This window comes from Hyla sarda, chromosome 4 (assembly GCF_029499605.1).
Source record: "Hyla sarda isolate aHylSar1 chromosome 4, aHylSar1.hap1, whole genome shotgun sequence".
NCBI lineage: Eukaryota > Metazoa > Chordata > Amphibia > Anura > Hylidae > Hyla > Hyla sarda.
In genome coordinates this window covers 117,896,270-118,040,448 of record NC_079192.1, presented here as the reverse complement: position 1 = coordinate 118,040,448, position 144,179 = coordinate 117,896,270, and the positions used below count along the sequence as shown (strand labels likewise).

The window sequence follows — 144,179 nt, the reverse complement described above, 5'->3', positions numbered from 1 at the left end:
CTCGGGTCACTCCAGCAGGACAATGGGGAGATTTATCAAAACCTGTCCAGAGGAAAAGTTGCTGAGTTGCCCATAGCAACTCTTTAACAAGGCCTCTGCAAAATGAAAGAAGCGATCTGATTGGTTGCTATGGACAACTCAGCAACTTTTCCTCTGGACAGATTTTGATAAATCTCCCCCTATGACCCCAAAAAGCACCCAGAAATGGATGGCAACAAAGTGCTGGAGAGTTCCGAAGTGGCCAGCAATGAGTCCAGATCTAAATCCCATTGAACATCTGTGGAGAGATCTTAAAATTGCTGTTGGGAAAAGGCACCCTTCCAATAAGAGAGACCTGGAGCAGTTTGCAAAGGGAGAGTGGTCCAACATTCTGGCTGAGAGGTGTAAGAAGCTTATTGATGGTTATTCAAAAGGGCGTGCAACCAAAAATTAAGTTAAGGGTGCCAATAATTTTGTCCAGCCTATTTTTGGAGTTTGGTGTGACATTTTGGTGTGATATCCAATTTGCTGTTTTTCCTACCTTATTTGGTTTAGTTCCAATACACACAAAGGGAATAAACATGTGTATAGCAAAACATGTGTTACTGCAATCCTTTACTGTGAGAAATACTTCATTGTCTTGAAAAATTTCAGGGGAGCCAACATTTACGGCCATGACTGTAGGAATGTTCCAGCATAACTTCCAAATGGTTCAAGATATTTTGATGAAACTTGGTACACATGTTACTAATATGGGGTGAAGATTCATCGGCTATTTCTGTCCACTAAAATCCATCCTGGCGGTAAGCACCCAATTTTGATTCCATATTGTGAAGCTGCACAAGGCAGTGATAGTCAGCTCCCAAGTCAAGTCTAATTCCATCAAGTCTAGTCATGTCAAGGTTAGCTGGCACTTGGAACCGGCAACCGCTTTATCTTGGAGTATGGTGGGTTAACACTCCTGGCAGTCACAACACCCTACAGTCTACATACACGCCATTAGCCTGACACCATAATGGCAGAACGTAAGGGTGCTATATGAGGACAGGATCTGTAAACGGGATATGAGGTCAGTATATGAGGTCAAGATATGAAGACAGGATATGAGGTCAGCATATGAAGAAGGGATATGAGGTCAGGATATGAAGACGGGACATGCGGTAAGTATATGAGGACAGGATATGAGGGTAGGATATGAGGGTGGGATATGAGGGTAGGATATGAGGGTGGGATATGAGGGTGGGATATGAGGTTGGCATATGAGGTCAGGATATGAAGATGAAATATGAGGTCTGGATATGAAGACGAGATAAGAAGTAGAGATATGAGGATGGGATTTGAAGACGAGATATAAGTTTGAGATATGAAGATGGGTTATGAGGTCAGAATATAAAAATGAGATATGAGGCTAGTATATGAGTGTGCTATATGAGAACAGGATATGAGGTCGGGATGTAAAGTCAGGATATGAGGAAGAGATATGAGAACAGAATATAAGGGCAGAATATAAGAACAGGATATGAGGGCAGGATATAAAGTCAGGATATGAGGATAAGATATTAGGGCGGAATATAAGGACGAGATATGAGGGCAGGATATGATGACAAAACATGAGGAAAAGAGCATCATTGTTGCTTTTCCTCTGGGTACTCAGTTAGTGTCAATCAATCCCATCAAAATTCTACTAGACACCATTTTTTGGAAGATTTGTTAACTATTTTCTAAAGTTACTTTAACCTCAGGACGAAGGGAGTACATGTACGCCCTTGACTCGCTCCCCTTTTTCAGGATCTGAGCGCATTTCAAAGCGGGATGGTCCCAGTGGCTATCAGCCTAGAGAACCCGTGGCTAACGCCGGACATCACCGATCTCTGCACCATTAACCCTTAAGACCCCACAATCAAAGTTGATTGCTGCGTCTAAAATTGAAAAAAGAACAATCCAGGCTGCTCAGTCGGGCTAATCAGAATCAACCCGATCTGCTGAGAGGACGGCAGGAGGGCCCTTACCTGCCTCCTCGCCATCCGTTAAATGCCTCGATGCTCCAGTCATCCATGGCAGACTGACGCAATTGAGCTCCGATAACACTGATCAATGCAATGCTATGGCATAGCATTGTTCAGTATATGCACTCAAATGATTGCATGTTATGGAGACTGAAAAATAGTGTAAAAGTAAAAAAAAAAGTTAATAAATGTAATTAAAGGGGTTCTCCCCTGCAGTTCAGAGCTCCGCTCACAGCGTCCGGAAGTTCATAACTCTGAACGCTGTGTGCAGGCTTCCGTGTTCGCAGCCACCGAGCGTGCCGTCACGCCCGGCCCCTTCGTGACGTCTCGCCCGCCCCGTCGTGACGTCACGCCCGCCCCCTCAACGAAAGTCTATGGGAAGGGGGCGCGACCGCTGTCACGCCCCCTTCCCATAGACTTTGGTAGAGGGGGCGGGCGTGACGTCACGAGGGGGCGGGCGAGACGTCACGAAGGGGCGGGCGAGACGTCACGAAGGGGCCGGGCGTGACGGCACGCTCGGTGGCTGCGAACACGGAAGCCTGCACACAGCGTTCAGAGTAATGAACTTCCGGACGCTGTGAGCGGAGCTCCGAACTGCAGGGCAGCGCACAACCCCTTTAATCCCTTCCCTAATAAAAGTTTGACTCACCCCCCTCTTCCCTTTTAAAAAAATGTAAATAAACATATGTGGTAGCGCCGCGTGCATAAATGTCCGAACTGTCAAAATATAATGTTACTGTTAGGAGTTGCGCCACGGCCAGACATGCTGGCCACGGATGCACTCCTCTTCCAATGCCCTGCATGGTCCATATTGTGATTCGCATCCCACGATGCGAGCACATTCAGCCCTCTGCTTCTTACTTTGCCGGAGGGCATGTACCCGCCTCCTAGGGCTCTGTGAAATGTAAAGGGACAGTACACATTTAATTAGTTCTGGCGGCTCCATGACCCTATAAGGACTAGCACTTCCTTTTGACCCTTGCCGGATCTTTGTGTCTTATCAGCCTTAGAGAAAGCGTTCAGTTTGTATCTTGCCTTACCATGTATCTGACCCTATTGCTACATATTCCGACTTTGCTCCAGTGCCGCCTGCCCTCTGACCTCTTTTTACGTGACTTGAACTTGCTACTGTGCCGCCAGCCCTGGCCTCCTGCCAGTCCTGACTACATGTTGCCTTATCCTTTCAGTGCCACGTTACACCTCAGCTGACTGTGTGGATGAGTTGTATCAGGGGTAGCAACCTCGGTGCCACCTGCCACAGCAAGTTCACACTGCTTTGCGGCGGGCTCTGGTGAAAACCAGGGGCACCTTAGACTCCACTCCCTGGTGCGGCCCACGTCATCATCCTCACAGGTTAGCGGATCCACTTCACCTCAGTCGTAACAGTTACTTTAACTGCACAGTCAGTGGCGTATATGAAAAAGAAAAACAATGTCCAAAATTGCATATTTTTGGTCACTTTCTATACCCTTAAAAATGTATAAAAAAGCAAATAAAAAGAACCATCAAAACAAATATGGTAACAAATAACATTAAAGATCATGAAGCAAAAATTGAGCACTCACACATCCCCATATACGGAAAAATAAAAAAGTTATAGTGGTCAGAAGAGGACATTTTTAACCCCTTAACCCCTTAAGGAATGAGCATTTTTCCACTTTCGTTTTTTCCTCCTTACCTTTTAAAAATCATAACCCTTTCAATTTTGCACCTAAAAATCCATATTATGGTTTATTTTTTGCGCCACCAATTCTACTTTGTAATGACATCAGTCATTTTATCCAAAAATCTACGGCAAAATGGAAAAAAAAATCATAGTGCGACAAAATTGAAGAAAAAAATAGCCATTTTGTGACTTTTGGGGGCTTCCTTTTCTACGAACTGCATTTTTCTGTAAAAATAACACCTTATCTTTATTCTGTAGGTTCATACGGTTAAAATGGTACCCTACTTATATAGGTTTGATTTTGTCATACTTCTGGAAAAAATCATAACTACATGCAAGAAAATGTATGCGTTTAAAATTGTCATCTTCTGACCCTTAGAACATTTTTTTTCCGCGTACTGGGCGGTATGAGGGCTCAATTTTTGCACCGTGATCTGAAGTTTTTAGCGTATTTAGTGTATTGATAGGACTTTTTGATCGCTTTTTATTCATTTTTTCATGATATAAAAAGTGACCAAAAATACGCTATTTTGGACTTTAGAATTTTTTTTTTTGCGTGTGCGCCATTGACCATGTGGTTTAACCCCTTAAGGACACATGACGTACTGGAACGTCATGTGTCCACTCCCGATCTATAACGCGGGGCCACGGCGTGGCCCCGCGTCATAGCGGGTCGGGCCCGGCCTCTAACAACGGCCGGGACCCGTGGCTAATAGCGCGCGGCATTGATCGCTGTGCCGCGCGCTATTAACCCTTTAGACGCGGCGTTCAAAGTTGAACGCCGCGTCTAAAGTGAAACCGAAAGCATGCCGGCTAGCTCAGTGGGCTGTTCGGGATAGCCGCGGTGAAATCGCGGCATCCCGAACAGCTGACAGGACAGCGGGAGGGCCCCTACCTGCCTCCTCGCTGTCCGATCGCCGAATGACTGCTCAGTGCCTGAGATCCAGGCATGAGCAGTCATGCGGCAGAATCGTTGATCACTGGTTTCTTATGAGAAACCAGTGATCAACATAGAAGATCAGTGTGTGCAGTGTTATAGGTCCCTATGGGACCTATAACACTGCAAAAAAAAAGTGAAAAAAAAAGTGAATAAACATCATTTAACCCCTTCCCTATTAAAAGTTTGAATCACCCCCCTTTTCCCATAAAAGAAAAAACACAGTGTAAATAAAAATAAAAATAAACATAAATGGTATCGCCGCGTGCGGAAATGTCCGAATTATAAAAATATATCGTTAATTAAACCGCACGGTCAATGGCGTGCGCGCAAAAAAATTCCAAAGTCCAAAATAGTGCATTTTTGGTCACTTTTTATATCATGAAAAAATGAATAAAAAGCGATCAATAAGTCCTATCAATGCAAAAATGGTACCGTTAAAAACCTCAGATCACGGCGCAAAAAATGAGCCCTCATACCGCCCCATACACGGAAAAATAAAAAAGTTATAGGGGTCAGAAGATGACAATTTTAAACGTATTAATTTTCCTGCATGTAGTTATGATTTTTTCCAGAAGTCCGACAAAATCAAACCTATATAAGTAGGGTATCATTTTAATCGTATGGACCTACAGAATACATATCAGGTGTCATTTTTACCGAAAAATGTACTACGTAGAAACGGAAGCCCCCAAAAGTTACAAAACAGCGTTTTTTTTTAAATTTTGTCGCACAATGATTTTTTTTCCCGCTTCACCATAGATTTTTGGGCAAAATGACTGACGTCATTACAAAGTAGAATTGGTGGCGCAAAAAATAAGCCATCATATGGATTTTTAGGTGTAAATTTGAAAGAGTTATGATTTTTTAAAGGCAAGGAGCAAAAAACGAAAATGCAAAAACGGAAAAACCTCCGGTCCTTAAGGGGTTAATTAGCGATATATTTTTATATTTTGGATATTTCCGCACACGGTGATACCACATATGTTTATTTTTTTTGACATAGTTTTTTTTTTTTTTTTATGGGAAAATGAGGGTAATTCAAACTTTTATTAGGGAAGGGGTTCAATGATCTTTATTAAAGAAAAACTGTTACATGTTCCCTCCCTCACTAACCACAGGTAATAATGATTTATTAAGTGTGGGGGATGCTGATTCATATGATCCCTACCTTGCCCAGATCCGTCCAGCAGTTCGCCCGCAATCTTAGTTTTTCTATATATGCAAATGTGGCTGTAACTGGCATGGGCGGGGTTTTCTGGAGCCTAGTGGCACTGTGACGTCAGCGCCGCAAGTCCACAGCGATGCCCACTTATGAATATTCATCTCCTCCCTCTGGCTCTCCCTGCCGCTAACTGGTCTTCACTGTGCATGTGCCGTTTCCTGACATGCGCAGTGAGGACCAGTTAGGAGCGGCGGGGAGAGCCAGAGGAATGGGGGATGAAGGGGGGCTCCTGAAAGCCCTGCCCATGCCAGTTACAGCCACATTTGCATATATTAAAAACTAAGATTGCGGGCAAACGGCTGAACGGATCCGGGCAAGGTAGGGATCATATGAATCAGTGTTCCCCGCACTATCCGTCAGTATATGTGGTTAGTGCAGGAGTGAACATATGACAGTTTTCCTTTAACTTTTTTTCACTTTCTTTTGCAATGTTATAGCCCCCATAGTGGGCTGATCTTTTACATTGATCAATGGTTTATCATAGGAAACCATTGATCGATGATTCTGCCGCTTGACTGCTCATGCCTGGATCTCAGGCAATGAGCAGTCATTCGTCGATCGGACACCAGGAGGCAGGTAAGGGGACCCTCCTCGTGTCCTACAGCTTTCCGGAATGCCGCAATTTCGCCGCTGCGATCCCGAACAGCCCCCTGGGCTAACCGGCAGCAGTTTATTTTCACTTTAGTCGCAGCGATCAACTTTGAATGCAGCATCTAAAGGGTTAATAATGCGCGGCACCGCGACCAGTTCCATGTGCTAATAGCCACAATCCCGACCGTTGTTAGAGGCTGTGGCCCCGCTTTATAGCAAGGGAGCGGACACAGGGCGTACAGGTACACCCTGCATTCTTAAGAACCAAGCCCATTATGACCTTAACCCCTTAAGGACCAAGCGCGTTTTCACCTTAAGGACCAGAGCCTTTTTTTGCAAATCTGACCACTGTCATTTTAAGCATTAATAACTCTGGGATGCTTTTACTTTTCATTCTGATTACAAGATAGTTTTTTCAAGATATATTCTACTTTAACATAGTGGCAAATTTTCGGCATTACTCGCATCCTTTCTTTATGAAAAATCGCCAAATTTTATGAAAAATTTGAAAATGTTGCATTTTTTTTACTTTGAAACTCTCTGCTTATAAGAAAATTAGACATATCACATACATTATACATTGATTCACATATACAATATTAAATAATAAAGTCCTAGTATTTTGCAAAATTGTCTCCCTTGTGTCATCATGACACCCATAAGGGAGTGCATCTAATACTGTCAACAACAGGGGAACTCCAAAACATAATTTTTTACATAAAAAATTAGCGTTCAAACAACCCCTAAATTGAAAAAATATACATCTTTATTGAAAACATATTTAATTAAAAAGCATGTAATATGCGGCAATGGAGAAGTGACATAATGGGCATCCAATACAAAAAAGGGGCTACTACAGGTTGCTATATCATCGACAAAAGCAAATCGTCCAATCACAAAAAAGATTTTTTATATATATACAGATAGCAATGGCAATCATCATTTAAAGTTATAGAGCTATCCAAACAATGCAAAAATATACTATAAAGTATTACTATCATATACCAATGCATAAATACCTATTAGGGTAACAAATAGTTAACCCCAACCATTGCTAATTCATATAGGTTCAACATAAAGTGCTAGTGCATTACACATATGTAGCAAGTATCAGGTAAATACAGACATAGGCCCTTATTTACTAAGAGTGGAGTGGAGGTTTCTTGTGGGTTTTAATTCCCTACAACATGCTCTGATCTGTAGGGTTTTCCTCAGCTCAAATCCACCACATTTTATGTGGAAACCTTAGTAAATTTGTTGGGTTTTTGTGATTATGAGACCACGCCCCTTTTCCCGGCAGCCTTTTTCAGGTTTTCGTAGCAAAATGGAGAGTTAGTCTGGGTTTTTTCTATTCTGGCACAAATTCTGTCGCATACTCTGGTGCAGACAGAATTTCTGGCACAATGCGACAGAATATGGCGCACAACCCAGCAAAACATGTCGGGTTTACAATAGTAAATGAGGGCCATAGTGCGAGGAGGAAAAGCAGTAACATCAAAGTGCTAACATTACCTTACCCATGTGGGATAGCAGCCAGAGCCCCGACCCCTACGATCGTTTCGGTTTCCCTTTCTAAAGAGGTACTGACTATACCAGTCACTACCGGGATTTATGTGGTCATTTAATGATATAAATTCAAATATATAGATAGATACAACACTGGCGCACTTGATGTATTATCTAAGCAGCCAGGATACAGCAGAGTGGATCCCTGTATTTCACTCTAAAAATAAGGTATTTCAAACAATCAACTGGTATGTATTGGCGCTGTGGGATATAATAAACTTAAATACTATAGCACTTACTTATAATAGATGGGAACGCTCATGCAGAGTTAGATGATGGAGATAGGATACTCCACTTTCCTATCGATGAAAATTGCACAGCTTCACTGCGGGGTTGGAGTCTGTGGACCAAATCCAGAAACTTCTACTTCTCCTGCGGTAGTTCCGAGTAGCTGGTAAAAGACTGGGAACAATCCTATAACAGACGCGGGGTTCCAAGATCACAGGGAGCCGAACGCCGGGATATCTGCCCCGGGAGGAAGCGTCTCACTGGCTAGCTTCCCTGCAGTACTATGCCATGACCCAAAAAGATTGCTAGTGACGTCACTACTGCAAGCGCATAGGGCCAAAGAGGATCTTACGCATTTCAGAAAGTACGCTTTAATTCCTCAATTCCAGCTACTCGGAACTACCGCAGAAGAAGTAGAAGTTTCTGGATTTAACCCCTTGGGGACGGAGCCCATTATAACCCTAAGGACGGGAGCATTTTTTGCCCATCTGACCACTGTCACTTTATGTACTAATAACTCTGGGATGCTTTTACTTATAAATTTGATTCCGAGATAGTTTTTTCGTGACATATTCTACTTTATGATAGTGGAAAATTTATGTCGATACTTGCATCATTTCTTGGTGAAAAATTCAAAAATTTCAGGAAAAATGTAAAAATTTTGCATTCGTCTAACTTTGAAGCACTCTGCTTGTAAGGAAAAGGGACATGTCAAATAAATTACATATTTATTCACATATACAATATGTCTACTTTACATTCTCATCATAAAAATGACACTTTTGGTAGACATCAGAGGGCTACAAAGTTCAGCAGCAATTTTCCAATTTTTCACAAAATGTTAGTATGTTTTGAAGTGGATTTGAGGGGCCTTCATATTAGAAATACCCCACAAATGACCCAATTATAAAAATTGCACCCCTCAATGTATTCAAAATGACATTCAGAAAGTGTGTTAACCCTTTAGGTGTTTCACAGGAATAGCAGCAAGGTGAAGGAGAAAATTCAAAATCTTCATTTTTTACACTCGCATGTTCTTGTAGACCCAGTTTTTGAAATTTTACAAGAGGTAAGGAGAAAAACTCCCTAAAATTTGTAACCCAATTTCTCTTGAGTTAAAAAATAACTCATATGTGGATGTCAAGTGCTCTGCCTGTGCACTACAAGGCTCAGAAGGGAAGGAGCGACAATGGGATTTTAGAGAGTGAGTTTTTCTAAAATGGTTTTTGGGGGGCATTTCACATTTAGCAAGCCCCTGTGGTACCAGAAAAGCAAAAAAAAACAACATGGCATACTATTTTGGAAACTACACCCCTCAAGGAACGCAACAAGGGGTCCAATGAGTCTTAGCACCCCACAGGTGTTTGATGACTTTTCGCTAAAGTCGGATGTGTAAATGACATTTTTTTTTCACTAAAGTGCTGGTTTTCCCTGAAATTTTACATTTTTCAAGGGGTAATAGGAGAAAATGCCCCCCAAAATTTGTAACCCCATCTCTTCTGCGTATGGAAATACCCCATGTGTGGACATCAAGTGCACTGCGGGTGCACTATAATGCTCAGAAGAGAAGGAGTCACATTTGGCTTTTGGAAAGCAAATTTAGCTGAAATGGTTTTTGTAATTTAGGAAGCCCCTATGGTGCAAGAACAGCAAAAAAAAAAAACGAAAAAAAAAACACATTGCATACTATTTTGGAAATTAGGAAGCCCCTATGGTGCAAGAACAGAAAAAATTAAAAAAAAACAAATCGCATACTATTTTGGAAACTGCACCCCTCGAGGAACGTAACAAGGGGTACAGTGAGCCTTAACACCCTACAGGTGATTGACAAATTCCCACTAAAGTTGGACGTGAAAATTAAAAATTAGATTTTTTTTCACTAAAATGTTGGTGTTACCCCAAATTTTACATTTTCACTAGTGGTAATAGGAGAAAAAGCCTCCCAACATTTTTAACCCCATTTCTTCTGAGTATGGAAATACCCCATATGTGGATGTAAAGTGATCTGCAGGCAAACTGCAATGCTCAGAAGAGAAGGAGCGCCATTGAGGTTTTGGTGAGAGAATTTGGTTGGAATAGAAGTTGTGGGCCTTGTTAGTTTACAAAGCCCCCATTGGTGGCAGAACAGTGGACGGGGCCCCCCCACATGTGACCCCAATTTTGGAAACTACTCCCCTCACAGAATTTAATAGGGGTGCAGTGAGCATTTACACCCCACAGGCATTTGACAGATCTTTGGAACAGTGGGCTGTGCAAATAAAAAATAACATTTTTCATTTTCACAGACAACTGTTCAAAAAATCTGTCAGAAACCAGTGGGGTGTAAATGCTCACTGCACCCCTATTAAATTCTGTGAGGGGAGTAGTTTCCAAAATGGAGTCACATGTGGGGGGGGGGTCCACTGATCTGGCACCACAAGGGGCTTTGTAAACTCACATGGCCCACGACCTCTATTCCAACCAAATTCTCTCACCAAATTCTCTCACAAAAATGTTTTAGATACCTGTGGGGTGTAAATGCTCACTGCACCCCTTATTAAATTCTGTGAGGGGTGTGGTTTCCAAAATGGGGTCACATGTGGGGGGGGTTTCACTGTTCTGGCACTATGGGGGCTTTGTAAACACAAATGGCCTTCAATTTGGAACACATTCTCTCTCCAAGAGCTCAATAGCGCTCTTTCTCTTCTGAGCATTGTAGTCCGCCCGCAGAGCACTTTACATCCACATATGAGAAATGTTCTTACTCAGAAGAAACGGAGCTACAAATTTTGAGGGGGCTTTTTTCCTATTCTCCCTTGTGTAAATGAAAAATGTAGGGTAACACCAGCAGTTTAGTGAAAAATTATTTTTTTCATTTTCACATCCAACTTTAATGAAAATTTGTCAAACACCTGTGGGGTGTTAAGGTCACTATACACCTTGTCACATTCTGTGAGGGGTGTAGTTTCCAAAATGGGGGTGGGTATTTATTGTTTTGTGTTTATGTCAGAACCGCTGTAAAATCAGCCACCACTGTGCAAATCACCAATTTAGACATATGTACAAGGTGTGCTCTCACTCCTGAGCCTTTTTGTGCGCCCTCAGAGCATATTACGTTCTACATAGGGCGCATTCCCATACTCAGGAGAAATTGTGTTACAATTTTCCTTTTACCGCTTGTGAAAATTAAAAGTATGGGGCAACACCAGCATGTTAGTGTAAAAATGTATTTTATTTTTTACACTAACATGCTGGTGTAGACCCCATCTTTACCTTTTCATACGGGGTAAAAGGAGTACCCCCCCAAAATTTTAACGCAATTTCTCCCGAGTACGTAAATACCCCATATGTGGCCCTAAACTATTGCCTTAACCCCTTCAAGACCAAGCCCATTTTGGCCTTAAGGACCAGAGCGTTTTTTGCACATCTGACCACTGTCACTTTAAACATTAATAATTCTGGAATGCTTTTAGTTATCATTCTGATTCCGAGATTGTTTTTTCGTGACATATTCTACTTTAACATGGTGGTAAATTTTTGTGGTAACTTGCATCCTTTCATTGTGAAAAATCCTAAAATTTGATGAAAAATGTGAAAATTTTGCATTTTTCTAACTTTGAAGCTCTCTGCTTGTAAGGAAAATGTATATTACAAATAAAAAAAATTTTTATTCACATATACAATATGTCTACTTTATGTCTGCATCATAAAAGTGACGAGTTTTTACTTTTGGAAGACACCAGAGGGCTTCAAAGTTCAGCAGCAATTTTCCAATTTTTCACAAAATTTTCAAACTCACTATTTTTCAGGGACCAGTTCAGGTTTGAAGTGGATTTGAAGGGTCTTCTTATTAGAAATACCCCACAAAAGACCCCATTATAAAAACTGAAACCCCCAAAGTATTCAAAATGACATTCAGTCATCATTTTAACCCTTTAGGTGTTTCACAGGAATAGAAGCAAAGTGAAGGAGAAAATTCACAATCTTCATTTTTTACACTCGCATGTTCTTGTAGACCCAATTTTTGAATTTTTACAAGGGGTAAAAGGAGAAAATGTATACTTTTATTTGTAGCCTGATTTCTCTCGAGTAAGCACATACCTCATATGTCTATGTAAAGTGTTCGGCGGGCGCAGTAGAGGGCTCAGAAGGGAAAGAGCGATAAGGGGATTTTGGAGAGTACGTTTTTCTGAAATGGTTTTTGGGGGGCATGTTGCATTTAGGAAGCCCTTATGGTGCCAGAACAGCAAAAAACCCTCACATGGCATACCATTTTGGAAACTAGACCCCTTGAGGAACATAACAAGGAATAAAGTGAGCCTTAATACCCCACAGGTGTTTCACGACTTTTGCATATGTAAAAAAAAAAATATTTTTTTTCACTAAAATGTGTTTCCCCCCAAATTTCACATTTTTCCAAGGGTTAATAGCAGGAAATACCCCCCAATATTTGTAACCCCTTCTCTTCTGAGTATGGAGGTACCCCATAAGTTGACCTGAAGTGCACTATGGGCGAACTACAATGTTCAGAAGAGAAGGAGTCATATTTGGCTTTTTGAGAGCAAATTTTGCTCGGGGGGCATGTCACATTTAGGAAGCCCCTATGGTGCCAGAACAGCAAAAAAAAACACATGGCATACCATTTTGGAAACTAGACCCCTTGAGGAATGTAATAAGGAATAAAGTGAGCCTTATTACCCCACAGGTGTTTCACGACTTTTGCATATGTAAAAAAAAAAAAAAAAAAATTCCACTAAAATGTGTGTTTCCCCCCTAATTTCACCTTTTTGCAAGGGTTAATAGCAGAAAATACCCCCCAAAATTTGTAACCCCATCTCTTCTGAGTATGGAGGTACCCCATAAGTTGACCTGAAGTGCACTATGGGCGAACTACAATGCTCAGAAGAGAAGGAGTCATATTTGGCTTTTTGAGAGCAAATTTTGCTCGGGGAGCATGTCGCATTTAGGAAGCCCCTAAGGTTCCAGAACAGCAAAAAAAAACACACATGGCATACCATTTTGGAAACTAGACCCCTTGAGGAACGTAAGAAGGGGTACAGTGAGCATTTGCCCCCCACTGGTGTCTGACAGATCTTTGGAACAGTGGGCTATACAAGTTTTCATTTTCATGGACCACTGTTCCAAAGATCCGTCAGACACCTGTGGGGGGTAAATTCTCACTGCACCCCTCATTACATTCCGTGAGGGGTGTCGTTTCCGAAATGGGGTCACATGTGGGGTTTTTTTTTTTTTTGCGTTTGTCAAAACCGCTGTAACAATCAGCCACCCCTGTGCAAATCACCTCAAATGTACATGGTGCGCTCTCCCTTCTGGGCCTTGTTGTGCGCCCCCAGAGCACTTTGCGCTCACATATGGTGTTTCTCTGTAGTCGGGAGAAATTGCGTTACAAATTTGGGGGGGGCTTTTTTCCCTTTTACCTCTTGTGAAAATGTAAAGTATAGGGCAACATCAGCATGTTAGTGTAAAAAATAAAAAATTGTTACACTAACATTCTGGTGTAGACCCCAACATTTCCTTTTCATGAAGGGTTAAAGAAGAAAAAGCCCACCAAACCTTGTAACGCAATTTCTCCCAAGTACAGCGATACCCCATATGTGACCCTAAACTGTTGCCCTGAAATACGACAGGGCTCCAAAGTGAGAGCGCCATGTGCATTTGAGGCCTAAATTAGGGATTTGCATAGGGGTGGACATAGGGGTATTCTACGCCAGTGATTCCCAAACAGGGTGCCTCCAGCTGTTGCAAAACTCCCAGCATGCCTGGACAGTCAACGGCTGTCCGACAATACTGGGAGTTGTTGTTTTTCAACAGCTGGAGGCTCTGCTTTGGAAACAGTGGTGTACCGGACGTTCTTATTGGGGGAGGGGGGCTGTGTAGGGGTATGTGTATATGTAGTGTTTTTAACTTTTTATTTTATTTTGTGTTCATGTAGTGTAGTGTTTTTAGGGTACAGTCACATGGGCGGGGGATTACAGCGAGTTTCCCAGCGCAAAATTTGCTGCATCTCAAGATGCGAGAAACCCACTGTAAAAGCCTCGCCCATGTGAATGTACCCTGTACATTCACGGGGGTGGCGGGGCGGGGGGGCTTGGGGGGGTTGCATCAGCTGTTGCAAAACCACAACTCCCAGCATGCATGGTCTGTTAGTGCATGCTGGGAGTCATAGTTTTGCAACAGCTGGAGGCACACAGGTTAGGAAACACTGAGTTAGAAACAATGTTTCCCAACCAGTGGGTCTCCAGCTGTTGCAAAACTACAACTCCCAGCATTCCCAGACAGCTGAAGGGCATGCTGGGAGTTGTAGGTGGGCAACATCTGAAGGGCCAGATGTTGCTGAACTAAAACTCCCAGCATGCCTGGACAGTCAGTGCATACTGGGAGTTGTAGTTTTGCAACAGCTGGAAGAGCACAGATTGGAGACCATTATACAATGGTCTCCAAACTGGGGCCCTCCAGATGTTGCAAAACTACAACTCCCAGCATGCATGGTCTGTTAGTGCATGCTGGGAGTCATAGTTTTGCAACAGCTGGAGGCACACAGGTTAGGAAACACTGAGTTAGAAACAATGTTTCCCAACCAGTGGGTCTCCAGCTGTTGCAAAACTACAACTCCCAGCATTCCCAGACAGCTGAAGGGCATGCTGGGAGTTGTAGGTGGGCAACATCTGAAGGGCCAGATGTTGCTGAACTAAAACTCCCAGCATGCCTGGACAGTCAGTGCATACTGGGAGTTGTAGTTTTGCAACAGCTGGAAGAGCACAGATTGGAGACCATTATACAATGGTCTCCAAACTGGGGCCCTCCAGATGTTGCAAAACTACAACTTCCAGCATGCATGGTCTTTTAGTGCATGCTGGGAGTTATAGTTTTGCAACAGCTGGAGGCACACAGGTTAGGAAACACTGAGTTAGAAACAATGTTTCCCAACCAGTGTGTCTCCAGCTGTTGCAAAACTACAACTCCCAGCATTCCCAGACAGCTGAAGGGCATGCTGGGAGTTGTAGTTCGGCAACATCTGAAGGGCCAGATGTTGCTTAACTAAAACTCCCAGCATGCCTGGACAGTCAGTGCATGCTGGGAGTTGTAGTTTTGCAACAGCTGGAAGAGCACAGATTGGAGACCATTATACAATGGTCTCCAAACTGGGGCCCTCCAGATGTTGCAAAACTACAACTCCCAGCATGCCCAGACAGCCAAAGGCTGTCTAGGCATGCTGGGAGTTGTAGTTTTCAGACTCCTAGAAGCAGCAGTGAAGATCTTCACTGCTGCCTCTGAGGACTATATACTTACCTGCCGGTCCCGTCGCTGCTCGTCCACGTGGCCGGTCCTGCCGCTGCTCCTCGGTCCTGCCGCTGCTCCAGGTAAGTCCGCTGGTCCCCACGTGTTCCCCCCGTGTGCCGCAGGTCCCCGCGAGCCCCTGCAGCCTTCGTCCCCCGTTCTGCCCGACTTCCAGGGGCGGGCAGTGCGGGGGATCTGAACTTTCACCCCAGATCACTGTGATTGGTCCACAGGGACCAATCACAGTGATCGCTGACCAGGACCATCAATGGATGGTCCTGGGGGTGAAGCAGAAGTTGTCCCCTGCTGGAAACAGCGGGACTTCTGCCAGTTAACCCGTGCGATGCTGCGCATCACCGGGTTAACTGAATGTCATTTATAAACGCCGGGATGCGCGAACGCACTGCACAACCCGGCGTTTATATATGACATTCTGCGGGAAGGGGTTAAAGTACAACAGGGCTCCAAAGCAAAAGAGCGCCATGCGCATTTGAGGCATAAATTGGGGCTTTGCATCCGCCACAAAAATACCCTAAGGCAGTGTTTCACAAACAGGGTGTCTCCAGCTGTTGCAAAACTCCCAGCATGCCTCGACAGTTAGTGGCTGTCCAGTAATACTGGGAGTTGTTGTTTTTCAACAGCTGGAGGCTCCGTTTTGGAAACAGTGCCGAACAAGACTTTTTTTTATTTTTATTGGGGGGGTGGGGGGCTGTGTAGGGGGTATATGTTTATGTAGTGTTTTACTTTTTATTTTGTGTAGTGTAGTGTAGAGTAATGTTTTTAGGGTACATTCACACAGGCGGGGGTTTACAGTGAGTTTCTAGCTGGGAGTTTGAGCTGCAGCGGAAAATTTGCCGCATCTCAAACTAGCAGCGGAAAACTCGTTGTAAACCCACCTGTGTGAATGTACCCTGTAAACCACCAGCTGGGGCAAACCTCCAGCTGTTGCAAAACTATGACTCCCAGCATGCACTGACAGACCATACATGCTGGGAGTTGTAGTTATACAACAGCTGGAGGCACATTTGTTGCACCCGTGCACCCTCACTCCTGCTGAGTAAGGGTGAATGGAGCTGTCTCGGACCAAGTCCCCGGTCACCAGAGACCAGAGATCCTTAAGGGGTTAAAGGGGTACTCCCTGGAAAACATTTTTTTTATCAACTGGTGCCCGAAAGTTAAACAGATTTGTAAATGACTTCTATTTAAAAATATTAACCCTTCCAGTACTTATCAGCTGCTGTATGTTCCACAGGAAGTTCTTTTCTTTTTGAATTTCCTTTCCATTTTAGGAACTGTCCAGAGCAGGATAGGTGTAAGACTTATGGCAGTAGGCAGGACACACACGGAGGTAGTGGATCCGCTAGAACTGTGTGGCAGTTGACGCAGGACATGCCAGGGAGCGGAGTCTAAGGTGCTGCTGGTTTTCACCAGCACCTGCCGCAAAGCAGGATGGTCTTGCTGCAGCAGGCAGCACCCAGGTCGCTACCCCTGGCATGACTCAACCACACAGGCGGCTGAGCTGATGCGAGCCCCAGGAAGGATTCGGCAAGACGTGGTCTGGATAGTAGGAGGTCAGTGCTGGAGGCAGAGGTACGTGGTCAGAAAATATAGCAGGAGGTCAATTGGCAGGCAGTACTGGAGCAGAGGATCAGGACACGGCAGAGCAAACATAGAATAAGCTTTCTCTATGGCACAAGGCTAACAAAGATCCGGCAGGGGTATGTGGGAGGTGCAGGTACTTATAAAAAAAAAAGGTGCAGGTGCAAGACATAATTACAGGTGCACTGACCCTTTAAGCACTCTGGGAGACGGGAGCACGCACGTCGGCACTGAGGGAGGACGGAGAGGGCAGGAGAGAATGGAGGTGATGGAGGGGCTGTGATTCACATGCGGGCACATGGGCAAGAGAAGCGGAGTGCTTGTTACGCCGAGCGCTCCGGGTCCCCGCTCCTCCCCGGAGCGCTCGCTACACTCTCCACTGACCCGGGGCGCTGCGATACCGCCTCCAGCCGGGATGCGATTCGCGATGCGGGTAGCGCCCGCTCGCGATGCGCACCCCGGCTCCCGTACCTGACTCGCTCTCCGTCAGTCCTGTCCCGGCGCGCGCGGCCCCGCTCCCTAGGGCGCGCGCGCGCCGGGTCTTTGCGATTTAAAGGGCCACTGCGCCGCTGATTGGCGCAGTGGTTCCAATTAGTGTTATCACCTGTGCACTTCCCTATATCACCTCACTTCCCCTGCACTCCCTTGCCGGATCTTGTTGCCATCGTGCCAGTGAAAGCGTTTCCTTGTGTGTTCCTAGCCTGTGTTCCAGACCTCCTGCCGTTGCCCCTGACTACGATTCCTGCTGCCTGCCCCGACCTTCTGCTACGTCCGACCTTGCTTCTGTCTACTCCCTTGTACCGCGCCTATCTTCAGCAGCCAGAGAGGTTGAGCCGTTGCTAGTGGATACGACCTGGTCACTACCGCCGCAGCAAGACCATCCCGCTTTGCGGCGGGCTCTGGTGAGAACCAGTAGTGACTTAGAACCGATCCACTAGCACGGTCCACGTCAATCCCTCTCTGGCACAGAGGATCCACTACCTGCCAGCCGGCATCGTGACAGTAGATCCGGCCATGGATCCCGCTGAAGTTCCTCTGCCAGTTGTCGCTGACCTCACCACGGTGGTCGCCCAGCAGTCACAACAGATAGCGCAACAAGGCCAACAGCTGTCTCAACTGACCGTTATGCTACAGCAGTTACTACCACAGCTTCAGCAATCATCTCCTCCGCCAGCTCCTGCACCTCCTCCGCAGCGAGTGGCCGCTTCTGGACTACGACTATCCTTGCCGGATAAATTTGATGGGGACTCTAAGTTTTGCCGTGGCTTTCTTTCCCAATGTTCATTGCATTTGGAGATGATGTCGGACCAGTTTCCCACTGAAAGGTCTAAGGTGGCTTTCGTAGTCAGCCTTCTGTCTGGAAAAGCCCTGTCTTGGGCCACACCGCTCTGGGACCGCAATGACCCCGTCACTGCCTCTGTACACTCCTTCTTCTCGGAAATTCGAAGTGTCTTTGAGGAACCTGCCCGAGCCTCTTCTGCTGAGACTGCCCTGTTGAACCTGGTCCAGGGTAATTCTTCCGTTGGCGAGTATGCCGTACAATTCCGTACTCTTGCTTCAGAATTATCCTGGAATAATGAGGCCCTCTGCGCGACCTTTAAAAAAGGCCTATCCAGCAACATTAAAGATGTTCTGGCCGCACGAGAAATCCCTGCTAATCTACATGAACTCATTCACCTAGCCACTCGCATTGACATGCGTTTTTCCGAAAGGCGTCAGGAGCTCTGCCAGGATATGGACTCTGTTCGCACGAGGCGTTTCTTCTCCCCGGCTCCTCTCTCCTCTGGTCCCCTGCAATCTGTTCCTGTGCCTCCCGCCGTGGAGGCTATGCAGGTTGACCGGTCTCGCCTGACACCTCAAGAAAGGACACGACGCCGCATGGAGAATCTCTGCCTGTACTGTGCTAGTACCGAACACTTCCTGAAGGATTGTCCTATCCGTCCTCCCCGCCTGGAAAGACGTACGCTGACTCCGCACAAAGGTGAAACAGTCCTTGATGTCTACTCTGCTTCTCCACGTCTTACTGTGCCTGTGCGGATATCTGCCTCTGCCTTCTCCTTCTCTACTGTGGCCTTCTTGGACTCCGGATCTGCAGGAAATTTTATTTTGGCCTCTCTCGTCAACAGGTTCAACATCCCGGTGACCAGTCTCGCCAGACCCCTCTACATCAATTGTGTAAACAATGAAAGATTGGACTGTACCATACGTTTCCGCACGGAGCCCCTTCTAATGTGCATCGGATCTCATCACGAGAGGATTGAACTTTTGGTCCTCCCCAATTGCACTTCTGAAATTCTCCTTGGACTTCCCTGGCTTCAACTTCATTCCCCAACCCTGGATTGGTCCACTGGGGAGATCAAGAGTTGGGGGCCCTCTTGTTCCAAGGACTGCCTAAAACCGGTTTCCAGTAACCCTTGCCGTGACTCTGTGGTTCCTCCTGTAACCGGTCTCCCTAAGGCCTATATGGACTTTGCGGATGTTTTTTGCAAAAAACAAGCTGAGACTCTACCTCCTCACAGGCCTTATGATTGTCCTATCGACCTCCTCCCGGGCACTACTCCACCCCGGGGCAGAATCTATCCTCTGTCCGTCCCAGAGACTCTTGCCATGTCTGAATACGTCCAGGAAAATTTAAAAAAGGGCTTTATCCGTAAATCCTCCTCTCCTGCCGGAGCCGGATTTTTCTTTGTGTCCAAAAAAGATGGCTCTCTACGTCCTTGCATTGACTACCGCGGTCTTAATAAAATCACGATTAAGAACCGCTACCCCCTACCCCTCATCTCTGAACTCTTTGATCGCCTCCAAGGTGCCCACATTTTTACCAAACTGGACTTAAGAGGTGCTTATAATCTCATCCGCATCAGAGAGGGGGATGAATGGAAAACGGCATTTAACACCAGAGATGGACACTTTGAGTATCTGGTCATGCCCTTTGGCCTGTGCAACGCCCCTGCCGTCTTCCAAGACTTTGTTAATGAAATTTTTCGTGATCTCCTATACTCCTGTGTTGTTGTATATCTGGACGATATCCTGATTTTTTCTGCCAATCTAGAAGAACACCGCCAGCATGTCCGTATGGTTCTTCAGAGACTTCGTGACAATCAACTCTATGCCAAAATAGAGAAATGTCTGTTTGAATGCCAATCTCTTCCTTTCCTAGGATACTTGGTCTCTGGCCAGGGACTACAAATGGATCCAGACAAACTCTCTGCTGTCCTAGATTGGCCACGCCCCTCCGGACTCCGTGCCATCCAACGTTTTTTGGGGTTCGCCAATTATTACAGGCAATTTATTCCACATTTTTCTACCGTTGTGGCTCCTATCGTGGCTTTAACCAAAAAAAATGCCGATCCCAAGTCTTGGCCTCCTCAAGCGGAAGACGCCTTTAAACGGCTCAAGTCTGCCTTTTCTTCGGCTCCCGTGCTCTCCAGACCTGACCCATCTAAACCCTTCCTATTGGAGGTTGATGCCTCCTCAGTGGGAGCTGGAGCTGTCCTTCTACAAAAAAATTCTTCCGGGCATGCTGTTACTTGTGGTTTTTTTTCTAGGACCTTCTCTCCAGCGGAGAGGAACTACTCCATCGGGGATCGAGAGCTTCTAGCCATTAAATTAGCACTTGAGGAATGGAGGCATCTGCTGGAGGGATCAAGATTTCCAGTTATTATTTACACCGATCACAAGAACCTCTCCTACCTCCAGTCTGCCCAACGGCTGAATCCTCGCCAGGCCAGGTGGTCTCTGTTCTTTGCCCGATTTAATTTTGAAATTCACTTTCGGCCTGCCGACAAGAACATTAGGGCCGATGCTCTCTCTCGTTCCTCGGATGCCTCGGAAGTAGAGCTCTCTCCGCAACACATCATTCCTCCTGACTGCCTGATTTCCACTTCTCCAGCCTCCATCAGGCAAACTCCTCCAGGAAAGACCTTTGTTTCTCCACGCCAACGCCTCGGAATCCTCAAATGGGGTCACTCCTCCCATCTCGCAGGTCATGCGGGCATCAAGAAATCTGTGCAACTCATCTCTCGCTTCTATTGGTGGCCAACCCTAGAGACAGATGTGGTGGACTTTGTGCGAGCCTGCACTATCTGTGCCCGGGATAAGACTCCTCGCCAGAAGCCCGCTGGTTTTCTTCATCCTCTGCCTGTCCCCGAACAGCCTTGGTCTCTGATTGGTATGGATTTTATTACTGACTTACCCCCATCCCGTGGCAACACTGTTGTTTGGGTGGTCGTTGATCGATTCTCCAAAATGGCACATTTCATCCCTCTTCCTGGTCTTCCTTCAGCGCCTCAGTTGGCTAAACAATTTTTTGTACACATTTTTCGTCTTCACGGGTTGCCTACGCAGATCGTCTCGGATAGAGGCGTCCAATTCGTGTCTAAATTCTGGAGGGCTCTCTGTAAACAACTCAAGATTAAATTAAATTTTTCTTCTGCATATCATCCTCAATCCAATGGACAAGTAGAAAGAATTAACCAGGTCTTGGGTGATTATTTACGACATTTTGTTTCCTCCCGCCAGGATGACTGGGCAGATCTTCTACCTTGGGCCGAATTCTCGTATAATTTCAGAGTCTCTGAATCTTCCTCCAAATCCCCATTTTTCGTGGTGTACGGCCGTCACCCTCTTCCCCCCCTCCCTACCCCCTTGCCCTCTGGTCTGCCCGCTGTGGATGAAATTTCTCGTGATCTCTCCATCATATGGAGAGAGACCCAAAATTCTCTCTTACAGGCTTCATCACGCATGAAGAAATTCGCGGATAAGAAAAGAAGAGCCCCTCCCATTTTTTCCCCTGGAGACAAGGTATGGCTCTCCGCTAAATATGTCCGCTTCCGTGTCCCTAGCTATAAGTTGGGACCACGCTACCTTGGTCCTTTCAAAATTTTATGCCAGATTAATCCTGTCTCTTACAAACTTCTTCTTCCTCCTTCTCTTCGTATTCCTAATGCCTTTCACGTTTCTCTCCTTAAACCACTTGTCATTAACCGTTTCTCTCCCAAATCTGTTCCTCCCACTCCTGTTTCCGGCTCCTCGGACATCTTCTCCGTCAAAGAGATTTTAGCATCCAAAAAGGTCAGAGGGAAAACCTTTTTTTTGGTGGATTGGGAGGGTTGTGGTCCAGAAGAGAGATCCTGGGAACCTGAGGACAACATCCTAGACAAAAGTCTGCTCCTCAGGTTCTCAGGCTCTAAGAAGAGGGGGAGACCCAAGGGGGGGGGTACTGTTACGCCGAGCGCTCCGGGTCCCCGCTCCTCCCCGGAGCGCTCGCTACACTCTCCTCACTGCAGCGCTCCGGTCAGATCCACTGACCCGGGGCGCTGCGATACCGCCTCCAGCCGGGATGCGATTCGCGATGCGGGTAGCGCCCGCTCGCGATGCGCACCCCGGCTCCCGTACCTGACTCGCTCTCCGTCAGTCCTGTCCCGGCGCGCGCGGCCCCGCTCCCTAGGGCGCGCGCGCACCGGGTCTTTGCGATTTAAAGGGCCACTGCGCCGCTGATTGGCGCAGTGGTTCCAATTAGTGTTATCACCTGTGCACTTCCCTATATCACCTCACTTCCCCTGCACTCCCTTGCCGGATCTTGTTGCCATCGTGCCAGTGAAAGCGTTTCCTTGTGTGTTCCTAGCCTGTGTTCCAGACCTCCTGCCGTTGCCCCTGACTACGATTCCTGCTGCCTGCCCCGACCTTCTGCTACGTCCGACCTTGCTTCTGTCTACTCCCTTGTACCGCGCCTATCTTCAGCAGCCAGAGAGGTTGAGCCGTTGCTAGTGGATACGACCTGGTCACTACCGCCGCAGCAAGACCATCCCGCTTTGCGGCGGGCTCTGGTGAAAACCAGTAGTGACTTAGAACCGATCCACTAGCACGGTCCACGCCAATCCCTCTCTGGCACAGAGGATCCACTACCTGCCAGCCGGCATCGTGACAGTGCTCATGGTCTCCCTCTCTTTCTGGGGTTCAAAAAGTCCCGGAGTAAAACACGGTCCAAGATATTCTCCTCCGGCTTCCAAGACCTTTTCTCAGGACCAAGTCCCTTCCATTCGACCAAAAATAATTGCCTCCCTCTCACAGTTTTAGTGGCCAAAATGTATTTGACATCCGAAGAACCAGAGACGGGTGTGGGAACAGTATTCTTTTGAGAGTAACGGCTGATCACAAGAGGTTTGAGAATAGATACATGGAACGAATTTGGAATATGTAAAGAAGAAGGTAGATGAAGTTTATAGGTCTGATGAAGTAGCTCCAAGCTACTAAACAGCTGTCACACCGGTCTGGAGATAGGTCCCGGCACTGCCGCCTGCTGTGGATGCAGCAGCACCCTGCAATTTGTACAGTTTGATAATAAAGAGCAACGATTATATATCAGAAGAGTGGTGAGTGCCATCCTTACATTTCTTTTGGAATCATTGTATGGAAGCGATTTGTGCTGTATAGGAGAGAGTACCACCTGCCCTTAATTGCATGACTCCCATGAGTTCACTTGAGGCTGTAAGACAGAAAAGAAAAGCCTAGTCAGGCTAATTGTATGCAGTGCCAGATAAACTGTTTCTTTGCTTGCACATGTAGTTTATAGGAGACTGAATAAATCTTTTGTAACATCTTCAACGGACCCAGGTAGTAAGAACCAAACTTGTAGCTGGGAATCGTGAAACGGATGTACTTGGAGGAAAAACATACCATTTCACCGGGAGAGAAGGACGGAGGAGGTCTTCTTTTCTTATCTGCCTGAGTTTTCATGCGAGAGGAGGCTAGAGACAAAGAATGCCAAGTTTGTTGCCAAATGGAAGAGAAGTCTCGAAAGAGTTCATCAACAGCTGGCACACTGGAGGGAACTGGAACTGGAAGAGGAAAACGAAGATGATGTCCATAAGCAACAAAAAATGAAGAAGTCCTCGTGGACTCTGAATCCTTATGATTGTAGGAAAATTCAGCCCAAGATATAAGGTCGAACCAATCGTCCTGACGAGCAGAAACAAAATGATGGAGATAAGTCTCCAGAATTTGATTCACCTTCTCCACCTGACCGTTGGATTGAGGGTTGTAGGCAGAGGAAAAGTCCAGGTTGATGTCAAGACGGTTACAGGGAACATTCCAGAACTTGGAAACAGACTGCACTCCATGATCCGAGACAAGATGATTCGGAAGGCCATGAAGACGAAAAATATGTTGAAGAAAGTGCTTTGCCAGCTGTGGAGCAGATGGAAGACCTGGTAGCGGAATGAAATGAATGAATGAAAATCGATCAACCACCACCCAGATGACCGTGTTATTACAAGAAGGAGGCAGATTGGTAATAAAGTCCTTAGCTATGTGAGATCACGGAGTTTCCGGAATGGGTAAAGGCTGTACGAGTCCTGCAGGTCTCTGCCGAGGAGTTTTGTCACGGGCACAGGTACCACAGGAACGGACAAAATTGGTGACATTGCGTTCTGGGTGCGGCCACCAGTAATGCCGGGAGATTAGTTGAATGGTCTTTCGTATTCCAGGGAGACCAGCCAGCAAAGAAGAATGTCCCCAATTCAGGACTTTACATCTCAGTTTAACAGGCACAAAGGATTTTCCGGGGGAACTTGTGATAGATCGGCTGGAGCTGCAGAGACCAATCACTCTGAAGGAATGATATGCCTAGGTGGGGAATCCAATCCTACAACATGGGAGGACCTGGAAAGAGCATCGGCTCTGAGATTCTTATGATCAGAATAGATGCTGACTGGATGAGAAGAACCTTCTAATAAATGTCGCCATTCCTCCAAGGCAAACTTAATAGCAAGGAGTTCTCGATCACCAATAGAGTAGTTCCTCTCTGTAGGCAAGAAAGTCTTGGAAAAGAAACCACAGGTTACAAGCTTGCCATTTGAGGTTTTTGGGTTAGCATGGCACCTGCTCCCATGGAAGAAGCATCTACCTTCAAGGCAAAGGGTTTCTCAAAATCAGGTCTTGTAAGCACGGGAGCAAAGGAAAAATCTGTTTTTAAGCGAGTGAAGGCCTTTTTGGCCTCCGAAGACCAAGTCTTGGGGTTAGAGTTTTTCTTAGTGAGGGCCACAATCGGAGCAACCAAGGAACAGAAATGTGGGATGAACTGACGATAATAATTGGCAAATACCAAAAAGCATTGAATTGCCTGTAGGCTGGAAGGGGGCGAGGCCAATCCAATACCGCAGTTAGTTTGTCAGGATCCATCTGAACGCCTTGATGAGAAACAATGTAAACGAGAAATGGAAGACTAGACCTCTCAAATAGGCATTTCTCCAGTTTGGTGTAAGGATGATTCTTCCGGAGGTACTTAAGAACCAGACGAACATGTGAACGATACTCCTCTAAGTTGGATCAGAAGATAAAGATGTCATCAAGATATACAACAAGCATGTCAAACTCAAAGGCTAACATGGGCCAAAAAAACAAGGTTTAACCCCTTCATGACCCAGCCCATTTTCACCTTCATGACCTGGGCATTTTTTGAAAATCTGGGATGCTTTTACTTATCATTCTGATTCCGAGATTGTTTTTTCGTGACATATTCTACTTTATGTTATTGGTAAAATTTCACTGATATTTGTATCCTTTCTTGGTAAAAAATCTAAAAATGTCATGAAAATTTTGAAAATTTAGCATTTTTCTAACTTTGAAAGTCTCTGCTTGAAAGGAAAATGGATATTCCAAATAAATTACATATTGATTCACATATACAATATGTCTACTTTGTGTTTGCATAAAAAAATTGACAAGTTTTTACTTTTGGAAGACACCAGAGGGCTTCAAAGTTCCGCAGCAATTTTCCAATTTTTCTCAAGATTTTCAAAATCGTAATTTTTCAGGGCCCAGTTCAGGTTGGAAGTGGATTTTAAGGGTCTTCATATTAGAAATACCCCATAAATCACCCCATTATAAAAACTGCCCCCCCCCAAAGTATTCAAAATGACATTCAGTAAGTGTGTTAACCCTTTAGGTGTTTCACAGGAATAGCAGCAAAGTGAAGGAGAAAATTCTAAATCTTCATTTTTTACACTCGCATTTTCTTGTAGACCCAATTTTTTTATTTTTACAAGGGGTAAAAGGAGAGAAATCACCCTAAAATTTGTAACCCAATTTCTCTCGAGTAAGGAAATACCTCATATGCGTATGTAAAGTGTTCGGCGGGCGCAGTAGAGGGCTCAGAAGGGAAGGAGCGACAATGGGATTTTGGAGAGTGAGTTTTTCTGAAAGGGTTTTTGGGGGGCATGTCCCATTTAGGAAGCCCCTATGGTGCCAGAACAGTGGACCCCCCCCCACATGTGACCCCATTTTGGAAACTATACCCCTCATGGAATTTAATAAGGGGTGCAGTGAGCATTTACACCCCACTGGCGTTTGACAGATATTTGAAACAGTGGACTGTGCAAATCAAAAATTTTATTTTTCATTTTCACAGACCACTGTTCCAAAAATCTGTCATACACCAGTGGGGTGTAAATGCTCACTGCACCCCTTATTACATTCCGTGAGGGGTGTAGTTTCCAAAATGGGGTCACATATGGATATTTATTGTTTTGCGTTTGTCAGAACTGCTGTAACAATCAGCCACCCCTGTGCAAATCGCCTCAAATGTACATGGCGCACTCTCCCTTCTGGGCCTTGTTGTGCGCCCCCAGAGCACTTTGCGCCCACATATGGGGTATCTCCATACTCAGGAGAAATTACGTTACAAATTTAGAGGGTCTTTTTTCCCTTTTACCTCTTGTGAAAATGAAAAGTATAGGGCAACACCAGCATGTCAGTGTAAAAAAAATATTTTTTTTACACTAACATGCTGGTGTAGACCCCAACTTCACCTTTTCATAAGGGGTTAAAGAAGAAAAAGCCCCCCAAAATTTGTAAGGCAATTTCTCCCGAGTACGGCGATACCCCATTTGTGTCCCAAAACTGTTGCCCTGAAATACGACAGGGCTCCAAAATGAGAGAGCGCCATGCGCATTTGAGGCCTGAATTAGGGATTTGCATAAGGGTGGACATAGGGGTATTCTATGCCAATGATTCCCAAACAGGGTGCCTCCAGCTGTTGCAAAACTCCCACCATGCCTGGACAGTCAATGGCTGTCCGGCAATACTGGAAGTTATTATTTTGCAACAGCTGGAGGCTCCGTTTTGGAAACAGTAGCGTACCAGACGTTTTTCATTTTTTGGGGAGGGGGGGCTGTGTAGGGGTATGTGTATATGTAGTGTTTTTTACTTTTTATTTTAGGTTAGTGTTAGTGTAGTGTAGTGTTTTTAGGGTACAGTCACATGGGCAGAGGTTCACAGCAAGTTTGCCGCTGGAAGTTTGAGCTGCAGCGCAAAATTTGCGCCATCTCAAACTTGCAGCACTCACTGTAAACCTCCGCCCATGTGATTGTACCCTGTACATTCACATTGGGGGGGAGGGGGCAAACATCCAGCTGTTGCAAACTCCGAGCATGCCCTTTGGCTGTCTGTGCATGCTGGGAGTTGTAGTTTTGCAACAGCTGGAGGAACACTGGTTTGGAAACACTAAGTTAAGTAATAAACTTTCAAGTGTTTTGCAACCAAACTTAGTGTTTCCAAACCAGTGTGCCTCCAGCTGTTGCAAAACTACAACTCCCAGCATGCATGGTCTGTCAGTGCATGCTGGGAGTTATAGTTTTGCAACAATTGCAACAGCTGGAGGCACTGAGGTAGGAAACGGACAATGTTTCCCAACTAGTGTGCCTCCAGTTGTTGCAAAACTACAACTCCCAGCATGCCCAAACTGCCCAGGCATGCTGGAAGTTGTAGTTCGGCAATATCTGAAGGATCAGATGCTGCCGAACTACAACTTCCAGCATGCTTGGGCAGTCTGGGCATGCTGGGAGTTGTAGTTTTGCAACATCTGGAGGTCCACAGTTTGGAGACCACTGTATAATGGTCTCCAATCTGTGCTCTTCCAGATGTTAGAGAACTACAACTCCCAGCATGCCTGGACAGACTGAGCATGCTGAGATTTGTAGTTTTGCAACATCTGGAAGAGCACAGATTGGAGACCATTATACAGTGGTCTCCAAACTGTGGTCCTCCAGATGTTGCAAAACTACAACTCCCAGCATGCCCAGAAAGCCAAAGGCTGTCTGCGCATGCTGGGAGTTGCAGTTTTGAAACTCTCAGAGGCAGCAGTGAGATCGCTTTACGGCGATCTCACTGCTGCCAATGAAGATGCCGCACTGCTGCTGCAAACTCACCTCCGGGACGCAGCGCCGCCGGGACCGCATGGAAGACGTCGCTCGCGCGACACCGCTCGGGACACCGCTCGGACGGGTAAGTGACGCCGGGGGACGGGTCAGGGACACTTAGCAGAGCGGTGTGTGTCCTGATCCCCGTGATCGGAACTCACACACCGCGCTGCTAAGTATTTTCATAGCGAAACGCTGCTATCAGCTAGTCAGATTTGACTGGCTGATAGCAGCGATCGCTGGGGGGGGGGGGGGGGGAATGAAACCCCCCGTGGTCGCACGGTAAGATGGCTGGCTATCAGTGATAGCCACCATCTTTCCGGGCGCTGCGGGATGCCGCGAGTAGCGGCAGTAATGTTCATGACGTACCTGTATGTCATGGGTCGGGAACACCTTGCCACCCATGACGTACAGGTATGTCATAGGTCGGGAAGGGGTTAAAGGGGTATTCCAGGCAAAAACTTTTTTATATATACCAACTGGCTCCGGAAAGTTAAACAGATTTGTAAATTACTCCTATTAAAAAATCTTAATCCTTCCAATAGTTATTAGCTTCTGAAGTTGAGTTGCTGTTTTCTGTCTAACTGCTTTCTGATGACTCACGTCCCGGGAGCTGTCCAACTCCTATGGGGATATTCTCCCATCATGCAAGGGATATTCTCCCATCACGCACAGCTCCCGTGACGTGACATCATCATTGAGCAGTTAGACAGAAAACTTCAGAAGCTAATAACTATTGGAAGGATTATTATTTTTCAATAGAAGTAATTTACAAATCTGTTTAACTTTCCGGAGCCAGTTGATATATAAAAAAACGTTTTTACCTGGAATACCCCTTTAAGTTTATGTGGGTCGCATCAAAAAAACAAAAAACCATGCCCTCCCTCCTTTGCACAACAATCCCTGCCCCCCTGCAAAACATCTCATGTCTCCCTGCACAAGACCCCATCCCCCCCCTGCACAAGACCCCATTCCCCCTTTGCACAGGACTCCATGCCCACCCTCACAATACCCCATGCCCCCCTGCACAACACTTCATGACACCCTTCACAAAACCCCATACCCCTTTTGTACAACACTCCATGCCCCCTTTGCACAAGACCCCATGCCCCCCTTTGCACAAGACCCCAAGCCCCCTATGCACAAGACCCCATGCACCCTTCACAAGACCCTGCCCCCCTGTACAAGACTGTGCAGTACAGTTCCCCCACATTAAGTGCAGTATAGTTCCCCCACATTAGGTGCGGTATAGTTCCTCACATTAGGTGCAGTATAGCTCCCCTACATTAGGTGCAATACCTGTTCCCCAACATTAGGTGCAGTACAGTTCCCCACATTAGGTGCAGTACAGTTCCCCCGCATTAGGTGCAGTAAAGTTCCCCCACATTAGGTTGGCAGTATAGTTCCCCAAATAAGGTGATTAGGTGCAGTACAGTTCCCCCAGATTAGGTGATTAGGTTGGCTGTATAGTTCCCCCACATTAGGTTGACAGTATAGTTTCCCACATTAGGTGCAGTATAGTTCCCCACATTAGGTGCAGTACAGTTCCCCCACATTAGGTGCAGTACAGTTCACCCACATTAGGTGTAGTATAGTTCCCCACATTAGGTGCAGTACAGTTCCCCCACATTAGGTTGGCAGTATAGTTCCCCACATTAGTTGCAGTACAGTTCCCCCACATTAGGTTGGCAGTATAGTTCCCCCACATTAGGTTGGCAGTATAGTTTCCCACATTAGGTGCAATATAGTTCCCCCACATTAAGTGTAGTTTACTGCTCCACTTCAGTGTTACGACCACCACTTCTCCGGTCCGGGGTCACGATCTACTGCTATGGCCGATGGGCCATTGCAGTAGGTCCCGGGAGGGGAGGAGCGGTGGTCAGAACACCGAAGATGAAGTGCTGGTGAGTGGTGACTTACCATAGCTGCGCGTCCTCCGCACTGCTCCGCTCCGCTCTTCTCCTATGGGCGCACACACGGGATGTCAGTGACCTCCCTGTATGTGCTACCTCCCTACCGCCCCTGCGTTTCTTAAATTAACGTGGGGCCGCAGAGAGGTAATGGGGGCATCCTTTGCACAAGACCCCATGCCCACCCTACACAAGACCCCATGCCCCCCTGCACAAAACCTCATGACCCCCTTCACAAGACCCCATGCCCCTTTTGTACAACACTCCATGCCCCCTTTTCACAAGATCCCATGCCCCCCCTTTGCATAAGACCCCATGCCCCCCTTCACAAGACCCTGCCCCCCTGTACAAGACTGCACAGTACAGTTCCCCCACATTAGGTGCAGTACAGTTCCCCCACATTAGGTGCAGTATAGTTCCCCCACATTAGGTGCAGTATAGCTCCCCCACATTAGGTGCTGTACAGTTCCCCCACATTAGGTGCAGTACATTTCCCCACATTAGGTGCAGTATAGTTCCCCACATTAGGTGCAGTACAGTTCCCCCACATTAGGTTGGCAGTATAGTTCTCCCACATTAGGTGTAGTATAGTTCCCCAAATTAGGTACCGTACAGTTCCCCCACATTAGGTTGGCAGTATAGTTCCCCACATTAGGTGCAGTACAGTTCCCCCACATTAGGTTGGCAGTATAGTTCCCCACATTAGGTGCAGTATTGTTCCCCACATTAGGTGCAGTATAGTTCCCCACATTAGGTGTAGTACAGTTCCCCACGTTAGGTGCAGTACAGTTCCCCCACATTAGGTGTAGTATAGTTCCCCACATTAGGTGCAGTACAGTCGCCCCACATTAGGTTGGCAGTATAGTTCCCCACATTAGGTGCAGTACATTTCCCCCACATTAGGTGCAGTACAGTTCTCCCACATTTGGTTGGCAGTATAGTTCCGCACATTAGGTGCAGTATAGTTCCCCCACATTATGTGCACTATAGTTCCCCACATTAGGTGCAGTATATTTCCCCACATTAGGTGCAATATAGTTTTCCACATTAGGTGCAGTACAGTTCCCCCACAGACATACAGCCTTCAGCCATATACAGTGTATGGCTGGAGGCTGTATGCCTGTTTACTGCCCCATTTCAGTGTTCCGACCACAACTCCTCCAGTCCAGGGTCACGATCTACTGCTATGGCCTAAAGCAGTAGGTCCCGGGACCGGAGGAGCGGTGGTCGGAACACCGAAGATGAAGTGCTGGTGAGTGGTGACTTACCATACCCGCGCATCCTCCTCACTGCTCTGCTCCACTCTGCTCTTCTTCTATGTGACGTCCCTGCGTGTGCTACCTACCAGTGGCCCCTGGATTTTTTAAGTTAACACGGGGCCGCAGAGAGGTAACCGGGGCATCCATGTGTCCTGAAAAGATTTTTCGGGGACCGGAGAATGCGCTCCAGGAGTGCCAATGATGATCCGGCCCTGACCAGAGCAATAAATATCTTTGCCGGGCCGCAAAGTTATTGATTGTGGGCTGCATGCGGCCAGCGAGCCACATGTTTGACACCCATGATATACAACAACACAGGTATAGAGAAGATCTCGGAAGCTATCATTGACAAATTCTTGAAAGACAGCTGGAGCACTGCAGAGGCTGAAAGGCATAACAAAATACTCAAAATAACCATCAAGGGAATTAAAGGCCATTTTCCATTCGTCTCCCTCGCAGATACGAATAAGATTATATGCTCCCCACAAATCCAACTTTGAGAAGACCTTGGCACCCCGTAGACAATCAAAAAGTTCAAAGATCAGAGTGGATAATGATTTTTGAAAGTGATCTTGTTTAGACCCCTGTAGTCAATACAAGGACGGAGAGAACCATACAAGAAACCTGTTTGTGTCTCAGCAACAGATAATGGATAAATTCTTCCTCGAGGAGGCATAGTTTCAGGCTGTAAATTAATGGGGCAATCGCAAGGACGATGTGGTGGAAGGGTCTCAGCCTGCTTTTCACAGAATACATCTGAATAATCTTGATATGAAAGAGGCAGACCAGGCATATGAGGAAGAGAAGAGACAGGTTTTGACTGGACTGGCATAACACAGGGATTTTGGCAAAACTGTCCCCAGCGTGCGATTTCACCAGATTTCCAGTCAAGTTGTGGAGAATGACTTGAAGTCATGGAAGACCAAGAAGAAGCTCCGAAGTACAATGTGGAAGCATATAAAACAAATTTTTTTTCCTTGTGCAAGACTCCTACTTGCATGACGAGAGGTTCTGTGCGGAATAGCACATTGCAAACCAGATTTTGTCCATTAACAGAAGAAATATACAAGGGCTTAGCAAGCCGAGTAACAGGAAGATGATGTTTATGGACCAAGGAAGCATCAATGAAGTCGCCAGTGGAACCAGAGTGCAAAAATGCAGAAGCAATGAATGAAGACTTGGCAGAAGTATAGGCTTGAACAGAAATGAAATAAAAGAAGAAAAAAAACCTCCAAGGTGGCGCTGTTCCAGCAAAAACATGAACTTCTGGTATTTCGCTTAAAAAAACATATTTATTAGTAAAATCAGTTTAGCAAGCCCATAGCAAAGCAAGACGTGTTTCGGGAACCTGCGTACTCTTTCTCAATTGCAGATATATCAGAATGAAATGAAATTCAAAAAGAAAAGAACTTGATAAGTACTGGAAGGGTTAAGATTTTTAAATAGAAGTAATTTACAAATAACTTTCTGGCACCAGTTGATTTTACAAGTACCAGGATGCACAAACAGCCATAGGGCATGCAGGGAGTTATAGTTTTGGCACCAGATGTTGCAAAACTGCAACTCCCAGCATGCCCTTTGGCTGTGCATGCTGGGAGTTGTTGCTAAGCAACAGCAAGAAAACAACTCCCCTCCTGCTCTATCCATCTGCCACCACTGAAGACGCTGTTGCTGCTGCCAGGGGCCTCCGGCGATTCTGCTGATGCCAAGGACCCTCAACGCCGATGCCAGGGACCCCTGCTTGCCCCGATGGACAAGTAAGGGACCCCCGAGTGCCCCGATCACCGCCCAGCAGGTTAGGTGATTGATCGGTCGTCCGGATCGACCAATCACACGATCATTAGGTGGCACCTGTGCCACCTCAATCCTGCTGGGTAAGGGTGATTGGCACTGTCTCGGACAGCCCCAAACACCCTTTTTTTTCCGGGTCACCGAAGACCCGTTTGACCCGCAACCGCCACAGATTTGTCATCAATTTAGACAGGCGATTTGCGGCGATCGCTGACATGGGGGTCTCAGGACCCCCCCAGGGGTTTGCTCAGGATGCCTGTTGAGAGATTTCATGGCGGTGAACGTTCAGGGCGTACAGGTACGTCCTGGGACTTAAGGACCCAGGGCGTATCTGTATGCCCTGTGTCCGGGATGGGTTAAACATGCTAATTTTTGTACAAAAAGTTATTATACAAAATAAAACCTATAAAAGTTATAATACATAATAAAAACCTATATAAGTTGGGTATCATTTTAATTGTATAATTTATTTTTTTTATTTTTTTTGCAGTAGATTTTGTGGTAAATTGATTGATGTCATTACAAGGTACAACTGGTGGTGCAAAAAAACAAGCCCTCATATGGGTCTGTAGGTGGAAAATTGAAAGCGTTATGATTTCTTGGAGAGGAAGAAAAAATTTAAGTGTAAAAATAAAAAATTGCCAGGTCCTCAAGGGGTTAATTTTTTTTTTTTTTTTTATTAATTAAATGAAACCTCCAAATGAGCAAGATGCGGGTACGAGAAGGGAAGCTTTAACATCTACCGTCTACAACACACAGACACCACACTACAGCTTCAGCGTACAATAGGCAATGCAAGAGCGGCGCATGCTCGGATCAACCCAGCCAGAGATTAGACGGACGCATGCTCCTAGTGACGCTAGCATTGTGCGCAGGCGCAGATAGACACTTGTGTTCTTGGCGGACAACTGAACGTGCGCGGAAGAGTTTCGCATTTAGCTTTAGTTCTGGTAACGCGAGAGTTGGTCTGCGCATGCACGGTCCTGAACGGTGAGTACCCGGAGCTGCTGTGCCTATCAGTGCTGAGCACCGTCACTTACCGGCAGGGAGTCTCAATGTGGGGAGCTTGGTGACTGTAATAAGCTTTCTGTGTATGGCTGGTGTGGGTTATGAGGCGGACATTATTCCTTCTCAGACTCCCTTGTTTGTTGATGCTCCAGACATAGTTTACAGCTACTTTGTGGCGAAGATGTCTGCGGGTGGGAGCGTCCTGTGCTGGAAGACGTTTGCCTGTCAGCTGTATGACGTAATACTTAATGCTCTTCACAGCTGAGAGTTTGCTACAGTGTTTCCCAACAAGGGTGCCTCCAGCTGTGGCAAAACTACAACTCCCAGCATGTCCGGACAGCCTTCGGCTGTCCGGGCATGCTGGGAGTTGTAGTTTTGCAACAGCTGGAGGCACCCTGGTTGGGAAACACTGCTCTAAGCAATTTCATGCTCTCCAACCTGTGGCTGTTGGGAAACTGCAACTTCCAGCATGCCCTGACAGCCAAGCTGTCAGGGCATGCTGGGAGTTGTAGTTTCCCAATAACTTTAGGGCTGCAGGGTTCCACGCCGATCCTTTTGTTTTACATTACATTATTTTACATTACATCTAGAGATGAGCTAACTTACAGTAAATTTGATTCGTCACGAACTTCTCGGCTCGGCAGTTGATGACTTTTCCTGCATAAATTAGTTCAGCTTTCAGGTGCTCCGGTGGGCTGGAGACTCTTTCCTAGGACTGTATCCACCTTTTCCAGCCCACCGGAGCATCGGAAAGCTGAACTGATTTATGCAGGAAAAGTCAGCAACTGCCGAGCTGAGAAGTTCGTGCCGAATAAAATTTACTGTAAGTTTGCTCATCTCTAATTACATCCATTGTTTTACAGTAAGCACAGGACTGGGGATATGGTTGTACTGGTTCTGTATATAGGATTGCCTAGACTGGCACAGTAACCTCTAGTTGTGTCGTCACATTCACAGACAGCAAGTTGAGTTACTGAAATCTGCCCAAAAAAACTTGTCAACTGGAGAATTGCCTAACGCCACGTTCACACTGTTTTTGCCTCCTTGTCACTGTTTCCGTCACAGTCTGATTACAATTACAAAACAAGGTCACACACACACAAAAAAGTTACGGTGTTGCCCATGGATAATGTCATTTGATGGGAAACGGATGGCATACAGCAGCATCTGTTAAAGGGGTACTCTGCCCCTAGACATCTTATCCCCTAGCCACAGGATAGAGGATAAGATGTCTGATTGCGGGGGTTCCGCTGCTGGGGACCCACGCAATCTCTGCTGTGTACCTTAGACATCCAGTGCACTGAGCGAACTTCATGACAGGCGATGAGGTGCGGAGGCTCGTGATGTCACGGCCACGCACATTCAATGCAAGTTTATGGAAGGGGGCGTGGCGGACGTCATGAGTCTCTGGCACTGCACCTGATGCTCTAAACGAACGCCGGGTGCAGCAGGAAGATCTCGGGGGTCCCCAGCGGCTGGACCCCCACGATCATACATCTTATCCCCTATGCTTTGATGTGAAACTTTTGATGTCGGCTGGACATGTGAAAAGTTGTTGATTGCTTCGGGTGTCACTTCTAGGACACACAAAGTTCGTGAGATATATATAATTTGTGGCACTACTGTCATCTCCTATCTATATGGCCCTTTAGGGGGTCCCCCAATTTATTTGCCACCTTTTTACCCCTCGGGTAGGAATTTCAGACATTTTTCCAAACTTGAGTTACTAAGTGTGACCTTTATGACCTCACTGTGTATTCTTATAATAGTTAATGTGAGAAAATAATAGGGATTGACCGATTATCAGATTGGCCGATATTCACGATTTTGTAAGTTATCGGTATCGGCATCTAACCTTGCCTATAATGTCGATAAGGGGCCCGGACATCCCTGTATCCCGAAATATGTTTTCGGGACACAGGGATGCCCCCGTCAGCTCTCTGCGGCCCTGCGTTAAGTTTAAAAACGCAGGGGACGCCGGAAGATCGTCACATCGCTGACGTCCTATGCGTGCGCCCATAGCAACAGAGGCGCGGAGGAGTGGAGCATGGAGGTGGAAGATGCGCGCTGGCCAGCATGGTAAGTGACCGGCGGCACGTCAGCTTCAGTGCTCAGACCACCGCTCCTCTGGTCCTGGGACCTACTGCTATGGCCGGACCGGAGGAGTGGTGGTCAGAGCACCAAAGTGGGGCAGTACACAGGCATACAGCCACCAGACATACACTGTATATGGCTGGAGGCTGTATGTCTGTGGCGGAACTATACTGCACCTAATGTGGCGGAACTGTACTGTCCGCCTAATGTGGCGGAACTGTACTGCACCTAATGTGTGGCGGAACTGTACTGCACCTAATGTGTGGCGGAACTGTACTGCACCTAATGTGTGGCGGAACTGTACTGCACCTAATGTGTGGCGGAACTGTACTGCACCTAATGTGTGGCGGAACTGTACTGCCCCCCCAATGTGTGGCGGAACTGTACTGCCCCCCCAATGTGTGGCGGAACTGTACTGCACCTAATGTGTGGCGGAACTGTACTGCACCTAATGTGTGGCGGAACTGTACTGCACCCAATGTGTGGCGGAACTGTACTGCACCCAATGTGTGGCGGAACTGTACTGCACCCAATGTGTGGCGGAACTGTACTGCACCCAATGTGTGGCGGAACTGTACTGCACCCAATGTGTGGCGGAACTGTACTGCACCCAATGTGTGGCGGAACTGTACTGCACCCAATGTGTGGCGGAACTGTACTGCCCACCCAATGTGTGGCGGAACTGTACTGCCCACCCAATGTGTGGCGGAACTGTACTGCCCACCCAATGTGTGGCGGAACTGTACTGCCCACCCAATGTGTGGCGGAACTGTACTGCCCCCCCAATGTGTGGCGGAACTGTACTGCCCCCCCAATGTGTGGCGGAACTGTACTGCCCCCCCAATGTGTGGCGGAACTGTACTGCCCCCCCAATGTGTGGCGGAACTGTACTGCCCCCCCAATGTGTGGCGGAACTGTACTGCCCCCCCAATGTGTGGCGGAACTGTACTGCCCCCCCAATGTGTGGCGGAACTGTACTGCCCCCCCAATGTGTGGCGGAACTGTACTGCCCCCCCGATGTGTGGCGGAACTGTACTGCCCCCCCGATGTGTGGCGGAACTGTACTGCCCCCCCGATGTGTGGCGGAACTGTACTGCCCCCCCGATGTGTGGCGGAACTGTACTGCCCCCCCGATGTGTGGCGGAACTGTACTGCCCCCCCGATGTGTGGCGGAACTGTACTGCCCCCCCGATGTGTGGCGGAACTGTACTGCCCCCCCGATGTGTGGCGGAACTGTACTGCCCCCCCGATGTGTGGCGGAACTGTACTGCCCCCCCGATGTGTGGCGGAACTGTACTGCCCCCCCGATGTGTGGCGGAACTGTACTGCCCACCCGATGTGTGGCGGAACTGTACTGCCCACCCAATGTGTGGCGGAACTGTACTGCCCACCCAATGTGTGGCGGAACTGTACTGCCAATGGAATATCGGTATAAGTTATCGGCTATCGGCCTGAAAGTTCACAGGTTATCAGTATCTGCTCTAAAAAATCAATATCGGTCGATCCCTAGAAAATATTATGTACCATTTTTAAGGAAATCTGTTCTCTGGTTAGCCCGTTCTCAGCTGCTGGTATCAGGTTATAGCTTTCGTTACACTAATTGTTATGGTTATCAACTTATGTTGCACCACTATTGGGACATCTTAATTAACAATATGCAAATGATGGTCTTTGGTGCACTTGGGGGTGTTACGTTGCCCACAAGTGCACTGCCATACATGCCCCCAACTCCTGTAACAACTGCCTATAAATATTCATAGTCATCCCCTGCAGTGAGGTAGCACAATCCCAGAAACCTCACGCTTGTGCATGAACATTTTCCAAACAGTGTTAGACCGTGTTCACATTCTGGCCGGAGATTAAAAGTTCAGCCAGCACTGACTGAAATCAGTTGGCGCTAGGACCGTGTGGACATTGCCATTCTGATAGACGGTAGTATTAGCGGTACGGATTCGGACGGAACATTGAGCAAGTTCAATGTTCTGGCAGAATTTTTAGATCAGAATTTTCTGACAGAAATTCTCCCCAGATAATTCCTCAGTGTGGATGGGTTAACGGAAAACCCATTCACCCACATTTACCCTCCAGCAAATTCAGAAGCAGAAACCTGGGCAGAAATTCTGAATTTTTAAAGGGCATAGTTTCCAATGGCGAGTGGCACAACATAATCAAGGGACCATAATGATCATTGTAATGATCTTATTACCTGATACCCTCAGGTAAGTATAAGCAAACCTGCTGACTGATTCCCTTTTAAAGGGGTACTCTTCTGAAAAAAACATCTTATCCCCTATCCAAAGGATAGGGGATAAGATGTCTGACCCCCGCAATCTCAGGCGCGGCTCCCCAGTCATCCGTGCACGGAGCGTACTCCGCTCCATGCTGAATAACTGGCGACTCCAGTTGCCATGTCCCCTCCATTCATGTCTATGGGAGGAGGCCTGAGGTGTGGGAGGAGTACCCCTTTAAAGGGGATATCCCTAGATGACAGTTTATCACTTATTCACAGGCTAGCTAAGTGCCTGATCTGACTGCTGGACCCTCACTGATCACAAGAACAGGGTTGACCAATTGTGTACACTGCAGATTCATCCAAACTTTATGGGACTGACAGCTACATGACTAACATTGGTTCATACAAACAGAGGCACTCAGGACCCCCATTCTTAGACACTTAAAGGGATACTCCAGAGAAATTTTCAAATTAACTGGTGACAGAAGTTATTTAATTTCTATATAACAATCTTAATTCTTCCAGTACTTATCAGCTGCAATATTTTCCAGAGGAAGTTGTGTAATTCTTTCCAGTCTTACTTCGGTGCTTTATGCTGATTTTTCTGTCCGTGTCATGAACTGTTCAGAGCAGAAGCAAATCCCCATAGGAAATTTCTTCGGCATGGACAGAGGTGTCAGCACTGTGGTCAGACTGGAAAGACCTACATAGCTTCCTCTGGAACATACAGCAGCTGATAAGTAAATGTATCCAAAGGATAGGGGATAAGTGTCTGATAGTGGGGGGGTCTGACAGCTGGGATTCTCCAGTCAGACTGTTATCCCCTATGCTGTGGATGGGGGATACGTATCAAAGTATCGGCATAGCCCTTTAACTCCTATCCTGCTGTCTTCTGGGGGAAACCCCGTGTAAGCCCTTTGGGGGAGATTTATCAAAACCTGTCCAGAGGAAAACTTGCTGAGTTGCCCAGAGCAACGGCTTACCCGGACCTGAGGCGGTGACATCCCGGAGCAGCGGCGGCAGGAGGAAGAGCGGCGGCCGGAAAGTGCGGCTGAGAAGGCTGCAGTGAAGATCACGATAAGTGATCTTCACTGTGGCCTTCTAAAAGCTGCAAAACTACAACTCCCAGCATGCCCACACAGCCAAAGGCTGTCTGGGCATGCGGGAAGTTGTAGTTTTGCAACATCTGGAGGGTCACAGTTTGGAGACCACTGTGTAGTGGTCTCTAAACTGTGGTCCTCCAGATGTTGCAAAACTACAACTCCCAGCATGCACTGACTGTCTGGGCATGCTGTGAGTTGTGGTTTTGCAACATCTGAAGTGGCACAGTTTGGAGACCACTATATGGTGGTCTCCAAACTGTAGCCCTCCAGATGTTGCAAAACTACAACTCCCAGCATGCCCAGACAGTCTGGGCATGCTTGGAGTTGTAGTTTTGCAACATCTGGAGGGCTACAGTTTGGAGGCCACTGTTCTTCCCCAGTTGTTGCATAACTACAACTCCTAGCATGCCCAGACTGTCCAGGCATGCTGGGAGTTGTAGTTTTGCAACATCTGAAGGGCCAGATATTGCAGAACTACACGCCCAGCATCCCTGACTGTACAGGCATGCTGGGAATTGTAGTTTTGCAACAGCTGTAGGCACACTGGTTGGGAAACACTGAGCTAGAGTCTGTTTCCTAACTCAGTGATTCCAACCTGTGTGCCTCCAGCTGTTGCAAAACTACAACTCCCAGAGTGTACTGACAGACCGTACATGCTGGGAGTTGTAGTCTTGCAACAGCTGGGGGCACATGGGTTGGAATCACTGAGCTAGAGTCTGTTTTCTAACTCAGTGGTTCCCCACCAGTGTGCCTACAGCTGTTGTAAAACTACAACTCCTAGCATGTACGGTCTGTCAGTGCATTCTGGGAGTTGTCATTTTGCCACAGCTGAAGGTTTGGGCCTCCCCTTGGGGCGCCCCCCACCCCCCCATGTGAATGTACAGGGTACATTCACACGGGCGGGTTTACAGTGGGTTTCCTTCAAGGAAACTTACTGTGAACCCCTGCCTGTGTGAATGTACCTTAAAAACACTACACTAGCAAATAATAAAAAGTAAAACACTACACACATACCCCCTTACACGTCGCCCCCCCCCCCCCCCCCAATAAAAATGAAAAGCGTCTCATACGGCAGTGTCTCCTAAACGGTGCCTCCAGCTGTGGCAAAACCACAACTCTCAGTGTTGCCGGACAGCCATAGACTGTCCTGGCAGGCTGGGAGTCTTGCAACAGCTGGAGGCACCCTGTTTGGGAAACACTGCTGTAGGGTTTTGGTGGAGACAAGCCCCATCCTTGTAACCGGGTCCACCCCTACTGCAAATTCCTTATTCAGGCCTCAAATGCGCATGGCGCTCTCTCACTTCAGAGCCCTGTTGTATTTCAAGGCAACAGTTTAGGGCCACATATGGGGTATCTCCATACTCGGGAGAAATTGTGTTACAAATTTTGGGGGGATTTTTCTCCCATTACCCTTTGTAGAAATGGTAAATTTGGGGAAAAAACCTGTGGGGTGTTAAGGCTCACCGGACCCCTTGTTACGTGCCTTGAGGGGTGTAGTTTCCAAAATAGTATGCCATGTGTTTTTTTTTTTTTTTGCTGTTCTGGCACCTTAGGGGCTTCCTAAATGCGACATGCCCCCCAAAAACCATTTCAGCAAAATTCACTCTCCAAAATCCCATTGTCGCTCCTTCCCTTCTGAGCCCTCTACTGCGCCCGCCGAACACTTGACATACACATATGAGGTATTTCCTTACTCGAGAGAAATTGGGTTACAAATTTTGGGGGGCTTTTACCCCTTGTAAAATTTCAAAAACTGGGTCTACAAGAACATGCAAGTGTAAAAAATTAAGATTTTAAATTTTCTCCTTCACTTTGCTGCTATTCCTGTGAAACACCTAAAGGGTTAACAAACTTACTGAATGTCATTTTGAATACTTTGAGGGGTGCAGTTTTTATAATGGGGTAATTTATGGGGTATTTCTAATATGAAGGCCCTTCAAATCCACTTCAAAACTGAACTGGCCCTGAAAATATTGTGAAAAATTGGAAAATTGCTTCTGAACTTTGAAGCCCTCTGATGTTTTCCAAAAGTAAAAACATGTCAACTTTATGATGCAAACATAAAGTAGACATATTGTATATGTGAATCAAAATATTATTTATTTAGAATGTCTATTTTCCTTACAAGCAGAGAGCTTCAAAGTTAGAAAAATGCTAAATTTTCAATTTTTTCATCAAATTTTGGAATTTTTCACCAAGAAATGATGCAAGTATTGACAAAAATTTACCACTAACATAAAGTAGAATATGTCACGAAAAAACAGTCTCGGAATCAGAATGAAAAGTAAAAGCATCCCAGAGTTATTAATGCTTAAAGTGACAGTGGTCAGAATTGCAAAAAATGCTCCCGTCCTTAGGGTTATAATGGGCTCCGTCCCCAAGGAGTTAAAAACCTTAATCTTTCCAGTACTTATCAGCTGCTGTATACTACAGAGGAAGTTGTATACTGGAGTTCTTTTCAGTCTGACCACAGTGCTCTCTGATGACACCTCTGTCCATATAAGGAACTGTTCAGAGCAGGAGAGGTTTACTATGGGGTTTTGCTTGTACTCCTGACAATTCCGGACATGGACAGAGGTGTCAGCAGAGAGCACTGAACAGCTGATAAGTACTGGAAGGATTAAGATTTTTAAATAGAAGTAATCTACAAATCTGTTTCTTTCTGGCACCAGTTGATAAAAAAAATAATCAAAAAAAAAGTTTTTCACCGGATTCCCCTTTAACCCCTCAAGGACAAGCGCCATAAATGTACGGTACTGCTAAGAAGTACTTAGCGCACATTTACGGCGCATTCTTTCTGGATCACCGCGTCTCCGGATACAGTGATTGGAACGGGATGACTGCTGATATCCCCCCCTTTTCGGCGATCGCCGTGATTAGCTAGTCAATTCTGACCAGCGAATCACGGCTTTTCCGGGCTGATCGGGACTCTGGTGACCCAATAGCCCAGAAAATAGGGATGATCGGAGCTGTCAGAGACAGTTCCGATCATCCTAAAGTATAGGAGCAAGATGGCAGGGTTGCCACCTCCTCCTATCCCCTGCGATTGGCGAATCGCAAGGCGGGGGTTCAAAGTTGAGATCCCCGCTCTGCCCACTCTGGAAGTCCAGGCAGAGCGGGGCAAAGAGGCGACGGCGGTTACCGGGGGGACCGCTGGCAGACAGGGGCAGACAGCGGGGGACCTGCGGTGGGGAGGACCGGCGGCAGCAGAATGCAGCACTGAAAATCTGGTAAGTGCTCTTCACTGCTGCATAGTTTCACAACTACAGCTCCCAGCATGCCAAAAGCCAAAAGCTGTCTGGGCATGCTGGGAGTTGTAGTTTTGCAACATCAGGGGGGGATACAGTTTGGAGACCACTATATAGCTGCAAAACTACAACTCCCAGTTGCAAAACTACAACTCCCAGCATGCCAAGACTGTCCAGGCATGCTGGAAGTTGTAGTTCAGCAACATCTGAAGGGCCAAATGTTGCAATACTACAACTCCCAGCATGCCCTTCGGCTATCCGAGCATGCTGGGAGTTGTAGTTTTGCAACAACTGGAGGCACACTGGTTGGGAAACACTGTCTGTTTCCTAACTCAGTGTTTCCTAACCTGTGTGCCTCCAGCTGTTTCAAAAATACAATTCCCAGCATGACAGACCATGCATGCTGGGAGTTGTAGTTTTGCAACAGCTGGAGGTACACTGGTGCGGAAACCCTGTGGTAGTCTGTTACCTAACTTAGTGTTTCCCAACCAGTCTGTCAGTGCATGCTGGGAGTTGTAGTTTTACAACAGTTGAAGGTTAGCCCCCCCCCCCTCCCCCCACAGGCGGTGGTTTACAGCGAGTTTCCCTTTCAGTTTGTGCTGCAACAAATCTTCCGCCGCAGCTCAAACCCTTGCCCAGTGTGAATGTACCCTAAAAACACTACACTATCATAAAAATAAAGTGTAAAACACTACATATACACCCCCTTACACCGCCCCACCCCACAATAAAAATAAAAAATGTCTCATATGGCAGTGTTTCAAAAACGGAGCTTCCAGCTGTTGCAAAATAACTCCCAGTATTGCCGGACAGCCATTGACTATTCAGGCATGCTGGGAGTTTTGCAACAGCTGGAGGCACCCTGTTTGGGGAACACTATTGTGTCCATCCCTATGCAAATCCCTAATTTAGGCCTCAAATGCACATGGCGCTCTCTCACTTCGGAGCCCTGTCGTATTTCAAGGCAACAGTTTAGGGCCACATATGGGGTATTTCCGTACTCTGGAGAAATTGCGCTACAAATTTTGGGGGGCTTTTTCTCCTTTTACCCCTTATGAAAAGGTAAAGTTGGGGTCTACACCAGCATGTTAGTGTAAAAAAATAAAACATTTTACGCTAACATGCTGGTGTTGCCCCATACTTTTTATTTTTACAAGAGGTAAAAGGAAAAAAAAGACCCCCAAAATTTGTTGCTTAATTTCTCCGGAAATACCCCATATGTGGGCGTAAAATGCTCTGCGGGCGCACAACAAGGTTCAGGAGTGAGAGTGCACTATGTACATTTGAGGCCTAAATTGGTGATTTGCACAGGGGTGGCTGATAGTTACAGCAGTTCTGACATAAACGCAAAAATAAAATCACCCACATGTGGCCCCATTTTGGAAACTACACCCCTCACGGAATGTAACAAGGGGTATAGTGAGCCTTAACACCCCACACGTGTTTGACAAATTTTCGTTAAAGTTGGATGTGAAAATGAAAAATCTGTTTTTTTTCTTCACTAAAATGCTAGTGTTACCCCAAAGTTTTTATTTTCACAAGGGGTAATAGGAGAAAAAGACCCACAAAATTTGTAACACCATTTCTTCTGAGTAAGAAAATACCCCATATGTGGATGTAAAGTGCTTTACGGGCGAACTACGGGGCTCAGAAGAGAAGGAGCGCCATTGGGCTTTTTGAGAGAGAAATTGGCTGGAAGTGTATGCCATGTGTGTTTACAAAGCCCTCATGGTTCCAGAACAATGGACCCCCCCACAGGCGACCCCATTTTGGAAACTACACCCCTCATGTAATGTAATAGGGGGTACGGTGAGCATTTACGCCCCACAGATGACTGTAATTTTTCATTTGCACAGCCCACTGTTCCAAAGATCTGTCAAACGCCAGTGGGGTGTAAATACTCCTCACCCCTTATTAAATTCTGTGAGGGGTGTAGTTTCCAAAATAGGGTCACATGTGGGGGGGGGTCCACTGTCCTGGGCACCACGGGGGGCTTTGTAAACGCACATGGCCCCTGACTTCCATTCCAACCCAGTTCTCTTTCCAAAAGCCCAATGGCGCTGCTTCTCTTCTGAGCATTGTAGTTTGCCCGCAGAGCATTTTACATCCACATATGAGGTATTTCCATACTCTCAAATTTTCAGGGGCTTTTTCTCCTATTACCCCTTGATAAAATTAAAAATTTGGGATAAACATTTTCATTCTCACGTCCAACTTTAGCGAAGATTTGTAAATCACCTGTGGGGTGTTAAGGCTCACTGTACCCCTTGTTACGTTCCTTGAGGGGTGTAGTTTCCAAAATGTGCCATGTGTGTTTTTTTTTTTTATTTATTTATTTTTTTTTTTTTGCTGTTATGGCACCATAGGGGCTTCCTAAATGTGACATGCCCCTCAAAAACCATTTCAGCAAAATTCGCTCTCCAAAATCCCAATGTCGCTCCTTCCCATCTGAGCCCTCTAGTGCACCCACAGAACACTTTACATCCACATATGAGGTATTTTCTTACTTGGAAGAAATGGGGTTACAAATTTTGGGGGACATTTTTACCTATTACTACTTGTGAAAATGAAAAATTTGGGGTTGCACCAGCATTTTAGTGGAATTTATTTTTTATTTTTCATTTTCACATCCAACTATAGTGAAAATTCGTCAAACACCCGTGGGGTGTATCGGCTCACTATACCCCTTGTTACGTTCCTTGAGCGGTGTAGTTTTCATCCCCATATGAGGTATTTCCTTACTCGAGAGAAATAGGGTTACATATTTTGGGGGACGTTTTTACCTATTACCCCTTGTAAAATGAAGAAAAATGGGTTTACAAGAACATGTTAGTGTAAAAAAAAAATTAAAAAAAAAGATTTTGAATTTTCTCCTCCACTTTGCTGTTATTTCTGTGAAACACCTAAAGGGTTAACACACTTTCTGTATGTCATTTTGAATACTTTAAGGGGTGCAGTTTTCATAATGGGGTCCATTATAGGGTATTTCTAACATAACGACCCTCAAATTCACTTTGAAACTGAACTGGCCCCTAAAAAATTAGATTTTGAAATTTTCATGAAAAATTGGAAAATTGCTCCTAAACTAAAAAGGTCTATAATGTCTTCAAAAAGTAAAAACATGTAAACTTTATGATGCAAACACAAACTAGACATATTGTATATGTGAATCAACATATCATTTATTTGGAATGTCCACTTTTCTTACAAGCAGAGAGCTTCAAAGTTAAAAAAAATGCTAAATTTTCCAATTTTTCATGAATTTTTTCACCAAGAAATTATGCAAGCATCAACAAAAATTTTCCACTAACATAAAGTAGAATATGTCACGAAAAAACAATCTCAGAATCAAATTCATAAGATAAAGCATCCCAGAGTTATTAATGCTTAAAGTGACAGTGGTCAGATTTGCAAAAAAACGGCTACGTCCTTAAAGGAGAACGCCGGAATATAAAAATTGTCGCCCATACTGCCGGCAGTAAAAAAATAAAGGTATACATGCCTTCCTCCGCTCCCCCGGTAACCGGCTCCTGTCTCCGACGCGATCTACTTCCTGCTTGCCGGTGGTCATATGAATCATACTGCGCTCAGCCAATCACCAGCCGCAGCGAAGTCCGACTCCAGGAACGCCCCAGGACACAAAATCCTTCACTACACCGGCACCTGCTGCTGGGGCCGAAAACGTCACACTGCCGCTCAGCCTATCGCTGGCCGAGTCGAGACTTCAGTGCGGCCGGTGATTGGCTGAGCGCAGTAAGACTCTCCGATCACCGGCAACCAGGAAGAGGATTGCGGCGGAGACCGGAGACTGTTACCGGAGGCCACGGGGGAGCAGAGGAAGGTATGTAGATCTTTATTTTTTTACTGCCGGCAGTATGGGCGACAATTTTTATACTCCGGAGTTCTCCTTTAAGGTCCTCTATTATCGGGGTGAGCCTAATCCGTCTGCTGCCCTGCTCCACCTCTAGATTTAAGAGCTGTACATTGAGGTCTTAATGGGTGTCTGTGTTGGGTTTTTTTTCATAATATTTCACAGTTGCACCTATTTAAAGTGGTAGTCCCAATAGTTTTTGAGAGAAAGAAAAAGAGCCATAAATGTTGTATTATAGCAAAAAATGTTAAGTATCCATCTGTTCATTCTCCTGAGTGGTAATTCCCGAGTGGTAATGCCAGTGGTGTAACATGGTGATTATTGGGGCCTTTGATGGATGTTAGCCTGTAAAAAAGGACCAGCAAGGGCCACCAGAACTACACTGGATAAAATGAATATTCTTTTTTTAAAGTGAGTATAACCCCTGTGACTTGGATACCTGTTTTCTAGCTCTATGCAGCTTAAAACCAGGCATAAGAGAACAGCATCAAAACACTGTTCTTCTCACCTGTCAGGTCCGGGGTCCAGTGCAGGAGACACCAGAGACCTGACAGGTTCTCTTTTAAAGGTGTACTCCGCTGCTCAACTGGTCCGAACACTGGAGCCGGCAGCTCATGACATCATAGCCCCACCCCCTCATGGTGTCACACCCTGCCCCCTCAATGCAAGCCTATGGGAAGGGGTGTGACAGCCCCGCCCCCTCATGATGTCACACCCCACCCCTTAATGCAAAATTAATTTCTATATAACAATCTTAATCCTTTCAGTACTTATCAGCTACAATATTTTCCAGAGGAAGTTGTGTTATTCTTTCCAGTCTTACCACGGTGCTTTCTGATGATTTTTCTGTCCTTGTCATGAACTGTTCAAAGCAGATGCAAATCCCCATAGCAAACTTCTATGACAGTCGTCACACCACCTCCTATAGACTTGTATTGAAGGAGCCGGGCACGACATCATGAGGGGGCGGAGCTATGACGTCACTAGCTTCCGGGTCCAGTTTGGAACAGTTTGTAGCGTTGAACAGCGGAGTACCTCTTTAAGGGTACGTTCACACATACAGGATCCTGTGCAGATTTGATGCGCAGGATTTGTAACTGCAGATTAGAAGCTGTGATTAGTCATTTAGTTTACATTGAAATCTGCAGCAGAAAATCCTGCACATCAAATCTGTCTACGTGTGAACGTACCCTAAAGGGGGTATTTAGAAATAGAAAAACAGATCTAATTTCTTCCAAAAACAGCACTACACCTGTCCTCAGGTTGTGTGTGATATTACAACTTCAATGGAACTGAGCCGCAATACCACACACAACCTGAGGACAGGTGTGGTGCTGTTTTGGGAGAAATTTTTGCAATACTGGTCAACCCATTTAATGTTGTTCTCACACATGGTACACTTTTACCACGTGTCGGAGAAAAAATTCCATATGCAACAGGTGCCAAAAGTAGTTTTGCCTTATTTGTCTGCTGTATTCACGAGGAAAGCCCAGCTGTGGGTGACGGGTTACTCTGTATTAATGTATAAGGCCCCTTTCACACTACAGGTATCATCCTGCTTTTTTACTGCTGTTATTTTACAATAACGGATGAAAAAAACGCATGCAATAACTGGTAATAACAGATGATAACTGATGACCATCACTTGCCGGACCAAAAATAAGTGCATGCACCATCTTTTGTGCCGGCAAAAATAACTGACATTAGTGAAAAACTGACATGATGCAAAAGTATGTTAAAAAAAATCCCTTTGACATGAATGGGATTTTTTGTCGGACGTTTTCAGGACTTTTTGCTGGGAGTAATAACGGAGCTTTTTTTTACATGATGATACCTATAGTGTAAAGGGGCCTAACAGGGATGCCTTAGAACAGTGTTTCTCAACCAGGGTGCCTCCAGCTGTTGCAAAACTACAACTCCCAGCATGCCCGGACAGCCGAAGGCTGTCCGGGCATGCTGGGAGTTGTAGTTTTGCAACAGCTGGAGGCACCCTGGTTGGAAAACAATGCCTCAGAGGGTATTTCTCTTGAATTTTTCTTTTATAAAGTTGCTTTTCCCCAGAAGAATATTCTACTAGAGCACATCTCTGTAAGTACAAAACAGACATACTGGGAGACATTTATCATTAAAAGTGTGCCCTACTCTTTTTTTTTTTTTTTTTACCAGTCTTTTTTCCTTCTAACTTTTTGCTTAGCAGCGTGTAATTTATCATCTGTGTCTACCTTAGATAATGAATTCCCCGCGGCTGTGCACGTTTGTTTGTTTTGTGCAGGGTAGATGGTTTTGTACGTGTGCTTTTCGTATGCGTACTTTTGCGACTAGAAATCAGGGTTAGCTCAATATTTAGCGATTTATTACAAATGTCACATATGATAAATAAAGGTGCAGTGCATGTCTAAATCAGAAAAAGGTGTACTGCTACGCAAAACGCTAGGAAACTTCTATTCAAAAAGTCGCATATAAGTCGTTAAATTTACATAACTGCGACATTCAAGCGCCAAGGATAGACTGGAAAAAAGTCTATATTGAGTGATAAATGTCCCCCTCTGTCTTTTGCTCTGCAGGGGCAAGATTTCATTGTGAAGGGTGTTGGCACATTGGTAAGCAACATCATTCACTCTAGAGGAGTGCTAAACATTTGCCAACATTAAACATTTATTCATGCAAAGTGTGCACCTGATTGGGCTGGCAATTGCCTATTGTTCTTATCAGAAACTGAATGGACAGAATTTGTCCAGCTGTATTTATCAACCCCGTATGTGACTCCTCCTCCGCTGTATATATTTTAGTTGGCGGAGGGAAAGCAGCTGACCTCTCCCCTTTACATAACTGTTAACTACATTAATTAATGGTTAGGAAATGTCTCTTGTGACCTATCTTTACTATTGTCTAGGTTTTGTTGACATTCACATAATTATTATTATTTTGTTTTATATACAGATGAAGTTATGTTTAAGATGGACCATGACGCCCCTACTATCAGACCTCGGAGAATTCAGAACCAAAATGTAATCCATCGCCTCGAACGTCGGAAAATCAGTTCCGGAAAGCCTGGTTCGCACTGGCACCAAGTTCGCATTTTCCATCAGAATGTCTTTCCTAACTACACTGTAGTCAATGTGGAAAAGCCTCCTTGTTTTCTGCGCAAGTTCTCCCCTGATGGTAGATACTTTATTGCCTTTTCCTCAGATCAAACCTCCTTAGAAATTTATGAGTATCAAGGCTGCCAGGCAGCTGAAGATCTTTTAAATGGATATGAGGGAGAAATTTTGGCAAATTCTAATGATCAGCGGTCAGTGAACATTCGAGGGCGGCTGTTTGAGCGATTTTTCGTTCTCCTCCATATCACTAATGTGGCTTCTAATGGGGAGCACTTGAACAGAGAATGCAGCTTATTTACTGATGACTGCCGTTATGTCATTGTGGGATCAGCAGCCTATCTTCCTGAGGAACCGTATCCACCTTTTTATGAAATTTATCGTAATAGTGAATCTGTCACTCCCAACCCAAGATCTCCCCTTGAAGACTATTCCCTTCACATAATAGACCTGCACACGGGCAGACTCTGTGACACAAGGACCTTTAAATGCGATAAAATTATTCTTTCACACAACCAAGGCCTCTACTTGTATAAAAACATTCTGGCTATTCTGTCTGTGCAGCAACAAACCATTCATGTTTTTCAGGTGACTGCAGAAGGCACCTTTATTGATGTACGGACAATAGGACGATTCTGTTATGAGGACGACCTCTTAATATTGTCAGCGGTTTACCCTGAAGTTCAACGGGAAACTCAAACTGGAATGGCAAACTTATACAAAGAGCCATTTATTAATTCATTGAAGCACAGACTTCTGGTTTATCTATGGAAGAGAGCAGAGCGTGATGGAAGTGCAGTGGCCAAAAGGCGATTTTTCCAGTATTTTGACCAATTGAGACAACTTAGAATGTGGAAAATGCAACTTCTGGACGAAAGCCACCTATTTATTAAGTATACTAGTGAGGATGTGGTTACATTAAGAGTTAACGACCCATCACAGGTACAGGTATAAAGAAATTCCTAAATTCTTTTATGGGGTTGGAACAGTTCACAGTGATAATGAAGTCCAGTCTGTGGGCACCATGTTTTACATGTTTTTGTGGAAGAATTGGTAAAATGTAAGATAAATGTATTAATTTAAACCTTACTTGTGGGAGTCCAGTGGGTTGTCTTTTCATTGGTTAACAATTTTCCCTTCCAGAACTTTTCCCTTTTCCCTTCCAGAGCGAATGAGGCTGGAATTGAAAGCCACGTGCATTTACAAAGCCCCCATGGTGCCAGAACAGTGCACCCCCCCACGTGTGACTCCATTTTGGAAACTACACCCCTCACGGAATGTAATAAGGGGTGTTAAGGCTCACTGTACCCCTTGTTACATTTTTTGAGGGGTGTAGTTTCCAAAATAGTATGCCATATGTTTTTTTTTGCTGTTCTGGCACCATGGGGGCTTCATAAATGCGACATGCCCCCCCCCCCCCCCAAAAAAAAAACCATTTCAACAAAATTCGCTCTCCAAAAGCCCAATGTCGCTCTTTCCCTTCTGAGCCCTCTAGTGCCCCCACAGAGCACTTTACATCCACATATGAGGTATTTCCTTACTCGGGAGAAATGGGGTTACAAATTTTGGGGGGCATTTTCTCCTATTACTCCATTTTAGCATTAAAAATCAAATTTTTCATTTTCACATCCCACTTTAAGGAAAGTTTGTCAATCACCTGTGGGGCGTTAAGGCTCATTATACCCCTTGTTACGTTTCTTGAGGGGTGTAGTTTCAAAAAGTGTATGCCATGTGTTATTTATTTATTTATTTTTTTACTGTTCTGGCATCATGGGGGCTTCCTAAATTAGGGATCAACCGATTATCGGTTTGGCTGATATTATTGGCCAATATTCACGATTTTGGACATTATCGGTATCGGCAATTACCTTAATGCCCCTCGCTGCACCCCCCACCGCACCGCCCCGACCAGAGATCGCCACTGCCCCATTGCCTCCCCCATTCCCGGTTTTACAATTACATGTTCCCGGGGTCCTGGCTCCTGCAGCGTCCTGTGTTACGCTGTGCGCTGCGCTGCGCAATGACGAGTGATGCCCTCAACGCGACGTCACCGTCGGTGCGCACAGTGACAGCTCAGGAGGATGCCACCAGAGCCAGAAGTAGCGTGGACCCTGGGAACAGGTAATTATAAAACCGGGAATGGGGGAGGCAATGAGGCAGCAGTGTCGGCGGTCTCTGGCCATGGCTGTGCGGTCGCAGTGGTGGTGATAGGACTCAGGAGGACCCCAGAACAGGCAGGGGGAGAAAAGCGGGTGGCGGCGGCGGTCTCTGGCACCGCAAAAGCCAATGCAGTTCATTGATTTTAAAGCGCCCACTTTAAATCAATGATCTGCAGCAGTGTCGCTGGGGGGAGATAAATAGCCGATAACTTATACCTAAATATCGGTATAAATTATCGTCTATCGGCCCTAACCTCCACAGAGTATCGGTATCTGCCCTAAAAAATCGATATCGGTCGATCCCTATCACAAATGGGACATGGCCCCCAAAAACCATTTCATCAAAATTCGCTCTCCAAAATCCCAATGTCGCTCCTTCCCTTCTGAGCTCTCTAGTGCACCCACAGAGTACTTTACATCTACATATGAGGTATTTCCTTACTCGAGAGAAAATTAATTGCAAGTTTTGGGGGGGGCCTTTTTACCCCTTGCAAAAATGAAAAAAAATGGGGCTACAATAACATTTTGATTTTTTTTCTCCTCCATTTTGCTGCTATTCCTGTGAAACACCTATAGGGTTAACAAACTTTTTGAATGTCATTTTGAATACTTTGAGGGGTGCAGTTTTCATAATGGGGTCCATCATAGGGGATTTCCAACATAAAGACCCTCATATTCACTTCAAAACTGAACTGGTCCCTGAAAAATTGAGATTTTGAAACTTTCATGAAAAATTGGAAAACTGCTTCTATACTTTGAAGCCCTCTGATGTCTTCAAAAAGTAAAAACATGTCAACTTTATGATGACAACATAAAGTAGACATAATGGCCGGCATTTATCATTGTAGTGTAAGTGAAGCATTTTTCTACACCTTTTTTTTTGTATGCTGGTAACGTGTAGGAGTACCACATTTATTAAATGGTCACAGAGCATTTGATAAATTTTGTGCAGGTCACATTTTCAGAAATTTCTCTCTTCACATACACGAAAAAGCTAAGTCTGGGCTGGTGTAGTTTTCAGAGACTTTTCAGTGGCTTTGCAGCTTTTCACAAAAAGGCACAGTTCATAAATCCCTTCCATATCATGTGCATTGCCAAAATCAGTGGATTAAAACTAAAAATCTGCAGAAATGTGTAAACCAAAAGGCCCAATAAAGGTGCAAATAAACCCTGCGTGCGCCTTTTGTAGACACAAAAAACTGTCTAACGACAATGATAAATGTCGGCCATTGTATTTGTGAATCAATATGTAAGTTATTTGATATGTCCCTTTTCCTTACAAACAGAGAGCTTCAAAGTTAGAAAAATGCAATATTTTCAAATTTTTCCTGAAATTTTGGAATTTTTTACCAAGAAATGATGCAAATATTGACGTAAATTTACCAGTAACATAAAGTAGAATATGTCATGAAAAAAAAAATCTCGGAATGAAATTTATAAGTAAAAGCATCCCAGAGTTAATAATAAAGTGACAGTGGTCAGATGTGCAAAAAATGCTCCCGTCCTTAGTAGGGATCGACCGATATCTTTTTTTTTAGGGCCGATACCGATAATCGGTGCAGGTTAGGGCCGATAGCCGATAACTTATACCGATATTCCGGTATAAGTTATCGGCTATTTAACCCCCTGCGACACCGCTGCAGATCATTGATTTAAAGCGGGCGCTTTAAATCAATGATCTGCAGTGGCTTTTGCGGGGCCATAGGCCGCCGCCGCCACCACCCGTTTCTCTCCCCTACCTGCCAGGGTGCTCCGGGCCATCCATCCATCGTTCCTGTAGTGTCCGGGGGTGTTCCGGGTGGAGGGTGGTCCGGTCCGGGCTGTCCTTCTCCGGCGGGCCTCTTCTCCACTCCGGGCAGGCTCCGGCCTAGTACGCTGCATAGACGTCGCTGCGCAGTGACGCCCGTGCGCAGCGACGCACCTGACGTCACGGCGTAGCGGCGTCTATGCAGCGTACTAGGCCGGAGCCTGCCCGGAGTGGAGAAGAAGACCGTGGGAGAAGAAGGACAGCCCGGACCGGACCACCCTCCACCCGGAACGCCCCCGGACACTACATGAAGGAAGGCCTGGACCACCCCCATTACGGGTAAGTTTAATTTTTTTATTCACTCGGAGGGTGGGGGAGGGGCCCGACCGGTATAACGGTATGGGAAAAAATCCATACCAGTATACCGCCTAGCATCACGGTGGGGGGTGCGACGCGGTGCGGCGGGTCGAGGGGGTGGCGGTGGCGGTGCGGGGGGGCGGGGCATTATCGGCTTATCGGCAAGATAATTGCCGATACCGATAATGCCCAAAATCGTGATTATCGACCGATAATATCGGCCATACTGATAATCGGTCGATCCCTAGTCCTTAGGGCTATAATGGGCTCTGTCCCCATGGGGTTAAACCACACGTTCAATGATATATATGTAAAAAAATACCAAAATACCAAATTGCATATTTTTGCTCGCTTAGTATACCCCAAAAAATGTATAAAAAGCGAGAATGTTTCCATCAAAACAAAAATGGTATGAATGAAAACTACAGACCACGTTGCAAAAAAATTAGTCTTCATATGGCCCTGTATACGGGGGGGGGGGGGGTTGGGTGTTAGGAGTTAGTAGTTAGTGGTTAGAAGAGGCCATTTTTAAACATGCTAATTTTAAGTTATAATTTTTAAAAGAAGTAAAACAAAATTAAACATATATAATTTGGGTATCATTTTAATCATATGGACCTTCAGAATAAAGATAAGGTGTCGTTTTTACTGAGAAGTGTTCTGCGTAGATTTGTAAACCCCCAACAGTTACACAATGGCGTTTTTTGTTCAATTTTGCTCCACAAAAATATATATATTTTTTGTTTCTCTGCAGATTGATGACCTTACAAAGTAAAATTGGTGGAGCAAAAAACAAGCCCTCATATGGGCCTGTAGGTTGAAATTTGAAAGTGTTATGAATTTCCTGAAGGTGTTAAAGTTTCACTGTGGCTTCAAAAAAAGACATGAGGAGATGTCAAAAGATTTGATCGGATGGGGTATGGGTTCTGAGACCTACGCTGATCACCAAATTAAGCAGGGAGAATCGCTTGGTTAAGCGATTCTCTCCAAGTGGTAGGAGACAGTCTAGGGAAAGTCTATTGAGGTCGTCTTATGCAGCAAGGAGAGAGATGGTGGCTGAGTTCCTGCTTGTTCCTAGTAATCAGGACCAGCTAACTATCCAATATGTCTGGGGGTATCCTAATAACTGACAGCCAACAGCTGCCTAAAGTGTACCATCTTAATAAAGGGGTTTCTCATCTCATAAAGTGGTGGCACATTTCTAGGATATGCATAATTTTATGATTGTGGAGGATTTAACCCCAATGGTTTGTGAGAATGAAGGTAACACAATAGTGTTGTAGCTCTGTGTCTGTCCCTTTTTTTGTTTTTTTATGCACCCATGAATTCCATGCCCACAAAGTTGTGCAAGGAACTACAGCCAAACGTATTCTCTTCAATGGCACTCAATTTGCAGGGAAAAAAACTTCATGGGGACAACTTTTGGGGTCGCAGAGATCAAACCCACACTGATCATAAAGTGATGGCAGAGTTTTGCATTTACCGTATCAAAAGTTCTCCTTTAAGGTCAGAATAATTGTTTATGGTGTCAAAAATGCAAATACAACATGATTTTATTTATACAATTACACCTTTCCTATAATCTGCCAAAGAGAGCTTATGTGAATCTAGGAAGGGAAGATCAATCTCCTCACATTAGGTTCCCTGGTATCACATGATACATTTTGTAATTACCTTTTGTAATACAGGATGTCTGAGCACCACATCTTGTCACTTCTCCATTGCATCCCTTTATTTCTATGTGCACAATTCTCAAAGAAGAAATGTCATCCGGTCCCCTGACTGTCCACTTGGGGCTAACCCCTGTCACAGCTCTGATGCCCTGTAAAAGAAAAAAATAACTGAAAAGTTGATTGATCTACATTTTATTTTTTATTTATTGAACAATATAACAATGTATATTGATTTGATATATTTTATGATGTATACATTAACTATCTATTATTATTTATGTATTCAAACGAGGAGGAAAGGCCCTGCTTATAATCTATTATATCAAAGGCAGAAAGTGCTTTGTTTATACCAGTGCTTCCCAACCAGAGTGCCTCCAGTTGTTGCAAAACTACAACTTCCAGCATGACCGGACAGCCAACGGCTGTAGGAGTGTTGGAGTGTTGTTACGGGAAAGAGGTATTCAACCCCTTAAGGAAAATGGACATAAATGTACATCCTGATGCGCTGGTACTTAACGCACCAGGACGTACATTTACGTCCGGTACTTGACCCTGAGCAACGGAGCGGTGCTCGCGTCATGCACATCCTGTCCCGGCTGCTATCAGCAGCTGGGGAGACGCCGGTAATGGCGGACATCAGCAACGATCGCGCTCTTTTCCACAATTTACCCCTCATCGCCGTGATCAATACAGATCACGGCATCTGCGGCAGTGCGGCTATTGAAACTGCTGATCTGATCGCCCACGGGGATCAGATCAGCTAAGATGGCGGCCGTAGTTCCATTCACCTGCCTCTGCCGATCTCCCGGGGTCTTCTGCTCTGAACTGCCTTACAGCAGATCAGAGCAGAAGATCGCTGATAATACTGATCAGTGCTATGCCTATGCATAGCACTGAACAGTATTAGCAATATAATGATTGCTTGGATAGTACCCTATGGGGACATAATTAGTTAAAAATAAAAGTAAAAAAATGTGAAAAATCCCCAATAAAAATAACCCTTTTCCCCACTTTACTCAAAAAAAGCATAAAAAAAAACATATTTGGTATTGCCACGTGCGTAAAAATGTCCGATCTTTCAAAATGTAATGTTATTGACCACATATGGTGAACGATGAAAACTTAAAAAATAAAAAAATGCTGCTTTTTGGTCACGTCACATTCACAAAAAAATTTAGAAAAAGCTGTCAAATAGTCACATATACACAAAAATAGTACTAAGAAAACTACAGATCATGACAAAAAAATGAGCCCTCACACATCCTCGTATAATGAAAAATGAAAGTTAGAGGTGGTCAAAATGGGGCGATTTTAAACATACTGATTTGGTAAATAAATGAGATTTTTTAAAAGCAGTACAATAATAGAAAAGTATATAATTATGGGTATCATTTTAATTATAATGACCCGCAGAATAAAGGAAACATAATTTTTACTGTTAAGTTTACAGCGTGAAAACGAAACCTCAAGATTTCCAAAATTGCGGTTTTATTAAAATTTCCTCAAACAAATAATACTTTTTTGAGTTCTCCGTACATTTTATGGTAAAATGACATTACAAAGTACAACTGGTTTTGCAAAAAAAACAAGCTTTCATATGGGTCTATGGTTGGAAATATAAGAGTTATGGGTTTTAAAAGGCGAGGAGGAAAAAAATTTAAACGCAAAAATACAATTGTCCTTGTCCTTAACCCCTTAAGGACCCAGACCATTTTCACTTTAAGGACGCGGCCATTTTTTGCACATCTGACCAGTGTCACTTAAAGCATTAATAACTCTGGGATACTTTTATTTTCATTCTGATTCCGAGATTGTTTTCTCGTGACATATTCTACTTTGTGAGGGGTAAAATTTTGTTGATACTTTTTTACTTGGTGAAAAATTCAAAATGTGAAGAAAATTAGAAAACTTTGGATTTTTTTACTTTGAAACTCTTTGCTTATAAGGGAAATGGACATTCCAAATAAATTATATATTGATTCACAAATATGTCTACTTTATGTTGGCATCAAAAAGTTGACATGTTTTTACTTTTGGAAGACATCAGAGGGCTTCAAAGTTCAGCAGCAATTTTCCAATTTTTCACAAAATTTTCAAAATCAGAATTTTTCAGGGACCAGTTCAGTTTTGAAGTGGATTTGAGGGGTCTACATGTTAGAAATACCCCATAAATGACCCCATTATAAAAACTGCACCCCTCAAAATATTCAAAATTACATTCAGAAAGTGTGTTAACCCTTTAGGTGTTTCATAGGAATAGCAGCAAAGTGAAGGAGAAAATTCAAAATCTTGGTTTTTTTTTTACACTCATGTTCTTTTAGACCCAGTTTTAGAATTTTTACAAGAGGTAAAAGTAGAGAAATCCCCCCCCCCCCCCCAAAAAAAAAAAAAATTTGTAACCCAATTTCTCTCAAGTAAGGAAATATCTCACATGTGTATGTCAAGTGCTCTGTGGGTGCACTAGAGGGCTCACAAGGTAAAGAGCGACAATGGGATTTTGGAGAGTGAGTTTTCTGAAATGGTTTTTGGGGGGCATATCACATTTAGGAAGCCCCTATGGTGCCAGAACTCATGTGTGAGAGCAAAAAAAAAAAAACACATGGCATACTATTTTGGAAACTACACCCCTCAGGGAACGTAACAAGGGGTCCAGTGAGCCTTAACACCCAAGAGGTGTTGGACGACTTTTTGTTAAATTCTGTCAATGAAAAAAATATTTCCACTAAAATGTGTTTTTTTTTTTTTTCCCCAAAAAATGTACATTTTTGCAAGGGTTAATAGGAGAAAATGTCCCCCAAAATTTGTAGCACCATCTCTTCTGAGTATGGAAATACCCCATGTGTGGTCATCAAGTGCACTGCGGGCACACTACAATGCTCAGAAGAGAAGGAGTTGCATTTGGCTTTTGGAAATCAAATTTAGCTGAAATGGTTTTTGGGGGCATGTCACATTTAGGAAGCACATATGTGTCACAACAGCAAAAAATAACACATGGCATGCTATTTTGGAAACTGCACCCCTCAATGAACGTAACAAGGGGTACAGTGAGCCTTAACACCCCACAGGTGATTGATGACTTTTCGTTAAAGTTGGATGTGTAAATTAAGGGGAAAAAAAAATTCAATAAAATGCTGGTTTTTCCCCAAATTTTACATTTTTACAAGGGGTAATAGGAGAAAATGCCCCCCAAAATTTGTATGGGAATACCCCATGTGTGAACATAAAGTTCTCTGCTGGTGCACTCAGAAGGGAAGGAGCGCCATTGAGCTTTTGGAGAGAGAATTTGGTTGGAATAGAAGTCAGGGGCCTTGTGCATTTACAAAGCCCCCCGTGGTGCTTTGTAAATGTGATCCCATTTTGGAAACTGCACCCCCTCACAGAATTTAATAAGGGATGCAGTGAGCATTTACACCCCACTGGCATTTGACAGGTCTTTGAAACAGTGGGCTGTGCAAATGAAAAATTTAAGTTTTTCATTTTCACAGACCACTGTTCCAAAAATCTTTCAGACACCTGTGGGGCTTATATACTCACTGTACACCTTATAACATTCCGTGAGGGGTGTTGTTTCCAAAATGGGGTCACATGTGGGGGGTCCATAGTTCTGGCACTATGGGGGCTTTGTAAACACACATGGCCTTCAATTCCGGCCAAATTTTCTCAACAAATGCCCAATGGCGCTCCCTCTCTTCTGAGCATTGTAGTTCCCTCGCAGAGCACTTTACATCCACAAATGGGGTTACAAATTTTGGGGGGCTTTTTTTTTCCTATTTTCCCTTGTGAAAATGAAAAATGTAGGGTAATGCCAGCATTTTAGTTAAAAAATGTAATGAAAATTTGTCAAATACCTGTGGGGTGTTAAGGCTCACCATAAAAAGTATGGGGCAACACCAGCATGTTAATGTAAAATTTTTTATTTTTTTTTTACGCTAACGGGCTGATGTAGACCTCAACTTTTCCTTTTCATAAGGGGTAAAAGGAGAAAAAGCCACCCCCCCAAATTTGTAACTCTATTTCTCCCGAGTATGGAAATACCCCATATATGGCCCTAAACTGTTTCCTTGAAATACGACAGGGCTCCAAACTCAGAGAGCTCCATGCGCATTTGAGGACTAAATTGGGGATTGCATAGGGGTGGACATAGGGTTATTCTATCCCGGTGATTCCCAAACAGGGTGCCTCCAGCTGTTGCTAAACTCCCAGCCGGCCTGGACAGTCAGTAGCTGTCCGGAAATGCTGGGAGTTGTTGTTTTGCAACAGCTGGAAGCTCCGTTTTGCAAACACTGCCGTACAATACGTTTTCATTTTTATTGGGGGAGGGGGGGGGGGCAGTGTAAGGGGGTGTATATGTAGTGTTTTACCCTTTATTATGTGTTTAGTGTAGTGTTTTTAGGGTACATTCACACAGGCGGGGGGTTTACGGTGAGTTTCCCGCTAGGAGTTTGCGCTGCGGCAGGAAATTAGCCACAGCTCAAACTTGAAGCAGGAAACTTGCTGTATACCCGCTTGGGTGAATGTACCATGTACATTCTCATGGGGGACAAACCTCCAGCTGTTGCAAAACTACAACTCCCAGCATGCACTGACCGTGGATGCTGGGAGTTGTACTTTTGCAACAGCCAGAGGCACACTGGTTGGGAAACCTTCAGTTAAGTTCTTTTATCTAACTCAGTATTTTCCAACTAGTGTGTCTACAGCTGTTTCAAAACTACAACTCCCAGAATGTACTGATCGCTGAAGGGCATACTGGGTGATGTAGTTATGCAACAGCTGGAAGTATGCAACTACAACTCCCAGCATGGCGAGAAAGCCGTTTGCTTTTAGTGCATTCTGGGAGTTGTAGTTTTGCATGATTTAGAGGGCCACAGTTTTGCAACATCTGGAGGGTTAAAGTTTAGAGACCACTTTATAGTGGTCTCCAAACTGTAGCCCTCCAGATGTTGCTAGGCAACTCACCAGCTTCCTTAGTCTGCAGCACGCCGCACCAGGGAGCCAGCCACACGTCATCGCCGATCACCGCCGCCAATGGTAAGTGGCCCTCCGGCGCCGTTCACCATCGCTTCTTCTGCTCTGTCCAGACAAGTGGGTGGGCAGAGCAGGGGAACCGAATGTTAACCCCCGCCCCCGATCTGTTATTGGTTGTCGCTTCTGAACGACCAATAGCAGGGATAGGAAGGGTGGCACCCCTGCCACCTTACTCCTATCCCTTCAGGGGGATCGTGGGTGTCTTGGACAACCCCGATTTCTTCCCCCCCCCCCTTATTTTCCTAGTTTTTTTACATCACGACTCCGCTCCCTTGTGACGTCTGCCCCTGCCCTCTCAATGCAAGTCTATGGGAGGTTGCATGATGGCATCACGAAACTCCGGCCCCCTAGTCGTGACCCTTCAGACACGGAGTGAACATCGCTCTGTGCAGCTGCCACAGGTGGGTGTCTGCATGAGAGATTGCGGGGGTCCCCTTTGGCGGGCCCCCTGCGATCAGACATCTTATCCCCTATCTAAAGGATAGGGGATGTCTTAGGGCCGGAGTACCCCTTCAAGCTGTTTGTTTTGGATGCCTAAGACATAAGTGCTACAGGGACATAACCAATTCAAATTCAAAAAAGTGAAATGTTCCTAATATATTATGTAACTGTTTTGCCTTCTGATAGGTTGCACTCATTATTAAGAAATGTTCTTTTTTTTTTCTTTTGGAGGAGGATTGTCACTTTAGTTTTTCTAGTCCTAACTGTTTGTACCACCCCAAGGAGCCTTAAATACTAAAGGGGAAACTATAAATCAGCATTTGGACTTTATAAACCACTTTGGTTGTATAAAAGCTATTATTTTACTTTGTGCCCTCCCTGTCATTTTGTCTATAAATTCTAGCATGCAAAGTACACATGAAAAGCTCTTAGCAACTTTTAAAATTTTAGGTTTAAAAAAAGGAGTGAATACTACTTGCTGGAAGATTTTGTAAGTAAAAAATTTGTAAACATGCAAATGTTAAAGACCAGTGGTTGGTTCTGGAAAGTGGAATTGTTAATATTTTAGAACTTCAGGAAGTTTGGGGTGGGCACTATTGGGTCGGGAATCATGTTTAAATATGCAAGCTCCAAAGGAGAAATTGAGCAACATCTTTACTGATGATATTATATGAAAATGTGCACCAAAATAAGAACAATACAATAATAATAATGTAAAATGATTACTGCCTAACGTATTCCGGGCAAATGCATCTTATCCCCTATCGAAAGGATAGGGGATAAGATGTCTGATGGTGGGGGGGGGGGGGGGGCTGCGATCTCCCTGCAGCAGCCCGCATTCCATGCGTAGCTGCATCTGAAGTTTCGGAAACCTCCGGGCTTCCGGGACGGGGACTTGGCGCCATGCCCCCTCCCATAGACATGAATGGAGGGGGCGTGGCATGATGTTACGTCCCCTTCTCGGAAACCCCGAGGTTTCCAAAACTTCAGACGCAGCTATGCATAGAATGTGGGCTGCTGCAGGGAGATTGCGGGGGGTCCCAGTGATGGGGGGCCCCCCCCGCGATCAGACATCTTATCCCCTATCCTTTCGATAGGGGATAAGATGTTTTCGCCTGGAATACCCCTTTAAGGACCGAGCAAATTTTTGTTTGTGCATTTTTGTTTTTTCCTCCTCCCCCTTCTAAAAATCATAATTTTCTTTTTGTACTTTTGCAATTACATTGGTTATTTTACTTATAACATAATCTGCAGTGAAACAAAAATAATGTGTGCCATGAAAGTGACCAAAACATGCACAATTTTGGACTTTGGTATTTTTTTACATGTACGCCATCGACTGTGCAGTTTAGCTAACCTTATATTTTAATAGTTTGGACATTTACGCACGCGGCGATGCCACATATGATTCTTTTTTTTTTTATTACATTATTATTTTTTTTTAATGGGGAATGGAGGGTGATTAATACTTATTAGGGGAGGGGCTTATTCACATTTATTAACTTTTACTTCTTTTTTTGCCCCCATAGGGGGCTATACCATGCAATCTTTTGATTGCATACACTGTTCAATGCTAAGCTTTGGCTCAGCATTGATCAGTGTTATCGGTGTTTTGCTGCTCCAGCCTGCATGGCTGAACTGATTGGACGGCAATGAGGCAGGTAATGGCCCTCCCGCCATCCTCTCAGTTGATCGTGACACTACGATGGTCCCGATCAGCATCACATTTTAGGCGCCGCGATCAACTTTGATTGCGGCATCTTAAGGTTTAACCCCTTAAGGACTCAGGGTTTTTCCGTTTTTGCACTTTAGTTTTTTCCTCCTTATCTTTTAAAAATCATAACCCTTTCAATTTTCCACCTAAAAATCCATATTATGGCTTATTTTTTGCGTCGCCAATTCTACTTTGCAGTGACATTAGTCATTTTACCCAAAAATGCACGGCGAAACGGAAAAAAAAAATCATTGTGCGACAAAATCGAAGAAAAAACGCAATTTTGGAACTTTTGGGGGCTTCCGTTTCTACGCAGTGCATATTTCGGTAAAAATTACACCTTATCATTATTCTGTAGGTCCATACGGTTAAAATGATACCCTACTTATATAGGTTTGATTTTGTCGTACTTCTGGAAAAAATCATAACTACATGCAGGAAAATGTATACGTTTAAAAATGTCATCTTCTGACCCCTATAACTTTTTTATTTTTCCACGTACAGGGCGGTATGAGGACTAATTTTTTGCGCCGTTCTCTGAAGTTTTTATCGGTATGATTTTTGTTTTGATCGGACTTTTTGATCACTTTTTATTCATTTTTTAATGGTATAAAAAGTGACCAAAAATGTTTTTGCGTGTACGCCATTGACCGTGCGGTTTAATTAAAGATCTATTTTTATAGTTCGGACATTTACGCACGCGGTGATACCACATATGTTTGTTTTTATTTTTTTTTACACTGTTTTTTTTTTTTTATGGGAAAAGGGGGGTGATTCTAACTTTTATTAGGGAAGGGGTTAATTGACCTTTAACATTTTTTTTTTAAAATCTTTTTTTGCAATGTTATAGCTCCCATAGGGACCTATAATACTGCACACACTGATCTTTTACACAGATCACAGGCGTGTATTAACACGCCTGTGATCAGTGTTATCGGCGCTTGACTGCTCCTGCCTGGATCTCAGGCACGGAGCAGTCATTCGTCGATCGGACACCGAGGAGGCAGGTAGGGGCCCTCCCGGTGTCCTGTCAGCTGTTCGGGACGCTGCGATTTCACTTTCACTTTAGAAGCGGCAGTCAGCTTTGACCGCCGCTTCTAAAGGGTTAATACCGCACATCGCCGCGATCGGCGATGTGTGGTATTAGCCGCGGGTCCCGGCCATTGATGAGCGCCGGGACCGACGCAATATGATGCGGGATTGCGGCGCGATCCTGCTTCAAATCGCGGGAGCCGGCGCAGGACGTAAATATACGTCCTGCGTCGTTAAGGGGTTAATGCCGGGTATCAGCATGATCGATGATGCCCGGCATCGACCCGGGGTCTTGTATGCTGATAACAGTCAGGACCCACCGGATTTAAAGCGTTCTCCGCTCGTGAGAACACTTAAAACCCTGGTAACGGGACCAGGGCGTACAGGTACTCCCTGCGTCCTTAAGTACCAGGATGCAAGGGTGTCTGTAAGGGGCTAAAATAAAATGTGAGAGCTTTTAAGCACACTTTTTTTTTCCCCCCCAAAAAAAAATCAAATGACCGCTGATTTGCATATCTGTTTTCAGATGGTTTTTGGATTTGGGCCGTACTTTGTTTTACTGGCCTGTAGCAAAAAACTATAGCTCTCAAAAATGCTTTTTGCAGTTAGGAAGTATTGTCGAAAATTGCTGGAAAAAAAGGGCTGATCACATAATTTTATTACCATAACAATTACAGCCATAAACTTAAATCAGACCAGTCAGCAGGATTTCGGGTATAAAGTAAGGAAATGGTCGTAGAGGGCGCTTGACCCTGGAAGATATGCAACATAGAGTTTGGATCCCACTGGCCGTTCCCCTTGGCTGCTAGAGTTCAGCTCAGCCTCTTTACCAACTAGTCACTCCCATCTGTGCACTGGTCACCTCCTAATTATCAGCCGCTGCACTGTACTATCCTGTGCCCGGGCTGCAAAAATTAAACAAAATAAACCTTCACTCGCCTTCCTACGTTCTCCCGTTGCTCCGATACCGGCATCATGGTCCCTCCGCTGGTCCTCTTGCTGCTTCCAGGGGATGGGAACGTCACAGAGCAATCAACGTATCACTGGCTGCAGCAATGTCCCACCTCGGCCGGTGATAAGCTGAGCGCATTGTCATGTAAGAAGCCGTACGGCTCCTTACATAACAGTAGGCTCAGCCTATCACCGACCAAGGCGGGACATCGCTGCGGCCGGTGATAGGCTGATGGCTCTGTGACGTTGCCATTACCGGGGGAACGTAGGAAGGTGAGAAAGTTTATTTTGTTTATTTTTGCAGCCTGGGCACAGGATAGTACAATACAGTGCAGTGGCTAATAATTTTTTTTGGGGGGAGAGAAGCAGCGCTAGTAGATGATAATTCATTTGGGGGGGGGGGGGGAGGGAAGAGAAGCAGAGCAGCGGCCGCGGGTCACATATGATTAGTTCCCTGATGTGGGGACAGCACGCTGTGGCTCATAATTCATTAATTCGGGGGGGGGGGGGGGTGTGTAAGGGGCCCAACCGGTATTGCGGTATGGGAAAAATTCATATCTTGCAGGAAAAAAAAATTGGTATTCGGTATGAACCGGTATACCGCCCAGCCCTAGGCTGTACTATAATCCTGTCTTTCTCCTGTGATCCTACTCAAGTGCCATAGAACAATGAGATGCTGGCAGAATAACAGATCTCCGGTTCTCAGTGTCTGGTGATACTGGGTTTGGTGATGACACGCTCATCAAATCATTGACCTCAGAGATGTCCTGCCTTAAAAATCCCCAGTGTCCAGTGACATTACTCTAATGTTCCTGGCACCTTTTTAGAGTTTTGGAACTCATTGAATCTATTTTTGAGGACGCTTGTTTGTTAGTACCTGATAGAAGAAATAGAAAGGTGAGGAAGAAAATGTCACTCAGTACAGTATGGTAAATGATTATTCCTGAATGTTTTATTCTGGTCTTGTATGTTTTGTCTTTTCTCAGCCATCCTTCTTTGTGGTATATAATATGGTCACTACAGAAGTTATTGCAGTCTTTGAGAACACATCTAATGAGCTGCTGGAGCTGTTTGAAAACTTCTGCGACCTGTTCCGGAATGCTACCCTTCACAGTGAAGCCGTGCAGTTTCCCTGCTCGGCCTCCAGCAACAACTTTGCCAGACAAATCCAGCGCAGGTGAGAAAATGGTACCAGCATGTTGAAGACCTTAGACATATTGGCCATAGCTTAGTTTGAGCTACTTTGCTGTGTTCCCTGACAATAACCACTGTCGATCAGCTGCGATCTTTCGGGGTAGCAATATATTTATTGCAGGCACTAACATGCTTTTAAAGGACATCTACAACCTAAACACACTTATCCCCTATCCAGGGGGGGAGAAGTGTTTGATTGCGGGGGGGAGGGGGGGTTCTGACTGCTGGAACCACATGCTAACCCCCTCCCACCCCCCCCCCCCCCCCCACCCCCGCGAGATCTTCCGATTGGGGCCCCGGCATTGCCGCGCTGCAGCTAATGTGCGTAGCGTCGACCGCACTGAGGTCAGTACGCCCCCTCCCCATACAGCTCTATGGAAGAGGTGGGGAGGCACGAACGCTGCCTCTCCCATAGAACTACATGGAGGAGGCATGTTGACCGTGGCTTCATGCTGCGGCCAGCATGCCTCCTGCACTTAAGAGCCACAGCAAAGCCATCGCCCCGTGCAGGAGATCGCGAGAACTTGACAAAAATCATGCAGAGAACACAGGGTTTAAAGGGGTACTGCTTTTCTAGACAACTTATCCCTATACAAAGGATAGGGGATAAGATGTCCGACACCCCCTCCCCCCCCACACACACACACACACACACACACACAATCTCCATGCAGACACTCTGCGTTCTGAACATTATGTTGAGAACGCTGTGTTCGGGAGGCGTGACGTCATGACCATGGCCTCCCGAACCCTTTTGGATAGGGGATAAGATGTCTAGTAGCGCTGCACGATATATCGCAAAAGCAATCGAATCGCGATTTTTGCGATATAGCGATACGGCCCCCCGGGATAACATGCGATTATCTGCTTGGGCTGGCTCCCATGGCTGGGCCGGCCAGAGCAGGTAAAAACTAATTTAAATACTAAAAGTCAGTGTTTCCCAACCAGGGGGCTTCCAGTCATTGCAAAACTACAACTCTTAGCATGCCCGGACAGGCAAAGGCTGTCCGGGCATGCTAGGAGTAGTAGTTTCACAACAGCTGGAGGCCCCCTGCTAGAAAAACACTGAGCTAAGGGGCGCAGGGAGAAAAACGAGAAAAAAAAATTTGCTCACCTAGTCCCGGTCCCTGCAGATTCGTCTACCTGCAGAAGAGTTTCCTCTCTCCTTAGTACAGGCAGTAGGACCTTTCCCTTTTCAGCCAATCACTGGCCGCAGTGGTGTCATGTGTCAAGCCAGTGATTGGCAAGAATACAAGAGTGTTAAGGAGGGGGAGGGGGGCGGTTGTGACAGAAGGGGATGTGACAAGGGGGGGGCAGGAGAATGTGACAAGGGGGAGATGTGAAATACGCGGTGGGCATAAAATGAGTAGGTAATTGTGGCAATTGGACATGGGGGGGGGGGGGATTTCACCATTTTTTTTTTTTTTTTTTTTATTATATCGCATCGCATATCGAAATCGCAATATTTAGGCCCAAAATCACAATCGCACATTTTCCCCATATCTTTCAGCCCTAATGTCTACTAACAGAGTACCCCTTTAAAATCCCGCTGATCTGTTTCCATTTTTGGCTAGTGAACGGTCGGTGGCAAAGTTCAGTAAGCCAATTGCAGCCAATTGTGTTACTACAGCAAGACATGGCTGTTAAGAACAATTTTGCAGGGGGGAGGGTGCATGGGAAGATTTTTTTTAACAGCTGAAGCTGGGATTAAAGGGGTACTCCGGTGGAAAACTTTTTATTTTTTTTTATCATCTGGTGCCAGAATGTTGAACAGATTTGTAAATCACTTCTATTAAAAAATCTTAATCTTCCAGTACTTTTTAGGGGCTGTATACTAAAGAGAAACCCAAAAAGAAAGGCATTTCCTGTGATGTCCTGACCACAGTGCTCTCTGCTGACCTCTGCTGTCCATTTTAGGAACTGTCCAGAGAAGAAGAAAATCCCCATAGCAAACATATTCTTCTATGGACAGTTTCTAAAATGGACAGCAGAGGTCAGTAGAGAGCACTGTGGTCATGACATCACAGGAAATGCATTTCTTTTTGGATTTCTCTTTAGTATACAGCCCCTAAAAAGTACTGGAAGGGTTAAGATTTTTTAATAGAAGTGATTTACAAATCTTATAAAAAAAAAAAAAAAAAAATGGCAGCAGCACACTTGGTCAACAAAATGGAGTGTCCCCCATCCACTACGTGGAGGTGACTTCATATAGGATGGGTCCCTAACATTCACTCACCACAGGCTGGGCGACATGCTGGATCCACTAGAGTGGCTCCCTCTGTAGCCGTGCATCCCCTCCCTCAATTCACAGGAGGTGGTTTTAGGTTGTTAGTGGATCCAGCATGTCGCCCAGCCTGAGGTGAGTGAATGTTTGGGTCCCATCCTATATGAGGCTAACTCCACGTGGTGGATGGGGGGGGGGGGTACACATTTTGATAAAAAAAATGCGCTAAGAGCCTCCATTTTGTTGACCAAGTGTGCTGCTGCCATTCTCTCTCTCTTTTATTTATATATGTGTGTGTGTATGTATGTGTGTGTGTATGTATATATATATATATATATATATATATATATATATATATATATATATATATATATATATATATATATATATTATTTATATTATGTCTTGTACTTGCCACAGCAGCGTGCATCTGTGTATTGGGCTAGGTGCTGGCTACATTTTTGTTTCATTTTGATTTACAAATCTGTTTAACTTTCTGGCACCAGTTGATTTAAAAAAAAAAACAAAACAAAAAAAATTCTCTATCGGCTCCATTAGGGGACACAGACCGTGGGGTGTATGCTGCTGTCTCTAGGAGGTGTGACACTTAGCTTCAGGCCCTGAGCTAATCAGTTTAAGCTTAGTGTCTGAAGGAGGTGGACATGGTCTGGAATTCTCCAGACCAGGTCTTCAGATTTTTTGTTTTTCTAGTATATGGACGTGTTAGTTTTTTATTCCTTTTTCTTTTCTGTTTTCAGGTTGGGACTCAGGGACTCCGGTTCCCTGTTTCCCCATTGCGAGTAAGGGGGCACAGACATTGCGTATATGCACTGTTCACCCCCTCGCCAACGGTCAGCGCCTGGGTTGGTACCTCATGGGTCCGGGTCCCCGTATTTTCCTGCTTGCCACGCTCGCGCATAGCAGCCAGGCGTGTTGCAGGTAACTAAAGCTGACTGAAGAATTCACTGAAGACCCCATTAGGTAAGTTCTTCTGACTGAGGTAAGTACTTCCACCCCCCCCCCCCCCTTTCCCCTTTTCTCCTCAGGTGCGGACTTGCAACCTCTGGAGACCCCTGTTTTTGGCCCACCTTTTCAGGTTATGAGGCTGGCTTACTGGGGATGGACTTTATTCTGGGGGAGCAGTGGCACCTGAGGGGGCATGTACTTTATGTTTTTCACTGTGAGTGTGTGTGTTACTGGGACTAGACCGCAGCGCCTTATATGCGGCTGACAGCCGTGGCGCTGGTACGGGCCGGGCGCTCTCCGCGCTGGCTTACTTTCGCTTTCTCCGGCAGTCTCTGCCTGCGTATTGGCCGCCCGCTCTGTTTCCCAGAGCGCATATGCGACTGACATGTGCGCCCGGGACAAGGAGCGGGTGCCATTACAGTTTCTTTTCGGCCTGTCTTTAGCTTCGCCCACAGGGCTGTCGGAGCTCTTCTGAGGCACGAAATAGCCTCCAATCAGCACCGTGGGCACGATTTTCAGTCAGAAGGGGGCCAATTAGTTAGTGCCTCTGCTGCAGGCGTGCCCCCCTCTATTGGCTGGCCTTTTTCTCTCACTAGCTGCACGGAGCCGTTCTCCTCACTGCAGACTAGGGTGAGAAAGTTCCTGTCTTTTTCTCTCATAATGTCCGTACCCAGAGCTGTTCCTCCCTCTAAACAGAAACTTGGAACGTCAGTGACTTATTTTGTCTGTAAGCACTGTAGTACCAAAATGCCTGACTCTACCGAGCCCACTTGCCCTGCCGGCTCCCCCAGACCCCCTGGTACCCCCTGATACCCCCTGATGCCCTTTCGGTTCCGGTGGGTTCAACCACTCCACCAGCCTGGGTTTCTTCCCTGACCCAGTATATGGCTGACTTGACCCAAGTCTCCCGTTCGGTGGCTGAGGCCTCCCGGGAAGTGGTGTCCGCCTTGAAGGGGTCTTCCCTGCGCAGGGCCTCTGAGAGGGCAGGCTCCTCGTCTCCACATACTTCACGCTCTCACAAGCATACTAGGGGTGCCTCGTCTGACTCTTCCATTGAGTCTTCAGATAGAAATGAGCATTCCCCTCGTGGGTCCCGCCCCCAACCTGTCATCTGGGCACAAACAACGCTCCTTCAGAGGACATTCTCGGAGTCTCCACTCTGCCACTCCAGAGCCGCGTACCCGGTCAGGGTCGCCCCCCTCCAGGACTGCCTCTACTCGTTCACATTCTCCTGGTCAACTGGTGGACGAGGCTTCCGAGCATCTGACTCAGAGGACCGCTCGGACTCAATTGCAACGGTGAACTCATTGGTGACAGCCATAAGAGACACCTTTCACTTAGAGGACCCAGGATCTTCGGATGTCACTCCAGGAGTATCCTTTCATCGTGCTAAGCCAGCACCTCCAAGGTTCAGCTCTCACGCTGACTTTGACGACATTCTGGAATCCGCATGGAAACATCCAGACATGAGGTTCCCGGGAATAAAGACGATTCAAGAACATTATCCATTTGACAAGGACTTTGTCACTAAGGTGGTTTCCCCTCCCTCAGTGGATCCACCAATCTCCCCGATCTCTAAGGCGACTACACTGCCTCTGGCAGATGCCGCTGCCTTCAAGGATCCCACGGACAAGAAGGTAGAATCCTTAGCGAAGTTTGCCTCTGAAGAAGCTGGCTCTTCTCTTCTTCCCATCTTCGCCTCGACATGGGTGTCCAAGGCTCTGTAGGAGTGGTGCCAAAAGCTCCATCAGGATATCTTAGCGGGATCCCCCCCCCCCAGAGGATCTATCTGCTCTGGCTCTCCAATGCTCTAAAGCTGGGGACTTCCTGTGTGCAGCTTCCATGCAGTCAGCCCGTTGTTCTGCCTTTGCTGTGGGTCACCTAGCGGCTCTCCGCCGCTCTATGTGGCTTAAAGCTTGGAATGCGGATGCCGCTTCCAAACGGTCTCTCACTGAGCTTCCTTTTATGGGCGGCCGTCTTTTCGGCAAACTCCTTGATGAGATTATCTCTGAGGCAACGGGAGGTAAGAGTTCCATGTTACCTCAAAATAAGGCTCGCCCTACTTCCCAAAGGAAGTCCTTTTCCTTTCGGTCCTTTCAGACCTCTTGCTCCAGCAAAGGGTCCGGGCAGGCTCCCTCGCGGGACAAGAAGGCTCCCTCGTTCCGGGCACACCCGTCTTGGAAGTCGGACTCCAACCGGTCTGGCCATTTTGCGCCCAAATCAAGCAACCGCAAACCCACTTCTGCATGAAGTGAGGCCCCCACCCGCGGTTTCTTCTCGGGTGGGGGGCCGTCTCTTACTTTTTTGGGACATCTGCACCTCACACATTCAGGACTTTTGGGTCAGGGACGTGGTGTCCAACGGTTACCGAATTCGCCTCCCTTCCGAGGGATCATTTTTTTTCGATCCCGGGCCCCCCGGTCTCCTCCTCTGGCGAAGCAGTTTCGAGCGGCTCTCCAGTCTCTGCTTCTCCAGGGGGTTATCGTTCCCGTTCCTCCAGGGGAACGGTTTCGGGGTTTCTATTCAAATCTTTTTGTGGTCCCCAAGAAGGACGGTTCTGTGGGACCAATCCTAGACCTCAAGCGTCTCAACTGTCACCTTCTTATCCGCCACTTCCGAATGGAATCTCTCCGTTTGGTGGCGTCCCTGGAACAAGGTGAGTTCCTTTCATCGGTGGACAAGGATGCCTACCTCCATGTGCCAATATTTCCAGGTCTTTACAAAGATCCTTGCGCCAGTGATGGGCCTGTTACGGTCGAGGGAAATCTCGATGATACCTTACCTGGACGACCTTCTCATCAAGGCTCCAACCAGAGCCCAGAATCTGGAGAATCTGGACATCACTCTCCACACTCTGGATCGCTTCGGGTGGATGGTCAAGCGGGACAAGTCAGTCCTCTGTCCTACCCAGTCTCTAACTCTTCGATTCAACACGGCCTCTGCCCGAGTTTGTCTCCCGCCGGACAAACATCTGGCGCTTCTGTCGGGGGTCCGCTCCCTTCGGACCCAGGTCTCAGTCCCCATCCGCACTTGTATGGAAGTCCTGGGTCTGATGGTGGCAACTATGGAGGCCATACCCTTCAACTGGCGATTCTCTCTCGATGGAAAAGGTCTCCTCTGTCCCTCGATCGTCAGATTGTTCTCCCTTGCAGGGTCCGTCAGTCTCTGCTCTGGTGGCTCCGCTCCCCCTTCTTCTCCAAGGGCGGTCATTTCTTCCCCTCCACTGGCAGGTTGTTACAACGGATGCCAGCCTGTCAGGCTGTGGCGGCGTGTTCAGGGATTGGACGGTTCAGGGACTCTGGTCTCCCAGAGAGACCTTTCTTCCGATAAACATATTGGAATTACGGGCGATTCTTCTTTGTCTTCTTCATTGGGAGTCCCGTCTTCAGTCCCGTCCTGTCCGCGTCCAGTCGGACAACGCCACGGCCGTGATGTACATAAATCGACAGGGCGGCACTCGCAGCTTGGCAGCCAGGGCCAAGGTGACCAAGATTCTCACCTGGGCGGAAAGCAAGGTTCCGGCCATTTCGGCGATTCGCATTCCGGGAGTGCTCAACTGGGAAGCGGACTTCCTCAGTCGGTCCTCACCCGACCCCGAAGAGTGGTCTCTACATCCAGAGGTCTTTGCGCAACTCTGCGACCTCTGGGGCATTCTGGACATGGACCTCTTCGCGTCCCAGCACAATCGAAAGATCCTTCCTTTTGTGTCCAAGTCCCGGGACCCTCAAGCTCTGGCCGTGGACGCCCTAGTGATTCCTTGGGCGGGGTTTGCCCTACCCTATCTGCTCCCTCCCCTTCCGCTGAGCAGAGGACGTCCCCGCCATTCTGGTAGCTCCAGATTGGCCCCGAAGGTCGTGGTACGCCGACGTAGTCAGGCTCCTGGACGACGCTTCACTGCGCCTTCCGCTCCGTCCGGACCTGCTCTCTCAGGGTCCTCTTTTCCACCCCAATTTGCAGTCGCTGCATTTGACGGCGTGGTGGTTGAGACCGCGGTTTTAAGGGCCCGAGGGTTCTCTTCCCAAGTCATTCACACCATTCTCAGGGCTCGTAAGCCCTCCTCCGCAAGAGTTTACCACCGTACTTGGCGGTCTTATTTTCGTTGGTGTGAAGCTCAAGACTTCTCCCCGGTAACCTTCTCGGTTCCCAGTCTTCTCTCCTCGGGGTTGGAACTGAGGTTGTCTCTCAGTTCACTTAAAGCTCAGGTTTTGGCCCTTGCTGTTCTTTTCCAGCGGCCCCTGGCTTCTAATTCTCATGTCCGGACCTTCCTTCAAGGAGTGGCGCACGCTGTTCCTCCTTATCTGTCACCCTCTCCCCTTTGGGACTTGAATTTGGTTCTGAGTGCCCTCCAGGGTGCACCCTTTTAGCCCCTTAGAGAGGTGTCTCTCCGCCTCCTTTCTTGGAAAGTGGCGTTTCTTGTTGCTATCACCTCCATCCGGAGGGTGTCTGAATTGGCAGCTCTTTCCTGCCATTCTCCGTTTCTGGTGATCCACCAGGACAAGGTTGTTTTCCAGCCAGATCCTTCCTTTTTGCCTAAGGTGGTTCTGCCTTTCATCTCAATGAGGACATTGTCCTCCCGTCTTTTTGTCCTGCTCCTTCTCATCTGAAGGAGCGCTTACTACACAAGCTTCATGTAGTTCGGGCTGTTCGGTCCTATCTCTCCATCACTTCTTTGTATCGTCAGTGTGATTCCTTTTTTTGTCCTTACGGAAGGTCGTCGCAAGGGACAACCTGCTTCCAAGGCCACCATTTCTCGGTGGATTTGGTCCGCCATTTCGGAAGCCTATTGCTGTAAGGGGAAGATTCCTCCTTTCAGGGTTGTGGCTCATTCTACCCGTTCTGTTGGGGTATCCTGGGCTCTCCAGAATAGAGCCTCGGCCTCGCAGATTTGCAAGGCGGCTACCTGGTCGTTTTTTCACACCTTCTCGAGGTTTTACCGAGTTCATGGTCGTAAAGTGTTGCAGGAGGCAGTGGATCGGCCGTCTGCCTGACTGCTTATCTTCCCACCCAAGGGACGGCTTTGGTACGTCCCATGGTCTGTGTCCACCAATGGAGCCTATAGAGAAAATGAGATTTTTGTTTACTTACGATAAAATCTCTTTCTCGGAGGATCCATTGGGGGACACAGCTCCCGCCCTTTTTGGGATTTCCTTTGCTTTTCTGTCTGAGGGTGTGTTCAGTTATGTTTTTTACTTCTGGTTCTCTGACAGTTTTGGGTTTTTCTTTGACCTGTTGGTCTCCTCCTATTGCTCTGGAACTGAAGACGGGTATATCCTGCTGGGAGGAGCCAACTTTTTTTATTATCATATTGTCACACCTCCTAGAGACAGCAGCATACACCCCACGGCCTGTGTCCCCCAATGGATCCTCTGAGAGAGAGATTTTACGGTAAGTAAACAAAAATCTCCTTTTTCCACGGGAGTACCCCTTTAAGGGATGACTTGTTAAGGATTTTTATTTCACTGTGCATTTTCTTTCTTTATTGTTCCTATTAAAAACTTAGGAGATTTCATTCTTTTCAAACGTATGTCTTTTATATGAATTATAATTTTTGTTTTTACTTTTGCTTACATGCATTATTTATCAAATAGTCACACGACCTTGGTAAATAAATCACATGTAAGCAAAACCCAGGAAACCCTCTTATAAAAGCATTTTTTTTTAAATCAGAAATTTTTCCCTTATGTTATAGCCGAAGTTCTTTATCTACCCTTTATTACCAGTTGTGTTGCTAGAGAGTGATTGGGAGGGGGGTGTACTGCATTGGGTGACACCGTGACTAGGCCTGCCTGGCACTAAATAGCTGCACTCCAACTATCCTGCAACAACCCATCCACTCTCCTCAGAAATAAAAAAAAAATATTAAAAACTTACTATGCCGAACCATGAATATCCGTACTCTGGAGGCTTTTTTGTTTAATTTTGAGCCCGTTTGGCAGAGTCTTGAGTCTCTGTGCTGAGTTTACGTCAGGAAGGAAGATTCTTGTATTACTATGGATGTTTTTTTTTTGTTTTTTTTTTAAGGAAACATTTTTGTGCCACATATGGGTTATTTACGTAGTCTGGAAAAATTCTTACGCGATTTTGTGCCTTATTCTATTTTAACACAACATTAATTTTAAAATTTAGTGGGTACGCCATCATGTACGTGTCCTAAACTTAACAAGGTGTGCAGTGTGTATTTTCAACCTTTAAAATTAAGTTATTACTTATATAATTATTTTTTTCTATAAATACCATTATTGTAGTAGCTTTGTTTCATGATGCAGAACAAGAACAATTGTTAAAGTGGATGTGAATATCCTTTTCTGCAGACATTTGCCCTTTCTGTAAGCCAGGTTGGACCTGGAATACATATGTGACTTTTAAATGGAGATGCCATTTTTTTTTCTTCATAAATAGCGACTATCACATTTGATAAATACATGACCACTGTAAAATAAAAATTACTACATGAGCAGATTTCAGAAATGTGCTTTGGAATAAGCAAAAATCTAAAAGTTACAGCATGTATAGAAAAGTCATACGTGCGACTTTTTTACGCAAAAAAAAATTACTACGGAGCTTGATAAATCTCCTACTTAGTTGAGCATGGAGCTTTTTATTATTATGACCTTGTACATTAAAGTGTCCTATTATTTAACCCCTTAAGGACCAAGCCCATTTTGACCTTAAGCACCAGGACAATTTTATTTGTGTGTTTTTTGTTTTTTCCTCCTTTCCTTCTAAAATCCATAACTCTTTTTTATATTTCCATCTACAGACGCATTTAAGGGCTTGTTTTTTGCGTGACCAATTGTACTTTGTAATGAAACCTCTCATTTTACCAAAAAATGTATGGGGAGCCCAAAGAATAGTTTTTTTAGGAAGGAAATTTTAATGAAAACCACAAGTTTGCACACTTTTTGGAGGGTTTCATTTTCACACTGTACACTTTATGGTAAAAAGGACGTGTTCTTTATTCTCTGAGTCAATACGATTAAAATGATGCCCATGGCTAGATACTTTTCTATTTTTTTGTACCGCTTAAAAAAATCTCAAACTTTTTGTACAAAATCAGTATTATAAATCGCCCTATTTTGACCACCTATAACTTTTTCATTTTTCCGTATATGGGGTGGTATGAGGGCTCCTTTTTTGCGCCATCATCTGTACTTGTTAATGATACCACATTTGCCAATATAAAACTTTTAGATCACTTTTTATAAAATGTTATCTTTTTAATAAAATGTGACAAAGCAGCCTTTTTGGAATTTTTTATTTTTTTTACGTTCACTCCGTTCACCATAAGAAATCATTAACATTATATTTTGATAGTTCGGACATTTGTGCACATGGCGATACAAAATATGTTTATTAAAACATTGGGGTAATAAGGGGAAAAAGGGACAATTTTCGTTTTTATTGGGGGAGGGGATTTTTCCCTTTTTTCCCTTTTTTATTTTTACATTTTTCAACTTTTTTTGTTTACACTTTTAATGTCCCCATAGGGGACTATCAATAGCAATCAGTTGATTGCGAATACTGTTCAGTGCTATGCATAGGGCATAGCACTGATCAGTATTATAGGCTATCTTCTGCTCTGGTCTGCTCGATCTCAGACCGATCATCTATTTTAACATGCGCATTGCCGCAGATGCTGTGATCTGTATTCATCATGGCATCTGAGGGGTTGATGGCGGACATCCGCTCGATCACAGAGGTCCTCCATTACTGGCGGGTCCCCGCTCGATCACAGAGGTCCTCCATTACTGGCGGGTCCCCGGCTGCTGATAGCAGCCGGGACCTGCAGTGTATGACGCGTGCACTGCTCTGATGCTCGTGGTCATACGCAGGACTAAGTACCACCGCACCAGGACGTACATTTACATCTGTGGTCGTTTAAGGGGTTCAACATTTTTGACATGCCTCTGTGACGTGTCAATTTTTTTTTTTATCAGGGTCTCCTTGCTGCAACTCCCTTAGATTAGGAGAAAAAGAGGGGAGAAGCATGCTATTTCTCGCATCCCGCTACTCTCTTCTACTGGGTGCCTCTCTTTGGCATGTCAAAAAATGTTTCAGTTATAGAGACACTTAAAAAGTTCCTGTCACCGAATAAACTTTTCTAAACTAACTCAGGTTATGTTCCATAACTACTCCTAACACTCCTTCCACCCTTAAAAAAATAAAAAAATAAAAAATAATTCTGAGCCTTAAAATACTCTGTATCATGCATTTCTTCTTGCTCACATAGTGCAATCTCCCAGCAGGAGGAAAGTGGGCATTTCCCAGCAGGCATGACATCACTGAAGCTTACTGTGGGACCACTTCTGCCCTCACATGGTTGCAGTGCTGTGATGAAGACCTCAAGCTCTTTGCATGTTTCAGTGAGGCTCTGCACAGATTTCACTAAGGCTTTTTGCAGCTTTCAGTGAGGCTCTTTGCAGCTGTCAATCAAGCTCAGTGCAGAGAAACACTTCCTGAGTTTGGTCTCCTGCCAGGCCGGGAGGAGACCAAACTCACTGTATTAATTGTGGCAGGGAACGGAACAGAGCCACCTACTGGCAGTTTTTTGTATTACATTTTAAACATATTTATGTTGATAATTTTAAAAGCAAGTGGATGGGAAAGAGTCTGCTAATTACACAAGGAACACTATTAAAAGTTTATTTGGTGACAGGTACTCTTTTTAAAGATTCTCCCTTTCCTTTGGCTATACACATTGGATTAAGAGTCTACAGAAACTTTGCATTTTAGAGGTCTTCCTCCTCTCTTCTGATTACAGGTGTTGGAGAAGGCAAGTATACAAATATACCTTTAATGTAAATCTCCCAGCAGACATGGAGAAACACATGTCCATTCTGAGGGTGCAATTGCCAAGGCAACCATAGTTAGTTTACCACACAAGTCCTACTAATAAGAAATGGTCCTGTGCATCCAAACTGCTAAGTCGTATATGATTGCCTTGGCCTAGACTTGCATCTCTCTACACCCTATCAATAGATTATAGGGGGGGGGGGGTTTATCAAAACCTGTGCAGAAGAAAAGTTTACCAGTTGCCCATAGCAACCAATCAGATTGCTTCTTTCATTTAAAAAAAATAATAATCTGGAAAGTAAAAGAAGCAAACTGATTGGTTGCTATGGGGAACTAGTCAACTTTTCCTCTGCGCAGGTTTTGATAAATCTCCCCATAGACTTTGTTTTTTGGACTTTAACATGACTGATGCCTTTTGTTCTTCAGGAAGATAAACCAATGCCAGAATTGATGTAAAGTAGTGAAAGATAGTGGCAGTGGCACCTAACGCAAAAAAATGCAAAATATCTATTATAGAGGTCCCACAAATAGCAGACTATAGTGGTAGTCCATGTACATTCTAAATGTCCTGCATGACCTGCAAACAAAACGATAATAGTAACAAAGAAAGGGGGTCCGGCAACTCACGGTTTAGACACTAGCTGCTAATAGGCTTGAAGTCCGTCCATGGGGCAGAGGTAATGCCAGAATTGTCTTGCTCCATTGAAATAAACATTTGTGCTCATCAGGACTGTTTTTTCCAAGAATAACTATGCATAATTTCTAAGTAACACAGTTGAGGTTTTAGGATACAGTGACAACATTTAAAGGAGTTCTACAGTATTAGTAAACTTACAAGTGTCTGATCGCAGGGGTTCCTACCGCTGGAACTACCAGCGTCAATTCCGGGTCATACGGGTCTCCGGTGACCTGGAAAATAAGGGAGGGGGGGGGGATTGGGGTTGTCCAAGACACCCACGATCCTCCTGAAGGAAAGGAGTGCCACCCTATCCTTGCTATTGGACAGTCAGAAGCGACCGAACAATAGCAGAACGGGGGCGGGGGGAGGTTAAAGTTCGGTTCCCCCATTCTGCCCACCCACAGTAGTCCAGGCAGAACGGGGGAACCGACGGTGACCCGCCCCAGAGGTCCACTTACTATCGGCGGTGAGCGGCAGAGGACAGCGATGCGGCTCACTGGTGCGGCGATCCTACGGAAGTCGGTGAGTAGTTGCCTTGCAACATCTTGAGGGCTACAGTTTTGACCACTATACAGTGGTCTCTAATCTGTAGCCCTCCAGATGTTGCAAAACTACAACTCCCAGCATGCCCAGACAGCTGTTTGGGCATGCTGGGATTTGTAGTTTTGCAACATCTGGAGGGCTACAGTTTGGAGATCACTGTGCATTGGTCTTTTAACTGTGGCCCTTCAGATCTTGCAAAACTACAACTCCCAGCAGGCCCAAACAGTTGTCTCAACATGCTGGGAGTTGTAGTTGCGTACCTCCAGCTGTTGCATAACTACATCTCCCAGCATGCCCTTCGGCGATCAGTACATGCTGGAAGTTGTTGTTTTGCAACAGCTGAAGTCCCACACTGGTTGGAAAATACTGAGTTAGGTAACAGAACCGAACTGAAGGTTTTCCAACCAGTGTGCCTCCAGCTGTTGAAAAAATACAACTCTCAGCATTCACGGTCTGTCAGTGCATGCTGGGAGTTGTAGTTTTGCAACAGCTGGAGGTTTGGGGGGCTTTTTCTCCTTTTACCCCTTATGAAAAGGAAAAGTTGGGGGCTACACCAGCCTGTTAGTGTAAAAAAAATAAAAATCTTTACACTATTGTTGCCCCATGCTTTTTATTTTCATAAGCGGTAAAAGGAAAAAAGACCCCCAAAATTTGTAACGCAATTTCTCCTGAGTACGGAAATAGCCCCTATGTGGGTGTAAAATGCTCTGCGGACGCATAACAAGGCTCATGATTGAGAGCGCACTATGTGCAGTTGAGGCTTAATTGGTGATTTGCACAGGGGTGGCTGTTTTTACAGCGGTTCTGACATAAATGCAAAAAAATCTGCACGTGTGACCCCATTTTGGAAACAACATCCCTCAGGGAATGTAACAAGGGGTATAGTGAGCCTTAACACCCCACAGGTGTTTGACAAATTCTTGTTAAAGTTGGATAGGAAAATGAAATGCTTTTGTTACCCTAATTTTTCATTTTCACAAGGGAAAATAGGAAAAAAAAGCCCCCAAAATTTGTAACCCCATTTCTTCTGAGAAAGAACATACCCCATATGTGGATGTAAAGTGCTCTGCTGGCGCACTACAATGCTCAGAAGAGGAGCGCCATTGGGCTCCTGAAGAGAAAATTTGTCCAGAATTGAAGGCCACTCTTCCAAAGATCTGTCAAACGCCAGTGTAGTTTAAATGCTCACTGCGCCCCTTATTAAATGCTTTGAGGGATGTAGTTTCCAAAATGGGGTCACATGTGGGGGGGTCCACTTTTCTGGCACCACGGGGGGCTTTGTAAATGCACATGGCCCCTGACTTCCATTACAAACAAATTCTCTCTAAAAGAGCTCAGTGGTGCTCCTCCTCTTCTGAGCATTGAAGTGTGCCTGCAGGTATTTCCATACTCAGAAGAAATGGGGTTACAAATTTTGGGGGACATTTTCCCCTATTACCCCTTGTAAAAATGTAAAATTTGGGGGGGAAACCAGCATTTTAGTGGGAATAAAAAAAAATTTTCTTTTCATTTACACATCAGACTTTAACAAAAATTTGTCAAACACCTGTGGGATATTAAGGCTCACTGTACCCCTTGTTACGTTCCTTGAGGGGTGTAGTTTCTAAAATAGTAGGCCAAATGCCAAATGTGACTCCTTCTTTTCTGAGCATTGTTGTTCGCCTGCATAGCATTTTATGCGCTAACATGGGGTATTTTCATACTCTGAAGAGATGGGGGTTACAAATTTGTGGGGCCTTTTCTCCCATTACCCCTTGTAAAAATCGTAAATTTGGGGGGGGAGAAATGCACTTTAGTGAAAAAATTTTTTTTTATTTACCCATCCGACTTTAAGGAAAAGTGGCCAAACACCTGTGGTGTGTTAAGGTTCACTGGACCCCTTGTTACGTGCCTTGAGGGGTGTAGTTTCCAAAATAGTAGGCCACATGTTTATTTATTTATTTATTCGCTGCCCCGGCACAATAGGGGCTTCCTAAATGTGACATGCCCCCCAAAAACCATTTCAGCAAAATTCAAAAACTTGTCTGCAAAAACATGCAAGTGTAAAAAAATGAAGATTATGAATTTTCTCCTTCAGTTTCCTGCTATTCCTGTGAAAAACCTAAAGGGATAACACACTTTCTGAATGTCATTTTTGAATACTTTGAGGGGTGCAGTTTTTATAATGGGGTATTTCTAATATGAAGGCCCTTCAAATCCACTTCAAATCTGAACTGGTCCCTGAAAAATTCAGATTTTGAAAATTTTATGAAAAATTAGAAAATTGCTGCTTAACTTTGAAGTCCTCTGATGTCTTCCAAAAGTAAAAACATGTCAACTTTATGATGCAAACATAAAGTAGACATATTGTATATGTGAATCAATATATCATTTATTTATGTCTATTTTCGTTACAAGCAGAGAACTTCAAAGTTAGAAAAATGCTAAATTGTCAATTTTTTTCATAAAATTTGGGAATTTTTCACCAAGAAATGATATCGACGAAAATTTACCACTAACATAAAGTAGAATATGTCACGAAAAAACAATCTAGGAATCAGAATGAAAAGTAAAAGCATCCCAGAGTTATTAATGCTTAAAGGAGTAGTCCAGTGGTGACTCAGTGGGGAACAACTTATCCCCTATCCTAAGGATAGGGGATAAGTTGCAGATCGCGGGGGGTCCACAGGGATGTGGAATTTCTATCGCCCGACGCCCGGGACTAGCAGTTTTGGGCGTCGGGCAGGTGAATTTGTCCGGCCCTTAGCCCGGCTTCGGGCAAGCAGGGCTGGACCTGACAAGTGCGGCGGATCTGCAGTCTGTATGGAGCGGGCTGCCGACTCCTGCCCGCTCCATACTCTGCAGCCTGTGTCCTCGGAAGCAGAGCAGGGGAGATGAGAAGCTGGATATGTGTCTTCTCTCCCCTGCTCTGCAGACGTGCGGGGGCAGGGAGAGATTAGGGGGCGTGGCTTATTTCTCCCCGTGCAGACCTGCGTCCTCTGCCTTCACTCCCCCCAGCTGTAGCTTCGGAGAGCTGAGGGGAGGAGGCACGTCTGCACGGGGAGATGCTTGCGGCGCTCTGCAGTATGTATGGAGCGGGCTCGGGATTCCTGCCCGCTCCATACTCTGCAGCCCCCGGCTGTTCTCAGTAGCCGGGGGCCGCCGCTAATAGCCGGCATGCGGCGATCGCCACATCTGGCTATTAATCCTTTAGATCGCCGCTGTCAAAGCTGACAGCGGCGTCTAAAGGGACATATGAATGCTCCCTGGTGGGCTAGTGGGGTGGATCGCCCCCCCCCGCAGCGCGATCGCAGGGGGGCGATCCGCTATGGAGGTAGCCGGAGGACTTACCTCTGCTTCCTCCTGTCCCGCTCTGTCATTGATAGATCCTGGCTGGACCAGGCTCTATCAATGGATCACAGAGCTCACAGATTAATAGAGTTCAATAGAATCTATTCATCCGTCTGAGGAATCTAATGATTCCTCATATAGTTTAATAAAGTGTTAAAAAAATAAATAAATAAAATAAAGTTTTAATAAAAGTTTGAAAGACACACATTAACCTAGTGGTCTTCAAACTGTGCCCCTCCAGATGTTACAAAACTACAATTCCCAGCATCCCAGGACAGCCGTTGGCTGTCCGGGCATGCTGGGAATAGTAGTTTTGCAACATCTGGAGGGCCACAGTTTGAAGACCGCTGCATTAACCCCTTCCATGTTAAAAGTTCAAATCACCCCCTTTTCCTATATAAAAACATGCAAACATAATAAAAATAAACATATTTAGTATCGCTTCGTGCGTAATTGTACAACCTATTAAAATATAACATTATGTATCCCGTACGGTAAATGTAAAAAAATACCAAAACACAGATTTGCAATTTTTATAATCTCCCAGAAAAAAAAGTTAAAAAGCGATTAAAAAGTCAGATCAATACCAAAATGGTACCGATACAAAAAACAGATTATGGCGCAAAATTGAGCCCTCATATAGCTTGGTATGCGGAAAAAAAAAATAAAGCTACAGGGGTTAAAAAATGGCAATTAAAAAAATTAGAAAAAGTCCAGAATTAGTAAAACATGATGTAAACGATACAAATCTGGTATCGCTGTAATCAGGCGGCCTAAAGTATAAAACTAACATGTTACCTCAACCACAAGGTAAATGGCGCAGAAAAGAAAACCACCAAATCTGCAAAATTATCTTTTACTACCGTATTTATCGGGGTATACCACGCACCGGCCTATAACACGCACCCTCATTTTACCAAGAATATTTGGGTAAAAAAAGTTTTTTACCCAAATATCCATGGTAAAATGAGGGTGCGTGTGTGCGCGTGTATACCCCGATACACCCCCAGGAAAGGCAGGGGGAGAGAGGCCGTCGCTGCCCGCTTCTCTCCCCCTGCCTTTCCTGGGGTCTAGAGCCCTGCTGCCGGCCCTTCTCTCCCCCTGGCTATCGGCGCCGCTGCCCGTTCTGTCCCCCTGACTATCGGTGGCGGCGCCGACAGCCAGGGGGAGAGAAGGGGCAGCGCCACCGTTGCCTCCCCCCATCCCCGGTGGCAGAATTACCTGGGTCGGGTCCGCGCTGCTGCAGGCCTCCGGCGTGCGTCCCCTTTGTCGTTGCTATGCGCTGCACGGCGCGGCGCATGATGTCAATGCGCCGCGCCATGCATAGCAACGACGCAGGGGACGCACGCCGGAGGCCTGCAGCAGCGCGGACCCGACCAAGGTAATTATGCCACCGGGGATGGGGGGAGGCAACGGGGCAGCGGCGTCGGCAATGGGTGCCGCTGCCCCTTCTCTCCCCCTGGCTATCGGCGCCGGCAATGGAGCGCCGGTACCGATAGTCAGGGGGACAGAACGGGCAGCGGCACCGATAGCCAGGGGGAGAGAAGCGGCGACAGCAGGGCTCTAGACCCCAGGAAAGGCAGGGGGAGAGAAGCGGGCAGCGACGGCCTCTCTCCCCCTGCCTTTCCTGGGGGTGTATCGGCGTATAACACGCACATAGACTTTAGGCTAAAAATTTTAGCCTAAAAAGTGCGTGTTATACGCCGATAAATACGGTATTTCAATTTCACTTCCCTTAATAAATGTATGTATATGTATGTATGTGTGTCTATAATATAATTAATATATATATATATATATATATATATATATATATATATATAATATATATATAATATATATATATATAATATATATATAATATATATATAAAAATTTTTTTTTTTTTTTGGTTCGGAGAATGTTATTGACAAATTAAAAGGTATCCTTATAGTAGGTAGTTATCATTATAGTAGGTAGTTATGGCTATTATAGGGCGGGGAGGAAAAAAAACGAGAGCGTAAAAGCGAAAATTGACCGGACAAGTGGATCGTCATGAGGGACAAGTAGATTTTGCTCCATTTTAGTCCCGTGGACAAGTAGTTTTTTATAAAATTTCCACACCCCTGGGTCCAACCGCTGGGACCCCCTGCGATCTCCTGTACGGAGCCCCGACAGCCCGCTGGAAGGGGGCGTGTCGACCTCCGCACGAAGCGGCGGCCGACACGCCCCCTCAATACAACTCTATGGCAGAGCCGGAGCGCTGCCTTCGGCAATCTCCGGCTCTGCCATAGAGATGTATTGAGGGGGCGTGTCGGCCGCCGCTTCGTGCGGGGGTCGACACCTGCTATCTGGCCGGAAAGCCTGTCCCCCGTACAGAGAGATCGCGGGGGGCCCCAGCGGTCGGACCCCCCGCGATCTCAAACTTATCCCCTATCCTTAGGATAGGGGATAAGTTGTTCCCCACTGAGTCACCACTGGACTACCCCTTTAAAGTGACAGTGGTCAGATGTGCAAAAAATGCCCGGGTCCTTAACCCCTTAAGGACCAGGCCAATTTTCACTGTAGGACCAGAGCGTTTTTTGCACATCTTACCACTTTCACTTTAAGCATTATTAACTCTGGGATGCTTGAGATTGTTTTTTCGTGACATATTCTACTTTGTTAGTGGTAAATTTTTGTCAATACTACATCATTTCATGGTGAAAAATTCCAAAATTTGATGAAAAAATTGAAAATTTTGCATTTTTCTAACTTTGAAGCTCTCAGCTTGTAAGTAAAATAGACATTCCAAATAAATGATATATTGAGTCACATATACAATATGTCTACTTTGTGTTTATATCATAAAGTTGACATGTTTTTACTTTTGGAAGACATCAGAGGCCTTCAAATTTCAGCAGCAATCTTTAAATTTTTCATAAAATTTTCGTAAGTGGAATTTTTCAGGGACCAGTTCAGTTTTGAAGTGGATTTGAAGGGCCTTCATATTAGAAATACCCCACAAATGACTCCATTATAAAAAAAACTGCCCCCCCCCCAAAGTATTCAAAATGACATTCAGTAAGTGTGTTAACCCTTTAGTTGTTTCACAGGAATAGCAGCCAAATGGAGAAAATTCAAAATCTTAATTTTTTTACTCTCTCATGTTCTTGTAGACCCAGTTTTTGAATTTTTTACATAGGGTAAAAGTAGAGAAATCTTCCTAAAATTTGGAACCCAGAGAAAAACAATAACCCCAGAGGTCTTATCAGTTCTTTTTTTATTTTATTTATTTATTTAGATAAGAGCTTTTTGGGCAATTTAGTGGTTTTATGGTGTTAAAATTTGGAATGTACTCTGGACTTGGTACATTGGGGTCAAATTATGGAAAAATAAAATGAAAAGGGAAAATTTAGTTCTGCATGGAAGTGTGATATCCCTGAAGAAGTTTTTAATGCAGAGGCCCGAATGATCGGGGCAAGTGTCACATTGAGTGGTGGTATCCTTCCGTATCCCTCTCCTGTTATACACTCTGCATTTTTTCTGGCAACCTATAATTTCAGTTCCTTGAGAAGTCCGGCCTGCTCTTTACTGGTCGCCAAAAATCAGGACCTTTAGGACTTCTTCTTGGAACTGAAGGTATTTCCCTGTGTTGCCAGCGTACTGGGACAGTGCAAACGAGTTGTACATGGCAATCTGTACCATGTAGACTGCAACTTTTTTGTACCATACCAGTTTTTTTCTGTATGGCCATGTATGGCTTGAGGACTTGATCAGAAAGATCAACTCCCCCCATAAACTGATTGTAGTCCAGAATACAATTGGGCTTGAGGAGCGGTGTTGTGGTACCTCGCACAGGGACAGGTGAGCTGCCGTTACCATGAATAGTGGTCAGCATACGGACATCTCTCTTATCCTTATTCCTGACCAGCAACAGGTTTTCATGGGTAAGGGCACGTAACTCTCCCTTGGGCATAGGTGTCTGGATCAAATTTAGAGGGAGGCCTCTCTGGTTTTTCCGTACGGTCCCACAAGCGGATGTGGATCTGGCGGCAAGGGATGTGAACAGAGGGTTGCTGGTATAAAAGTTGTCCACGTACACGTGGTAACCCTTATCCAACAATGGGAGCACAAGCTCCCAAATGATTTTCCTGCTAACACCCAGAGTGGGGGAACAATCTGGGGGTTCAATACAGGAATCTCGTCCCTCATATACTCTAAACCTGAGAGTGTACCCGGAGGTACTCTCTGAAAGTTTATAGAGCTTCACGCCATACAGCGCCCGCTTCAAGGGAATATACTGGCGGAAGATGAGTCTCCCCTTAAAACTGATAAGAGACTCATCGACCGAGAGCTCCCTGAGGGGTACGTAGGCCTCCAAAAATTGGGCCCCAAAGTGATTGATGACCGGCCTCACTTTGTAAAGCCGGTCATAGGTGGGATCACTTTGGGGTGGACATGCCTCCTTATCAGTGTAATGGAGGCGTTTACGAATGGCCTCGAACCGCCTCCATGCCATGACCATACTGTAAAGCAGGGTCGGGTATAGGATGTCCCCGCTCCAGTACTGTCTGACACTTGGTTTTTTGACCAGGCCCATATGCAGTAAGAGGCCCCAAAATGTCCTCATTTCTGCTGCATCAATGGCGTACTATTCATTGGGCCTGGCCAAAACTGATTCTGGAGGGCGATGAACTGCTGGGTGTACAGATCCGTCTGCTCCACCATCAGATTGATAAAACTGTCACTGAAAAAATAACTGAAATAGTCAATTTCAGTGAATCCAGAATTGTCAATCCGGATTCCGGAGTCGCCAACAAACTCCGGAATCCGTGGTTCATAAGCCTCTGGGGGTCTCCAGACAGGTTCACCGGAAGGGGGCTCCTGTAAAATTGTCTGTGTGGTCGGACTCAAAGTGAAAGCGGCATTGTCGCTCGTACTAGTGCCGGACACTGGGCCACTTTCATGGGGGGTGCGTGGCCTCGCCTGGTGGCGTCTCCACCGCCGTACAGGGGACTCATCATCAGTACTAGATGATGAGGAGGACGATGAAGAACACAGGAATGTTGGATCTTCATCGTCCTCACTGACAGATTCGGAGGCAAGAAAAGCGGTTTCTTGGTGGTGGCAAATGCAGTGCCCTGAACCCCTAATAGGGCCCAATTTTTTTTTAATTTTTTTAAATTTTTTTTTATTTTTATACCCTTTAACCCAACTGTCCCTTGCTCTTGTTCTTTCCCTGCTCTAACATGGGGTCTTATCCTGTGAGGGTCTCAGATCTGGCTCCTTCTCCCAGCTCTGCCCGCTGAATGAACTCAGGGGGCTAGCAGAGCCGCGAGAAGGGGCCGTTAACCCTCCCCTGACGGCTGCTATTGTCCGGCCAATAGCAGCGATCCTGGAGGGGGGACGAAATCACCACATCCCCATAGATACAGTGGGTGATAGAGGGTGTATCCTACACCCTCGATTACCATGTACCCCCTGTCAGCGAGTCACACGTGACCCGCATCAATCGCAAGTGTGAATTCACTTGCGATTTGCGGCGATTGCTGACTTGGGGAGGTCTGATGACCCCCCTGAGCATTTGCGCGGGGTGCCTGCTGATTGATATCAGCAGTCACCCCGGTCCGGTCTCCGCCCGGCGCGCCCTTGGTCCTTAAGTACCAGGGAGCAAAAGCGTACCTGTACGCCCTTGGTCCTTAAGTGGTTAACGTGAAAATGGGCTTGGTCCTTAAGGGGTTTAACAGTCATTTTAGATGTTTTTATTAAAACTATAAGGATTATATTCTCCAAAGGCCTTTCCTTGTGAGCCTCCTGAATTTCAATCAGAATGGTTCTTCATAAATATTCATGAGTGGTCTCTGTCCTGTCCCCCCCCCCCCTCACAGTATACATCATTTAGTATCTTCCTCCATCTGCGAATAATTTCCTGACTCATCATTTTGGCTCACAGTCACTTACAGAACAGTAGAGGTATTTGGTCAAAGCCTATGTTTAACAAGTCCAGTGTGCCATAGACTAGTGTAAAATTTTCTGAGAAATGTATTACCGTATATACTCGAGTATAAGCCGAGGCCCCTAATTTCACCCCAAAAACCCAGGAAAAGTTATTGACTCGAGTAGGGCCTCTTCTTCGCTCCCGGCCCCGGAATAGTGACTTTGCCTTGACGACGACGCACAGGGACGTTAATGAGCAACGTCCCTGTGCGTCGTCGTCAAGGCAACGTCATTATGCCGGGCGTGAAGCGCGGAGAAGAGGCCCACCCGGTGAAGATGGACAGCCCGGAACGACTATCCCTCACACCGGACGGTCCTGCAGCACAGATGGCCCAGACCAGCTCACCCGAACGTCCCGCCGAGCGGAGGTGAGTACAAAACTAAAGGGCGGAGGGGGGCTGGATGATGACGAAGGCCCGGGCAGTGGTCTTGAACCCGCGGACCAACAAAATGTTTCAAAACTACAACTCCCAGCATGCCCGGACAGCCATCGGTTGTCCGGGCATGCTGGGAGTTGTAGTTTTGAAACATGTGGCGGTCCGCAGGTTGAAGACCACTGAGGGCGGAGAGTTCACTCGAGTATAAGCCGAGAGGGGGTGTTTTCAGCACGAAAAATCGTGCTGAAAAACTTGGCTTATACTCGAGTATATACCGGTAATAAGGCAATAAATAAAGATAGAAATGTCTAGTGTTGAAAGTGGTCGGGGTAATAACTCATTTATGACTTATGAATTATTAATTATGGTCAACAAAAATATACAAACAATGCAATTCACCATATCTGGGCCAGATTATTTTCCCAGATATGAGTTCTTTTGAAGTAGTGGTAGAAGTAACTTTTGCAATATAATAAAAAAGTTTATATAATGAAAAAATTTATAAAAAGCAATCAAAGTCCGATCAATTAAAAAATGGTACCGCTAAAAACCACCCTGTACGCGGAAAAATTAAGTTATAGGGGTCAGAAAATGACAATTTTAAACAAATTAATTTTCGTGCATGTAGTTATGATTTTTTCCAGAAGTACAACAAAATCAAACCTATATTTTAATAGGGTATCATTTTAATCTTATCGACCTACAGAATAAGGATAAGGAGACATTTTTACTAGGGATCGACCGATTATCGGTTTGGCCGATATTATCGGCCGATAATCACAATTTTGGGCATTATCGGTATCGGCAATTACCTTGACCATGGGCCCCGGGAACAGGTAATTATAAAACCGGGGATGGGGGAGGCAATGGGGCCGGGGGGGTACGGTGGGGGTTGCGACGCGGTGCGGGGGTGACGGTGATAGGACTCAGAACCCCCGGACAGGCAGGGGGAGAGAAGCGGGTGGCGGCGGCGGCGGTCTATGGCACCGCAAAAGCCACTGCAGTGCATTGATTTAAAGCGCCCGCTTTAAATCAATGATCTGCAGCGGTATCGCGGGAGGATAAATAGCCGATAACTTATACCGGAATATCGGTATAAGTTATCGGCTACCGGCCCTAACCTCCACCGATTATCGGTATCGGCCCTAAAAAACCGATATCGGTCGATCCCTAATTTTTACCAAGAAATTTACTGCATACAAATGGAAGCCCCCAAAAATTACAAAATGACATAATTACAAAGTAGAATTGGTGGCGCAAAAAATAAGCCGTCATATGGATTTTTGTTGCAAAATTCAAAGGGTTATGTTTTTTAAAATGTAAGGAGGGAAAAATGAAAAACATTCATTAAGGCAATAAATAAGACACATGTAAGAACATCCAAGAAAATGAATATATCAAGGAAAAAAGTGGCAGATTTTCATGTCCTGCAAATTACAAGTATGAATGAAATGTGTTCTGTTGTGTTCAGTTGTGTACTTTTGTTTTATCTTATTTGATCCTCAATTTGTGAATTATATTATGTGTAACTATTATTAAAATAATTTTAGGTTACTGCATAGCTCTTTGCTTTTAGGTTTAAAGATACTATTGTGAATGCCAAGTATGGAGGCCATACTGAAGCAGTGAGAAGGCTTTTGAGCCAGCTTCCTATCAGCGCCCAGTCTTACAGTGGTAGCCCCTACCTTGACCTTTCCCTCTTCAGCTACGATGACAAGTGGGTTTCTGTTATGGAGAGACCTAAAACATGTGGCGATCATCCAATCAGGTATGACAAAGCTCTGTGCTATTGACAATACTCTTGCAAATCAACATAGATATGTACTTGTGCATACTGTGATCTGTATTGCCTATTACACTAATAGTTTTTAGTTGCTGATAGTCTTCTATTGTTGGTCAATGGTTGTTACATTCCTATGCTTTGTTTATGCTACTGTCATGTTCATGCTTTGTGTTAGAGCAGGGCGGTATGACCAAAAATATGTATCACGGTATTTTTGTAAGTTATGGCTGTTCCACGGTATTTAACAGTATTTCCCCCCCTCCCCCTGTGGGCACTGCTTCTCTAACCCCCCTCCCCCCTGGTTTATCAGCCCAGCAATGCGCTGTCCCCCACATCGGGGAACTAATCATGTTACCTGCAAGCACCGCTTTCCTCGTCCTCCTGTGAGTTGCCGACTCCTTACATGACCGTGCGCTCAGCCTATCACTGGCCGAGGCGGAACCTCGCTGCGGCCGGTGATAGGCTGACGGCTCTGTGACGTTGGGAAAAATTCATATCCTCCAGGAAAAATATTTCAGTATTCTGTATGAACGGGGTATACCGCCTAGCACTACTTTGTGTGACTATCTTTCAAAAAAAATAAAAATAAATCATGGCATACATTTAACTCTAAAGCTTTCAGTAATGGATTGCAGAAGGGTTTCAGATCTAAAACCGTTTAGGGCTTGTTCACACGGCTGTCTGTCCCCGTTTTTTTTTATCCCCGTTTCAGTTCCGTTTTTGCAGACTGTAAACGGATTAAAAACGGTTTAAAAAAAAATCCCATTCATGTCATTGGGATTTTTTTTACAATCCGTTTACATCCGTGTGCACCCATCTGCACTCATTTCCGTTTTTTTCATGGAAAAAAAAACATGCAGTATTTTTTTCTTCCGTGAAAAAAAAAAGTAAGAAAACACGGACATCATAATTTTAACATTGAAGTCTATGGCAAAGGGATTAACCTTTAATGTCATCCGTTTGCACCCAGGTTTAAAATATCCGTAATCAGCAGACTCCTACAGTGTTGTGGGACTACTACGACTCTCATCATGGAAACAAGCCTGTCCATGATGGGAGTAGTAATTCTGCCGGTCGCTGGGGGGACTACATTAGTGTTTGTACTACTATCCCCATCATGGATCAGACTCTGTTCCATGATGGGGGTTGTAGTACAGGAGCTGAGGGATTGATCGCACCGGGTCTCACTTCTGACACCCAATCCGATCAGAAGTTATTAAGCAGGGGAGCGGGCTTTTTTTTAATTCCCCGCGAGGAGCTCTGAATGGCCAGTACTGAGGTGCCATTCAGGGCTCCCTGCAGGGTTTTTAAAATGGACAATGTATATTAAAAGCGCTGTGGGGGGGCAAGATATATAGCGCTATATATCTAGCCCCCCCCCCCCCAGTGCATCTATAAAGATATAACCCCTGCTAGCGCAAAAATATATACCCACGCAGTATATATGTGTGACCCCCCCCCCCCCCCCGCCGGCGCATTTATAATGTAACCCCCGCAGGCGCATTTATAATTATATACCCCCCCCCCCCCCCGTGCAATTATCAATATATACCTCCCGCCAGTGCATTTATGGGACCCCCCCCCCCCCTTGCTGGCGCATTTGTCATTAATGCAGGGCTATCTGTGAAAAGCATTTTACGAGCAGAGCAGAGCACCAGCCGACGTGATGCTACTGATAGAATACTATTCATACATAGCGCTGCAGGGGCATATTATATAGAAGTTCTGTGGGGGCCAGATAATACTATATATCTGGCCCCCACAGCACTTCTGTATAATATCCCCCCTATTCTATCAGCAGCATCGCTCCGGCCTTGGCTGGTGAGATGCTCTCGCGTAAAATGCTTTAGACAGATAGCGCTGCATTAATGACAAATGCGCCAGCGGGGGTCACATAAAGGCGCAGAAGGGAGGATATAATTATAAATGCACCTGCGGGGGTTACATTATAAATGCGCCTGCGGGGGAATATGTTTTTGCGCTGGCGAGGGTTATATCTTTATAAATGCGCTGGGGGCTAGATATATAACGCTATATATCTTGCCCCCCAGAGAGCTTTCAATATACATTGTCCATTTTAAAAACCCTGCAGGGAGCCCTGAATGGCTCCTCAGTACCGGCCATTCAGAGCTCCCCGCATACATCGGTGATCGCAGGGTTGCAGACCATGCCGCCCGCTCCCCTGCTTAATAACTTCTGATCGGATCGGGTGTCAGAAGTGAGACCCGGTTCGATCAATCCCTCAGCCCCTGTACTACTATTCCCATCATGGAACAGAGTCTGTTCCATGATGGGGATAGTAGTACAAGCACTAATGTAGCCTCCCCAGCCACCTGCTGACTCCTGTAGCTAGGAACCACTACTCCCACCATGGAAACAAGTCTGTTCCATGATGGGAGTAGTAGTAGTCCTGGCTGATGGGAGTAGTCCTGGCTGATGGGAGTAGTCTGTAGGTGGCTGATTTTTCATACAAAAAAAACAAACAAAAAACGGGTTAAAAACAGTTCAAAACGGATACCAGTTTGATCAGCCGTTTCTATCCGTTTTTTTTTAAATCCCTTTTTTTTTTTTAAACTGAACGGAGGCAAAAGGCCATGTGAACGCACCCTTACTGTGACTCTTAAATTGAAAAAAAATCAAGAGCCTGAGCTATTTCTGATCTATTTATATACAAATGTCATTTAAAAAAAGGCTTACTGTGTTCAGAGCCCTGCTTCTTTCTTTCCCTTCTGATTACTCGGTTTTTCATCCTATGGTTAATCTTTGAACCTCAATGGTTTATTCACACATACAGTATTCTGCAGCAGATTTTGCTGACTTCAATGTGCAACAATATCAGCAACAAAATATGCATGTGTGAACGTACCATAGAGGGGTTATCCAAAGATTAAGGGAGAGATTTATCAAAACCTGTCCAGAGGGAAAGTTGCTGAGTTGCCCATGCCCAGGAAAAGGCCTCTGAAAATGAAAGAAGCGATCTGATTGGTTACTATGGGCAACTCAGCAACCTTTCTTCTGGACAGGTTTTGATATATCTCCCCCTAAAAGTTTTCCTATTTCCTTAAGGAATAACTAATTGATGGATTGGGTGTCCAACTGCTTGAATCCTGAGAACAGAGGTAATTTTTCCCCCAAAGTAAATGGGGCTTCAGTGTGCATATTCGACCATCGATACATTTGCTGTCCATGGATCAGTGCTAGACAATATTCATAAACCCTATTTAGGTTGAATGAAGGGCAGAACAAGCATGGATACTTCTCCTCCATTCAATCTGGGGGCAATCGACTTACGTTCTCCTGATTAGTGAGGGTCCCAGTGGTCCTAATTGATCAGTTATAGGGGATAACCCCTTTAAGGTAGGGTCACACGTAACGGATTTGCAGCATATTTTACGCTGTGGATCTGCTGATGACCGACCCCTATTGTGAACCTCGTGCTGTGCCTGCTCGTAGCAGCAATCCGGCGGTACGAGCAGACACACAGGGACCTGCATGTCACAAAGATGTCTGTGAAGTACACTGAGCATGCACATGGTGACTCGCAGGTCCCTGTGTGTCTGCTCGTAGAGGCGGATTGCTGCTACGAGCAGGAACAGCACGTGGCACACAATAGGGGTTGATCATCGGTGAATCTTCAGCGTATTTTACGATCCGTTAGGTGTGACCCTACCCTTAAAGTACGTTCACACGTACAAGATCAGCTGAAGACATCAATGTAACTGATTGAACACAGCATCACATGTGCAGCAGACCTGTGGCTTCTCCAGACCTGCCTGTGTTAGTAAATACATTCCCTGTGAAATACCAGTTCTGAATAATAATTTTTCTTAGAAGTCTGCAATATGCCATTTTAACCCCTTAAGGACTCAGCCCATTTTGGCCTTAAGGACTCAGACAATTACATTTTTACGTTTTTCATTTTTTCCTCCTCGCCTTCTAAAAATCATAACTCTTTTATATTTTCATCCACAGACTAGTATGAGGGCTTGTTTTTTGCGCGACCAGTTGTCCTTTGTAATGACATAACTCATTATATCATATAATGTATGGCGCAACCAAAAAACACTATTTTTGTGGGGAAATTAAAAAGAAAAACGCAATTTTGCTAATTTTGGAAGGTTTCGTTTTCACGCCGTACAATTTATTAAAAATGATGTGTGTTCTTTATTCTGAGGGTCAATACGATTAAAATGATACCCATTATTACATACTTTTATATTATTGTTATGCTAAAAAAAAATCACAAACTTTTTAACCAAATTAGTACGTTTATAATCCCTTTATTTTGATGACCTATAACTTTTTAATTTTTCCGTATAAGTGGCGGTGTGAAGGCTCATTTTTTGCGCCGTTATCTGTACTTTTTTTTGATACCACATTTGCATATAAAAAACTTTTAATACATTTTTTATAATTTTTTTTTTAAATGTATTAAAAAAGTAGCAATTTGGGACTTTTTTTTTTTTTTAACGTTCACGCCGTTCACCGTACGGGATCTTTAACATTTTATTTTAATAGTTCGGACATTTACGCACGCGGCGATACCAAATATGTCTACAAAATTAATTTTTTTAGCTTTTTGGTGGTAAAATAGGAAAAAACGGACATTTTACTTTTTTATTGGGGGAGGGGATTTTTCACATTTTTTTTACTTTTACTTTTACTTTTACTTTTTTTTTAAAAAATTTTTTACACTTGAATAGTCCCCATAGGGGACTATTCATAGCAATACCATGATTGCTAATACTGATCTGTTCTATGTATAGGACATAGAACAGATAAGTATTATCGGTCATCTTCTGCTCTGGTCTGCTCGATCTCAGACCAGAGCAGAAGACGCCGGGAGCCGGAAGCAGGAAGGTGAGGGGACCTCCGTGCGGCGTTCTGAATGATCGGATCCCCGCAGCAGCGCTGCAGGCGATCCGATCGTTCATTTAAATCGCGCACTGCCGCAGATGCCGGGATCTGTATTGATCTCGGCACCTGAGGGGTTAATGGCGGACGCCCGCGAGATCGCGGGCGTCGGCCATTGCCGGCGGGTCCCTGGCTGCGATCAGCAGCCGGGATCAGCCGCGCATGACACGGGCATCGCTCCGATGCCCGCGGTTATGCACAGGACGTAAATGTACGTCCTGGTGTGTTAAGTACCACCGCACCAGGACGTACATTTACGTCCTGCGTCCTTAAGGGGTTAAAGGAGTAGTCCAGTGGTGAACCCAGTGGTGAACAACTTATCCCCTATCCTAAGGATAGGGGATAAGTTTGAGATCGCGGGGGGTCCGACCGCTGGGGCCCCCTGTGATCTCCTATACGGAGCCCCGACAGCCCGCGGGAAGGGGGCGTGTCGACCTCCGCACGAAACGGCGGCCGACACACCCCCTCAACACAACTCTATGGCAGAGCCGAAGCGCTGCCTTCGGCAATCTCCGACTCTGCCATAGAGATGTATTGAGGGGGCGTGTTGGCCGCCGCTTCGTGCAGAGGTCGACACCCGCTATCTGGCCGGAGAGCCTGGCCCCCGTACAGTGAGATCGCAGGGGGCCTTAGCGGTCGGACCCCCCACGATCTCAAACTTATCCTCTATCCTTAGGATAGGGGATAAGTTTTTCACCACTGGACTACCCCTTTAATGACCAAGCCCATTTTCACCTTCAGGACCAGGCCGATTTTTGCGTTTTCGTTTTTTCCTCCTCGACCTTCTAAAATCCATAACTCTTTTATATTTCCATCTGCAGACCTATATAAGGGCTTGTTTTTTGTACTTTGTAATGAAACCTCTCATTTTACCACAATGTACGGCGAACCCCAAGGTTCAGAAGTGAGAGTATACTAAGTACAGTTGAGGCCTAAATTGATGATTTGCACAGGGGTGGCTGATTTTACAGCGGTTCTGACATAAACACAAAATAATAAATACCCACGTGTGTCCCCATTTTGGAAGCTACACCCCTCACGGAACATAACAAGGGGTATAGGGAGCCTTAAAGGGAACCAATCATCACTTTTTACCCCCTTTAACTATTAAAAACACGTCCTAGAGCATGTAACCATTGTTCCTACCATGTTTCTGTAGTGCATGGCAATGAATGAAAAGCTCCGAAAATCAACTTATAAAATGTCCCGCGCTGTATGTTAATTTCTGTAAGTAGTCACTTTGGCGGTGCTGCATTCCTATTTAGTCACCGTAGCCAGAGCTGAAATCACGCCCCTCCCGTCCTAAACACGCCTACATGGGCGTGATTAACAGCTCGACCGCAGTGGAATCAGCCTCGTCTCTCCTGTCAGCTCGTGCAGGGAAAGGAGCGTGTGAGTCTGCAGACTGCTGGAGTGCCGCTGGGTCCTAGTGCCAGCCGGATACATACTCTCCTGCTGTCAGTGGAGAGCATAACATCTAGAGATCGGCGAGGGACACATAGGACGTATTGTACTTCAATCCTCCTGGCCACCTGTCTTCTTGAGTAGATTACTAAATGTTAGTTAGGTGTATGTATTAAATGATGTTATACACTGAAAAGAGTGGTGGTGGTGGTGGGGGGGGGGGGGGATCTGATGATCACTAGTGCTGATAATCAATGAAGAGTGGGGGGGGCATAGATGGAGGGATTAGGGGAATAGTGGGAGTAATAGTTATCCACTGGGGCAGGGGTGGGGGGCAGTTTTATGGATTTATTGTTCCATAAAACTACAACTCCCAGCATGCCCGAAAAGCCAAAGTCATGCATGCTGAGAGTTGTAGTTTTGCAACAGCTGGAGACACACTGGCTTATCTCATTAGGTAGTGTCACTCAGTCAGGGTCACTGTTATAGAAGTTGCAATATTAAAACTCCCAGCATGCCGGAAAGCCAAAGCTTGTCCGGGCATGCTGGGAGTTGTAGTTGAGAAACTTCTATAACATAGCAACCCTGACTGAGTGATGCTACCTAATGAGATAAGCCAGTGTTTCCCAACCAGTGTGTCTCCAGCTGTTGCAAAACTACAACTCTCAGCGTGCACGGACAACCTTTGGCTTTCCGGGCATGCTGGGAGTTGTAACTTTGTAGCAAAATGTAGGCATACCTGTTGGAAAACACTGGCATGTTACCCATTGGTTCACAATTAGTGTGCCTCCAGCTGTTGCAAAAGTACAACTCTCTGCATGCACAGACAGACTTTGGCTCTCCGGACATGCTGGGAATTGTAATTATGTTATACCCCACACTCCCTTTTCAGTGTATAACATAATTTAATACATACGCCTAACATTTAGTAATCTACCTAAGAAGTCAGGAGGATTGAAGTACAATATGTCCTATGTGTCCCTCGCCAATCTCTAGATGTTATGCTCTCCACTGACAGCAGGAGAGTGTATGTATCCGGCTGGCACTAGGACCCAGCGGCACTCCAGCAGTCTGCAGACTCACGCGCTCCTTTCCCTGCACGAGCTGACAGGAGAGACGAGGCTGATTCCACTGCGGTCGGGCTGTTAATCACGCCCATGTAGGCGTGTTTAGGACGGGAGGGGCGTGATTTCAGCTCTGGCTACGGTGACTAAATAGGAATGCAGCATCGCCCAAGTGACTACTTACAGAAATTAAAATACAGCGCGGGACATTTTATAAGTTGATTTTCGGAGCTTTTCATTCATTGCCATGCGCTACAGAAACATGGTAGGAACAATGGTTACATGCTCTAGGACATGTTTTTAATAGTTAAAGGGAACCAATCATCACTTTTTACCCCCTGTAACACCCCACAGATGTTTGACGAATTTTCATTAAAGTTGGATGGGAAAAAATGTTTTCACTAAAATGCTGTTGTCACCCTAAATTTTTCATTTTCACAAGGGAAAATAGGAAAAAAGCCCCCAAAAATGTGTAACCCCATTTCTTCTGAGTAAGAACATACCCCATATGTGGATGTAAAGTGCTCTGCGGGCAAACTACAATGCTCAGAAGAGGATTATGCCATTGAGCTTTTGGAGAGAACGTTTGTCCGGAATTGAAGGCACGTGTGTTAACAAAGCCCCCATAGTGCCAGAACAATGGACCCCCCCACATGTGACCCCAATTTGGAAACTACACCCCTCACAAAATGTAATAAGGAGTGCAGTGAGCATTTACTCCCCACAGGTGTATGACAGATTTTTGGAATAGTGGTCCGTGAAAATGAAAAAGCTGGCACTATTTATTAGATAGGGGCTCACAAAGTATAGAGGAGCGGTCAACAGCTAAGAGGATGGGGCCTACTCGAAGAAAAACATGTCACGGTTAATCTTCCTTCTTGACATCCTCCTGTATGTTTCATGAACATTGACTATAACAAGGGGGCATCCTCTCCGTTTAGAGGAAAGAAGGTTTCTACACCAGCACAGACTTTACTGTAAGAGCAGTGAGACTGGAATTCTCTCCCGGAGGAGGTGGTCATGGGGAACTCTGTAAAAGAATTTTAAAGGGGTCTGGATGCATTTTTGGAGAGTAAGAACATTGCTGGTTATGTATATTAGAATTATAGGGACAGAATGTTGATCCAGAGATTTATTCTGACTGCCATATTTGGAGTCGGGAAGGAATTTTTTACCTCTAGTATGAGGGTTTTTTGCCTTCCTCTGGATTAACTCAGTAGGGACTCAATAGGGAAATAGGTTGAACGTGATGGACTCTGGTCTTTCTTTCAACCTTATGAACTATGTTACTAGGTTACTTCCACCATAACTTAGTCACCTCCTAAAACACACTGCTGGTGCAGTAGTCTCCCATTGTTTTCAATGAGATTCCGCTGCGTCAACATCCGCTCCGAAAATTCTGAATCCCAGAAACTGACAAAAGAGTGAATGTGTTCATTCCTTTTGCAGAATCAGTTTGGAAATGCATTGCCTACTGTGGAGATGGCACATTTCCATGCGGTACTAGTGATTATTGTCCTGTGGATAGGCCAGCCATCATATTAGCCCAGAAATCTCCTTTAATTTTTACCGGTCCAGGCAGTGTTCCTATCTGCGCTAGGGTCAATTTGATTGGGATCTGAATTTAGTTTACCATTTGGCATTAACGTGAATGTGGGTGGATTTACGGTATCTGTCTTATATAGCGAAACTGATGCATCTAGAAAATGCTAGTTGCAATATATATGTTTTTTCACTTTAATACTGTTATTGTAACTCATCCATGAACACTTTGTGCTGTTTGTACTGGAGCATCTCAAGATTATATTATGGCTTGGGCTGGACATGTGCCCCAGATACTGGCTCCCATCTCCCATGAACATTGTGCAAATATTCCTATTAGCATAGAACCTTCTGACCATTCAACTCTGCAATGTTTTGTCCAGCAGTGCAGTATAATGCAGTTAAACAGGTTTATAATTCTGTGTACATACCTTCTAGGGATCAACCAATATGTTTTTTTTTAGGGCCGATACCGATAATCGGTGGAGGTTAGGGCCGATAAGTTATACCGATATTCCGGTATAACTTATCGGCTATTTATCCCCCGTGACACCACTGCGGATCATTGATTTAAAGCGGGCTCTTTAAATCAATGCACTGCAGTGGCTTTTGCGGTGCCATAGGCCGCCGCTGCCGCCACCCGCTTCTCTCCCCCTGCCTTTCCTGAGACCTATCACCGCCACCGCTCCCCCCACCGCCCCGCCGCACCACGACCGCAACCCCCCCCCCCCCCGACCCGTTGCACCGCCCCGGCCCCATTGCCTCCCCCATCCCCGGTTTTATAATTATCTGTTCCCGGGGTTCACTCTACATCTGGCTCCGCTGGCGTCGTCACTGCGCACAGCGTAACGCAGGACGCAGCAGGAGAAAGAAGTAGCGTGGGCCCCGGAAACAGGTCATTATAAAACCGGGGATAGGAGAGGCAATGGGGCAGTGCGGTGCAGCGGGTCGGGGGGGGGTGCGGGGGGCCGGGCATTATCGGCTTATCGGCAAGGTAATTGCCCATACCGATAATCGGTCGATGCCTAATACCTTCCTGTGAAAACATGTACAGTCATGGCCGTAAATGCTGGCACCCCTGACATTTTTCAAGAAAATTTGTATTTCTCACAGAAAACGACTGTAGTAACACATGTTTAGCTATACACATGGTTATTCCCTTTGTGTGTATTGGAACTAACCCAAAAAGGGAAGAAAAAAAGCAAATTGGACATAATGTGACACCAAACTCCAAAAATGGGCTGGACAAAATAATTGGCACGCTTTCAAAATTGCTGAAAAATAAGATTGTTTCAAGCATGTGGTACTCCTTTAAACTCACCTGGGGCAAGTAACAAGTGTGGGCAATATAAAAATCATAGCAGATAAAAAGGAGAGAAGTTCACTTAGTCTGCATTGTGTGTCTGTGTGTACCACACTACGCATGGACAACAGAAAGAGAACTGTCTAAGGACTTGAGAACCAAAATTGTGGAAAAATATCAACACATCTCAATGTTATAAGTCCATCTCCAGAGATCTAGATTTGATGAAAGGTGTCAACGCAGGATAGTCCGGATGGTGTATAAGCAGCCCAAAACAAGTTCCAAAGATATTCAAGCTGTCCTGCAGGCTCAGGGAGCATCAGTGTCTGCGCAAATTATCCATCGACATTTAAATTAAATGAAACTCTATGGCAGGAGACCCAGGAAGACCCCACTGCTGACACAGAGACATAAAAATGCAAGACTACATTTTGCCAAAAACCTTCTGGGAAAACATCTTGTGGACAAATGAGACCAAGATAGAGCTTTTTGGTAAAGCTGTTTACCAAAAAACGGAATGAGGCCTACAAAGAAAAGAACGTGGTACCTACAGTGAAATATGGTGGAGGTTCAGTGATTTGGGGTTGTTTTGCTGCCTCAAATGTGTGCAAGGCATCATAAAATCTGAGGAATACCAACAAATTTTGTGTCGCACTGTACAGCCCAGTGTCAGAAAGCTTGGTTTGCCTCAGAGATCTTAGGTCTTCCAGCAGTACAATGACCCTAAACATACATCAAAAAGAACCCAGAAATGGATGGCAACAAAGTGCTAGAGAGTTCTGAAGTGGCCACCAATGAGTCCACACCTGTGGAGAGATCTTAAAATTGCTGTTGGGAAAAGGCGCCTTCCAATAAGAGAGACTTGGAGCAGTTTGTAAAGGAAGAGTGATCCAACATTCTGAGGTGTAGGAAGCGTATTGATGGTTATAGGAAGTGACCGATTTTAGTAATTTTTTTCCAAAGGGTGTGCAACCAAATATTAAGTTTAAGGGTGCCAATAATTTTGTCCAGCCCATTTTTGGAGTTTGGTGTGACATTATCCTTTTTTGGTTTAGCTCCAATACACACAAAGGGAATAAACATGTGTATAGCAAAACATGTGTTACTGCAATCCTTTTCTGTGAGAAATACTTCATTTTCTAGAAAACTTCAGGGTTGCAAACATTTACGGCCATGACTGTGTGTAGTAAAGATGCTGGCACTGCCTGCTTGTATAATTCAAAAGACTCCATTGATGCTGCTAGATGATGTGTATATAGTACCCAATGCCCAGTACACAAAATATGAATCAAACACCTGAAACCATAGTAGAATTCCCTTACTAGTTATTTCCATCAGAATAAACCTGCTCATGTTGACAATAATGTAATTTCAGCTCCTCTTTTCATGCACGGAAGGAGTAAGCTGCACACACTATTAGTCCTAAGGGGTAAATTAAATTATGCTTCTTGTAAAGCTGTCAAAATAGAGGATGTGATAATACACTTTAATAGCAAAGAAGAATTACCCACAGACTACAAGAAAATGCCCCATAGAGAACCTGTGTCACACCTAGCTTTTAAATACATAAACTGCATGGTGCTTTTATAATCCCCTTCTATGGCATGGAAGAAAGCGAGATACCTTGTAGTCTTCTGAGCCGTGGACTCCTGTATGTTAATTTGACATAATCTTGCATTTTGGACCACATTTAATTTCTGTAAATGAATGTAACAGCTTTTTAAATGGTCCAAATTCTTAGCTGTTTAAATCACATTTTTAGTTGTCGGTAACATTGTCAGAAATTACAGAGAATTTGTCCCGTGTGCTGCAAATTGCTTCACATCAGAGATTTACAAACATAATTTGGTTAATGTTTTCAAAATGGAAAAGCTCTCCTCTTTAGTACTGGAAATGGAATCAAAACACACAATAGACGTAATCACCCCCTTAGTTACACACAAAACATGATTTTGAACTCTAATGGGAATACAAATAGTTTTTATTTTATTTTGTTTTCCATTTTGTACATAGATTGGGTGTTTTTATTTTCATTTGCGGTTCTTTTGGAACATCCTAAACCAAATTCTTAGTTCATAGATTAATATGAGCAGCTGGAAAGCTTTTAGCCAATGCATGAAAGCCTACGCAACTAAATGTTCGGCCGGCCGGCCGTGGAGTGAAGCGCATTGCCGCCTACTTCCATGGCTAATAACTCACAATGGCAGTGGGTCTCAGAAGTGATACCCGATGCGGTCAACAACTTTTGATATTCTCATCGACATGACTGCAAGCCTTTAAATCCAAATACACTAATAGGGAAATATCTATTAGGGGTTGTCCACTTTTATTTGTTGGCACTTGTGCTATGATAGGTGACATCTGGACAGTCAAAAGTACTTTTTAATATTTTTTGTATTTTTAATACTAATAGTCGGAATTCCTATTAAACATGAATACTATAATAACTAGAGGTAATAAAAGTTCCTCTTCATTGTCTCAATATTAAATTTATATCCACAGACATACATGTTCATAATGTTATACATTATTGTTGTTAGTGCCCCCTAAAACACTTTCAGGTCCTATTTATACATGCCAAAAAAATCCAGCTTGTTGCTAGGCAACACATCATATTAAAATTGGCACAAACACACTTATGCTAGACCTCTGTTTGAAAGAATGAAAACAAGGTACATACATTTATTGAATTTTTCATGTTCAGGAATGGTTGGTCTGCCCAGTACATTATTTCTACTGCATTGTTGTAAATTAAAATCAGGGCATCATGGAAAATGAACATTTATATTGCTGGAAAGTCATCATTTCAAGTCATGACACTCCATGTTTTCTATTTCCATAAACAGTGTCAAAAATTCTCATTCATATAATGTTATGAATGTACTTTCTTCTGAGCAGTTTGTGAAATTTTAATTCTTAAAGACATTAAAGTTACTTTGCAAACAGACCATGTTGTGCGTTTACTGTTTTATTAAATTTGGTGGGGATAGTGGTTATATGATGTCACTCATTTCTTCTTATCCTTGACGCACAAGGGTCATGAGATTTTACCCCTTTCACCTAATACCAGTTTGTTAAAGGTGTTTACCTTTAGCTGCTTTCTTGCTGTTTTGATCATTCTAAAAATTGCCTTTATGTAGAGTTATCAACAGTCGGATAGACATGACCTGGGGTTCGCAATGGCATGCATATCTCCCTTTGCATCAGTGCTGGGACCGCTATCTTTTCTTTGTGGTGGTGGAAAGTTCTCTGAGCTGGCACTTGCTCCTGATGCCACCCGGCACAATGCACCTGCATTTTTTTTTTACTAAACACAAGAGAACCCTCAGGAATGAATCTGAGACACGATTTAATCTTAACATATTAAAAAAAAAATCCATGTATGATTCCCTGTTCGATAGGTTTATTTTCCCGTGGCAACTATATTTATTAATTTATTTGCATTCTAAAGTTTTGTATGCTTGTTAGCATTTTAGAGTTGCTCTGAACTGGAACAATCCGTTTCCATATTTTCCATATCTCTGAGTGTTTGCTCTTTTCCATGTTTTTGTATGAGCTTTTAACATTGGGATGTCACACACGTGATTGTATTTTTGTACAACTTAACCCCTTAAGGACGCAGGACGTAAATGTACGTCCTGGTGCGGTGGTACTTACCGCACGAGGACGTACATTTACGTCCTGTGCATAACCGTGGGCATCGGAGCGATGCCCGTGTCATGCGCGGCTGATCGCAGCCAGGGACCCGCCGGCATTGGCCGACGCCCGCGATCTCGCGGGCGTCCACCATTAACCCCTCAGGTGCCGGGATCAATACAGATCCCGGCATCAATACAGATCCCGGCATCTGCGGCAGTGCGCGATTTGAATGAATGATTCAGAACGCCGCACGGAGGTCCCCTCTCCTTCCTCCGTCCGGCTCCCGGCGTCTCCTGCTCTGGTCTGGGATCGAGCAGACCAGAACAGAAGATAGCCGATAACACTGATCTGTTCTATGTCCTATACATAGAACAGATCAGTATTAGCAATCATGGTATTGCTATGAATAGTCCCCTATGGGGACTATTCAAGTGTAAAAAAAAAAGGTAAAAGTAAAAAAAAAGTGAAAAATCCCCTCCCCCAATAAAAAAGTAAAACGTCCGTTTTTTTTCCTATTTTACTCCCAAAAAGCGTAAATTTTTTTTATAGACATATTTGATATTGCCGCGTGCGTAAATGTCCGAACTATTAAAATAAAATGTTGATGATCCCGTACGGTCAACGGCGTGAACGAGAAAAAAAAAGTCCAAAATTGCTACTTTTTTAATACATTTTATTTAAAAAAAAATTATAAAAAATGTATTAAAAGTTTTTTATATGCAAATGTGGTATCAAAAAAAAGTACAGATCATGGCGCAAAAAATGAGCCCCCATACCGCCGCTTATACGGAAAAATAAAAAAGTTAGGTCATCAAAATAATGGGATTATAAACGTACTAATTTGGTTAAAAAGTTTGTGATTTTTTTTAACCACAACAATAATATAAAAGTAGGTAATAATGGGTTTCATTTTAATCGTATTGACCCTCAGAATAAAGAACACACGTCATTTTTACCAGAAATTGTACGGCGTGAAAACAAAACCTTCCAAAATTAACAAAATTGCATGTTTCTTTTTAATTTCCCCACAAAAATAGTGTTTTTTGGTTGCGCCATACATTTTATGATATAATGAGTTGTGTCATTACAAAGGACAACTGGTCGTGCAAAAAACAAGCCCTCATACTAGTCTGTGGATGAAAATATAAAAGAGTTTTAGAAGGTGAGGAGGAAAAAATGAAAACGTAAAAACTAAATTGTCTGAGTCCTTAAGGCCAAAATGGGCTGAGTCCTTAAGGGGTTAAGCTTGCTCTTATTGTGTAGTTGACATGCCATGACTAAGGGTCCAGCTTGACCCGAAACGCGTTGGTGTTATCTGTGTATTCCATGTGATCCGTAATAAAGAACCTGTTGCATTGGTATTTACGTGTGCGTAAACTATTAAAATATACTGTTTATGATCCTGCACGGTAAACGGCATAAAAAAAAAAAAAAAAAAACACCAAAAATACAGATTTTTTTTAAAATCACATCATGATCAAAAAGTCCCATCAAAACAAAAATAGTACCAATAAAAAGTTGATACCAAAAGTACCAATGATAGTTCATTCATTCAAGGGGGGTGAGGAGCCCGACCGGTACTGCGGATTGGGAAAAATGTATATTGTACAGAAAAAAAACACACCGGTATTCAGTGTGAACTGGTATACCGCCCAGCACAAATACATTCACGTCCTGTTCATGACCGTGAGCATTGGCGAGGTGCTTGTTTCATGCGCTGATGTCCGCCATTTACCCCTCGGATACAATGATCAATACAGATCACTGCATCTGCGGCAATGCACATGTTTAAATGAATTATCAGATCGCCCGCGGTGCTGCGACTGGGATCCGATCATCTAAAATGGCTACCAGAGGTACCCTCACCTGTCACCGGCCGTCTCCATGGGTCTTCTGCTCTGGTCTGTGATTGAGCAGACCAGGGCAGAAAATCACCGATAATACTGATCAGTGCTATGCCATAGCACTGAACAGTATTAGCAATCAAATGATTGATATAGATAGTCCCCTATGGGGACATAAAAAAAAAAAAGTTTCAAAATGTAAAAAATCCCTTCCCCCAATAAAAATATTAATTGTCCCTTTTTCCTACTTAACCACCAAAACGTAAAAAAACAAAGTTAATAAACATATTTGAAATCGCCACATGCGCAAATATCTGAACTATCAAAATATAATGTTAATGATCCCGTACGGTGAGCGGCATTAATGTAAAAAAAATTTTTTGTCACATTTTATTAAAATGTTTTTTAATAAAAAGTGATTTAAAAGTTTCATATACGCAAATGTGGTATCACTAAAAAGTACAGATCATGGCTCAAAAAAATTAGCCCTCATACCGCTCCGTATACCGAAAAATGAAAAAGTTATAGGTGGTCAAAATAGGGTGATTTTAAACACTGATTTTGTACAAAAAGTTTAATATGTTTTTAAAAGCAGTACAATAATAGAGAGCAGAGAGCACTGTGTTCCAAAAAGAAAAGAATTTCCTCTGTAGTATTCAGCAGCTAATACTAATACATTCCAGTACTGGAATGATTTAATGAATGAAGTAATTTACAAATCTGTTTAACCTCTTAAGGACTCAGGGCGTACCTGTACGCCCTGAGCCCGGTCCCGGTGTGACCCTGCATCACACAGTCGGTCCCGGCTGCTAACGATAGCCGGGACCCTGGGCTAACAGCGTGCGGCACCGATCGTTGTGCCGCGCTATGTTAATCCTTCAGACGCGGCAATCAAAGTTAACCGCCGCGTCTGAAAACGAAAGTAAATGCTTCCCGGCAGCTCAGTCGGGCTGATTGGGACATCGCGATAAAATCGCGATGTTCCGATCAGCTGGGACGCAGGTGGAGGTCTCCTTACCTGACTCTGCGGTGTCCGATCGTCAATTGATTGCTCCAAGCCTGAGCTACAGGCTTGAGCAATCAAGCCCCTATCTCACTGATCCCTGCAAAGCTATGGCTTTGCAGGGATCAGCATAGATCAGTGTGTGCAGTGCTTTAGCTCCCTATGGGAGCTATAGCACTGCAAAAAAAAGTGAAAAAAAAAGTTAACAAAGGTCATTTAACCCCTTCCCTAATAAAAGTTTGAATCACCCCCCTTTACCCATAAAAAAAAAAAAACCTGTGTAAATAAAAATTTACATATGTAGTATCGCCGCGTGTGTAAATGTCCAAACTATAAAATTAGATCATTAATTAAACCGCACGGTCAATGGCGTAAGCACACAAAAAATTCCAAAGTCCAAAATTGCGTATTTTTGGTCACTTATGTCTTAAAAAAATGAATAAAAAGCAATCAAAAAGTCCGATCAACACGAAAATGGTACCGATAAAAACTTCAGAATACGGCGCAAAAATTGAGCCCTCAAACCGGCCCGTACACAGAAAAATAAAAAAAGTTACAGGGGTAAGAAGATTACTATTTTAAACATAAAAATTTTCCTGCATGTAGTTATGATTTTTTTCAGAAGTGCTACAAAATCAAACCTATATAAGTAGGGTATAATTTTAACCGTATGGACCTACAGAATAAAGATAAGGTGTAATTTTGACCAATAAATGCACTGCGTAGAAATGGAAGCCCCCTAAAGTTACAAAATTAAATTTTTTCTTCAATTTTGTCGCACAATTATTATTTTTTTCCGTTTTGCTGTGGATTTTTTGGTAAAATGACTGATGTCACTGCAAAGTAGAATTGGTGGCGCAAAAAATAAGCCATTATATGGATTTTTAGGTGCAAAGTTGAAAGCGTTATGATTTTTAGAAGGTGATGAGGAAAACATGAAAATGCAAAAACGGAAAAACGCTGAGTCGTTAAGGGGTTAACTTTCTGGCACCAGTTGATTGAAAAAAAAAAAAGGTTTTCCACTGGAGTACCCCTTTAACCTCTTAAGGACGTAGGGCGTACCTGTACACCCTATGCCGGGTCCCGGTATTTAAAATGGGGTCACGCCTTGACCCTGCGTCATATCGGGTCGGTCCTGGCGACTAATGATAGCCAGGACCCTGGGCTAATGGAATGCAACACTGATCGTTGTGCCATGCACTATTAACCCTTTAGACGCGGCGATAACAGTTGATAGCCGCATCTAAAATGAAAGTGAAATCTTCCCGGCAGCTCAGTCGCGCTGATCGGGATTATCGCGATGTACCGATCAGCTAGGACTGAAGCGGAGGTCCCCTTACCTTGCTCCGTCGCGTCTAATCAGTGTTTGATTGTTCAAAGCCTGAGATACAGGCTTGAGCAATTGACCGCCTAAAACACTGTTCCATGCAAAGCTATGACTTTGCAGGGATCAGTGTAAAAGATCAGTGTGTGCAGTGTTATAAGCCCCCTATGGGAGCTATAACACTGCAAAGTCCAAAATAGAGTATTTTTGGTCACTTTTTATATCATGAAAAAATGAATAAAAAGCAATCAAAAAGTCTGATCAATACAAAACTGGTACGGATAGAAACTTCAGTTTATGTGCAATAAATGAGCCCTCATACTGGCCCGTACGCGGAAAAATAAAAGTTATAGGGGTCAGAAGATGAGCATTTTTAAAATATAAATTTTTTCCTGCATGTAGTTATGATTTTTTTCAGAAGTACGACAAAATCAAACCTATATAAGTAGGGTATCTTTTTAACCGTTTGGACCTACAGAATAATAAGGTGTCATTTTTACCGAAAAATGTACTGCATAGAAACAGAAGCCCCCAAAAGTTACAAAATGGCATTTTTTCTTCAGTTTTGTTGCACAATGATTTTTTTTCCTGTTTTGCCGTGGATTTTTTGGTAAAATGACTGTCATTGCAAAGAAGAATTGGTGGCGCAAAAAATAAGCCATCATATGGAATTTTATGTGCAAAATTTAAAGCGTTATGATTTTTAGGTGATGAGGAAAAAATTAAAATGCAAAAATGGAAAAACCCTGCGTCCTTAAGGGGTTAAGGACCAGACAATTTTATTTTTGCATTTTCGTTTTTTCCTCCTCGTCTTCTAAAAATTGTAACACTTTTATATTTTCATCCACAGACTAGTATGAGGGCTTGTTTTTTTTTTGCATGACCAGTTGTCCTGCGTAATTACATCACTCATTTTACCATAAAAAAGTATGGCGCAACCAAAAAAATGCTATTTGTGTGGGAAAATTGAATAGAAAACCGCAATTTTGAAAATTTTGTAAGGTTTCGTTTTCACGCCGTACAATTTACGGTAAAAAGGACGTGTTCTTTATTCTGTGGTTCAATACGATTAAAATGATACCCATGCTTATATACTTTTCTATTATCATTGCGCTTAAAAAAATCTTTAAAACTTTTTAACCAAATTAGTATGTTTAAAATCCTGTTTTGACGACCTATAACTTTTTCATTTTTCAGTATAAGCAGCGGTATGAGGGCTAATTTTTTGCGCCATGATCTGTACTTTTTATTGATACCACATTTGCGTTTATAAAACTTTTATTCATTTTTTTTTTTAATAAAATGTGACAAAAAAGCAGCAATTTTGCGTTTTTTTATTTTTTACGTTCCCACCGTTCACCGTACGGGATCAATAACATTAATATTTACGCATGTGGCGATACCAAATATGTGTATAATTAAAAAAAAATTTTTTTTTACACTTTATGGGGTTAAAATGGGAAAAGGGGCATTTTACATTTTTTATTGGGGGAGGGGATTTTTCCAATTTTATTTACTTTTTTTACTTTCATTTTTACACTTTAATAGTCCTCATAGGGGACTATTAGAGATGAGCAAACTTACAGTAAATTCGATTCGTCACGAACTTCTCGGCTCGGCAGTTGATTACTTATCCTGCATAAATGAATTCAGCTTTCAGGTGCTCCGGTGGGCTGGAAAAGGTGGATACAGTCCTAGGAAAGAGTCTCCTAGGACTGTATCCACCTTTTCCAGCCCAAGGGAGCACCTGAAAGCTGAACTAATTTATGCAGGATAAGTCATCAACTGCCGACCCGAAAAGTTTGTGACGAATCGAGTTTACTGTAAGTTCGCTCATCTCTAGGGACTATCTATAGCAATCCATTGATTGCTAATACTGTTCAGTGCTATGCATAGGGCACAGCACTGATTAGTATTATTGGTGATCTTCTGCTCTGGTTTGCTCGATCTCAGACCAGAACAGAAGACCCCAGGCGACGGCTGGAGCAAGGCGAGGGGACCTCCGGCCACCATGCTGGATAATCGGATCGCCGCGGCAGCGCTGCGGGCGATCCGATCATCCATTTAAAGTATCGCACTGCCGCATATGCTGTGAACTGTATTGATCACGGCATCTGAGGGATTAATGGCGGATATCCATGTGATCGCGGATGTCCCCCCATTACCGGCGGGTCCCTGCCGCGTATGACGCGTGCAAGACCTGCCGCGCATGATGCGGGGCCCCCCCGCGATCTCCCGAACGGAGCCCCAGCTCCCTGCATGTAACGCGCTGCTTTTGGCAATCTCCGACTTTGTCATAGAACTGTATGGAGGGGTCGTGTCGGCCGCAGTTGTGTTCTGTGGTCGAAAATGCTCGTTTCATGCAGGGAGCCAGGGCTCCGTTCGGGAGATCGTGTGGGGCCCCAGCGGTCTGAACCCCTGCGATCCTACACTTATCCCCTATCCTTAGGATAAGGGATAATTTTTACATCCTGGAGTTCTCCGTTAAGATATAAAAACTTATCTGTGATTGATTGTTGCAAATCCTTCCATGGTTTATCTTGGACAGATTGATAAATGTGGGCTAAAATGCTACCTCCTTGGTGGTTTGTTGTGATGGATGGGTGATAGCATTAATATTAGTATCCCAAGTGGTCTAAGGCAGTTAAGGGGTAATGTCTACTTTCCTGGTGGTCTTCAAACCATGCAGGGTCCCTTTAAAAAAAACTTGTGTATGTCACTTATTTCCATGTGGTAATGCTTTCCCTGGTGGTCTAGGGTAGTTTTAAATGGTTAATGCACACTTACCTAGTGGTCTAGATACTCAGCAGTTGCTATGTTGTACCCTGGGTGAGTAACATGCTGAGTACTAATTCTTCATGCCTGGATTTCTATGTTCTGGACTTGGCACATTATATTGTACAGCCTATTTTATGAAGGAGAATGCCAGAAGAAACAGCATTGGTTTTAGGTCATCATTATTTCAGGTGAGACATTCTATAAGGCAGACGTTCATATACAAAAACAGTTGTGATTAGAAAGATCTGTCGGTCCTATGAATGTTCATTTTGTAGTCCTATCTGATAATCTTTCACTAACAAAATAGTTCCCGAGCTGCTGTCTTTTTAATAAAGATTTACCATGCTTGCTCCTCAAAACAAGTAGCATCTGTACAACTAGAATCCTTTTTATCTGCCAAAAGTGGGATTTCTTTCTTTATTCTAAAACGAGAACAAGCTCACTAGCAAGAAAACCTTGATATTTCGCTATCCAGACTGTTGCCCCCCTCACCATTGTGTCTGTGTTCCTAATTATCAGAATATTCTATTAAGTTATCACACAGATGCAACATTATATGACACAAATGAAAAAGGGATGTAATCCACTTTTACAGTGGTAGTAATACACCAAAATACCCCTGTCACTCCTGTATGGCTCCTTCACCCGCTATTGTCTTCTCGTGAATACAAGGAAACACTGGTTACCATGGAAACATTTGCTTTTATGGTACTTATGGTGAATAGGCTACACTTCACGCCTTTCTCTCTCATCTACACAGAAACCTACTTCTAGCCAAGCCTTGCCCATCTGCTCGAATCCTGTAATACACATAGGGAAAAAGATGAAATTATTGCAATATAGTAGTATAATCGTCGAAGGAATGTAAATAGGTATGAATGCCATGTGACTTGGGGTACTTGCCTCTTATTGTCATTTCCTTTATTTCGGTTGATGCTTTCCTTCTTTCCATTATAAAGTCTTATTGATTCTTTCAAGATGTTTGAACATTTTTCAGAGTTTTAGATTTTTCTTGTAATACAATAATATTTTGTGATGTGTCTATGACACAACGTAATACATTTTATAAATCTAGAAGGCTGTGTTGCAATTTTTTTTATTCATGATAAACAATATTCTGCAATGTTTTGTTGAGAGATGGACATAGACGTCATAAAAATGCTATTTTTTGAGGTGCAGTAACAGTAATGGCTGCTAAAAATCTGTCTTTAGCAACAAAAGATTATAATGCTTTTAAGCTTCAATGTGCCCCACTATATATTTAACTTCACACCTATTATCACAGATTTTCTGTCATTTTTATTTTTCTAAGACAAAAGCAACAGATCCTGTTTATGTAGATAGATCTTTACCTTCCAGAACTTTACTTGTTACCTGCATAGTCAAATGGAGAACTATTATCATTGCCTGTTCTGTAATTCAAGACGCTGCATTGTTTTAGTTGTCTTGAATATCCAACGGTTGCCCAGAGCAATTTCTATGCTTTATTCTTTATTATCCTTTTCTGCTCAACCTAGTAATTTTGTTGTTCATCTCTAAAACAGCTATTTTATCACAGCACTAAACTAATTTGTGACAGTAAGTGTCTTTTTATCTGTTAATTCCACATCCTTTAGCTGTGGTATTCCTGTCCTAATTATTTGTGGCAGATCAACAGGATATGCCTTTAACACCTGATAGGTGTGGGTCCCACCTCTGGCATGCTGTTGTGGTGAGGGTGTTTGAAGGGCAGATGGTATTAACCCTTAGTGTTTGTGACACCAGGGTGTGATTATCCTCTACACCACCTGAGGTATGGCCGCTGGTTCCTGGGCCAGGCGCGGGGTAAATAATCACTCCGATGCAAGGTTACAGAACAGTGGCACTTTGTTGAGGCAGACAGGATGTTAAAGTCTTTACAGCTCAGTTTAGCCCCAAAGAGATGCTCAAATTGTGAAAAAGCCTGGTGCATTGGTTGTGGCATCACTTGAGATCCGTTTTTTGCACAAACAAACTGATCCTTATGAAACAGATATATATGTAAACCAGTCCTTAGTAGTAATTGTTACGTTTAGCTGTGTTGTGTTCAGAGCAAAACTTTTGTGTTTAATTCTTTTTATTCTTTTCATAGGTTCTATGCAAGAGATTCTGGACTTTTAAAGTTTAAAATCCAAGCTGGCCTTCTCGGACGACCTATCAACCACACTGTGCGTAGGCTTGTGGCCTTCACGTTTCATCCATTTGAACCTTTTGCAATTTCTGTGCAGAGGACTAATGCAGAATATGTGGTGAACTTTCACATGAGACACATCTGTACATAGAAGGAATTCATAGATGTAACCAGCTGCCTTAATCTCCTCCATTTGTTTTTATACCAAATCAGAATGTTCACCTCAAAATCTCACCATACAAATTATGAATAAAATACAGGATGTCAAAATCCTATACACCAATATGTTGAATGTTGGTGACAAAGTTCACCAGAACCTCTTTTTTGCATTGGGATCCTCCACAATAAGGAAATCTACCTCTTCTACCACTCCATGAAGTCATCTTTTGTCTAATATGTCAGCAGAAGTGGCTAGATCACTTTGTTTGACCTTCCAGTGTATCGCCAAATAAAATTATCTATTATTATAAATTTAGCCATTGCGTTACTTAGAGGGGGTTTGCTTATTTTTCCGTTTTTTGAGCAATTGCCAAAGAATTAGAATAAATAGAAATCTGGAATATAAAAAGAGGACTCCTTCCTGCTGGGTCCACTCCATGTTTGGCTCAAAAATTGCATTAAACTTTTCCACACAAAACTGTATGAAATCCCTCTTAGGGGGGGGCATCTGAAGCTTTTCTTTTTTTTTTTTTTTTTTTTTTTTTTTTTTTTTTTTTACGCTAAGGATGCACCGAACGCAGTCACAGAGTGAGCTCCCAGCTGCGGTCAGTAAGCTGTGTGTGTCCACTTGTAGTGGCAGGCTTCCTGCTGTATGTAGAAATCCGCCACTACAAGCAGACACACAGACCTAGCCAGCCGCAGACATAAGCTCGCTCTGCAGGCCCTCTGTTACTGCCATCAGAACATCCGCAGCATGAAATATGCTGCAGATGTGTCCCGTGTGACCCTGCCCTTAATAGAGGTTTTGGGAATACTCATTGATGGCCTATCTTAGTGGTCTTTAAACTCTGGACCTCCAGCTGTTACAAAAAATACAACTCTTAGCATGCTTTCACAGCCAAAAACCGTCCGATGAGCATGCTGGGAGTTGTAGCTTTGCAACATCTGGAGGTGGCCTATTTATTCAAGTAAAAAGGGCTGAGCTGCAGAACCTTTTTGAGCACTTGACCCTCTTCCTTCTCAGGCCATGTTCACACTACGGAATTCTCGTGGAATTCCACGAGCGGAATTCCGTGGTGTGAACTTAACATTAGTGTGAATGGGTCTCCGCGGCGGACAATTCCGCCGCTGAAATTGTTCTGCGCAAAGAAAGAACATGTTCATTCTTTGCGCGGATTCCGTGAGCACTGCATAGCCATCAATGGTTACTGCTCAGTGCTCCGCGGCCCTAGTGGCCACCAGGCGGAATCTCCGCTCGCGGAATTCAGCCGCGAGAATTCCGTAGTGTGAACGGGGCCTCATAGTAGGGACATCAATGTGTTTTCCTAAAAGATCACTTTAATAAATTATACATGTGATAAAGTTGTATCAGAATTAAAACCTAGCTTGTGCATTATAAAATATACTACTAAAATTATCTCTTATTAATGACAAATGTATTCTAAATGTAAAGGATTTTGAGTGCAAAGGGGTTTTGAGTGCAATCTGACAACATTTAAGGCAAATGTCAGTGTGCTAACAATGTTGTTAGATTATAATAATAATAATCTGATAATTATAGTCTTTCAGGATTTATCAGAAGCCCATATAGAGCAATGGGTGCTATGTGTCTGCAATACTGCTACCCAGTCTGCCGATCGGGTGAGAACTCACTGTTTCCTCCATCCTTCTAAATGTGTTGTGTTATGGGCATTGTAGTGTGAAAGAATCGCCTGCCGTGGCATGCCTGTAAAGCAGGAAGGTTTTATTGGGCAAATTTATATGGGTAAGAAATTCTACTTACCTGCACCCCCCTTTTGACAGATCTTTCTAAGCAAATGGTGTCCACCACATTGTTTTTAAATCATACTATTGTTTTTAAAACACTCTTTTGGAGAATATGTAGGTTTACAATGTCTGCAGTATTTGTAGATGGCCCACTTCCGCAACTCATGGAAATGTGTGGTATCTGTCTCCTATGGGCAATAAGCCTGTTTAGTTTTACAAGAATGGACAGAGGTGTGCCAGTATGTAAATGGCATAAAACACAAAAGCTTTATATTTTGGAAAAGGATAATTGTGATTCGAGTTTGGATACTTCTCATTCTGTTTCTTACACTGACAGGCTCTTCTAACACCTGCATATTTTTCACAGCAAGAATACTGGAATCAGCAGACTTACCTTTTTACTGTCAAAAATACTGAAACTTCAATTACATCCCATTAAAGTCTGTCTATATCATATTTTACTTGCACCTTCTTTTACGATCAGCAAGAGGAGAATCCTAATAAAGGGGATTTAGTCACTCAAACAAAACAGCTTTTTTTTTTTTCCCCCGACAGCATTTCCAATGGTAAATGTAATACTGTAGATTTTAAATACATTGGAGCTTTATCAAAACCTGTCCAGAGGAAAAGTTGCTGAGTTGCCCATAGCAACCAATCGGATTGCTTATTTCATTTTTCAGAGGCCTTTTCAAAAATGAAACAAACGATCTGGTTGCTATGGGCAACTCAGCAAATTTTCCTCTGCACAGGTTTTGATAAATCTCCCCCATTCCTACTTACATATTTTGCACCAAAATCCTCAACCACACTGATTTGGTGTGGATTTGCCGCCGCAGATTTTGGCAGATATAAATGTAATATTTCAGCATTTCTGCAACAAAATACATGACAATATGTATCGTAATGGGTTTGCTGCAGACCATTTCTCTGCTGCTTCCCCATTTCTCATCCATAGGGAAAATATGCATCATATCTGAAACATATCAATTTCTGTGCAGAATCCACTGAGATTTTTTTTAAGTAAGATTTGAAGGACTGGTACTGTACCATTCTGCAAGTTTTCTTCAAGCAAATCTGTTACAGAAAGTTTGTAGCATATGCATCTTCATGCAGAATTCAGTACATAAATTCTGCCATGTGCAACCGGCCAAAGGGTTCCAGAGTGGTTTGCCAAGGCTTAAAGAGGAAATATGGCCTTCGGATGGTAATTGTCTTCCATGTATAGCTTCCACAAAAACAAATAACCCTCTAAATGTAAGTTTTAAAAAATTGTAATATTGGGCCAAATTAATTAAAACTGTCCAGAAGACAGTTTTTGTTTTTAATAGTTATCAGAGCTCAACTTTTTGTAAATCAAGGAGAAGTTTTGAATTCGGGTAGAAAAACAGACATGGTGCACATCTACAATCTTGTATAATGATCTGATTGCTTCTCAGCATAATATCAAAAACTAACAGGTTGTTAGTATACATTTTTGATCAAAAAGTACAAGCCCACTCGCCACGTCAAGGCCACCTATCCAGAGTGGGTCCCTAACGTCCCTAGCATAAAATGGCGCAGCACCGGGCGGCGACCACCATCGCCGCGACGCCAATGCCCACAGGGGAGAACGACACACCGGCAGAGTGGCCCCAATGCCACTCAAACCAGTCCATTTATGGGCCGCACCCCCCCCCCCCGCAGACACGGCGCCACGGCATCAACGGACACCGCACAGCATGACACCAAGGAGAAGTTTTATTGAATTGTATCATAAATATAACCTGGCTTCTTGATTTACACCGATTCACAGGATTACGTAATAACTATGGTTTGTGGAGTATAGATAACATGTCAGCAGTCTTAGACCATACACATGTTAACTCTAGAAGTGGTGAGTCTCCATTTAGCATAATGGATGTGCTCAATATAAACACTTTTTTATTTTTATATTTAGAGCATTGTTTGTTTTTGCAGTGGATAACTATGTTTTATTATAAAACAAGTGCTAATACTAGGTGATCAGTTCTATTCAACATGTCAACATAGGATCGCTCATTTGGCTATTGTGTGAGAGAAGTAAAAAAAAAAAAAAAAAAAAACTTTGGTAATTATGAAAGGTTGTTGAAGTTCATGAATTCTTAGACAAGTTAAGAACCATCTAATAGTCACAATAGACAATCAGAAACGCTCACTTCTGTCATACCTTGTGCCGCCTGCAGCGATTATGCCTTTTTCTATGACCGGTCAAATAGAGATTCTTCTTTATGCCAGACTCTTCTGCTTTGTATTACATTTGGAATGCAATATGTAAAGATTATAGGCTCTAATGTAATCTTTGCTGAATCCAAGGACCTCTGTGAAGAACACAATAGTAACACGATAGTAAACCAATTATCACTCTAACCTGCCTTTGTATTTTTCCCCTTAGAGTGCTATTGAAGGCCTCAAAAACCATGTAAAACTGAAATGGATAAACCATGAATAAATGTGGGGAAACCTTGTGACCTTTTGTGTTTGACAATGCTGTAAAACTAAATGCAAAAGTCTCTTTAAATCACAAATATACACTGCTCAAAAAATAAAGGGAACACTAAGATAACACATCATTTTGCAGGGTTCTGGCAGTGCTCCTCCTGCTCTTCCTTAGACAAAGGCAGGGGTAGCGGTCCTGCTGTTGGGTTGTTGCTCTCCTACGGCCTCCTCCACATCTCATGATGTACTGGCCTGTCTCCTGGTAGCGCCTCCATGCTCTGGACACTACGCTGACAGACACAGCAAACCTTCTTGCTACAGCTCGCATTGATGCGCCATCCTGGATGAGCTGCACTACCTGAGCCACTTGTGTGGGTTGTAGACTCCTTCTCATGCTACCACTAGAGTGAAAGCACCTCCAGCATTCAAAAGTGACCAAAACATCAGCCAGGAAGCATATGAACTGAGAAGTGGTCTGTGGTCACCACCTGCAGTACCATTCCTTTATTAGGGGTGTCTTGCTAATTGCCTATAATTCCCACCTGTTGTCTGTTCCATTTGCACAACACCATGTGAAATTGATTGTCAATCAGTGTTGCTTCCTGAGTGGACAGTGTGATTTCACAGAAATGTGATTGACTTGGAGTTACATTGTGTTGTTTAAGTGTTCCCTTTATTTTTTTGAGCAGTGTATTTAGGACTTAGGAGAAATCCATTTTCTGTAAAGCATCTCCTATAAAGATCCTCATTTCATGTCAGACCTTGCAACCTCAAGGTTTAACGGGAACTCTGTCTCTATGCAGCAAGTCTTTTGTCTTCTGAAGGTGAAATCTCTGTGTGGGCGTAATGAAGCCAAACACATATTTTATGGAAAAAGGCATTTTTCATGTAAGCCTTTAAAGATCATATTTTCTAGCTTGATCATTTTGTCTGTATGCATTTTTAAAGACTTTATTCTCTTGTAAGCAGGAAGCAAATGTTTTTAATTGTACAATTTTGTATGCCAAAGGGGGTACATTGAAGCCTCTCCATAAGACCACCTCTTTGAGAAGACCACACGGTACCTAGACCATATTTTCTGTGATACATTTTTTAGTTTCACATTTATAATGCATTCTTTGAGAAGACCACCCCAACCTAGAACACCACATTTTTGTGTAATTTTGGATGGTCTTCTCAAAAAGGGTTCACTGTACTTTTAATGTGTTCTGTCGGATGACCATATTTTACTAATGTATTTTTTGTATACATGTGTAAAGATAGCAAAATATTTGTTTTAATTTAAATAAAGTTTTATTTTTTTTTTTTTTTTTTTACACGTTTCCTGTTTCTTTTATTGTTTTCACCTAATTGTTTGTTTATCAATTACTTAATTTGTTTTTTCCCAACCAGTTTACCTACATTTCCCAGGATGGTTAGGAAACACTGTCTTAAATGGGCACTGTCATTTTGAAAAACTTTTGACATGTTCTAGCGACATATCAAAAGTTTGGATCGGCGGGGGGTCTGAGTGTTCAGACCTTCAGTGATAAGGAGAACGAGCAGAGAAGGGTGGGCACGTAGTGCATTCTCACTGCTCTGTGTCACGTGATCGAGACAAACTTGCATTGTAAGTCTATGGGCAAGTCTTAATCTTGTGATATAGAGCAGAGAGAGGAGCATGAGGTAGCGCATACTTTTCCCAGCTTGGTTTTCTGATCGGCGAAGGTCTGAACCCTCAGACCCCCACCAATCCAGACTTTTGACATGTCCCTAGGTCATGTCAAGAGTTTTTCTAAATATAAAAATGTGTATGTTTCTCTCCCTGCAGCTATTGCCTGTGTGTCTCTGTAAAGAGACCAAATACAGGAAGTTTGGGTGGACAAGCAGGGCTCTGTGACATGCTTCCGGCTCACACATCAGGATGACTTCCTGTATTTGGTCTCCTCATAGAAACACACAGGGAATAGCTGCATGAACAACATTTTTTTTTACCAAAAAATATACACTTTTTTTTAACCATTGTATATTACAAATATACATATACAGTAACTGTATTATCTGCACTATATAAAGTTTTTGAACAAAATCAAAATAGAGAAGATTCATCAGAACAGGTGGCAAATTGAAAATAGATGGCACCTATGGGAACCAATTAGATGTCTTTAGAATGGCCCTAGATCTTATTTGTTGATTTAGGACATTGCACCATGTTTTCCTTTATCACCAATTTTAGTAAATCTCCCCAATTTTCACAGCAGAGTTACATAATTACCTGAAGCAGATTATGTAGGTGTGAATGAGCCATTAAAGGAGTATCATAGGGAAAAATGTATCCCTATCCAAAGAATGGTTAATGAGGGCTTGTGGTGGAGCTTTTTTTGAAATAAAAGTTTTAAAGTTTTTTTTTTTTTTTTTTATTTAGATATACTTTACAGGCTTAGTAGTGGAAGCGGTCTTATACATAGAGTCCATTACTAAGCCAGGGCTTAGTGTTAGCCCCAATTACAGCTAGTGCTAACCCCCAATTATTACCCAGATACCCACTGCCACAGGGGTGCCAGGAAGAGCTGGTACCAATAGGCCTGAAACGTCAAAAATGGCGCTCCAAGCCTAGGCGCTAACAGCCTGGCATTACTTGGGCTGGGGAGGGCCAGTAACAATGGTCCTCATCCACCATAGTAACAACAGGATGTTGCTGCTGGGTTGGTATTTGGCTGAGAATGAAAATTGGTTAGTAAATTTATGGTACTCTCCCCTGAGGAGAGCGTCCATGAAGCAAAGTTTCCAAACAGGGAGCCTCCAGTTGTTACTAAACTACAACCCCCATCATTTTGAGATAGCCCTTGGCTGTCTGGGAATTATGGGAGTTCTAATTTAGCAACAGCTGGAGGCACCCTGTTCCAAAGATACAACTCCCATAATGGAAGCTGTAGTTTCCCAAGAGCTGGAGGCACCCTGGTGCAAGCTTCTCCCCAGCCACCCGACCACATTTACCACCCGGCCGCTAGATGTTGCAAGACTACAACTCCCAGCATGCCCTTACAGTGAGGACATGCTGGGAGTTGTAGTTGCAACAACTAGCGGGCAGGTGGGGTGTTAGATGCTGGCAGATGGCCGGGAAGCTGAGCCGGCTGGCTCACAGGAATATGAAACTACAGAACTGTCATTTCATATTTCTGTCAGCCCGCCGGCTCCGCTCCCCGGCCACCAGCCTGCATCTACAACCCCATCTGCCCGCTAGCTGTTGCAACTACAACTCCCAGCATGTCCTCACTGTAAGGGCATGCTGGGAGTTGTAATCCTGCAATAACTAGCGGGTGGGTGGTAGATGTGGGGCGGTGGCTGGAGAGCTGAGACTTTTTGTGCAACTTTTAACCTTTTCAGGTCGTAGGGCGTATGAAATACATGAGATTTTCAGACATGCAATTTTCTGCTATTCAGGGCTGATTGGGTCTCTGGTGACCCGATCGCCCGGAAAATAGGGATGATCGGAGCTGTCAGTGACAGCCCCGATCATCCTTAGGTAAAGGAGCGAGATTGCAGGGCAGGACAGGGGGTTGCCATGGAAACCCCCAGCTCTGCCCACCCCTGGATGTCGGGCAGAACGGGGTGAGAAGATGGTGGCCGGTACCTGACGAGAAGATGCGATGGGGCCCTGCGATCATATGTGGAGATCAGCGGCGCAGGTAGGGAGATGGGGGGGGGGGGGGGGCAGGAGGAAGGAGTCAGTAAAGCGATCTTTACTGCTACCCTTCTAGTGGTTGCCAAACTGCAACTGGGAGTTGTAATTTTGCAACATCTGGAGGGTCACAGTTTGGGGACCATTATTACAGTGGTGCCCAAACGGTGGCCCTCCAGATGTTGCCAAACTACAACTCTCAGCATGCCTAGACTACCCAGGCATGCTGGGAGTTGTAGTTCTGTAACATCTGTCCCTTCAGATTTTGCAATTTTAGAAAATTGCTTCTATACTTTGAAGCCCTCTAATTTTTTCAAAAAGTTAAAATATGTCCATTTTATGATGCCAACATAAAGTAGACATATTGGGGGACTTGTCGCTGAAAAGTCGCTTTTGATAAATTCAGCACCAATGCATTTTCCAATGCATTTCCGTCTAAAATAGACTTGCATGCACCATGTTCTAAAAATCCTCTAGAGCAAAAGTCGTGTGAAAAGTCGCACATATTTAGACTGCGACTTTCTGTGCAACAAATTTAGACAGGAAAAATCAGTCTAAATCCTTTGATAAATATCCCCCATTGTATTTGTGAATCAATATAAATGTTTTGTAATATCCATTTTCCTTACAAGCAGAGAGCTTCAAATGCAATCTTTTCATGAAATGTTGGGATTTTTCACCAAGAAAGGATGCAAGTAGCGTTGAAAATTTAACACTAAAATAAAGTAGAATATGTCACGAAAAAACTATCTCCGAATCAGAATAATCGGTAAAAGCATCTTAGAGTTATTAATGCATAAAGTGACAGTGGTCAGTATTGCGAAAAAGGGCTGCGTCCTTAAGGTGAAAATGAGCTGCGTCCTTAAGGGGTTAAAGTGCTCTCCACAGGCAGTTTAGAAAGTCGGGTCTAACCTGACTGTGACTTGCAACTTTTTAAGTGTGGGTTGCGACTTTTTTTGTTACTTTCCCACAGGAAAGTCACAATGCTAAATCCCTTACCACTGCATCCGCATTTGGAGATTTTACTGTGAAAAGTTGCATGTTTTTACTGCCAAAAAAAATCTAAATCATTTGATAAATTCACCCTTTTATACTGTGGAGAGTGAGTCTGTGCATGGACTTCAGTAACACAGTTTTACCAGTAAAATGTGTATACTGATTGATTGTAACATAGGTGACATGGTTGGCAGTGTCGGCTGCATTGTATATTGAAACCTGAGACCATTGAGGACCCTTGACGTACGCCTATGTCATGATACCCTGGTACTTAAGGACCCATGAAGTAGGCGTACGTCATGGAGAATTCCGGCCCCTGCCGGGCGGGGATCGGACGGGGATGCCTGCTGAAATCATTCAGCAGTCATCCCGTGCAGACGCCCAGTGGGGTCATCAGACCCCCCCCCCCCCCCCACTTATGTCGGCGATCGCGGCAAATCGCAAGTGAATTCACACTTGCGATTTGTGCAATTACGGGTCTATGGTGACCCGGAATATAAGGGGCATCGCGCTTGTCTAAGACACCCACGATCCCCCTGAAGGGATAGGAGTGAGGTGGCAGGGGTGCCACCCCTCCTATCCCTGCTATTGGTGGTCTAGACGCAACCACCAATAGCAGATCGGGGCAGGGGGGGGGTTAACTTTCATTTTCCCCGTCCTGCCCACTAACAATAGGCGGGGCAGGACGGGGAAATGATGGGGACCGGCGCCGAATATCCACTTACCCATCCGGGCGGGCGACTGAGATCGGCGGGCGTCGATGTCGTGCGGCTGGATCGTACGGAAGCCAGTGAGTTGCCTAGCAACATCTGGAGTGTACAGTTTGTGACCACTATACAGTGGTCTCTAACTGTAGCCCTCCAGATTTTGCAAAACTACAACTCCCAGCATGCCCAGACAGCTGTTTGGGCATGCTGGAATATGTAGTTTTGCAACAGATGGAGGGCTACAGTTTAAGACCACTATATAGTGGTCCTTAAACTGTAGCCCTCCAGATCTTGCAAAACTACAACTCCTAGCATGCCCAAACAGCTATACACTACACTAACACATAAGAGTAAAACACCACATATACACCCCCTTACACTGCCCCCCCCCCCCCAATAAAAATGAAAAACGTATTGTATGGCAGTGTTTCCAAAAGGAGCCTCCAGCTGTTGCAAAACAACAAATCCCAGCATTTCCGGACAGCCACTGACTGTCCAGCCATGCTGTGAATTTAGCAACAGCTGGAGGCACCCTGTTTTTGAATCACTGGCGTAGAATACCCTATGTCCATCCCTATGCGATCCCTAATTTAGTCCTCAAATGCCATGGAGCTCTCTCACTTCGGAGCCCTGTCATATTTCAAGGAAACAGTTAAGGGCCACATATGGGGTATTTCCGTACTCGGCAGAAATTGCACTAAAAATTTTGGGGGGCTTTTTCTCCTTTTACCCCTTATGAAAAAGAAAAGTTGGGGGCTACACCAGCTTGTTAGTGTAGAAAAATAACTAACATGCTGGTGTTGCCCCATACTTTTTATTTTCACAAGCATTAAAAGGAAAAAAAGACCCCAAAATTTGTAACACAATTTCTCCTGAGTACAGAAATATCCCATATGTGGGCGTAAAATGCTCTGCGGGCGCACAACAAGGCTCAGGAGTGAGAGCGCACCATGCACATTTGAGGGCTAAATTGGTGATTTGCAGAGGGGTGGCCGATTGTACAGCGGTTCTGACATAAATGCAAAAAAATAAATACCCACATGTGACCCCATTTTGGAAGCTACACCCCTAACGGAACGTAGCAAGGGGTATAGTGAGCCCTAACACCCCACATTCGTTTAATAAAAATTCTTCAAAGTTGGATGGAAAAATGAAAAAGAAAAAAAACATTTCACTAAAATGCTGGTGTTACCTTAAATTTTTCATTTTCACAAGGGAAAATAGGAAAAAAGCCACCAAAAATTTGTAACCCCATTTCTTCTAAATAAGAACATACCCCATTTGTGGATGTGAAGTGCTCTGCTGGTGCACTACAATGCTCAGAAGAGAAAATTTGTCCGGAATTGAAGGCCATGTGTGTTTACAAAGCCCCCATAGTGCCAGAACAGTGGACCCCCCGCCCCACATGTGACCCCATTTTGGAAACTACACCCTTCACGTAATGTAATAAGGGGTACAGTGAGCATTTATGCCCCACAGGTGTCTGACAGATTTTTGGAACAGTGGTCCGTGAAAATGAAAAAGTAAATTTTCATTTGTACAGCCCCCTGTTCCAAAGATCTGTCAAACGCCAGTGGGGTGTAAATACTCACTGCACCCCTTATTAAATTCTGTGAGGGGTGTAGTTTCCAAAATAGGGTCACATGTGGTGGGGGTCCACTGTTCTGGCACCACAGGGGGCTTTGTAAACGCACATGGTCCCTGACTTCCATTCCAAACAATTTTTTACCCAAAAGCTCAATGGCGCTCCTTCTCTTCTGAGCATTGTAGTGCGCCAGCAGAGCACTTGACGTCCACACATGGGGTATTTCCATACTCAGAAGAAATGGGGTTTAAAATTTTGAGGGGCAGTTTGTCCTATTACCCCTTGTAAAAAAATAAAAATTTGAGGGAAAACTAGCATTTTAATGAAAAAAAAAAAAAAAATCATTTACACATCCAACTTTCACGAAAAGTTGTCAAACACCTGTTACGTGCCTTGAAGGGATGTAGTTTCCAAAATAGTATGCCATGTGGGTTTTTTTTTTGCTGTCCTGGCACCATAGTGGCTTCCTAAATGGGACATGCCCCCAAAAACCATTTCAGCAAATTTTGCTTTTCAAAAGCTAAATGTGACTCCTTCTCTTCTGAGCATTGTAGTTTGCCCGCAAAGCATTTTACATCCTAACATGGGGTATTTCCATACTCAGAAGAGATGGGGTTACAAATTTTGGGGGTCATTTTGTCCTATTATCCCTTGTAAAAATTTTAAATTTGAGGGAAAACTAGCATTTTAGTGAAAGAAAAAATTATTTACACATCCAAATTTAACAAAAAGTCGTCAAACACCTGTGGGGTGTTAAGGGTCACTGGACCCCTTGTTACATGACTTGAGGGGTGTCGTTTCCAAAATGGTATGCCATGTGATTTTTTTATTTTTTTTTTGCTGTCCTGGCACCATAGGGGCTTCCTAAATGTGACAGCCCCCCCCCCCCCCCCAAAAAAAAACATTTCAGAAAAACTCTCTCCAAAATCCCACTGTCGCTCCTGCCCTTCTGAGCCCTCTAGTGCACCCGCGGAACAGTTTACATACACATATGAGGTATTTTCTTACTTTAGAGAAGTTGGGTTACTCATTTTAGGAAGATTTCTCTCCTTTTACCCCTTGTAAAAATTCAATAATTGGGTCTACAAGAACATGCGAGTGTAAAAAATGAAGATTTAGAATTTTCTCCTTTTGAATGGCACTTTGAGGGGTGCAGTTTTTATAATAGGGTCATTTGTGGGGTATTTCTAATATGAAGGCCCTTCAAATCCACTTCAAAAATTTTGTGAAAAATTGGAAAATTGTTGCTGAACTTTGAAGCCCTCTGATGTCTTCCAAAAGTAAAAACATGTCAACTTTATGATGCAATCATAAAGTATGCATGTTGTATATGTGAATCAATATGTAATTTATTTGGAATATTCATTTTCCTTATAAGCATGTTCACCCAGTAGGTAAATACATCAGAAAGTAAGTAGGTTGTTAGCTAGGTAGAAAGGCAGGTAAGTAGGTAGCTAGGTATGTTCAAAGTTAGGTTGGTTGTTAGCTAGATAGGTAGGTAAGTGGATAGCTACAGATTTCTGTGAGAAATTTTATTTCTCACCACTACATATGGCTGTAATTATATTTCTCAGAGAAATCATCATTCAGCTTTCCTACTAGGAGTGACAATTCCTCTGAGAAATATAATTGCAGACATATTTTTTTCACCCAGCTTTCTTAGAATTCTGAACTGCAAAGTTTGCCTAAATATGTGGTAACACATAATATAATTGCAGAAATATAATTGCAGCCATATTTTGTTTATCCAGCTTTTCTAGACTTCAGAACAGCAAAGTTTGCCTATATATGTGGTAACAACATACACTCCCCCTGTATGAAGTGTTGGATGTGTTACCACATATTTAGGCAAACTTAGCTGTTCCAAAGTCTAGGAAAGCTGGGTGAAAAAAAATATGGCTGCAATTATATTTCTCAGAGGAATTATCACTCAGCTTTCCTAGTAGGAAAGCTGAATGATTATTTCTGCGAGAAATAACAGGAATCATCATTCAGCTTTCCTTCTAGGAAAGCTGAGTTATGATTCCAGTGAGAAATATAATTACAGACATATTTTTTTCACCCTGCTTTTCTTGACTTCAAAACAGCAAAGTTTGCCTAAATATGTGGTAACACATATAATATAATTGCAGAAATATAATTACAGCCATATTTTTTCACCCAGCTTTCCTAGACTTCCAAACAGCAAAGTTTGCCTAAATATGTGGTAACACATATTTTGGCAAACTTTGCTGTTTCGAAGTCTAGGAAAGCTGGGTGAAAAAATGGCTGTAATTATATTTCTCACAGGAATCATCACTCAGCGTTCCTAGCAGGTTACACCACCCCCCCTTTCCCATAGGTATATGCAGAGTTACACCCCCCCCTTCCCATAGGTATATGCAGAGTTACACCCCCCCCCCTTTACCCCATAGGTATATGCAGAGTTACCCCCCTCTTCCCCATAGGTATATGCAGAATTACCTTCCTCCCCCCTCTTCCTCATAGGTATATGAAGAGTTCCCCCTCCCCCTTTTCCCCATAGGTATATTCAGAGTAACAGTCCTCTTCCCCATAGGTATATGCAGAGTTACCCCCCTCTTCCCCCCCTCTTCCCCATAGGTATATGGAGAGTTACCCCCCCTCCCCCCTCTTCCCCATAGGTATATGCAGAGTTACCCCCTTCTTCCCCATAGGTATATGGAGAGTTACCCCCCCCCCCTCCCCCCTCTTCCCCATAGGTATATGCAGAGTTACCCCCCTCTTCCCCATAGGTATATCCAGAGTTACCCCCCTCCCCCCTCTTCCCCATAGATATATACAGAGTTATCCCCCTCTTTCCCATAGGTAGAGGCAGCGTTAAAAAAAATAACAAAAAGGGATGCTCACCTGATGTCCCACGCAGCTATCTCCTCAGCAGCAGGGGCCTGCATCTTCTTCCCTCCACAGTCATGGGACATCATCGGAGCCTGTACTTCGTGCTGCATGGGGGCAGAGGTCACGTTTCCTCTGTGTAAGCTGCAGATGCGGCTCAGACAGAGGGGACGCCTTTTCCTGTATGTGCGTGTATCGCACATACCGGAGAAGGCAGTGCTGTCTTCTGGGGAAGTTTGTGCTTTTTTTAAGCACAAACTTTTTAACCAAATCAGTGTGTTTAAAATCCCTCTATTTTGCTGACCTATAACTTTTTTATTTTCCGTATAAGCGGCGGTATGAGGGCTCATTTGTTGTGCCGTGATCTGTAATTTTTTTTACACCACATTTGCATACATAACATTTTTTATACATTTTTTTATCAATTTTATTTGGAATAAAATGTTATAATAAAGCATCAATTTTGGACTTTTTTTTTACGTTCACGACGTTCACCTTATGGGATAATTAACAATATATTTTAACCCCTTAAGGACCGTTTTTGCATTTTTGTTTTTTCCTCCTTACCTTTAAAAAATCATAACCCTTTCAATTTTGCACCTAAAAATTCATACTATGGCTTATTTTTTGCACCTCCAATTCTACTTTGTAATGACATCAGTCATGTTACCCAAAAATCTACGGTGAAACGGAATTTTTTTTTTATTTTGTTGGTCCATACGATTAAAAGGATACCCTACTTATGTAGGTTTGATTTTGTACTTCTGGAAAAAATCATAACTACATGCAGGAAAATGTATACGTTTAAAAATGTCATCTTCTGACCCCTATAACTTTTTTTTTTTTCCGCATATGGGGCGGTATGAGGGCTCCTTTTTTGCGCCACGATCTGACGTTTTTAGAGGTACCATTTTTGCATTGATTGGACTTATTGATTCATGATATAAAAAGTGACCAAAAATACGCTATTTTGGACTTTGGAATTTTTTTGCGCGTATGCCATTGACCATGCGGTTTAATTAACAATATATTTTTATAATTCGGACATTTCTGCACGCGGCGATACCACATATTTTTATTTACACAGTTTTTTGTTTTTTTTTAATGGGAAAGGGGGGGGGAGGTGATTCAAACGTTTATTAGGGAATGGGTTAAATTATATTTATTCACTTTTTTTTTTGAAATGTTATAGCTCCCATAGGGAGCTATAACACTGCACACACTGATCTTTTACATTGATCACTGGTTTCTCATAGGAAATCAGTGATCAATGATTCTGCCGCTTGACTGTTCATGCCTGGATCTCAGGCACTGAGCAGTCATTCGGCCATTGGACACCAGAAGGCAAGGTAGGAGACCCTCCATGTGTCTAACAGCTGTTCAGGATGCCGTGATTTCGCCACGGCGATCCCGAACAGCTCCCTGAGCTAACCGGCAACGTTTTACTTTCACTTTAGATGCGGCGGTCAACTTTGAACGCCGCGTCTAAAGCGCTATTAGCCACGGGTCCCGGCCGTCGTTAGAGGCTGGGCCCGACCCACCTCGCATGACGCCGTGGCCCCGCGTTATACATTTGGAGCGGACTCATGACGTACCGGTACGTCATGGGTCCTTAAGAGGTTAATAGTTTGGATATATACGCACGCAACGATACCAAATATGTTTATTAAAATAAAAAATTTACACTTTTTGGGGCTCAAATGGGGAAAAAAAGACAATTTAAATTTTTATTGGGGGAGGGGATTTTTCAATTTTTTTTATTTTTAGCTTTTTTTTACTTTTATGTTTACACTTCAATGGTCCCCATAGGTGAATATTTATAGCAATCATTTGATTGCTAATACTGTTCAGTGTTATGCATAGGGCATATCACTGATCAGTGTTATCTTCTGTCATCGCCTGCTCTAGTCTGCTCGATCTCAGACCAGAGCAGAAGACCCATGGAAGGCAGCAGGGGAGGGGATCTCCACCGCAGCACTGCGGGCGATCCGATCATCCATTTTAGCGATCGCGGACGTCGCCCATTACCGGCGTGTCCCTGGCTGCTATCAGCAGCCGGGACCTGCGGTGCATGAGCCGAGCTCCGATGCTCACGGTCATGTATAGGACGTAAATGTATGTCCTGGTGCATTAAGTACCACCACACCAGGACGTACGGTACATTTACATCCTGCATCGTTAAGGGGTTAATGGCATCCCTCATTTTGCAGGATTTTGCATGGAACCATTTTTTTTCTTCTTGTTATTCCAATGGAATCTGCAATGGTAGCCCCTGGCAGAGCCTCCAATGCAGATGTGAGCAAAGCCAGTCCTGTATACTGTACCCTGCTGCTCTGCACCACCACATGGTATACAGTTACATACAGAAGGCTTTACACTTGCTGTGTACATCAGGAGACAAAATCTGGAAATGTGCCCGACATGGCATGTCCAAACATAGTGTAAAACTAGCCTGACAATAGGTAACATTAATATGCAATTATAAGACGTCATAACTCGCTTGGATAAACAAAGGCAGAATCAGAGGTTCCAATAAGCAGTTGAACAATTCATTTACATAAGTATGATGGTGATTTTGTTCATTTGCAAAGCAGATGATTACTTTATTCTAGTGTGGGTATAAAGTATAGTTGTTTATCACTGGGAGCCTAAGGGAAAGCATCTTGAGGCTGGCACAGAGTTTATTTGGCAGCCAGCTGGCAGATTCTCTGCTTCCTTGTAGCTTCCAATAAACAAGGACGGGGTTGGGAGGATTATATGTACCTGCTGACCTTGGTTACTGTATGTTGAGGTACAGAATGTCTCTCCTCCCTCTAAACTGACTTGATATTTTAGCCTTTGCTAATCACTGTAACTATGACAACCAGATTGGCTGCAACACTAAGAATAGCTATTAATAAAGAAATAAATTAGTTTGGTCTGTCCTTCACTAGGGGATGAATTTGCAGACAAAAATATTTATCACGAACAACATGAAAAATAAATATTTTCAGGGATGTTGATAAAAAAAATTATTAATTAATCCATGTTTATTAATGTGTATTATTGTTTTATTGCACCTAAAATAGAGTTCACTATTAGGGATGATTGAATCAAATCTGACAAATCCGAATTAGTTACGAATTTCAGCAAAAATTAGATTAGCAATGCATTCAAATATCGCAGCGATTCTATCACGCAAATCGCTTCATTAAACTCCATTTAAGGCTACAGGGCATCTAAAATGGTGGTTCCACATGTGAGGACATAAGGCAAGGGATCCGGGGAAGATGGGAAGAAGGGTAGGCTGGACGACCCTGAATCCCATGCAGCATGCAGCCTATCAGCAGCCAGTCACCCTTGTGATGTCACAGTCCTATATAATCGTCAGCCATCTTGCGGTCGGTCATTTCAGCATTTTATTGCAGAGAGAGGGGGGCAGACAGCAGTGTGTGTTGCACAGAAAAGCATTTTTACAGCAGCGATTCACCTCCCAGTCACTACAGCATTCTATTACAGAGAGGGGCAGAGAGCAGTGTGTTGCACAGAACAGCAGCCATTCACCTCAAGCCCAAATCCAGCCTAGAAGGACTGATAGGGAAGAGAGTAAGATTGAAAGAGAGAGTGATATTTTGGGTGTAGTACCCAGCGACTGTGTGCTGCAGCACTGGTGTGTACTGCTGGTGTTGTATACAAATACTTTTCTCAGTGGTGTACTATTTTGTTCCTGTTAAAGTATTAAGGGCCTAGAAACTGTGAAAGGCCAGCCAAAAGTACACACTGGCTGGTGTTGTACACAAATACTGTTGTATGCGTACTGGAGCGCATTGTCCTCCCCTCATAAGTGCATACCACATACGTACATCTCAGAAGTGTACTATTTTGTTCCTGTTAAAGTCTTAAGGGCCAAGGTACTGTGAAAGGCCAGGCAAAAGTATAAAACGGCTGGTGTTGTACACAAATACTGTTTTAAGCGTACTGGAGCGCATTGTCCTCCCTTCATATACGCACTAAGTATGTCAGGCAGAGAAGTGCCTGGACATGCACAGAGGTGTGGCCGAGGCCTAAATTCATCAGGCAGAGGTTGCAGCAGACTAGGAGCGAGAGGCCTGAGCTCCCGGTATCAGCTAGCGTTCGTGTCTCGACCAGCAACCCATCTGCCGTCATCGATTGGTTAACACGGTCATCCACTTCATCACAAGTGATATCTGACACCCCAGTCAACAGTCGGTCGGTTCCTCAGACACAACCCTTAGTTGGCATGGCCCAGAAGCAGTCCCTGTCCTCCCATTGCCTCTGTCCTATTCTGTTCCCTCCCCCACAGAAGTATCTTATGCTGTGGGTTCAGCTCCACTATTTAGTGAGGATGATCTAGAGGACAGTCAGCAGCTACTGCCCAGCCAAGAAGTGGAGGAGACATCTGCCACTTCCTCCGCTAGGTGGGCAAGTAGTGATGAGGAGAGTGGCGTGGGAGGTGGTTATGCGAGCATTCAGGCTCCTGAAGTAGACACTGTTGAGGAACCTGAGGAGGACATCAGTGTTGTGCAGACACAACTCGATGATGATGAAGCCGATCGCACTTGGGAGCCAGGTGCAGAACGGGCTTCATCATCATCAGGAGAAGAGGGGTGCAGGTTGACCGTGAGGCAACAGCTGAGTCGGCAAGGTGGTAGCATGGTTGGCAGTCAGCATGGTGGAAGAAGTGGAAAGTCTGGAGCCAAATGTGCCGGGGTAGACACTTGCTTCGCTGCAGCCTACCTTCCCGGGAGGTAGTGAAACGGGTTCCTGGAGTCGGCAGCAGTAGCAGTCAATCAGTATGGACTGTTGGTTGAAAAATCAGCTACTGGACAGTGTAGCAGTTTTTCATCAAGCATCCGGAGGAGGGTCCCAATGTTCACACCATAGGCCTGAGTCAACATATGCAGCATCACCATAAAGCGGCCTGGGAGAACTGTAGCTCCGATGTGGTGGTCCAGCCTGCTACATCACCCAGTGGCACGCCGCTCCTTGTTTCAGACAGCCAAGGCTCCACCACCTCAGCCAAAGGGAGCTGTGTGTCATACCCATCTTCTGTCGCTCCCGATTCTCCTGCTCCTCCTACTTTTGAGTCAGTCATTCCGCCAGAAATCCATCGGTGAAGCCATGTACTCAGCCTACAGCGCAGAAGCTGAATGTGCTCCTGTCCAAGTTGCTGGTGCTGCAGTCCCTCCCTTTTCAAGTGGTGGACTCTGCACCTTTCAGAGAACTGATGGCTTGTGCAGAGCCGAGGTGGAGAGTCCCAAGCCGTCATTTCTTTGCGAAGAAGGCAGTACCAGCCCTGCGCAATTTTTTCCATTAGACCTATTTACATTAAGGAATACTTGAATTGTAGTAGTTCCTATGTAATTTATTTATTAGAATGCCCGTGTGGCTTGAAGTACATAGGAAGGACTATAAATTGTCTAAGGCTTCGTATTAATAAACATAGACACAATATATGTCATGGTTTTAATCTCCATAGTGTATCAAGACATTTTAATACTCACCATAACCGGGACCCTACTCTGATGAGGGTGACACCCCTAGAGAAAATATTTTAAATTATTATGTAATAAGGAGATGTTCTGGATTTTTAAGTTAAATACGTTGTCACCACAGGGTCTTAATGAATCTTTAGAGCATGTATATTAATGAATTTTAGGTTTATAATTTTTTTTTTTTAAATACTATAGGTGTACTTTATGTATGTGTAATTTTCATGTATTTGCCGTAATTGTATTTATAGATATATATATATTATTTGTCATTATAAATTTATTTTCCTTTTTTTTTTTTATTTTTTTTTTTATATATTTGCTTTTTATATATAGTTGTTTTTTATATTTTTCTTTCTATATATAGTTGTTTACTACCTATATGAATTATTGAGAATTTCTATGTAATTTTATATTGTTATTAATGTAACGCACTACATGCCAATTGGATGAATGGATTTAAGAGAGAACATCAATGCCTATAAAAATTGGATTTACACTACACTTGAATATATATAGATTATCGCCTAGCACTAATGTGGGTGCATATATTCTAGTTTAGACACCTATGGCGGTGCGATCCATTGTGGAACGCATAGCACCCTCCAAGCAAGGTGCGCGTGCGCGGTACCCTTGTGCGTTCCACTGTGGGACGCACGGGTGCCGCAAATGCGCATACTGTTGTCCGATCATGTGACCTGGATGGTCACATGGTCGGAAGTTCACTTTGACAGTGTTGGCTTCCGGAGGAAATGACCTGGGGTGACGTGTTCCCAATACCGATACCATTTGGCATAGTGTCATGTGGTCCGGCTGGGATTATGTGGCCCGGGGGATACTCCCCGGAAGAGGAATTACCGGCACATGCGGTAGGATTGGACGCCATCATCCATATGGACAGTATGTGTGAGTATATAAGTTTGTCATTGTATATGTAATGTATGCCTGAAGAAGGAGGCTATATATATGACCTCCGAAACGTGTTGCAATTAAAACCCTTTTGATATGTGAGGACTTCTCCTGGTTATTACCTATATGCTTTCCTGGAGGGGGGATAGTATGTGAGACCTGGTCTTACACTCCCCCCATGTGAAGTAAGTGAACCATTTCTCTGCTTCTTATGACAACCTGAAATTATTCTGCCATTTCTCCTACTCTGAGCGCTGGTCTTTTTCTATATTTGTTTTTATCTGCGCAATTTTGTGGAACAGAAGGTAGGCCAGTCCTTAAGCCTGTCGATGTGTACCAAAGTGCATGACAGTGCCGACGTGTAGAGCTGTAACTACGGTCAGGGACAATACATGTCCTTACAGCCCACTGGGTGAATGTGGTTTTACCATTCGGCAGTGAGATGACTTCTTGCTCTCCACCTTATTGGACCCTCACTACCGTCACAAAATGGGGCCTCCACTTAGAGGGAGGACAAACTGGCCTACTACAGAGACATCCTATGTAGTCAGTTGGCTGATGCCTATCTGCGCCATCGTCCATCCTCTCACAGGTCTGACTCAGGGGGCCTTCTGTTCTCACCTTCCACTGCCATGCTGCTGGGGAAGGATGGGGTGGCAGGAGCAGTACCAGCTCCATCAGCAGTAGCCTGAGTCTACAGTCACTGATGAGTAGCTTTCTTCACCCGCATAGTGAAGCAACTCATCAGCAGCAGGTACACCTGGAGCAGTACCAGCAAGTGGTGGCATACCTTGACATGCAATGCCAACACACCTTGAAGATTTGCTGATCTTCTGGGCAGCCAAACTTGATTTGTGGCCGCAACAAGCAGAGTTTGCCCTGGAAAAGCTGTCCTGCCAGTAGTGTGCCATCAGAGCGGGTGTTTAGAGTGGTGGGGGCCATAGTAACCCCAAGGAAAACTCATCTGTCCACGAAAAATGTGGAGAGACTTATCTTTGTGAAGATGAATCAGGTGTGGATCAGCCAGGATTTCCACCCACCAATGCCTGATGCATCAGAGTAGATTGACCATGGTGCCACACCAACGTTTCACAAATACTGAGCTAAACATATTTAAGGTGCTGCTCCCCAGTTACAGACATTCCTCCCCATCAGACCACAAGTAAGTATTGAGGATATGCATTGCGTAAAACTTAACTTTTAATAATATGCTTAGGATAAAATATATGGACCCAATTTTTTTTTTTTAAATCAAACAAAAGGAAAGATGTGCAAAAGACACCATGTGTCACCTATACCACCAAGTATTGATGAGATGCAAAGACCTCTAAAAGTCGGAAGGGAACAACGTATGGTTCATTGTAACCAGTGGGGGTAAAAACTTCCCCTGTAAGGCCCTACTCTCGCATTATTAATTCCCTTCTTGGCAAGTGTTACTCGCCCTAAAAAGGGCTGCCCCACAGAGGAACCTCTCCCTATTTCCAGATACAAACACTACCATTTACCAAGGTTTTTAGGTGGAAATAGGGAGTTTCCTGTGTGGGGCCACCCTTTTTTTTACGGTGAGTAACAATTGCCAAGAAGGGAATTAATAGTGTGGTGTCTCGGTACCGTATTGTATGGATACCTAGTGTAGAGGTCCCAAAAGTCAGAGTAACTACGTTCAGGTAGGGTTCCTCAGATGGGACAGCCCCTAGTCGCCTCTCCTTAATTCTAACTTTCATGTTCATAAATGTATATATTAGTAATTATATCTATAATTGTATAGGAATGTATAGTACTTACCTTGTTCAGCGTCGCAGGACCTTCGGTCATGTGACCAAGCTAGTATCCTCTATGGTATGTTGCAGGACCTTATGAGGTCCTTAGGTCACGTGTTACCCACAAATCTCTGTTAAGGTGATTGACATAATTTTGGACCAATTAGCGTTAGTCCAGCCCCTGCCCCTATAAGGGAGCTGCGTCCAATTATCGCTCTCTTGGGTTGCTGCTCTCGTGGATGTCGAACTAACAGGATGGTGTGCTATGCAACTTTCAAAGACACGCTAGGCCTCAAAACCTACGGCCTCAGCAGAACCAAAAATCGTGAGTCTTACTCTAATTCCTGCTAATACTAGCCTGACTACTGGACCGTAACTAATTCCCCTAAATCCAGTGGAACAGCGCAATATACTAGAGACTCTTAAAGCTAAAGTCCCAACCATTGTCAATCTCCTAAAGGAAGCTGTTATATTGATGAGAGACAGTTATGTTAATGAAGCGTACAGAAAATCTTCAGTAAAGTTAACGTTTGGAGAAGCTTTCCGGTTGTGGACAATCCATTATTACTCACTACCTCAAACCTATTATCATCTACCTCCCTATCGTTCCTTGGAAGGGCTGCAGTAGGAAAAGCTTTATTGAGGAGCCCTCACCCTGGCGTCACGAATAGCAAGGGTTAACAAGCACCCTTTAATACCCACACAGCTACACTTCCCATACCCTAAATCCCTCAGGCTACCACAATAGGGCAAGAGAAGGACCTTACAGGGGAAGTTTTTACCCCCACCGGTTACCATACATTGTTCTCTTCCAACTTTTAGAGGTCTTTGCATCACATCATACATGGTGCTTTTTGCATACCTTTCCTTTTGTTTTAATTTTAAAAACAAAATTGGGTCCATACATTTTATCCTAAGCATATTATTAAAAGTTAAGTTTTACTTAATGCATATCCTCAATACTTACTTGTGCACACTAACACTTTTACGAAAGAGACTGTTTTCTTCTGCCTACCTGCCTCAGCCACTATTCTGATTCTGCCACCCGCCTAATGCCACACATCTGATGCCAAGTTCTCCTTTTTTCACCCACCTTTGTCACCGGGTACTGGTATTGCCACCCACCGCACCACTCTGTCACCGGGTCACTTTCAGGACTTCTGATGCTGCTGCTGCCATCTCCAGGCTGTCTCATTCCACCACCTTATGTTCTCCTCATGCTGATGCCAGCTCCAAGCTGTCTTATACTGCAACCATATGTTCTCCTCATGCTGCTGCCACCTCCAGGCTGTGTCATTCAGCCACTTTATGTTCTCCTTATGCTGCTGCCAACTCCAGGTTGTGTCAATAAGCCACTATATGGTCTCCTCATGCTGCTGCCACCAACTCCAGGTTGTGTCATTCAGTCACTCTATGGTCTCCTCATGCTGCTGCCACCACTGTGTCATTCAGCCAATATATGATCTCCTCATGCTGCTGCCAACTCCAGGCTGTGTCATTCAGTCACTTTATGGTCTCCTCATGCTGCCGCCAAATCCAGGCTGTGTCATTAAGCCAGTATATGGTCTCCTCATGCTGCCGCCAACTCCAGGCTGTCATTCAGCCACTATATGACCATCTGTCATTGTGCCACTCTGCGACAGTGATTCTAATAGTGACGCCTAAGATCTGCATGTCATACTGAATAACAGTATTCTTTCACCCATACCCGGCACACACCCTATGCGTGTTACAGCAAGGCAAAGTGTTCTACACCCCTATTGAGGCTCTCTGTAGGCCAGAAATAGCTATTTTTAATATGGATTCGCCGCAAATAAATTCTTATTGAAACAAATTTTGGGGGAAAATTCCGTGCGGTGGCCAAATCAAATTTTTGAAAAACTTTTCTTTGGTATGATATTTTTTTTAATCAGTGACAAACAAAAAGACAATTGATATATTCTGTCTGGACAGGACCCCTACTGAGCAGTACCTTGATGATAAGGCTCTTTATTCCAGCTGATTGTGATAGTGTCAGAGGTCCTACCCCTACCCTTTTATAAGAATAGGCTTCAATGTTATATTCTGGAAAAAAATCTGTAGTTGTGAGCAGGCAAACAGGGCATATGAAGCACCGACCACTATAAAAATGTGTTATGAAATTGAGCAGAATTTTGTGCCTAAAAATATCTTATTTATGTAATTTTGTGGGTAGCCTTTTTTAAATTTTTACAGCTGGTACCCGGACAAAAAAAACTCAATCAGGACTACTTGTGAGCATGCTTTTTGTTATATACTGAGGTCACTGTGCAGGAAGCTGGGGGGAGAAGAAGCAGCTATTTATAGCACAATTGTGTTTCCTTTTTATTATGGTTGTTTTTCTATAGGGGATGTATAGGGGCGGTGCCTCAAGCTGTGGTTTGAGCTGTTTTGTTAATTTTTTTATTTTGCTTTGTTTATTTTTTTTCCCTTTTTATGTCTTCACATGAGATTTCTGTATATATATATATATATATATATATATATATATATATAAAGCGAAAGTGGCAGCACCAATGTAGAAAGATGAAGGCGGAGTGCCAGCAATAAGAGCCTAGGTAAACAGCTCAGACGATATCCACAAAGCAAAACAGCAGCACTTCCTTGGGCAAAAATGTGGCTTTTATTCAGCACAACAATGCCAGAGGGACGTTTCGGCCGTCTCTCATGGCCATTGTCAAGCAGCAAATGGATCAAAGTGGGTACAATTTATAGGGTGAGCAATTAGTGACATCATCACACAGTTACTTGATTGTTTCAACAAGTGACATGATATACATAAGTGGATTAAGGTTACTGTATCTGGTCTCGACAGAAATATAGACAAATCTTGATATACAAAATAATTATGGGCGCCAGGTACCAGTAACAAAACAAGTGTAGCACTACAAACAGTGTAAATATCCGTGTACATATTAGTGAGAGCAATAGTCTACAGTGCATAAAAGGAGAAGCACCTCAATGGAGCAGAGGGGCTTAACATATATAAAAATAGGGTCCACATGGCTATTTCAAATAACATACTGGCGTGTAAATGTGCTCCGGTGTAAGGTTGCGTTGTCCCGGAAGTGAGGTGGATAGAGGCAGGCACAGAAACCTGCAGAGTGTATTTGTGCATGTGCTCTAGGTAAAGAGACTCGAGGAGCCAAGTTATTTATGGGCAAACCAGACAATGCATAATACAGCACAGTAGGTGACCGAAAAGTGATTAAGGTGAGCACATCAATGTGTGTGGCTCAGTAGTGGCATGTCTGTCGCAGTCAGAGAGCGGGGACTTGCCACAGCACTGCACTCAGTGCAACCCCCGATCGCCGCGGCTCGATCCCATTGGAACACGGGTCACAGCGACCCGGTCGCCACACTGTGTGTGTCCACACCACCGATCGAAGTGGTCAAACCAGGTATTATAAGGTCACTGTGATGGTGAATCATCACTGGAGCCCAAAAAATGCATGTAGAAAAAGTATTAACTGGATTCCAACGTCACATTCAGGGTAGCCAGAATATAACAGGTATCACAGATGGCATATCTCTCTCCCTCTGCTCCTATAAAATATTGAAAAAAAATAGAACCAAATAATATCATACAGTTTCATATACAAAGCAAACACAGGGTCAATATCCCTCATACACTACAGATCTGATGTGAAATCTTGAAATCAATATTGAGCCCCCCCCCCCCCCCCCCCCCGGTTTCAGGGACCTCAATTTGTGGATCCACATGAGTTCCCGCTTTTTGAAGAGACTGGAGCGATCACCTCCTCTTTTCAGGGGAGGAATGTGATCAAGTAGCATGAGTTTAAGGTCCTTTTTGGAATGTAAATATTACATTTTATAACTGCAGAGTCAGCTCACCCTTCCATGGTTTGGGTGGAGACACAGGAACACATCTGTTGGAAGCATGGTTGATTGCTGCATGGTAGATGCTCGAGAGAAAAAATTTAGATTTTCCAACTTCCATATAAACAATGAGTTTATTTCAATCCATAAAAAAAGTGCAAAAAACGTAAATGTAACGTGCAGATAAAAGCCAAATGAAACGCTAACGCATATCGGTTTATTAGTAAGTCTTATTCATAGCGGAAAGTATACATGGGAACCTGTTCCTCTATACATACCTGTAAAGAAGGAGGTAACAGAATATAGGATCCACCCAGATGAGGGGTGGAGACACACAATTACTGATGATCCCAGTGTGAAGTACACACCTATAATGCAGACCAGGTAAACATGGAGGAACAAAAGAAAATATAAGTAACATCGTGTCGGCATGTAAAAGATAATGTCAATATCATCTTTAGAATACGATAACTTCACAAGGTAAAGAAAAGAAACGGAGCACATACCACGTTGAGATGCCTTAATTTTCTTATGTCTTTATTGCTTCATATCGGGGTGAGCGGTACAAGGGTGAGGAGGGTGGACGGGTGCTTCGGGGGAACCACGGGCAACGGTCCGTATCACGCAGAATCGCGCTTCATCATGCCCTACGTCACTGGACTAGAGGAGGGGTTTTAACATCATGACAGGATGAAACAAAAAGTAGTGACGTGGACATGGATCGGGAATGGGAGGGGAACGTACAAAAGGTAGGAAAGTACAAAAAACATGGAATTACAATACAAAGTGATGTTAAAACAATTCATCATGTCTGTGAATCATGTGGATGCATCAAAGTATGTTCTTTATATAAAAACTGACATTTCATTGTATTCATTCTGGCCCAGAGGGCCTGCAGCATTTGTGCGAAGGATCCATCTGGATTCCTGTAATAACATTCTTTGATGCATATCTCCACCTGCAAGGGACGGTTCAATTCTTTCCATAACCACAAATTTTAATGCTTTAATATCACTATTATGTTCTTCACATATATGTTGGATAAAACGTGTGCAACCCTTTTTTGTTTTAATAGAACGTATGTGTTCTTTTATTTGCTGGCATAAAGGTCTTTTTGTTTTGCCTATGTAGTGTTTCCCACAATCACAGATGATGGCATACACCACATAGGCCGTTTTACAGGTAGCTAATTGTTTAAAAATAACAGGTGTACCTCCCAAAGTTGCTTCATTTTTTTAAGGTTATGTTCACATACGGAACAACTCCAGCATGCTCTTTTGGTTTTGATGCTGAAAGCCAATACTTTTTCTTTACTAATTGTCTTTTTTACTTTTTTAAATAATTTTGTTTTGTACAGTTTCTTCTATAATTAACCCCTTAACAACGCAGGACGTAAATGTACGTCCTGGTGACGTGGTACTTAACGCACCAGGACGTACATTTACGTCCTGAGCATAACTTCGGGCATTGGAGCGATGCCGGCATCATGCGCGGCAGGTCCCGGCTGTGCATCGCAGCCAGGGACCTGCCGGTAATGGCGGACACCCACGGGTGTCCGCCATTAACCCCTCAGATGCCGTGATCAATACCAATCACCGCATCTGCAGGATCGTGGTCACTTAACAGGATGATCTGATCGCCCGCAGCGCTGCCGCGGTGATCCAATCATCCTGCACGGCAGCCGGAGGTCCCCTCACCTGGCTCCGCTGCCTTTCAGGAGTCTTCTGCTCTGATCTGCCTTCCCGCAGACCAGAGCAGAAGATCACCGATAACCCTGATCAGTGCTATGTCCTATACATAGCACTGAACAGGATTAGCACTCGAGTGATTGCTTTAAATAGTCCCCTATGGAGACTATTAAAGTGTAAAAATAAAAGTAAAAAATAAAAAAAATAAAGTAAAAAAAATGTGAAAAATCCACTCCCCCAATAAAAACGTAAATTGTCCCATTTTCCCTATTTTACCCCCAAAAAGTGTAAAAAAAATATATTTTATATACATATTTGGTATTGCAGCTTGAGTAAATATCCGTACTATTAAAATAAAATGTAAATTATCCCATACGGTGAACAGCGTGAACGTAAAAAAAAAAAAAATCCAAAATAGCTGCTTTTTTATAACATTTTATTCCCAAAAAGATTAATAAAAAATGGTAATAAAAGTTTTGTATAAGCAACTATGGTATTAATAAAAAGTAAAGATCACGGCGCAAAAAATGAGCCCTCATACCACCGCTTATACGGAAAAATGAAAAAGTTATAGGTCTTCAAAATAGGGGGATTTTAAACGTACTAATTTGGTTAAAAAGTTTGCGATTTTTTTTAAGCGCAACAGTAATAGAAAAGTGTATAATCATGGGTATCATTTTAATCGTATTGACCCAGAGAATAAAAAACACATGTCATTTTTACCATAAATTGTACGGCGTGAAAACAAAACCTTCCAAAATTTGCAAAATTGTGGTTTTCTTTTTAATTTCCCCACACAAATAGTATTTTTTTGGTTGCGCCATACATTTTATGGTAAAGTGAGTGATGGCATTACAACGGACAACTGGACGTGCAAAAAACAAGCCTTCATACTAGTCTGTGGATGAAAATATAAAAGAGTTATGATTTTTTGAAGGGGAGGAGGAAAAAACGAAAGAGTAAAAATAAAATTGTCTGAGTCCTTAAGGTCCAAATGGGCTGAGTCCTTAAGGGGTTAAAGGGTCTAAAACCCAAAAGACCAATAGTACATTTACTTTCTCCCTCCCTTTTCTGCTTTAAGATAACATTTTTATTAGTATTTTTAAGTGATGCAAAAAAAGGAGATTTTTGTTTACTTACCATAAAATCTCTTTCTCGGAGGATCCATTGGGGGTCACAGACCGTGGGTGTATGCTGCTGTCTCTAGGAGGTGTGACACTATGGTAATAAAAAAGGTTGGCTCCTCCCAGCAGGATATACCCGCCTTCAGGCCCTGAGCTAATCAGTTTAAGTTCCAGAGCAATAGGAGGAGACCAACAAGTCAAAGAAAAACCCAAAACTGTCCGAGAACCAGAAGAAAAAACATAACTGAACACACCCTCGGACAGAGAACCAAAGGAAACCCCAAAAAGGGCAGGAGCTGTGTCCCCCAATGGATCCTCGAGAAAGCGATTTTACGGTAAGTAAACAAAAATCTCCTTTACTCTATCGGCTCCATTGGGGGACACAGACCGTGGGACGTACCAAAGCCGTCCCATGGGTGGGCAGATAAGCAGTCAGGTAGACGGCTGATCCACTGCCGCCTGCAACACTTTACGACCCAGACTAGCATCACCCGATGTGAAAGTATGAACTCGGTAGAAGCTCGAGAAAGTGTGCAAAAACGACCAGGTAGCCGCCTTGCAAATCTGCGAGGCCGAGGCTCTATTCTGCAGAGCCCAGGATGCCCCAACAGAACGGGTAGAATGAGCCACAACCCTGAAAGGAGGAATCTTCCACTTACAGCGATAGGCTTCCGAAATGGCAGAACAAATTCACCGAGAAATGGTGGCCTTGGAAGCAGGTTGTCCCTTGCGACGACCTTCTGTAAGGACGAAAAAGGAATCACACTGACGAAACGAAGATGTGATGGAGAGATAAGACCGAACAGCCTGAACTACATCCAGCTTGTGTAGTAAGCGCTCCTTAGGATGAGAAGGAGCAGGACAAAAAGACAGGAGGACAATGTCCTCATTGAGATGAAAGGCCAAAACCACCTTAGGCAAAAAGGAAGGATCTGGCCGGAAAACAACCTTGTCCTGGTGGATCACCAGAAACGGAGAACGTCAGGAGAGAGCTGCCAATTCAGACACCCTCCGGATGGAGGTGATAGCAACAAGAAACACCACTTTCCATGAAAGGAGGCGGAGAGACACCTCTCTAAGGGGCTCAAAGGGTGCACCCTGGAGGGCACTCAGAACCAAATTCAAGTCCCAAGGAGGAACAGCATGCGCCACTCCTTGAAGGAAGGTCCGGACATGAGAATTAGAAGCCAGGGGCCGCTGGAAAAGAATAGCAAGGGCTGAAACCTGACCTTTAAGGGAACTGAGAGACAACCCCAGTTCCAAACCTGACTGCAAAAAGGAGAGAAGACGGGGAACCGAGAAGGTTACAGGGGATAAGTCCTGAGCTTCACACCAGCAAAAATAAGACCGCCAAGTACGGTGGTAAAT

The 144,179-nt window shown here is 44.3% G+C and overlaps 1 protein-coding gene across 7 annotated transcripts; it reads left to right on the top strand.

Moving 5' to 3' along the window:
• The first annotated feature begins 33,999 nt into the window (after positions 1 to 33,999).
• DET1 (DET1 partner of COP1 E3 ubiquitin ligase) lies at positions 34,000 to 114,471 on the top strand. 7 transcript variants are annotated; one of them, XM_056571905.1, is made up of 5 exons: positions 34,008 to 34,223; positions 49,731 to 50,836; positions 65,974 to 66,164; positions 90,628 to 90,819; positions 113,760 to 114,471. In XM_056571905.1, exons 2-5 carry the CDS (start codon positions 49,739 to 49,741, stop codon positions 113,947 to 113,949), a joined length of 1,671 nt encoding a protein of 556 aa, XP_056427880.1. In that variant the 5' UTR covers positions 34,008 to 34,223; positions 49,731 to 49,738; the 3' UTR covers positions 113,950 to 114,471. The 7 variants fall into 7 exon arrangements, with proteins under 7 accessions (XP_056427887.1, XP_056427880.1, XP_056427886.1 ...); XM_056571911.1 differs by having other exon boundaries at positions 34,010 to 34,223; positions 49,731 to 50,830; XM_056571908.1 differs by lacking the exon at positions 34,008 to 34,223 and adding an exon at positions 34,231 to 34,290.
• The last annotated feature ends 29,708 nt before the right edge of the window (positions 114,472 to 144,179 follow it).

Coding starts and splice junctions, on each gene's coding strand:
- DET1 (XM_056571905.1), top strand. CDS start 49,739: ATGTTTAAGATGGACCATGACGCCCCTACTATCAGACCTCGGAGAATT. Junction 66,165..90,627: donor GCCAGACAAATCCAGCGCAG/GTGAGAAAATGG, acceptor CTTTGCTTTTAG/GTTTAAAGATACTATTGTGA. Junction 90,820..113,759: donor TGTGGCGATCATCCAATCAG/GTATGACAAAGC, acceptor TTCTTTTCATAG/GTTCTATGCAAGAGATTCTG.